Genomic DNA, 108644 nt, shown 5'->3' with positions numbered 1-108644 from the left:
TACATAGGTATGCCAGGAAATTTAATGGCAGCATTAGTTGTAATGGCAAAAGCACCGGAAACAACTCCAATTGTCAATCAATAGTACATTGGAGAAATTGAGTAATTTAATACAGTGTAATACTATACAGCAAAAAAATGAATTAACTGTAGTTCAATTTCAAAGAATGAATTTCAAACATAAAATATAGGGCAAGGGGAAAAAGTCATGGATGAATATATAACGGTATGATACATTTTATATGAAGTTCAAAAATAGACGAACTAAGTAATATTGCCCAGAGATACATAGAGTTCAAAGAAAAACAAGGCAACATTTTATGCAAAGTGCAGGAGGACATTGTTATGTCTATGAGGAGCAAAAAAGGACATGATCTTGGAAGGATACACAGGGAACTTCTAAGGAACTGGTGCTGGTCTATTTCCTAATCTATCTTGTAGACACACAGGTGTTCATGTTACCATTATTTTTAAGAGATGTAAATGTATTTTGTACTCTCCTTTGTGTGACACGCTTCACAATGAAAACAATTATATTATTCAGGGATATACTCATGAAAAATTGAATTAGTAATCAGGTTTCCTCTGCTGAAAGACACCAAGTCTGAATATTTTTGCAAGCTGCTTTTGCCAATCATTCAAGCAATAGATAATGTCTCTCTTACTCAACTCTTCTTATCCAGCTTCTTCACTTATGGAGATAAGTGCACTATAATTTACCACATCGACAGATTAAAATAGAAAATACATGTGATCATTCTGATAGGTGCAGGAAAAGCTTTCAGTAAAAGTCAATGTTCGATGATTAAATATTTTAGCAAACTAGGAATAAAAGGGAAATTTATGAATCCACTAAAAACCTAAAGCAAACATTACATTTAATAGTGGACTTTTAAAAGCATTTTCTTTAAAACAGGACAAGGATATTCACTACTATCACAGCTACTATTCGGCATCATACTTGTAGGTCTACAATTCAAAAAAAGAAAAAAGTAAAACGAAAACAAGAGATGTAAACCTAGAAAGAAGGGGAAAGAACTCTCATTATATGCAGATATTACTATTGTAGCACGGAAAATTCAAGAGAATATCTGAACAAACAATAAAAATGAGAGTTCAGCAAGGTCGTTGGCTCCAAAATCAACATACAAAACTCAATAGCATCCGATATATCTGCAATAACAATATAAAACAGTTTGAAAATGCACATAAAATAATAAGATTTGTTAAGTTTGGGTGATGGGTTTTTAACAGGGTGACTGAGATTTCTGGCTTTCAGTAATAGCATGTGAGATGATTCTAATCAGCCTTTCCCCTTATTGTGCAAAGGAGCAGAGGTGCACACACAGCACTAGTGCCTCATAGGGTAAATGCAAAATATGATTCAGTGGGGAAAACATACTGGAGATGCTGCGAGGCATTGTTCCTCATTATCCCACAGAGACGCATACCTAAGCCTGTCACAAATAGACTGGGTATACTCCTCCCCGCCCCCCCATAAAAGGGGACCTTCCAGTTGATGGACCGCACTTCTGTGATGTTTTAACTACTTATAGAGAATGGGAAATGGGAAGCACCTAGGCAATTATGTAACAATGAGAACTTCACGGTTAGGGAATGACCCCTTAGGAAAGAGAAGCTTCTGGAGCTCAGAGTCTGATAATAGTCTTTTTTTCTGTGGCGATAACTCGGATCTGCTGAGCCAGCTTCTTGCTAGGCTGCTTATATGGTTAGCCACGAAAGTGCTGTGTAATAAACTACCCTCAAAATGCAGTGACTTAAAAAACTATCATTTGTTTCCTCTCAAGCAACCACAGCTCATCTAGGGGTCAACGTATCAAAACCGGGTTCATGTGGGTAGCTCTGCTTCCAGCTGCAAGTCCAGCTGGGATGGCTCCTGTGTGAGTTAGGCTCAGGATTGCTTTCATGTGTATTCATTCTGGGGCCCAGGCTGAAGCGGCAGCAGCTTCCTGAGAAAAGCTCTTCTCATGGCAATGGCAGAGATGCAAGAGGGCAAGCCCACGTATGCAGGCACATTAGTAGCACCCCATTTGGCAAAATCTCAGCAGTCAAAGCAAGTTGCACGACCCAGTTCAACATCAAAATAGCTCGGAAGCAGATTCCTCTCACAGAGGTTGGGTGGAGTTATTGCTCAACAATAACTTACCATAATATTGAAGGATGGATGAGAATGAATCTCCAGGATCAGATTTGTCTCTCTTTAGTTTACTTCCTGGCTCTTGGGGGCTCATTATATATGTCCCTTTATCTTTTCACTAAAGACAATGAAAAACAAGTTGGATAAATACCAGAAGCGTTTACTAAAAAGGATCAAAGACATAATAGTAGGCCTCGACCTGGGAGAGAATTGAAACTTAAAGAGATGAATTGAAGCCATTTCTGTCCAACTGGCATTTGCTCATGCAAAAAAAGGCATCTGAGAGACAATGCTGCCTTTGGCCAATGGTCAAAGGTAAGATCTTCTGCCAAAGATAAAGAGCCACCTCCTTATTAAATACCCTAAAAGTCTAGTGCTTTTACCCAGAGGCCATTTGCGAATCTGAGGGGAACAGCTGAAAAGTGGAGTGGCTTCATGAACAACTGGGGCTAAAAGAATTCAACACATCTGAAGGGGGAGACCCTCTGCCCTTGACTGGGACCCTACTTCAGAAAATAAGAGTAGGTACTCTCCAGTGGGTCATCTAGATAACCCAGTCTTGTCCTTGACTGCCAGCATCATCAGGTACAAGGAAGAAGGAAACAAGAATTCTCTGGAGGAAGCCTACATTATCCTAGTTTTTAAATTATCTCTAAAAGTAATGCTTAAAATAAAATACCTAAGAAACAATAAGAGATTATGGAATACACCTCCAGTCAAGACAATACAAGATTGAACATCACTTGCCCACAGTAAACTGATCATTAATGCACACTTTTCCTCTCTTCCCTGTCTCATTTTTCATATTTCCTCACATCTTGTATTTCTTGGAATCATCTCCTACATAACTTTCACCCAAGTTCTTACCTCTGGGTCCTTCTGAAGGACTCTAAACTAGTACAACAGGTATGCAATCACATCACCACCACCATAACACAGTTATAGAACAGTGCCCTCACCCTAGTAAGTCTTCTTGTACTCTTTGCAGTCAATCTTCTCTTCCTACCCCCAACCTTAAGCAAACACCGACTTACTTTCTATCATTATCACTTTGCTTTTTATATATTTTCATATAAGATGAAAACCTGGTTAAATTTTTTTTTCATCTTGTTAATTTTATTGCACGGACGTTAAAGAGAATTTACTATATATGCTTAAAACTGTTAACTTTGTCCAAAAAATCCCAGGGAGAATCCCATTTGTGTCTACTGCTAGGAGGGAGATGTATGGTCACTGGAAGTCTGCCCATAGAAGATCCCAAGAAATCTCCTGAGAGATAGATCTCCAGGGAAGAACCCGGCACACAAGATTGCAACAAAGCCTTAGTCACTGGAGGGCCAGGGGATGACACTGAGTCATGTTTGTTATTCAGATATGTATCCCAGTTCAGCCCCCTCCGTAAACTCATATCTGATTAATACAGGCACCCAAGTGCAGGTGTATGTACTGGGAAGAGGAGGAAATGTAAGCTATGAGTCAACTCTAAAAGAACAATTTTCCTAAAATCTCTACATGACATTGGTACGCACACACCATGTCTTTAATACTCATTCATAAAGTGTGACATTTAAAATACATTTGCCCAGAATTCAGAGGAGCTTTGGCACCTTGAAAAACTCAGCCTATCTGCCACGATGACACACAGAGAGGGAGGAGATGGCAACCAGTGAAAGTGACAGCTTGATAAGCACCAGCGGCTATGATGGGCGCCTTCACATGGCTTGGCAGGCTGCAGAATCCAGAGCAATTACTGCCACAGGGGCCCAGGAAGTAGATAATATAGCCCAATGATTAAGAATTCAGACTTCAGAGTCAGAAAGGTCTGGATTGAAACACCAAATGTCATTCTATCTTACCTACATAAGATGCCCTGATGAGAATAATTCTAATGGTGGGTGTCCAATCCTTAACAATGCTTTCATTCATTCAACAAATACTTATTGAGGACCTATGATGTAGCAGGCACCACTGAGGATATGGCAGCTAGCAAAGCAAATGAGTTCCTCTTGCTAATGGGTGAAGTGCAAGTGCTTAACTTCCTCTGTGCTAGTATCGTAAGAAATCACTCAGCCCGTTTCTGGTGTCTTAGCATTTCCAAGTGATAAAACTCTTTGCCATTTGCCACCAAGCTCCCTTTAAACAATTTGGGTTTCAAATCTGCAGCTGTGCTTGCCCCGGATACTTTCATCCATTTCCTCTTGAGACTCTGCCCTTCCCCTCTCCTGCACCCAACCAACTTCCCTATTCTGGGAGAAGAGCATTCAGACCTATCTTCCCACAGCCCTGAAACCTCATCAGAAGGAAGGAGAGTTATCTGATCCCCTGAGAACAGTTGCAGCCCTTGTGTACCTTTGCCCTGCTTTTTGCTTCTTTGGCCTTTCAGGAAGAGACCAAGTTTATAGCCTGGTGTTAGAGGTCATCCCATTTAGGACCAAGTCCTGGGGATCTCTTCCCCTGTCCTTATTTCTGTCCGAGGCTGGCTCCAGCTGAGGTTGCTTGCTTACTTCATGTTCACTGTATCAGGCAAAGTTCTTGAATACAGAAAACAGCAATGGACCCCTGGCTAACATAAGTGGAAAATAAATTTATTAGAAGGATATTGGATGACTCACAGAATTGGCTGGGAAATGGAGGAGCAGGCTGGGAAAACAGGCAGGAATCAGGGACTGGCAGCTGGAACAGTCTGGTGAAGAGCACAAATGTCACGGGCATCACTCTCAACACAATTGTTCTGCATGGCTCTAGTGGCTCTGCTGCATCTGTCACAGATTGCCACAGATAAAATCTGGCTAACTCTTCTTGCTTACATCACTCACTGAGTCCTACAATGAGCATCTGATTGCCGAGCCTGGGTCGCATGCCTGGGCTTTAGCTGTCCAGAAACTCAAGCAAAACTTGGCGTCATATTGATTGATTACCTTCTTTGGTGGCCTCAGTTTCCTCTGGCTGATATTCCCCAAGTTGGAAAGATCTGGGTTGGTCATGGGTCGAAATGCATGATCATATTTGCAAAGAGCATGAGTTTCATGTTGACCATCGTTGTATAGCCGTTGTTTGGATACTGTTTTTGGATTATTTCTTTTTAATTCAAGACTTGCCCTTAGTTCCATTCTAACTCCCTTGCCCTTGTCATCCACCTCTCACTTTGCCATGTTTCTCTGTAACATTGTTTGAACCTGTTCGTTCTGCTGTTTTCATAACTAAGACCCCAGCCTTCATTGCTTCAAACCATGGTCCTATATTTTATACCTTTTCTGCTTTTAAGGCCTTGTACACTGGAAAAATCTGTGCTCGTGTAGCTGAAGTCATTTCTCTTCGACCATCTCGTTCTGCTCGCCAAACACTTCACTTAACCCTTAAACCGTTTCTCTCCTAAAGGGAGCGACTCGTTCCAAAAAATCCAGTTTTCTTTTGCATGTTACAAACCTCTAATTTCTATTCTATTTCTTGTTCTCCTAAATTACTAGAGGTTTTTAAAGTTTTTTTTCTTTTTATATAAATTTAGAAATAAGTACCCCCCCCAAAAGTTTCAAAGAGCCTTCATTTTCAGTGTTTACCTAATATTATTTTCCCAAAATACTTGTGGTCTGTATATTTAGGTATATTCTTTTCAGTATTGTTTATAATAGCAAACAATAAGGTCTAAATGTCAATGATAGTAACTGACTAAAGAAATTGTGATATATTTATATAATGGAATTCCATATAGTCTGTTAAAAGAATGACACAGATCTATATATACTGGTACAGAGCCGTATCCAAAACATCATGGTATGTGACAAAAGCAGGGGACAGAAATGTTTGTACATTATTGTTTATTAAAAAATGTATATATAAAAATATCTATTATAAAATATTATATAACATATGAAATATTATATAATAGATAAAATGATATATCATATAATATATTAAAATATATACTATAGTGTAATATATTATAAAAATATATATAAAATTTAAAAAACAGAAGGATACACAAGAAACTAGTAATAGCGATTTCCTTTGGGGAGAGAATCTGTTGGCCAGGGAAAAGGTGAGAGGGACACATTCTTTTCACTACATACTCAATATGGAGCCAAAATAAAATAAATGATGTCTACTGGGGGAAAATCCAGAGACAAAAGTAAAATCATAATAATTTATGATTCATCTGGAAGACCTTGAAAAACTACTCCATTTAAAGACATTTGGCTCATAGTTTAAATAATTTCTGATTTTTCCTCTGAGTGGGGAAAACAGAATTTTTGGTTTCACTTTATCCTCTTGGAGGGGCTGATCTCCATTTTTGAAGAGCCCGTCTAGAGCACAGTGGTTGGACACCTAACCGTATCATCACCTGTATGTTACGCTCTCTACAATAGGTGTGTTTTAAGCACCTGCAGGACACCAGGCCCAGTGCTCCGCGTTGAAGTGGCCTGTGTACTGCATGCGAGTTTCATACTCTGTTGAGAATACAGTGGGGGAAAATATAAACTGGATCATGGTAATTCTTACTTCATTACTGAGGGCACAGTTCTGTGTGATTCCCTCATTCAAAGCCCTTGAAGCTTAAGAATTTTTTAAAAAAATTGTTCAGGCACATTACTTCCAAACTATGCATTTTTTTTTCCTCCCAATATTCTAGTAGGTATCAAATAGTTTTTTAAAAACTAGGGCCCTATTTTCATGGCACGAGCTTTAGAACAAATCAAAAAAGTAATAAAATTAGAAAATGTCATAGTAGAAGTTTCTACTATTTTAAGTATGTATGTATTTAATTTCATTTCAGTATTTTTCACAATTTACTTTGGATCTGAGGGATTTCAGCAAAAATAATGCTGCAGGTTTGGAAATAAAATAATTCTTTTAACCTTTTTTTCCCATTTGGCATCTAGCAATGCTGTGAGAATCCGGTTGTTTAGTTCTTTTCCAAAGATTTGGACAACTATTTCTACCTTTTTACTTTTCTTTTTGAACCATTTGTAGAGACTAAATAAAAAGCAGAGTAACTGAGACAGAAATATCTGGTACTTCACTCTGTCAGGTTGCAATTGTAATCTTCATCATTTTCCGCTGGAGGAGGCCAGTGAAAAATAACAAACCTAAGCCATAAAGGAAGCCATCAAGAAGCAACTAGGAAAACGAACTGACCACAAAAGCCTAAGGAACAGCAATCCCAGGCTATACAATGTATAGATATAGACATTTCATTCTTCATTCTTGTATTCATTCTGCTTAGTAGTTAACATGGACTCTGGAGTACTGCCTGAGTTTTAATCTCGACTTTGTTACTTATGACTAGTGTCTGATCCTATTCAAATTGCTTAACTTCTATGTGCCTGAGTTTTCTTACCTGTAAAATAGTCCGTGTCTCATAGGGTTGTTTAATATTTGCTCTTCGAACAGCTCTTGCACATAATAAACATTAAAGAAGTGGTTGTTACAATAATTTATATATCAGTTTAACAAGTATGCATTGAGCAACTACTATGGTCCAGGCGTGGAGCCGGGTGCTTGAGTTACAATCGTGAATGAGTCACAGCATCTGCCTCTAAAGCTCTGAGACTGTGGAGAACGACAGATAATTAAATGAGTGATTACAGACAATGTGAGGAGTGTTTTGGCTAGGGATGTGTGAGGTACTATGGGAGCACAGTTTGGACGGATGTCCCTAGCCCATGTCAAAGTCAAGTCTGGCTGTTCTTGGAAGGAGATTTGCAGGCACCAGAAATTCTAGGCAGTACTTGATAGTGGCTAAATGGCCCGGGGAAGCCCAGCTCTCTGGGTTTGTCGGGTGGTTCCATCACTTACTGCTTGTAAGTGACCTTGAGCAATGTACTTGACCTCTCTGTACCTCAGATTCCTCATCTATAAAATGGGAATCATAACTGTACTTGCCTCTTAGGGTTGTAGTGAGGATTAAATAAGTTTACACTTTTAAAATACTTATTAAACAGTACATGGATTATGGTAAGCACTATGTGGGTTTTAAGTATTTGAGTATTAAGTGTTATTACTTCATAATTATTATTATATCATGAAAATAGGATAATAATTTGATAGCATTGCTGTAGTTGATCATGTCTAGCTCTCTTCTTCAGCTTTACCTTCCCTTTTATGAGACAGGTGAAATTTTAGAACATTATGTTTTTCCTACATCTTTTGCCTAAATCAATGGTATAACTAACTCCTCCCCAGCTCCTCCCCACCCCCACTTTCCTCCCCTTTCAAATCTAGCTTTTAGTATAGGTTTAAAAGGGATCTTTAAAATTCTAGAAGCTGGAGCCATTGTATGCACAGATAATACCAGCATACCAGATCATGTATTTGGGCTTCCTCTTCTGGAAAAAGCACTGAACTTATAGTCAGAAGATAGGTTTTATGCCTAGGTGGGCCACTTTATGGATGGTCTTGGGAAAGTCAATTAATTTGTCTGGTCTTTAGTTTTCTCATCTGTAAAATAGGATAATAATAATCCCTCATTTGCCAGGTTATAAGGATAAATGAGATAATATGAAGGAAGGAGGACCTGTAAACTGTAAAGATTCACTCAGTTAGAAATACAGTTGATTCCTTTTATATGTGGAATCTAAAATAGTCAAACTCATATAAGTGGAGAAATGGTTGCTAGAGGCTGTGGGAAATGGATAATGGGTAGGTGATGGTCAAAGGGTATAACATTTCAATTACGCAAGATAAGATCTGGAGATCTACTATACAGCATAATGCCTATAGCTAATTATTGTACACTTAAAATTTGCTAAGAGGGTACTTCTTAAGTGTTTGCATCACATACACACTCAAAAATAACAATAATAATGGAGGTGGGAGGAAACATTGGGAGGAGATGTATATTTTTATGGTGTTGATGGTGGCAATGGTTTCACAAGTATATACTTATCCCCAAACTCATCAGGTTGTATACATACAATATGTACAGCTTTTTACATGTCAATCATAAGTCAATAAAGTGGTAAAAAAAAAAACAAAAACAAAAAAACCCAAAACCTTAGGAATGCAGTCACATGCATTTGTCTCAGAAAATCTGATCTAGTTTTCTATAGCTGGCCACTCCCATGGCCCATTCATGCACATTGCCCAATAACTCCTCAGCCATCTGCCCCAAAGCTTTGGCTGCTTACTTCAATTCCAGATCAATCTAGGAAGCTGATCTAGGACTTAAATTGCAAGAGGAATAGATCTGTGGGTATGAGAAAGAAACTAAAATTGCTTTCTTTTTTTTTCCCCCACTCCATTCTCTTTCTCCTTGCTCTCCTTTACTTCCTGAAAAACTCTTGATCCACCCATTCAACAAAAGGAGAAGAGGTAAGAGGAGTTTTTCTTGTCTCTTATCTGTGTTTCTATGGTCCTTTATATTCATCTGTATCACAGAGACAGTCACTGTATATTGTGGTTATGTGTTTATATGTCTGTTACTCCTGCAGACCTCTTTTTAAACATTTGTTTTTCATGGTGGGGTTCTCAGTAAATGTTTTTTAGATGGAATTTACCTGAATAGAATGTAATATAATTGAAGCTATTCAGAGCTTAGAGCATATTTCATACACTCAGATCAACTGATTTATTCAAAAAGAGTTTCGAGTGGGTTAAAAATAGAGATCTGGATCCAGGCAGTTTTGTTCAGAGAATTTCGAAGGGGTGAAATGGCTCTGGCTGCAGGCTAGGGTCTTTGTTATGAGAAAAATGCAAGCATGAAGAATTGCACAATACTACCAGGGAAAAGTCTGGGTATTTTTGAACCTTTGGCAGCACTATATTTCTATCTGGAATACACTTCCTTCCCTTCCCTCACATCTGTAATCTTAGTCACAGCTTAAGCCAGTAGCACATAATAAATAAGCAAGATTTATAGAAATCTTTTTCTAAATCCTCATCCCTTGAAATTATGACCTGGCAATTGCTTTCCCACCAATAATTCTGAAGTCAACATGGTATATAAATATGGCAACTGCATGTCCTGACTTTTCCGCCTCAAGTTTAATTTAAAATATTATCTGTTGGTGTCAGACTTGTCTCATTTTTGGTTCATATTTATGAGGGTCCTATAATAAATAGTTTATCTATGTGAGAAAACTACTACATAATGTTATTTTAAGGTATTGTGCTTTATTTAATAATAGTTTTTAAATATAAAGTGGTGAGACTATTTGGATGCCTCAAAAATTTACTTGAACAATGTCCACAACTTCTCAGTGCCTGGATTATAATAGAAACTCAATATATATTGAATAAGCAAATATTAGTAAATTCTAAGAAAAAAAAATTCCCAAATGTCACCAGCAACAAAAAATGCAAGTTAAAATTTGACACCATTAAAAAAAAAATACCTAATAATAACATATATTTTAAATTTAAGTTTAAAAAATACCTAAATAATAACATATATTTTAAATTTATAATATTTAGTGTTGGTGAAGTTTGGACAATCAGATCAGGTACCTCCTCTGGCAGGAATGTAAAGTCTTTAAAATAATTCTGCAGTATCTTTTGAGAGTATTAAAAACTTCTTGCATATTAAATTAATAATGTTACTTCTAGGAACCCTTTCTAAAAAATGTGCATAAAGATGCACATATGAAGATGTTCATTGAAGTATTTGTAACAATAAAAAAATTAGAAGAAATCTAAATTTTTAGTAATAGGAACTCGGCTACGTAAATTTAGGACTGTATATCCATGCACTGGATTAATATGCTGGCTTTTGAGTTCTTACCACATAAATGTTCTCTGAGTGAAATAACAAAGTTGAAAATGGTGATTTTGAAGAATTTTTAATAATGAAGATAATAATATTCATCATGTTTTTATGAAGAACATGAGAAACAAAGTAAATATATAGTATGAATAATAACAACGTGTTCATCTGGAATTAAGTCAGGATCTCTGACTATGGGATTATGGCTAATTTCAGTTTTTATTCTTTGCATCATTCTGTGTTTTTTAAATGCTCTGTAATGAGCATGTGTTCTTGTTATAATCAGAACAAAATAATTTTAAAAATTGTGGAGGTTTACCTATGAACCTCAACATAGAGATAAATATTATATTAGAAGCTAGGTGGGGTGAGTGAGGGAGTCAGCAGAGGTTTGTCAAAGAAAGCCTTGCCTGGAAAGAGAGTCACAGAGGACCACTCTGCAGACCCGGTGGAGAGAGTTCAGCTTTGCAAATTACAATCCAGAAAAGATTTAAGTACTGAGGACTCAGTAAGCCAAGGTCATGGAAGAATTAGGTTTGAACGTGCTTAAAATAATTGAAAACTTCTCTGTCTAGCAGAAGAGGTGGTCAGAGAACAGAGTTCCCAGAGTTTAAAGAGGATGTTAATGAAAGCTGATGAGTATGAAGTGACACAGCAAGGCAGAACACTTGTCTCCTTGATCAGCCAGCCAGTCACCCAGGCAGGTCCCCCACCTCTGCCCGGGAAGGTGGAAATTAACCAAGTAATTTATTATTCTTGTTCTCATTCACTTAAATATTCATTCGGGATATTCAGTGCCTCCTAAGTTCCAGGTACTGTGCAAGGCCCAGGGAATATATTGGTGAGTAATATACCAGGAAGTTACTTGTAGTTGAATAAAGTAGGTTTATTGACCCTTTGCTGCAAGAGAGAACACACACCATGGAGAACCATGGAGCATTCTAGTAAAAAGCTATTAGAAAGGACTTAAAGGATTTGGGTTTTGGTTGAGTAGTTTTGGGGGAGGGTCCAAAGAAACAGAGCACTGGTCTGTACTGGGTGTTTTCAGGAAGTGGGAATAATTCTAATTGGGTGTATCGATATATCTTATCTGTAGGGAGGACAGACTAGAGTAAGGCTGAAGCTGTAACTGAGAAAGAAGTGGCAGTTACCATGTTAACTGGAGGGAGGATATTTGGTATTTTGTAGCTTGGATGGTGTTAATATTTTCCCTCTGTCCAGATATGATTACAAGTGGTCTTGTTTTGGTCTCTATTCATCATGGTCACAGAGTGACGTTTATGTTCAATGGGAAAATATCAAGACCCAACTATGAATGCTGAACCAGCTCATAGCCACGCCAAGCCCTAAGAGATGATGTCAGTCCTTTTCCTGGATAGCAGGGGACTGCTTTTCTCTTTCTCACAAGTAAATAAGTGATTATAGAACTTCCGATTATGCTAAGTGCTATAAAAAATGAACAGGATGCAATGACAGAATCAAGGGTGGAGTGGGATTCATTTGCACAAGCTGGTCCAAGAAAGCTCTCTTAGGAAGTAATGTTCTAATCACGACCAGAAGCACATTACATTTGCTTATATACATGTGGATCCTGGATCACGATGTAACATGCATTTCTTATTATAGATTGCCATTTTAAAAAAATTGAAAACCATGGCATGGCGAAGATATTGACATGGGTACAAGGGTGAGAAGTATCCAGATCATACAAGTTCTTATAGGCAAGGAGTTTCTGTTTTAAGTATTAGATTGATCAATGTAAAATTATTAATTTTCGTTTTTGACCAGGATTTCACTTGGCTCAACTTAATACAATGAAACACCATTAATGGTTTTTAGTAGGGGAGTGCTGTGATTGGATTTACGTTGTAATGGATTACCCTGGCCACTGGGTGGAGGATACATGGGAGGCAGGTTGAGAAGGCATGGAGAAGATGAGTAACGATGTGATTGCTTTGAAATACCCTGTTCTGATACTGACTCTTCAGATTAGTTGGCTTGGAAATCTGTTTTGTTAATTACCCAACAGAGTGTGGTCAGTAGGGAATTGACTCATGCTACAAACGTTCACAAGAGATTGATAGTAGTAAAATTAGAATACCAATTTATTAATTCACAGTGAGAAGTAAGACACCAAGCAACTGAATTCTTGTATTTACTGGTTAATGCCATCTCTTTACATGGGTAACTAAATTAAAATCAATAAGTTGTTTGATAAGATTGCAAGAACCAGAGCAGAGGGAATCAGAGCAACTGGTAGCACACTTTGTTGGCATGACTCCTAGTTAGAAATACATTTTACACGGAGGCCTGGTTTACACTACACAAAGTATAGCTGAAACAAAATTTTTACAGATCAGAACATGTCCTTATTACATATAAGATAGTGATATTTTCTGTTATATTCTATTATCTATTATTTTTCAGTTAAAATTTTTTGAGGAATAGGCCCAATAAAATGATTTCAAGGTCTACTAATGGTTCACAACTCACGATCTGAAAATCACTGAGTCAATTCCTCTTAATGCTAGCTGCAATCTGATAGTCTAGGTTGGGATGATGCCCTAACAGTAGCACCCTCAGACTTAGGGTGAGGATACAAGCTGCCCTGTGTATCGACTTCCTGGCTTTCATGTTTCAGAGCCTTCTGCAATCTCCCTAAGCTCTATCTCCTTTTATTCTTCATAACCTGCTGGGGCCTTTTGTCAGCTCAGAGTTGGCTTCCTGGTTTCTGCCTAGCTCCCAGGTGATGAATGGCACCTCCTTCAACTGCTTTCTTTCTCTCCTGGTCTTGCCTTTACCTTTCTGAGCAACGTGGCCCTTCTCATTCCGGATGAGACAGAAGCAGAAAATGAGCCACCTGCACAGCTGACTGGCCAGTGCCCCAAAGCTAAACTGAGCTACACGGCTCCACATTTCAGAGTCAGCAAGTTGAGGTTATATATAAGGATGCAATTTCATCTCCAGGAGAAGTCCAGGACTGACTGGACCCTTGGGTTGCAGGTGAAACGAGTCTAATTGAGGATTCTGCATGATTCAAAACACCTAAGAGCCAGAAGGCCAACAGAGGACCCTGCAAGTGAGGTTTCACCCTGCAAAAATCTCACCAAGCAAGAGTTTCTGCTTGCTGCTGATTCAAGCTTCCTACCTGAACAGCAAACAGACAAATGCTTCTCAGCTCCATTAGGTCACCCACCCATGAGCAGGTAGGGGTGGGGGTGATGCTGAGATGAGTTAGAGGTTGAGAAAGCCAAGATGGCCTATTGGGTGACGTGACCCTCCAGGAAGGCCCAGATCCAGGCATTGTCATTCTACCCTCTTTTGTTTAGCCCTTAGGAGCATGGTCCTGCATAGCTGAAAGCAGCACTAGCATCCACTAGCATGTAATCAGGTCTTGGACTGGTCCTCATTTTTTGGTTTTGTTTTTAAAAATTAATTAATTTTTAAATTTTTCAAATTTTTATTTTTCAATTAGAGTTAGCATTCAATATTATTTTATATTAGTTTCAGATGTACAGCATACTGGTTAGACATTTATACGATTTTTGAACTGCTCCCCCCCGATTAGTCCAGTACCCATTTGGCACTATACATAGTTATTACAATATTATTGACTCTATTCCCTATGCTGTACTTCACATAGCATAGGGAGTATGCTATGTGAAAGGATTCCTGGTTGTTGAAAGGATTCTTGGATTTTTTCCCCAGCCTCATTTCTCTGAGACAGGATTCTTCCTATTCAAAGTACTGACAGCACTACAAAGAGTAGCAGAAATTTTGTTAAATTGTGTCTATAAAAATAGTAACAAGATAATAAAATGTCCTAGAATTGGGGAATGCGGTCAGGAAAAGGTTATCCTTGGAGATTCACAGGTTCATGGATTCAACTATTGAGCCAGGTACTTCAGCTAGTTGGTGAAGGTCAGCCGTGAGAGGAAGATGAGAGGTGTCTGCTCTCATTCTCTTTAGTGAGAGACTTAGTCACTAAAAATAACTTACCAAATAATTCATGTGAGCGTGAAACTAGTCACGATTATAACTATAAACTAAAATAGTGATTACACTGTTTGCATGAAATAGTCATTTGCAAGAAATCATGTCTTAATTTGGTCAGGCTGCTATAACAAAATACCACAGAGTGGGTGGCTTGTAAACAACCGTGATTTAGTTCTCGCAGTTCTGGAGGCTAGACGTCTAAGATCAAGGTGCCGGTCTGGTCAGGTGAGGGCCCTCTTTCCGCTGCACACTCCTCATTGTATTCTCATTTGATGAAAGGGGTGACGTAGCTCTCTGGAGCCTCTTTTAAGAAGAGCATTAAGCTCCCTTCACGAGGGCGCCACTCTCAAGATCTATTCGCCCCGCAGGGCCCTACCTCCTAATGCCATCACATTAGGAAATAGGATTTTGACATATTCTAATTTGGGGGCACACAAACATTAAGACCATAGCAAATCCTAAGAGACAGATTGCAAATATATTATAGAAATTTGGAAGACCAAGTCCAAACTCAGGAAAAGGTTGAAGATTAAATTAATTCTGGAAAAAATGAAAGATAAGACAAAACAAAAATTTGTTAACATAAAGAGAATGGTCTTTTTGGGGAAAGGAGAGCAAAAAGACCTGGATTTGTGACTGCCAGCGTCCTGTTGAGAGAGGACCTGGACCACCTTATCCAAAGATTTTTAGCTGGCTTAGTAATATCTCTGGGTAAATACACTAGAATACTCTTTTGCCATTTATTCTATCTATAAAGTAGAATTAGTATGAGTCAGTCCCTCTATGATTGAAAAGAAACTGCTAAAATTGAATTTTTAAAGACTATTCGGTCATGATGTATTATCCTTTCTATATATTGCTAAATTAGTTTTACTATTTTTAGTAGTTGTTCCTATTAAGGATTTTGACATCTTATGTTCATGAGGGATGTTGGTCTTGTAGTTTTCTTTTTCTTATAATGTCTTTGACTTTACCAGCTTAATAATGGCCTCATAAAATTAACCGAGGAGTGTTTACACCTCTTTTTTATGAAAGAGTTTATGTAGGATTGATATCATTTCTTCAACATGTTAACCTTCACCAAATAAGCCACTGAGGCCTTGAATTTTCTTTGTAGAATAGTTCTTTATTACAAATTCAATTGCATTAATAGATATACAGCTATTTGGGTTTTCTATTTTGAAAATTTTTGTCTTTTAGGGAAATTGACCATTTTATCTAAGTTGTCATATATATTGATGTGAAGTTGTTCATAATATTCTCTTATCTTTTAATTGTCTGTAGCATCTGAGCAGTGTTTTCTCTTTGTTTCCTGATATTGGCAATTTGTTTTTCTCCCTTTTTCTCATGATCGATCAAGCTAAGGATTTATCGATTTTATTTTTTTTCAAACAGTTGGTTTCATTGATTTTATTTTTCTTATCTTTCTATTTCCATTTTCTTTTTGTTTGATTTCCATTTATTTGTTTTCTTCTTCCACATATATTTAATTTGCTTTGCTTTTCCAAGATGCTTAATTTTCATTTAGTTTAAGATATTTTCTAATTTTGCTTGTGATTTCTTTTCTTGGCCTTTTTTCAGTAGATCTTTTTCTCTTAATTTTACTCTGCCCTGTGTGACAACATTTTTCTTCTGCACATTCATTTATTCAACAACTATTTATTGATCAACTACTATGGGGCATTAGGTTCTGTTCTCTAGGTACTTGAGAGACGTGAGTGAATAAAATAAATATCCCTGCCCACAAAGAACACACATTCTAGTGTGGGTTACAGTGTTATGATTTGGCCAACATTTATCCCTAAGAAAGGAGTCCCTTCCTTTTGAAGTCTTGACATAGTATTTCCTTCCTATATCTCCATTAAGACTCAATAGTACTTATTTGTAGCTATGAAATGATACCAGTGACTTTCACATTTAAAAAAATACTTAATGCCTCACATTTATACCTGAACAGTTGATTCAAACCACTTGTCTACAAATATTTCCTAAATTTATAATCTCCTTTTTGAGAGAGATGTTTATTGAGAGAATTATTCTCCTCTGTCTGAAGACAGGAATATGGACTGGATTTTCATAATCATCTTTTAGCTTTAACGTTCAATCAGCGCCAAAGTTTCCTAACATTGCCAAGCAAAAAAAATTACTTTCACTGTTTGAAAAATAAAGAAAGGAAGGGACCCTTCCAATGACTTAAAGCCTCAAATGTTGTTAACATCTTTTTCCTGGTCACTTGCAGAGTGATCCTAGTTTTTAAAATAATGCATTTTAAAACAAACAAATAAATATGAAATGAAACAAAAATGAATACTTGGTAAGGGATTAACATTCAGGCTATATAAAGAACTCCTACAACTTAACAACAAAAATATACAATCAGATTTTTTTAAATGGGCTAAAGACCTAAATAGACATTTCTCCAAAGAAGACATACAAATGGACAATGGACACATGAAAAGATGCTCAACATCACTAATCACCAAGGATATGCAAATCAAAACTACAATGAGATTCCACTTTATACCCAATAGAATGGCTATTATATATATAATGTCTATATTTTCATATGTATATATTAAAATAGCAAATGTTAATGAGGATTTGTAGAAATTGGAACCCTTGTACACTGCTGGTGGGAATGTAAAGTGGTGTAGCTGAACTGGAACAGTATGGTGATTTTTCAGAAAGTAAATGCAGAATTACATATGATCCAGCAATTTTGCTTCTGGGAATATTCCCAGAATAATTAAATATGGGGACTCAAAGAAATATTTGTACACCCAAGTCCATAGCAACGTCCATTGTCCATCTATCGGGATGAATGGATAAATAAAATATGGTGTATACATACAATGCGCTATTATTCAATCTTAAATGAGAAGGAAATTTGGACATGTGCTACAATGTGGATGAGCCTGAGAACATTATACTAAGTGAAAATAAGCAAGTCACCAAAGGACAAATATTGTCTGATTCTACTTATATTGGGTACTAGAGTTGTCAGATTCTTAGAGTCAGAGAGTAGCATGGTGTTTGCTCAGGGGCTGGGAGGAGGGTAGAATAGGGAGTGTTTAATGGGTACAAAGTTCAGTTAGCAAAGATGAAAAAGTTCTGGAGATGGATAGTGGTGATGGTTACAAAACAATGTGAATGTGCTTCGTGCCTCAGAACTGTATACTTAAAAATGGTTAATTTTAAGTTTTGTATATTTTATCACAATTAAAAAAACAAAACAAAACTGAGTACCCAATCTTGCTTTAGATACTATGTGGTATAATTTTAGAAACCAAGAAACCAAGAAGGAATAGTATTTCAAGACTAGATAGTTTTTTTTTTCTTAAATTACATTTTAAAAATGATTACCTTGCTTTAGGATTGTCATGCTTATGGCTGGAGATTAAAATCTTAAAATCATAGTAAATTCTGATTTCCTCCAGCCACATCAATTTTCTATCTAATTTTAAAAACATTTAAATTAGTCTTATTACTACTTAAGTGCTTATTAAATGCGCAATTTAAAATGTATAGGGCTGTGTGACATGGTTGAGTTGACATTGTCATGGGAACCTCATTAATAGAATTCATTGATGCTATACTATTATTAGTACTGCGTTCATCCATCTTTATCAAATGCTCTTATTCACAGTTCCTTTTTCCTTTCTTTTATCCCCATACTTTACCCTTATCGTTCTTCGGTCTGATTGTCCTATTATTACAGCAGAATATCTTCTAGGTGTTTTATGTTAAATTCATATTATTTCACCGAATCTTTGCAGCAATCCAAGAAAATTATTATTATTTCTATGTTAATAGATGCAGAAACTCAAGCCCAGAGAGGTTAAATAACTTGCTCGTTATTACACAGTAAGTCACTGGCAAAGTAGAAATTTCAATTTAGGGCAACCTGTCTTAATAAAAGTCTCTCTTCAACTCCACCAGCATACTATACCTTATTTTCAGTCTCTTCCTGAAATCTCAACTCTTCCATGACGTGGGAAGAGAAGATAAAAAACAAACAACACTGAAGAATGACCGTAAGCCAAACTGAAGGAGAGAAATGACACACACGATAACTTCATGTTAATCTGGAATATTTCTTAAAATCTTCTTTCTCTAATTTATTTATTAATTTTTGCATTTGTTTGTACTTGGGAATATCTCCTATTGTTCTTCGTTTCTGAGTTTACATCATGTCCTGAACAGTGTGGTAGTTTCTTTCAATTAATGCTTTCTTGTTCCTTGTACACAGTTTCACTTGAGTATTCTTCTGATGGGATGAATGCTGTGCTCCTTCTTCACACTCAGACGAATTCTGCTTCCCTCATAACTCCCCACTCTCCTTCACACACTCCCTGCCCAAGGCGAAAGCCAAGTAGTCATGCTATTTCCCAGAGTATAATTCAGACTCTTTTTGATCAGATAAATTGACTTTGCCACCAGTACTTTTACACTACTCTACTCCAGCTTGTTTCCCTGTTCTATGCCATGCACCATTGTGACATATGCCTTCTGTCAGGACCAAAGTGCCCACACGTATTTATAGGAAACTCTCTCAAGACGTTTCAATCGGTTAATTCCTTAGCTGGAGCCCTGGTGTTTTCATAAAAGGAAACATGGAGTATCCTGTTCTTTTCAGGTCTGTATTTGTAGTCCAGGCATCAGGAAAAGAGAGGCCCAGACTTCTTATTCTAGAGTTTTCAGGTGCTTGCAAGAGAGGTGGTCGTTTATGAAGCCATCTTCAAGGAGCTCATAATGTAGTCTGGCAATGGGTAGGAGACAGTAGTTGACCTTTCCTTAGCCTTATTTATTCAACAAATTGGCTACCTGTTGGGTACCTCTACTCTTCTATGGGGAGCTTTCAGCCCAGAGAGACAGACAAAGTTGTGGAAAATTATAAGGCATTATGAGAGAGCATAGCATTTAATCCAGCCCGAGGTAGGGGAGTAGGGTGTGGGAAGGTGATACCTGACAGGAGTCACCGGACGAAGGGGAAAAAGTTATTCTAGAATGAGAAGATCATGCCAACAAAGATTCAGAGGGAAGGAAGATGTGATTACAGAAGCCAGAGAGAATGCCCCATGGAAAAGGGGGCTGCACCGGTGAAGGGCTCGGGAGCTGGAGGGGCCAACTGTGTATCTAATTGCAATAGTCCCTCCTTATCTGTGGTTTTGCTTTCTGAAGTTTTTGTTACCCGTGGTCAACCAATGGTCTGCAAATGTTAAATGGAAAATTCCAGAAAAACAATTCGCAAGTTTTAAATAGCTGTTCTGAGTAGCATGATGAAATCTCAGTCAGTCCTGCTCTGTCCTGCCCAGGACATGGATCATAACCTTTGTTAGAGTATCCATGCCCTTTAGTCACTTAATAGCCAGCATGGTTATCAAATCGGTTGGTTATGAGAGAGAGTGAGAGAGAACGAGACCACATTCACATAAACTTTTATTACAGTATATTGTTCTAATTGTTCTATTTTATTGTTATAAGTCAGTTCATCTTTACTGTGCCTAATTTATAAATTAAATGTTATCATAGGTATGTACGTATAGGAAAAACTAGTATATATAGGGTTCAGTACTATCTGTAATTTCAAGCATCCATGGGCGATCTTGGAATGTATTCCTTGCATATAAGGGGGACTCTGTACCTCCATTTAGCACTCATTTTGCCTTAGAATAGTTTATTTTTATTTAATAAACATGAATATAGATCTATGTGTCGGATTTTTGTTTTACATGGTGTCTCGGGGCAGCAAAAGAGCAAAAGTGGAAACAGCAAGGCCTCTCAAAACCTAGGCTCAGAACTTGCCCAATGTCACTTCCACTGCATTTTTTTGGTTCAAGCAAGTCACAAGGCCCACCCGGATTCAGCGTGGCAGATGATTACACAAGGGCTTGAATTCATGGATGTGCGGCTCACTGGGGGCCCTTGAATAACAATCTTCCACAAGAAGCTAACAGTTTTAGTGGAGAGATAATTGTCGGAGCACCTTGTGCTATAATAGAGGTGGGTAACAGTGCAATATGGATGTAGGGAAAGAAACCCCTGAATTGGTTGGGAGGAATCAAGGATAGTATCAGGGAGGCAGCATTAACACAGGCCTCAAGACTTAGAAGACTGTCGTTTTGGGGAGGTTACCTCGGTGGGTGGTGAGCAGAGGGTTGGGGAAGAGAAGGAAGTGCATTCCAGGCAAATAGAATAGCAGACACAAAGGCATCAATGCATGGTACAAGAAAGCATGCCGTACTTGGGGGGAATAATGGTAATATTCAGAATGGTCAACTAAAGGGCATTTGAGGAGGAGCGAGAGTGAGGAGTTTGAAAGAGGCTGAAGCTGATCAGGAAGTGGTATAAGTGCCTTGCTTAAAAGTTTCAAATATTGTCTATGGCCATGCCACCCTGAACAATCCTGATCCCATCTCGTCTCGGAAGCTAAGCAGGGTCAAGCCTTGTTAGTACTTGGATGGGAGACCACCTAGGAAGACCAGGTGCTGTTGGTGAAAAAAATAAAAAAAAATAAGAGATTGTAAGCTGACAAGGTCCTTGCAATCTGTGGGAATCCCTCAGGCCGCCTCTACCCTCCAAAAAAAAAAAAAAAAAAAAAAAAAAAAGGTTTCAAGTATTACTCTTAGATGATAGGTCATTGAGAAATTTTGGTCAGGGCAGGCACACAATCCGATTTGTGTATTTGAAAATCACTTTGAGAATCCATGAGAAGAGGATAAATGGAAGTCAGTCAGACCGATAAGACAATTGCAAAACGCCAAGTATAAGAAAATGAGACCTGATGAGAACAATGGCCTAGGGAGCAGAGAAGAAAAAAAGGGTTCCAGAAACATTTATGAGATACGACGAACAGCATTTGGCGATCGAAGGAAGAATATGGAATGACTACCTGGTTTCTGACTTCGGCAAACGAGAGGATACAGGTGGTAGAGTTTTAAGAGAAACGTGCTCTTAAGTTTTGGATCGATCGATTGTTTTTGAAATGCCCACCTGACCATCAATAGAGATGTGGGCTAGACGAGTTGCATATACACATCTGAAGTCCAGCAGACAGGACGGCACCACAGGTACAAATACAGAATTCATCAGTAAATAGGTGGTAGTAAAGTAAGAAGCCATAGATTTCTATAGAACGAAAAGAATAGAAGCTGCGGATGATGGAAAATGAAGAGCTACATTTAATGGTGAGAAGGGGAAGAGAAGTTTCTGTAGAACCTTAAAAAGAAGAACTAGAAAGACAGAAGGAAAACCAAGAGTGCTGGTACCCCAGAAGTCAAGGGAAAGAATGTTTATAAGTGTGATGATGGGTGAGGGGGAGTTGCGGAAAGTTAAGAGTTCCTTCATAGAAGGCTAAGTGATCTACAGAAAGTGAAGTGTGTGGGTTTAAAAAGTATGTGGAGGGGAAGGCTTGTAACAGTGCTGAGAAAGAAACTCTTCTTTGAATGCCACTCCTGCCAAGTTTCTGCTCAATATTCTTTTCACTTTCACATTAATTTCAGGAAAAATTCCTTTGCCTTTTCATTCTCCCCTTCACTCCTTAAAACCACTCTCATTGTACTCTGGCATTTGTCTCTATATAACAATGACTTTCAAAAAATCACCACTGACTTTTGTGTTCTACTTAATGTACATTGTGTCACTTTATTCTTTTTTTAAAAAGAATAAATATGCCTGATTTTTGTCTAAATTATTTAATTCTGATTTCAGACAGTGAAATTAGAATATAAACTTTTTTCTCCCAACCTCTGTGGAATGTTGGAAAAGTTGATAAAGTGAGGTCGTAAGGCACATGTAAATCTGAGATAAGTAGCTATAATTATGTCATCTCCCTAATAAGATTGTTTCAGGGATTGAAATAATGAAATAATAATACATAAATATATATCAAATACATAAGATGTATAAAATAATATATAAGTATATTATATGAGAATACTATTATTATGTATTATTATTATAAGATAATGGAAAAATCGCAATAAGTATCTGGCATGTGATAGCAAATGGTAATGACCATATTTTAGTTTGAAAATTAGCAAACTAAAATTTAGCAAGAATGAAAGTCCAGTTATTTGGGGGCGTTTGGGTAATATATGGTGTTTACAAAATGTTATGTCTGGAAATTCCTTCAAAATAATCTCCCGTGTGGGGGTGGGGTACAGGAATTGGCCATGCTACTGAAGCTGGGCATTCATTATTCTAATTTTGCATACTTTTGAAAATTCCATAATAAAAAATTATGACTTGTTTTATTTTGATTTGTTTCACACTATGCAACTATGTTGGTGCAATATTCTTGAAATATTGAAATGTACTGAAAACGTAGCTTGTTATCGCTCAAATAGCTTTTTGAGGTTTAGGCACCTTACACCCCACCCCACTCTCCGAAGTAAGGGAGTAATGCAAGGAATAGTTAATTTGAAATCGAGATGATGAATTGAATTTACGGTTTTTATAATAACATAAATAGGCATCATTTCTGAGACTAGTTAATAACTAGTTTCAGAAATGATACTAGTTAATAACTAGTCTCAGAACATCTTTATTATTGTTCCACCTAACTTTATCCATCATTAGAAACTACAAGTCCCAGGGTGCACTGCACAACTAACGTCAAATCAAGGACCTCGCGTCTCTGATCTGGTTGCCCTCGCCTTATTTGAATGGGAATAATCCCGGCGAAAATCGACGTATGTGAGCTAGAGCAGATTTTCGAATCGTTGTACGCCTGGGTCGGTCGAGCGTGCAGTTCGGAGGGGGATAGCGTGGTACCTTTTTGTTCAGGTGTCGCCCCGGGCAGCCTCACGCTTTTCTGGGGTTTCCGTGCGGCACAGGGCTCCGTTGGTGCGCATCCAAGATGGCGACGCTGTTGGCGGTAAATTCGGGTAAGTGCGGCGGGGCAGAAGGAAACCTGCGGCAGGGCAATGATCCTTTCTTCAGCGAGCCACCCGGGCTGTGAGGTTCCTTGGAGTCCAGGCTCCCTCTTGTGCATAGTGCCCTCTTCTCCCTAGCTCTGGGCCCAGAGTCCCGCCCCTCCCCAGTTTGAATGGCACGCGTCGGCGCTGCGGCTCGAGCCCTTGAGTTGGGGTTTGAGGGTCGAGGCCAGGAGGCTTTGTCCACCGCAAACCGGCACGCTGTCTCTAGCAGCCCAGGTCTGAGCGTGCTCCCTTCCTCTCCCCACGCCACTTTGTGTCTGCTGCCTGGATTTCGCCAGGATACGCGAGTCTCAGGCAATGAGGCCAGAGGACCTGAGAAATTTTTCAGCCACGAGCGCAGGCTGAAAACTCGCACCCCAAAGTAGGCACCGGGACCCTTCATGGGTATTGGAGGGTCCTGCAGGAAGCGAAGGCCCTCGATTATGAAGCCTGCATCCCGAAAGGTGGCCGAAAAGGGTTGCCACAGGCTCAGCAGATGACTCCCAGTTCTGCGGTTGTGGCCCGTCCCTAGTTGCTGCTGTACCTTTGGAGCGATAGATCTTCAGAAAGGGGTAGATTGTAGAAGGTAGTAAAGGAACTCTGAAAGATTTGGGGTGGATTCTCTTTTGGCTATTCTCAGCCTGGGGCGTTTGAAAGAGTGGGTGCATTTTAAGTGTCACAGTTCCCGGGAAGCACTGTTGGCGCCCAGTGGGCGGGGCAAGAATGCCTGAAAATGAATTGCCTGCTCAGAATGTCAGTGTCAGGATTGAGACGTACGTACCTTCAAGGGCAAATTAAGAGCATATCTGTGTGATAAATGCTTGTAGAGAGTCTCAAGCAAGAGGACTCTTTTGGGCGCCTTTTCTTTCTGTCTGTGCAGTCATATTTGTTGGTTATTTATTTATTTTTTTTTGGTGCTGGTTCTACTTTCCACAGGACTGATATTCTTGAAAAGTTGTCTAAATCAGAGTTTTGCCAATCAAACCATTTCAGAAACACTATGATAAGTTATCTTATAATAATGAAGAATTGTGTTTTTTGAGCACCTGCTGTTTCCCAGGCATGGACCGAGTTGTACTTTCATCCCATCTCATTCAGTTCCCTTTATGCACCTATGTGGCAGCTGCTATTAAAGATCCCATTTTACAGATTTGGAAATAGAGTCTTAGAGTGGTTAGGTAATTTCTCCAAGGTTATACAGCTAATGACCCTAAGCCCGTCTTTGATATTTACATGCTGCTACTTAAATACAACCTGATTCATTTTATTACATCAAATTTTCATATATCTGAATGTTAGTAATGAAGTTTCTTCCTTAATATTGCTATCCCACCCTCCCACCCTGATGTAAACTTAAAAGCAAGCCTTCCATGTAATATGTGTGGTTTTACACACTTTTTAGTACTTACTCATGCCATTAAACATAAATCACTGAGAGAAAAAGTTGTCAACAGTCACAAAGAGTATACATTGTATAATAAGACCTGTGGCTGTTGCCAAGGTCTTTTTATAAGCCAAGAATCAGAATATTTTTTTAAAAAAATTAAACATTTTAGGGAAGCAACTCAGAGACAGATGAATGAACACTGTGGTGTATACATTCTGCTAAGTGAAGCAAGCTAGTCACAAAAAAACAAATACTATATTATTCCACTTATATGAAGCATCTAAAGTAGTCAAACTCATAGAAACAAGGAATGTTGGTTGCTAACAGCTAGGTGAAGGTGGAGAAAGGGAGTTGTTTAAGGGGTACACTTTCAGTTTTGCAAGATGAAAAAGTTCTGGAGATCTGATGTACATATACAGTGTGAATGCATTTAACATTTAAAAACACTTAAAAGTTTTTAACAAACTCTGTTAGGTGTGGTGTTTTTGTTTGTTTGTTTGTTTTTAGCACAATTCCAAAAACGTAAACATATTAAAGAGCTGGAGAAGGGGAAAAATGCAGAGATTGTAGAGTTCTAAGACTTATGCTTGAGTTTCGGCTGCATGATTTACTAGTATTACCTTGGCTGAGTAGACACGCAGCTTGTTAGTACACAACCATTAACACTGCTTGACAGTCCTTCTGTGGTAGTCTGGTTACGGGTCCTCTTCACAGCAGGGACTGTTTCAGACCTTTTTACACTCCTCAAATCTTTAACGTCCAATTGATCCTTCAGTCTTCTAGTCACAGAGCAGATAGAAGCCAACAGTCATGAACTCTCCTTTACCCTCATACATACAAATCTAGATATATCTGTACCCTTTGTAAGTCTCCCTGTCAAAGGAAAACCACCCTTTACGCCCTTCTCCCGTTACTTCTCTCTTATACATGAACCTCTCTTCTTGCTCCTTTTCTTTCCACTAAACTCCCTTCTTTATCTTGCTCTCTTGCCTCCAATTACTGCCCTTTTATTCCTCTTCAGTCAAACCTTTCAAAAGGTTTGTCAGTGTCCACTGACTTCATTTCCATACTTTCTCTTCCCCGCTGCCCACCTCTCCACTGTAGTATCTTCCCATCCTCCTAAATAGCTCTCAATATTAACATGCTATTCTGTTTCACAAGTCCAGCAGACAGTTTTAATCTTTATCTTGCTTGATCTTTTGGGGTAAAGGCCAGAATCATTAATATGGGCTAGGAAGCCCTGTGAGGTATGGAAGTTGCCTCCCTTGCCAAACCCTTGTTTTCTGTTCTCAAGCTCTTTTGGGCTTCTTCCTAATTCTTTGGAATGCAGTGTTCCCTCTGCTTTGGGAACATACATACTCTCTTCTCTTTTTGGAATGCATGTCCTCACCTCTGACCCCTCAGTCAACTCCGATCTTTTATCCTTCAGATTTTAGTCTAACCGTCACTTCCTTAATGAATCCTTCCCTTCTCTGACCTCCCTGGTTAGGTCAAATATTCCTGATCTCTGTCCTGGGTATCTCTCCTTTGTTGTACTTAACAAATTGGATGTTACACTTAGGTGTGATTGCATGATAAATGTGTTTCGTGACTTCATGGTAAGCTTACTGACTACATGATGTGTGAGCAAATAAATGTGACTTGCTGAGGGTATCCCTGAACATTAAGGAAAACAAATGCACAGTATTTCTCAAATGAACAAATCATTTAGGTTAAAAATACATATTTAGTAATTTGAAAAACTTTATAGCCTCCTTTCATTTGTAACCAATAACAGGAATATTTTTACTAAAATTAGTCAAACCAAAGACAAACTAAAGATAAATCTTTGTTACAATTACTTTCTGTGATGTGTTGATATTAATGATGGATTAAAGAGGCCAGTGGATTTTTGTGTATGTGTGTCTGTGTGTATTTTTGACATGTTATTGGATGCCTCCCCACAGAAAGAGGAGGGAATGGAATTTCTCTGTAGAACTTACTGAGCTTATTCAAGCTACATATGTATAGCACAATGAAATTTATTAGTTCTACAGAGGTTCTATTGTATATTAAGTGTTATTTTTATAGACAGAGTTTACTTTTGTCAGCTCTTTGTCAGATTTTTAAAATACCTGTGATAAGACATGTTTTAGATTTGCCTAGGAGTCATTTTTGATACCTTTTCTTTACATCCTTTGCCAGTCAGTCACCAGTTCTAACTCTACCAACAGGCCTTGTCTGTTTTACTGCCTTTATCCTAGTTGAGGTTCTGTCACCTTGTGAGTGGCTTCCTGACACTTCTTAGTCTAGTTAATCCAACAGTCACACCGTTGTGTGCCAATTTTCATTTTGTCATCTGTTAGTATTAGAAACCTTCCCATTTACTAATAGGAAAGAAGTCCATCTGGTATTATTGGAATCCAGTGCTCAAAACTACGCTATCCTTTGCTGTTAGAGAGGGCCAAGAAAATGAAGTTGCTAGTCACTATCCAATTAGGCATCTCATAGCAGGTCACCAGGATCTAGGGTTGGCCCTCGTTTTGGCAGACCCAGAACTCTGATATTTGTTAGTTTATCTAGAGTTGATTATATCCCAGTAATTGAATTTCTCTAATTAAATGCATTAAAAGACAGGCATATGCCATACCAACATGCCAATTTATTGATCTTCAATGGGAAGTATATCTGTGTGGGTATTCATGCTGGTTCGCCGGCACATTCTTTACACTAGAAATTTATATGACAAGCTGTATTTTTAATCAGAAGATTGGCAAGTATGAGAGCAAAGCAGGGAGTTGGATGATTGCTCTCTATGTGTCGTCTGGTTATACTGATTCTCATACCTCACATCCCCACACTAAAGACCTGACATATCGCTTCCTGCCCTACTCTTCAGATTAGGGTAGGTGTTCTCAGCACTCCATACTTCATTGCATCTTTTATTATACTGGTAATTGGTTTTTGAAGTCTATGTTTAATGCCCGTCTCTTGTCAATCTTTAAGTTCTATGACAGGTCCTGTCTGTCTTGCTCTATCTATAGTCCCAAGCACTTAGAAGTTCCTCAGTAAATATTTGTTGAGTGAATGAATGATCTACCTTGACTGATTTAAGTCGGTCCTCTCCCTACACATCTCCCTTTAAAAACAATTCCCAATACATTGCATTCTTCTGACAACATTGTTCATAGGATTGTAATGTATTTAATTAGGTTATACTTTTTTTCATGTCATTGTTATTAACCTGGTAACTTTATTTGGTTTTGTGTTTTTTCAGATAGCAGTTAAATGGCTTTATAGACCATCTATTACTTGTTAGGCTATAGTTAGTTCTGAGTTTCATTTGTTGAACGATTGATTGGTTTTAACTAGTTTCCCTTTCAGAGTCTCTAAACACATGTGGGAACTGTATCTGATTGCAAACAGAAACCTTGGACTTCAGGGTAGTGTTTTTCAAATAGTGGGTCTTGAATAAATTTAGTGGGTCCCCTACCAAAAAAGGGAAGAGTATGCAAAATTTGAGTGCACTGATGTAATAAATGAATGAATATTAGTATTTTGTATAAAACTTGTTTTGGTTTTGCATGTATATGTGTACTGGGTTGAGATATGGAATATTTCTTATCATGGGTTATAGTCAAAAAAAGTTTAAAAGCCACCAATCCAACATCTTTAATCTCACTTTTGCTTTTTGTTGCTCTTCGCCACCCAGGTGTTCCCCATCCTTCAGATTGCTGCACAAGTGCAGTCACCCCTTAGAAGTCCTTGACTATCATTTTGATCTTTTGAAATTCTTACATTGTTTTGTGGCAACGGTCACGTTCCTTTTTTGTATGGAAATAGTTCACTGATGTACCCTTTGTCTCAAAACTTGATTTGAGTTTTTATAGACCGGGATTGTTTCTCTTATCTCCTATCATATTGTACTGTTCATTTGTGGAGCTTAAATATTTTTAGGTAAGTGAATTTGGCTGAGTTTAGGTGAATTTGCCTAGGTATGTATAGATGCGATCTTAATTTCTTCACTTACCAGACTATTTACCAGATATGTATGAAATACCTAAATTTATCTTATTTTCACGTTCCAAGTTTTATGTATGGAGGCAGTATAGCTTAATGGTTAGGGCACATTCTGATGCCAGACTGCCTGGGTTCACAACCTACTTACTTATCCAGTGTGACCTTGGGTGAATTTCTTGACCTCTCTGCCTCAGTTTTTCTACATACACAATGGGGGAAGACATAGCTCTGACCTCATAGTGTTCTGAGCTGAAGTAATACATGTAAAGAGCTAAGAACCCTGCTCAGTGGCCCATAACAAAAGTTTAGTAAGTATTGCTTATTTTTAGTTATTACCTTTACATATCAAAATGGGATCCTTTTTATGCAAATTTACAAAAGTATTCCATATTTCTATGCTATTTTTAATAGCTAATATCCCAGCCAAAATAAAGGACTTTTTTGTTTCAGCTGCTAAATTTTGCAAAATTCGTTTTTTCCCCTGCTCCTGCTTTTTATTTGGATGATCTGGAGGGCTGGAAAGGCACTTACATTTATTGTGTGCATACAACGTGCCAGGCACTGTATTGTGTGTTTTATTTAGCGTGTCTCATTTAATCATTCAAGCCTACAAAGCAGATGATGTCTCTATTTTATATATAAGGAAACTGAAGTTTAAGAGGTTATTTCTTTACTCCATCTCTTACCGCTTATAAAGCGGCAAAACCAGGTTTAGCTGATATTCCAATTTAAAATCAGGATTAACTTCACATCATATTTAGATAAAATGATATGTATATTTTTGCTTGAGAATACTAAGTATGCCTTTATGTTAATGTTTTCTTTGTATGTATAACTCTACATATTTAAAAGTAGCCATGAGCATGACTAAAATGTGCAGACAATACCTTACGTTATTTTCCATGATGCTGATTTTATATATTTTTCCTTTAAGCTGCTAGTCTATGGGGTCCTTACAAAGACATTTGGCAAATGGTGGGAAATGCACTCTGGAGAAGACAACCCGAAGCTGTCCACCTGCTCGACATGATTCTGAAGAAACATAAGCCGGACTTCATCTCACTGTTCAAAAATCCAGTAGGAAGTTTTCTTTGTTGCTTCTCAGATTTGCTTTTTCTTTCCTTCCCTTCCTTCCTTCCTTCCTTCTTCTTCATTCCATTCTGTCATCATTCTTCCCTTCCCTTCTTTCCTTCCTTCCTTCTTCTTCCCTTCCTTCCTTCCTTCCTTCCTTCCTTCCTTCCTTCTTCCTTCCTTCCTTCCTTCCTTGTCTTTTTTTAACGATTGAAGGAGCAAGTTAACTCTTAATGCAAATAAACAAAATATTGCTCGTCCTAGTTACTTGATTCACGTTTTCTCTAAAAATGTAATTTTTCCTGGGAGCAGTATTATCTTCTTTTTGTTCTCCATAGAAGTTAATAGTGTATTTATTTATCTCTAGCTAGGAGATATCTTAATAATATTTGAATATGATTTAGAATGTTTAATATAGTCTAGAAATAGGAGCTTCCTTGGAATTTCTTACTTACAGTTAATAAATACATCTAAACAGTAAAATTGATTATTTTATTTGTTTCTAGGTACATGTCAGCACTTTAGCTCTTCATAATGTTATGTGGGTTGTTAGCTGAACTAATCAATTCTTGCACAGCATTAATCACTGCTTCCTGAAATTCTTTTCAACCGGGACTAGAGTACTTCAGTGGAGGCATTTATATTTAGAAATTTTGTTTGACAGTTTTCTTTTATAATCTAACAAGGCCATCTAAAAACTATACATGGGTTTGTCTTACCAGAAATGGCCTTTTGCTTTTTAGTGATTTTTATTAGAAAGAGTCCTACCCTGCAAACCAGTTGAGCCAAGTACCAGTCTTGTCTCTACCACTAGAATTGTATGCCCACAGACTAGTCATCTGATTTATCTGGACATCAGTTTTTTCATTTGCTAATAGAGGAGTTGGATTAAATGCTTTTTGTGGCCTTTTTAAAGGTATAAATTTGTAAGATTTTATGATCCATCAAGTAATTCTATATGTCATTTGTTAAATACTTGAATCAACTAAGACCTTTTTTGGGGATAAAGCTACATTTTAAATAATATATTAATAAACTCATTAATTCATATATCCATTTGCTATTTCCCAGTCGAAAACCTTAATTTTTTTATTCAATATATAATTAGAAAAGTTCCTTAGAAATTTTGTTCCTTAGCTATTTTGTGTGCTTTCTCAAAATCTTGTAGTTCAGCGTGTAGCAGGAGCAGTTATTGAGAAGGTAGTAATAGTGTAAAAAGGTATGGTGATGTAAAACATTATCTCATAAAGGTCTAGTTGCAGATTATCTGTTAAGAAATGCTTTTTTGTCGTGATACCAGGCTGCTTATAAATAAACTCTAGGTAACAATTTAAGACTTCGTCTCCAATGTACTATTTTTATTACATGATCTTATTTACTTTTACCATTGCAGCCAAAAAATGTTCAACAGCATGAGAAGGTTCAGAAGGCTAGTACAGAGGGAGTCGCCATCCAGGGTCAGCAAGGGACCCGACTGCTTCCGGAACAGCTCATTAAAGAGGCCTTTATCCTCAGCGATCTTTTCGATATTGGAGAACTGGCTGCTGTTGAGCTTCTCCTTGCTGGTAGGTTAGCATTTAACTGAACCTATGGTAAGGTGCGGTATAGAATTCGAGCATTATTCACTCGGAGTTTAAAGTGGTATATCATTTAAATTCCGAAATAGATTTTAAGGATGTCGTTTGTTTGAAAAACTGTATTCAAAATACTACCTTTTATTTATCTTTGACTAAGGTTTTAAGTTTAGCGATTGGCGGTGTTAAAGGTAATTTACCTTTTTTTTAAGGTAAGCTTTTACATGGTAGTTTACTAGCAAAGAATTGTTGGCCGCATCTCAGAAATTTTATAGCACAAAGCATTTGTTGTCTCATGAATAAAAAGATAAGATCATTGCTCTTTTGGAGTTTCTTTTTGCGAAAGTGATTCAGATAATGAATAGATCAAAATAAGATAATTTCAATAATATTGAGTTCTAGGAAGAAAATAAAACAAGGCAGTAGGTCAGAGAGAGATGGGAGCTGGTAGGGGGCAACTTTAAATAGGTAACGTAGAGAAGGCCTCTCTGAGATTGGGATGTATGACCTGCAACCCGCATGACGACAGGGTGTCGGAGCTGTTGGGGAAGGGCGTTTTAGGCAGAGCAAACAGCAAGTGCTCGAGGCATGTCATTCCATTAGGAATGACACAAGGAGAGTAAAGGAAGACAAGGATAGAGCAGGAATCAGATCATTTTAAATCTTGCAGGCCATGAAATTATTTGGATTTCATTCTAACTGCAATAGGAAGTTGTCACGGGCTTGAGGTAGAAGAATTACATGATCCAGAATAACTTGGAAGTTATTTCTCTGGCTTCCATATAGAGAAAATAATGAAATTACTGTAAAATAAGTAGTTAATTTTAATTATAATAGAACCATGTGAAGAAGCCATGTGAGCATTTTGACTGAAAGAAAATCTAAGATGTCTAAAGATATCATGTGGCTGCCAAGATCCCTTTTGACCTAAGTAAGGCTGCATTAAAAGAAGTATGATATTGAGAACGAGTAAGGTAGTTTTCTCATTCTATGACAGAGATGTTAACTGAACATGTTTGAGTTTTGAGTTTCACTCAATTTTAACAAACATTTAATCTGTGCATACCGTGGGCCAGGCACTGTGTTAAGGTTCCAGGGATATAAAGATGAATAAAACCTCAACCATTTTAAAGGAGTTTGTCGTCTAGCAATTGAGGAGGGCATGGAAACAAGTAATTATGACACCATTAAGTGTATTAATGTAAATTTGTGCAAGATTTAAGATGCTCTAGAGAACAGGGGATTAAATTGGCCTTGGGTTGTACAGAGAAGTCTTCACAAAGATCATGAGGCTTAAGGTAGGTGTCGAAAACTGAGTTAGGCAGATGTCAAATGGAATAGGTGTGCAACCCAGGAGGATGTAGGGCTTTAAGACAGAGGCAATCAATCGCCTGTAGAGAGGTGTGAAGCAGTGAGATACATTTGGAGAACTGAAGGGAGTGAAATGAGGGAGCGACTTCCTAAGGGGAAAAAAGCCATAGGAAATGAAACTGAAACTACAGGCAGAGGACTTTAAGAAAGACAAAGTGGAACTTACTCAAAGCACAGCACTTAAAAGGCCAAATGAAAATGAAACATAAAGGCTATTTTATTTTCAGAGAAGACTCTAGGGGAAGAAACTTCCAAATATTTGAAAGATTTCATGTGAAAGAGAATACAACAGTGGATGGATGTTTGAGGTAGAGGACCCTTAGGGCCTCTTACACCCTGATATTCTGTGAGTTCCTTGAACATTGGGATAATAATTTTTGTCTTATCTTAAACACGGAAGTGTTTATTTACTAAATTATTTCCTTTTCCAGGAGAGCACCAACAGCCACATTTTCCTGGCCTCACCAGAGGATTAGTAGCTGTCCTTTTATATTGGGATGGAAAGCGATGCATTGCAAATTCCCTGAAAGCCTTAATACAGTCTAGACGAGGAAAGACGTGGACCCTCGAACTCAGGTCTGTTTGCTTCTTAGGATTTCAGGGGTTATTTAGAAATTACTTGAAGAATTATAATTTTAGAAACAAAAATTTCTTCTTAATAATTTAAGTAATGTCACATAACAAGTTAAATCACATATACTCCCTCATTCTGCCAAGAATGATACAACGATTTAAATGTACTTTATTTCATTTACAAATAAAAAAGAATTCACTTATTTATGGTTAGAAGCTTATTGAAACCCAGTGATCTAGAAAGGGAGAACTAGGTTATAATTCATCCCGATTGTTTCCAGTAATCCAGCATTATTGTCAAAAGAGCGATGGCTATCTCCAGATGAGGATGTATAAACATTACTGTTCATTATAACTTTGTGGATTGATTTCTTTTTTTTACAGTCCAGAGCTGGTTTCCATGACAACACGCTTTACAGATGAGTTGATGCAGCAAGGGTTGACTTATAAAATCCTTACTCTGGTGTCACAAATTGATGTGAACAATGAGTTTGAGAAACTACAGCGTGAGAGAGGTTTGGGCAGCGAAAAACATCGCAAAGAGGCAAGAGCTCAATGACATCAATTCATGGGTTGTCAAATCTCAGAGGCCGAAAGTCATGACAATTAGAATTCTTTTAGTACAGGCATGACAGAACATTCTTCTGGTACAGGCATGCATATTAAAGTGTGTAGGCAGTCGTGTTCATGAAATAGACTTGTATTTTAGCTTCTTTCTAGTCCTTTATGTGCCATTCTAGCCTTTTTTTTGGAATGAACTTTTCAAGAGATTGGTTGTCCCATGCAGGAGCTTGCAGCTTGATGAGGAATTAACATTTGGGTTTGTTCATAATTCCAGAGGTGAAATCATAGGGTCCCTTGTAGATTCAGTACTTTTATTTAGTTAGCCTTTATAAAAGATAGTTTGTATTTTGGAATAAGACCAGGCTTCATTGTCTTCTGTTTATACTGATAATCACACATTTTTATTTCTAGGTTTCCGATCTCATCAAGGAGTGCAGGCAGTCTCTGGCAGAAAGCCTTTTTGCCTGGGCTTGCCAGTCACCATTAGGCAAAGATGACACTCTACTCCTTATTGGACATTTGGAAAGAGTGACAGTTGAGGCTAATGGCTCATTGGATACAGTGAATCTGGCTCTTCTTATGGCACTTCTGTACTGTTTTGACATCAGTTTTCTAGAACAGAGCACAGAGGAACGTGATGGTATTGGATTTTATACCTATTAGTACATTTATTTTTAAAAAATCAGATTTAAAATTGTAGAGAACAATGAAGAAGGGTGCTATTTTAACTAATAAAATAAAAAATTGTCCATTATATTCCTTTTTTGTGCACTTCATTCATATTCAAATATTTAGATAGAAGGTCACATTTTAAAAATAATTACATTCTGTTACATATTTCTATTGTCCTTTAGAGTTTTGGAATGGGAAAGTGTTAAAGGTTATGTAATGCATGTTTATGAGTTATGCGTGTCTAATTTACTTAATTGCTTGTTGCTTTACTATTTAATCATATTTCAAACCTTTCATGAAAACATCCTAAAGGGTGATAACTATTATTTTTAGTAATATATCATCTTTGACTTATATTTTCTTCGAGGCAGATAAAATTTTACTTGGTAACTGCATAACCAATTACTGCTTAGTACTGAGGATTGCAAAAATGATTCCTACGAAGGAAGATTATTGCCATTTAATGTAGATAGTTAATATAGATAATATATTTAGAATTATTCCAACAGTTATCCCCTGTCCACTTTTGATTTTGTCATCCACATCTCTCAATAGGTATATGAGGAGACTAGACATTTTCCGCTCATCTTTGGTGACCATTCTCAGCCATAAGGAAAGTCTTATCTGACACACAACTATCCCTTACCTCCAGTCCAGTCGTCACACAGTACTTTGTGTGTCACAGAATAAGCAGCACATATAGGAATACTGCTAGTTAGTGCACTGGTCAGATTTCCTGTATTGAATGAAATGAAGCACAGAATTAAGTAGGGATAGGCTGTATTAATGGAATTTTGTAAGCTGTGACTTTCAAAAGCTAAATTGAATGCTTGGACGTTTCATAGGCTAAGATATAAAGGTTTTTTGCATCAGGTAGTTGTACTGATTTCAGCTGCTTATATCGATTAACTCATAATGTCTGTTGGTTATTCTGTATATCTTTGCTTAATAAGTGGGAGAAATGAATTATTAGTGCATGTACAGTAGTAGACAGAAACTTTCAAAATACAAGAAATTAAATAATTGTGTTCTTAAAGGTTGGGAACCACTGAACTAATTATTCACAAGATGACATCAATAGGAAATATAAGAAAATAATGAAATAAAATAAATGAATTCTTAGGTGGTCAGTAGAATTTCCCATTATTTTAATACTTATTCAGAATCCTGTGCTTATTTAAAGTACCATAGTACTATAAATTGAAAATTCTTTAATTATCATATGGCTTTTTCATTTATGCCGTAACCGGAGTAGATACTTGTTTGCAATTTGCCTCCTTTATTTTGGTCAGGTTTTGCTTGATATTTTAAATTTAGGCTATTAGTTTAAGATTCTATTTTGATCTAAGTAGCATTGATTTATATTTTAGAATTTATATACAGGAAACATGAGTGGCTCTTTAACTGTTTTTCTAATTTATTTATAGTGCATGTATAAAAACCATTTTTATAGCGCATGTATAAAAACCATATATTTTAGAATTTATATACAGGAAACATGAGTGGCTCTTTAACTGTTTTTCTAATTTATTTATAGTGCATGTATAAAAACCATTGAAAATAATGGAATTTAAGATTATCAATTTCATTTTCAGTTTGTACAATTTTTACAGTAGTGTACTTCTTGCTTTATCAAACATTAATGTTAATAATTCTTTGATGAGAATACTCTGATTTTCTGATTTTTAGGCATTATTCTTGTATATTAAAAGTGAGAATTTTCTTTTTGGTATAGTGATGTGTTTTTGTGTTTTCAGACATGATTCATCAACTTCCACTGTTGACAGAGAGACAGTATATTGCAACAGTTCACTCTCGCCTTCAAGACTCACAGCCTTGGAAACTGCCTGGGCTGCAAGCCACTGTTAGACTTGCCTGGGCACTGGCACTGAGGGGAATATCTCAGCTACCTGATGTGACAGGTAAATCGATTTTAGGTAATTTTGTTATGAGAAAGAACCTATCAATTTTAATGTGTTTTGGAAGGGGTGTTATCTTTGTCATTTATAAGCACGAGTATAGGAAGATATCTAGAGTTGTATTAGATTATGGTGTTATGAAATACATACTTTTTATTTTTCTCTTCTCCGAAAAGAAATGATATGAAATACTATTTCTCTTTCTTGGAGCTTGTGACAATGGTCTTTTAGCTTCTGTTTTTCCTTAAGAGTTTTCAAATTTGAAATGACAGTATCACAATATCTTTTTTTCCTAATTACGTTGATTTTAATTATTTTTAAAATAAAGTTATTCATTTATTTATTTTTTAATTGAAGAAATGACTTAAATTTTTTTCCCCCTGTCTACCTCCTTTCTCCCCACTACCTCCTACTCTTTGGTAACCACTAGTCCATTGTCCATTGTCCATGTCCATGAGTCTCTTTGTTTGTCCTGTTCATTTGTTGCTTTTAGGTTTATATCCCACATATAAGTGATATCATGTGATTTTCAAATTTTTTCTGGCTTATTTCGCTTAGTATGATTATTTCAAAGTATTTTTTTTTATTAACGATTTCATTTTTTTACGTTTTTCTTCTCTGTTTTCCTCACACTAATTTTTCATATTGTGTCAAATTGAAAAGTAGTATACTTTTTAAATACAACATATTAGAAAGGAGATCTTAGGATCAGTTAAGAATGGATGTGGGATTGTGACTTAACAATTGCAACTATTGCATATCCTGTTCTGCTGTTTATATTCATGTAATTATCATATTCAAATAGTGGTGTCCTCTAACAGGATGAGAACTGTGCTTTCATTGTAATTTGAAGCACAAAGAGTTGTCATTTGTTTTTATGGTAAATCTGGAAAGCTTTTATTAAGTTTACAATTCATATCAATGTTTTATAGTCAGAAGATTCTAGTATCTTATCAATTACGTGATTCCAGAACATTTTGTTCACTAGTGTCATACCGTTCCCAAGAGTACTGCAGAAAGCAATTTTGTGTGTGCGTATGTTGTCTTTTTTTGGCCAAGTGTTTTTTATATTAAAGCTGATAAATGGCTAATTAGGCATTTATATTCATGAACAAATTCTGTTTCTGGAGTATACCCCCCATTCATTTATAAGTCTTATTTCAGTACTTTCCTGAAATAAAATTTACTCTTTAAACTTCTAAGTGGCTATGTGATAGTTACTCAAATTCATAACTTACTTTTGCCCTGATCTTAAGAGGCACAGTAGAATATGTAACAGTTGGCTATAGAATAATAGATAAGAATAGGCTAGGAATCCAGACCCAGTTTCAAGTTCTAGATCTGTGGCTACTTAATCTCTTTAGTTTTATATGCTTATACCAATTTATAAGCTTTGATTATTAGGGTCATTATCGATATTGACATTTTTAAACTATAAAAATTTTTTTATGAATTTGAATTATAAAAATTACTAGAAAAGATGAGCTTATCTTACATTGCAGAAATAGTCATTTCTTGAAATAACACAAGTTTTAACAAAGATCTCAATTTTGAAAAATTATTTCCTACTCTATAGACATGAAAAATTTATCAAACATGTTTATTACATTATTTGTATAAAGAGTATGTTTGGAATTTTATTAAACTACAAAATTTGAATATACTGTTTTTAGACATTAAAACTCAATTTACATTAAGTTATTAATGCCACTTTATTACCTAATTAATCTTCGAAAAATAGTTCTTAAATTGATCATCATGCAATTTTAATTTCCACATTTCTGAATTCAGGTGAAGGGTTGGAATTATTATTGTTATAAATATTTAATAACTAATTTCAGTAATTGTTATTAGTTATAATAAGAACTAAGGGAGTTTGTATGGTTTGGCTAGATATGTAGGCTTTATTTCGAAATGCAAAACAAAACACAAATCAAAAAGAAAAGTTCTGTTTTCCTCTGGTTGAGATTATGTGGGTTTATATCTATTCCTGACCCTTTTCAAGGCAGTGAAAATGTGCTTTCAGTAGCACTGTGTATTTGGTCAAGTAGGATAAGCTGGGTAGCAGTTCTTTTTCAAAGCCAGATTACCACAAAGTGACCTAGCAGTTTTATGTGTAAAATTTGAAAGACGTAATCAGCAGTGTATTTCTGATGGAAGGATACAATGCCGCCTATAACATGCTATTACCAAAAAACCTGAATGTAAGTCAGATGGGGTCTCTCTAGATCAAACTGCGAATTTTCAGGATATCCAGAAGACATAGCAATATGTTAACTATATCACTGGGACATATGCCACACTTCATGGTGGAAAACTCTAAGGATAAAAGTTCCAGTTTCTTCAGCAAATAAAGGGCCAGGGAAAAATTAAAAAGATGTGGGAGAAGCCTACATATGTGTCAGTTAATTGCAACATATAGTTCTTACTTAGATAGGATCCAAGTAAACCACCTGCACAAAAGATAAAAAGCAAAAACCCAAACCAAAATCTTATAACATTTATGAGACAATTGTAAATTCGACTACTGTCTGGGTATTTGATATTGAGGAATTACTTTTAAGATGATAACGGTATTGTGTATGTATATGGCTTATTTTTGTTAGTTTGTTCTTAAAGTATCCTTTTGAGTTGTATGCAGAAATATTTATGAGTGAAATGTCAAATGGTCTGGAATTTGCTGTAATCTGATTTGGGTAGAGAGGGGGAGCGTATGGAGATCCAGATAAAATAAGATCGACCATAATGAATAATGTTGAAGCTCGGGCATGGGTATGTGGAGGCTTGGTCTTTTTTTTCGATATCTGCTTGAAATTTCCCAAATAAAAAGCTAAAACATTTACAAGAAGACTGGTTTGTTTTCAGGTTAAGATTCTGGTTTTCAGTTTTTGCTACTTGACTACCAAATTTAGTGGATACTTAGATGGTCTTGTTGTTCAGGTTTGGTTTCATTTGTTGGCCGTGAAGCCTTTTTCTGAATGATCCTGTTCATTTTGTTGAGATTAAAGCCTTAGCATTATTTTCATATGTTAATGTTTTGGTAATAACTCCCTGTCTGCATAAGTATTATATCAGATATCTCTGAAGTAATGTTTTAAAACTTATGATGTTACTGTGGTGAGCTTGTGGTTTTCTAATGCACTTTTTCAGTAGTTCTTTGGGGTTTGTGAGTCCATTAGAGTTATATACACAGTCTTTGTTTTCTGCATAACACATGCTAGGAGACTGAGCAATTTTGAAACATCAACAGAGTATTATGAGATATTATAATCTAGTTTAATAACTTCCTTCACATGCTGTTTTTCTAAATATATTTCTAGCTCTGGCTGAATTCACAGAAGCAGATGAAGCAATGGCAGAGCTCGCAATTGCTGACAATGTTTTCCTGTTCCTCACTGAATCCGTAGTAGTGTCAGAAAACTTCTATCAGGATGAATTTTATATTCGTAGAATCCATAATCTCATCACGGATTTCCTTGCACTTATGCCAATGAAGGTAGGTGGAATAATACAGTATGAGTAAAAAGTAGTAGAAGAATTTTGTAAAATAATTTTAAACTCGTCAATTAACCTTATATTTTAGAAAATAATAATCTTTTATTACAGAATACAATTTGACAGTAGTTGTGTTGCACTTGTGAATTAGTTTGTTATTCATGAAAATGAAATAATATAAGATCTGTTAACTGAGAATAAACTAGGAGAAAGACATATTTGACGTTAAGAATGGTTTATAATGAGAAAGTAAGTTAAATGAAAATGCTTGTCTGGGCAGAAAATGATTAATGACATGCTACCCTAGAGATTGATGCTAAAGTTGCCTTATTTATATTTTTATACATCATTTGGAAGAAGCATAGTGGAAAAATCTCCAGTTCCATAGATAATTGTTTAGACTTTTTTTTCCTAATTTATTTCTTTTAATTAGTTTCAAGTATACAGTACATTGGTTAGACACCTATATAGTTCGTAAAAACGATCCTTCCAATTGCTCCCTCCCTCCCCTGACCCTCCACCTAGCCAACGCGTTAATGCAGACTGCATTCCCTATGCTGTGCTCCTCATCCCTGTGACCATCCGTCAGCTACTAATTTGTACTTCTTTAACTCTTCACTCCATTCTCCCAGCCCCCCAAATCCCCTTCCTTCTGCCCGTCACTAAATTGTCCACTATATTTGTGAGTCCATTTTTGATTAGATTGTTCTTTTTATTCCTTAGATTGGGCATATAAGTGAAATCATATAGTGTTTTTCTTTCTCTGTCTGACTTAAATACCTTCTGGGTCCATCAAAGCAATATCTTTTTCCATCCCCTTCCTTTTCATATGTAGGAGTCTTGTTTTCTTATCCTTTCAGCCACTCTATTTTTTGGTTGGAGCACCTAATTCTTTTCCATTTAAGGTACTTATTGATAGGAATGTAGTTGTTATCATTCTTTATTCCTGTTTTTGATACATGTTTTTTCTTCTTAAAGAAGTCCCTCCAACATTTCCTATAATACTGGCTTGGTGGTGATAAATTCCTTTCATTTATTTTTGTCTGGGAAGCTCTTTATTTGTCCTTCAACTGTAAATGATAGCTTTGCTGGATAAATTATTCTTGGTTGTAGATCCTGGGTCTTCATCCTGTCACATATTTTTTGCCAAGCCCTTCTGTACTGCATAGTTTCTTTTGAGAAATCAGCTGCCAGTCTTATGGGTGTTCCCGTGTAAGTAACTATCTGTTTTTCTTTTGCTACTTTTTAATATTTGTATTTAACCTTTGGCATTTTAATTATGATGTGTCTTGGTGTGGACCTCTTTAGATCCCTGTTTTTTGGAATTCTCTGAGCTTCCTGGGGTTTTATCTGCATTTCCTTCACCAGGTTAGGGAAGTTTTCCATCATTATTTCTTCAAACAGCTGTTCAACATCTTGATTTTCTTTAGTTACACCAATCAGATGGATATTTGAACCCTTAATAGTGTCCCATATGCTCCTTAAATTATTTTTATAGTCTTGGCATCTCATCTCTTGCCATTCTGATTGTGTGTCCTTGGTTGGCTTTCCTGTCCTCTAGATAGGGCGTTTGATCCTCTTCTTTATTCATTTTGTTTATGCCTTTGTTTATTCCGTTTAATATACTTCTCATCTCAGATAATGCATTCTTCATTTCAGCCTGGTTCCCTTTTATAATTTGCATTTCCATTTCTATGTTTTTTTATCTCTTTGCTGAATTTATCTACACTTCCCAAAAGTTGATTGAGCATCTTTATAACCAATGTTTTGAACTCTGCATCTGTTAGATTACTGACTCCATTATATCTGGATCTCTGTTCTCTTCTCTCATATGGTTTCTGCTTCTTTGTCTTTCCATTTTGGTTGCCTTTCTGTGTCTATTTCTATGTACTAAGCAACACTGCTAAGTCTCCCAGTCTTATTAATGTAGATTTGTGAAGTAGGTGTCCAGTGGCACAGTCCTGAGAGGGGTTCAGCTGCAGGCCAAATTTAGCCCAAGCCTCTACCCGTCCTGTTGAGATTCAGCAAGCAATCCACAGATGCTGTGCTTATAGTTACCTCAAATGCCACACCAGAAACCGAGGCCAGCTGCTTCCAGTGTGAGTCCAGGCGCTGCTCAGCAAGTAGCACCTGACTCGCTGAGGCTATACCTGGACATGGCTTGGGTGGAGCCACGAGTTGGGGGAGGCAGAGTTTCAGGGAATCCTCTGGGTGGAACAACCTCTGTTATCCAGTTTGATGATGTCAAGGCTATGGCAGCGCTGTGTCCTGCGCACTGGGAGTGGGAGGGCTCAACAGGGAACAGTGGATACCGCCGGTACTTCTTCTGTACGGAGCATGTCTTGCCTTGGCCCTCACTCCGACACTCCGACAGCGTCTCCCTGTAAGTCCTTGATGCCCCCTGCGCATAGCTGAATCAGCACTGGTGACAACAAATCTGTCACCATGAAAATCTGCTCGTGAATGCGGCCCCTTTAAGAGGCATCTGCCGCAGCCTCCGTCTCACTCAGCCGCTGGGGACTGGGCAGCCTTGCATCCTCGCCCTGTCCTACCTTCTGCTGTTGCAGGGTGATTTGGATTTTTCCCTAGTTGTATGGCCTGTTCATCAAGATCTCAGGCGATTTTTCCTTGCTGCTGTTCCTTTTTTTCCATCACAATTTTGATTTGGTTGCCAGAGGGATGAACAGAACCTCTATCATCTACGCCATTTTTTTTTTTTTGGCCTAGACTCTTAATTTTAGTGTATAAATGAGCTGCTTCTGTATGGATAACATAATGAATTTAAGAAATTAATACAAAGGCTACTTTTGAATAAAGGGCTCAAGCTGTAACTTTGTCTAAAAAAGGATTTTTAGAGCTATTTCAGACATTTCCTTTAGAGCATATGCTCTGTGTGCCATTTTGTGCCAAGGAAGCCATCAAAATGGTGGCAGGAAGTAAATGAGGGAGTAAAGCATTATAAAATCACTTTTTGTGTGTGCGTTGAAAAAAGCACCCTTAAAGGATCTACACTTGTAATACTATTGTGCAGTTCTGATATCATATCCTCCCAAAAAGCATAAGGCAAATGGAAAAAGTACCCAAATCAAGGAATGAAGTGCTTATTCATTATTTAATGAATCAAGTGTTTATTTTGTTTCTCCTGTTTCCAGGTATTATGCTAGGAGTTATGAAGAAGATAAATAAGTAGGAGACACATTTCTCTGCCAGCAAAGAATTTATAACCTAGTTAGAGAGATAAGATGTATACACAGAAAAATATGGGTATTAACAGTAAGTAAATGAGATATAGACAGTAAATTACTGTGGATTTATTTAGGTTAAAGATAGCTCACCCAGAACTGGAATAGTCAGGGAGTACTTAACAGATATTTTGAGCCCTCATTGACCTTGAAGGACTTGATAGATGAACATCACAGAATTTTGGAATTGAAAGAAGCCTGCTAATCCTTTCATTTTACATTAGCAGAAATGAAGCTTTAGAAAGGTTAAAGCTTAAAGTTTTTCCTAATTAGTAGTACAGATGGGGCTTTGGTTATGGAAAGATAATTGCATTTAGAGAGTGAAGGATGAGAGAAGTTTTAATAAACAAAATCAAATGGTTTGGATAGGGTAAACAATGAATTTATTCACACAAATCTGGGATATTAGAATTTTTAAAAATAGATATGACTATTTAGGTTATCTATTTCTTGAATGAGCTTTGGTGGTTTGTGTCTGTTAGTACATTTGTCCATTTCAGTTAAATCGATTGGTATAAAGTTTTCTCTAATATTCCCGCATTATACTTTTCGTGTCTGTAGGATCTGTAGTGATGTTTCCTCTTTCATTCTTAATATTGGTAATTTGTGACTTCTCCCTTTGTTTCTTAATTAACTTGGTTAGAGGTTTATCAATTTTATTGGTCTTTCCAACAAACCAGCTTTGGCTTCATTGATTTTCTTATACTTTATTTCACTGTTATTGATTTCTGCTCTTTATTATTTTCTTCCTTTTGCTTTGGTTTTAATTGGTCCTTCTCATTTCAGTTTTTTAAGATAGAAGCTTAGATTATTTACTTGAAACCTTTCTTTTTTCCTAATACAAGCATTTAATGTTATATATTTATCTCTAACTGCTTTAGCTGTCACATAAATTTTGATATGTTGTATTTCCTTTTTTGTTCAGTTTATCTTCTAGTTTTCCTTGAGACTTCTTCGATTGATGGGTTACTTAGAAATGTGTTGTTTAATTTTCAGATATTTGAGGGTCTTCCATATATCTGTCTGTAATTGATTTCTAGTTTATTTTTGTGTGGTTAGAGAACATACTTCATTGAATTTCAATCATGTTGAATTTGTTGAGGTTTTCTTTCTGACCCAGAAGATGTCCTATCTTGGTAAATATTCTATAGGCATATGAAAGGAATGTGTATTTTGGCTCTCTACTGTGGAGGGTTCTATAAATGCCACTTAGGTAAAGTGTTGTTCAAGTTTTTCATATCCATACTAATTTTCTATGTGTTTGTTCTATTGAATATTGAGAGAGGAGTATTGAAATCGCCAACTGAAATTGTGGATTTGTCTAGTTATGATTTTTCTTTTTAGGGGAGAAGTAGTTTTTTATTTCAGCTGGCTTTTAGTTCACACAAATATAAGGTAATGGTTTTCAGCCAGGGCTGTAATGTCCTTCGGAGCATGTTTTGGAAAAGAGAAGGGCCAGCCTTGCCTGTTACAGTAACTAGAGTGGTATCGTTGGTAGTTAGTAGGTAGTCCAGGGATGCTAAACCATTTTTCAGTGTTCAGGATAATCCGACCCAGTGAAGAAATGTCCCACCCAAAATGTCAGTAATGTCCCCATTGAGAAACACTGTAGTTAAACTCAACTTCTCTATAGTAGAAAATGCATTGAAATTTTAATATATTATAAATTATGGATAATAATATCATAATAAAATTCCTAGCATATTTTTTCATGTCATTAAAGTGGCATAGATATTTAAACAAAGCTTTTCTTTTATGTGATAACTTTTAGACAATCGCCTAATTTCCTAATTTCAGTATTAACCCATATAATAAACTTACATATTAAACCATATGTAATACATTTAATAGGTGAAGCAGTTGAGGAATCGGGCAGATGAAGATGCTCGAATGATTCACATGAGTATGCAGATGGGTAATGAACCCCCCATTTCACTTAGAAAGGATCTGGAACACTTAATGCTATTGGTAAGCTGTTATCTTGGAATTGTCATCTCCTCCCTTCCATTATTTTTTCCCAAACTGGAAGATTTCAGGTCTCACCTCTTGAATAGACAAGTGAATTTAATAAAAATGTAAATTTTTATTTAAAAGTAATATTTGAGTTATAGCTGCTTTACCAGTCTTTGTTCACTCTTTGTAGATTGGTGAGCTATATAAAAAGAACCCTTTTAATTTAGAGCTTGCTCTGGAATATTGGTGTCCCTCAGAGCCTCTTCAGACGACCACTCTACTGGGTTCTTACCTTGGGGTGGCTCACCAGCGACCCCCTCAGCGCCAGGTGAGCTTTTAATTTTCCTGCTTTTCTACTCTGGAATGGTAATTGGGGATCCTGAAAACATGAAAAATCTTATTTCGTGATGTTATTGCTATTAACACAAATGATCACTAGTGTAAGTTTCAGAAATTTACACTTTTTCCTTTTATTTAAGGAAATTCGAAACTTTAATTTCTGATTATTTTGATGTTTATGTAGTCAGCCTTTTATAATATACTAGGTATGTGTCAAGTCATTAGAGACAGGAAGTTGTCTAGTCTCTTTATGTGTAACTCATTTCAATTTTATTAGTATTTATTTGTATTAGTCTGTCCTTTGTAGGCATGACGATAACCAATACACATCATTCTTAACAAATTAGGGAAGTTAGGAGAGGTACAAGTCCTAAAGGACAAAGCTTGGAAGTTATAATTGATGACAAAATGCCTATGTGTCATTAACATAGGAAATGCCTATGTGTCATTAACAGATAACATAGGAAAAAGTCCATTTTCTATCCTATATTAACTAAAGTATATGCAGTAACAAATAAGATGGATTGCCGTATCTGTTCTCATCTTTTTGGAATTTCCTGTTTTAGAAGCTTTCGTACTGTGTAATTTTCATTTATGCTAGAATCTAAGATCAGATGCTGTTTCTTTTTACTGTATTTCTTACATTTATTGTTTTATTTTTCTCCCCATTAAAAAATGTTTTGGAGAAGGATTTATTAAAAAATTTAAAGATGTAAAAAACTTTATATTGTAAAAATTTTCAAATGTGGGAGATGAGAGATTAATTATAATGAATATCTAACATCTGAATATTTAATAGCTGTTAACATCTTGCCATGTTTGATTCATCTACTACTGTTATTTTTACTACTTTTATTTTGCTGGAGTACTTTAAATTATAGACAGTGTAACATTTCACCTCTCATTAGTTAGTGTCTCTTAAAAATAATGATATTTTTCTACGTGATTACAGAACCATTGTTACACCTTACAGATTGAACAATTCCCAAAGATCTATAACATTTTCAGTTCCGAGTTCCAACTAATGAATCTGAATAATATTTTTTAGTTGTTGATAATAGATTTATGGAATAAGCAAGAGAAAAAGAAAAACTAATAAATGAACTTACAGAGGAAAAGTGTAGGAACATGGTCAAAACAGAATATGTTTAGGTTACCATCAAAAATTCTTTTTAGTTACTAGATCTTTATACTAAATTTGACTGAGTTCCAAGAATATCTTTGAATTTGCTGGTTAATTTTAGTTGAGTAAATTTCTTCAATGGTTTTGCATACTTAGAATGTGAGTAGTCTTATGTTTTGTGACATTGAGATGTTTTGAAAACTTATGTTCACAAAAATATTATTCTATAATTGCATTAAATTGCTAATTACGAGCTTGAAAAAAAGCAAATTTTCATAAGTAGAATACCAGATTATTTTGGATTTGGGGTGTTAAATCAGCACACTTAAGTACTGCTTTTAGTTAATACGTAGTCTTTATTAGCTAGTCCATTTTGCCTTAAATTTAAGATATGCTTTATGTAAACTAATGGTTTTTCCCTATTTCAGGTTGTCTTGTCAAAGTTTGTTAGGCAAATGGGTGACCTGTTGCCTCCAACTATTTATATTCCTTATCTGAAAATGCTCCAGGGGTTGGCCAGCGGGCCCCAGTGTGCCCACTACTGTTTTAGCCTGCTCAAAGTCAACGGTGGCGGTCATGGTAAGAAAAACCGGATGTTGTTTGTTGTGACGCTCTTGAGTTCAGTATCCCCGTCTATTAAAGAATATTGGTCATTTGTGATAGTTCTGTAAACTTTTTATAATAATAGGGAAAGAAGTACGTCCATGGCTTTATGCATAGTGATGCCTTGATTATCGTCACCCAGATTGGGGAGTTTTACCATTGGCTTTATAAAATACAATTCAGTTTAAGAAATCCGAATTAATATATAAAAAATTTTTAAGAACATATCTGGTGCTCGAAGCAAAGTATATAACCCTGCCACTTAAGTTTGATTTCTTCATAAGTGCATGTTTTCTAAATTTCTGTATTTAATGGTTTTTCTCTTGACCTCCTAATTTCCTCATTTAATTTTCAGACTTAGCTCTGGTTAAACCAAAAACATGGCAAAAGGGAAGGGAAAAGATATTTATTAAACATCTGCCTTGTTAGGTAGATATGATTACTTTCATTTTTACATGTGAGGAAACTGAGGTTTAGAGAAGTAATTTTCCCAAGGTCAGAAGTCATTGGGGAGCCGTGTAGGAACCGAGATCTGCCAGGCTCCAAAGCCAGCCAGTGTTCCGACTACTCTGTCAAGACTTGCTTGTCTTGGCTGCTGTGCTTTTGCTCCCCATGTTTTCTATGTAACGAATAGTGTCATTTACAAATCTAGCCTGTAGTTGTCTCTCTCTAGGAATTTAAGCTCAACATTTGGGAATTATTTGGTGGAAGAAGTCACCCTGTATATTTACATGACAACACAGAGGCTCTCTCCTAGATATGAAGTATATAACTGACGTCCAAAATAATTTACCTTTGTATTTACATGGTCACCACCCATTCTTAGTCTTGAGGAAAAATTCATCCAGAGTTCTAGTTCACAGGTAGATTCTAACCCATTTTCAAACACGCAACTTACATAGACAAGACAACGCACTACTTACCTGGGACAAAGGCAAAGTTTATTGTTTGAAATTTATTCTCTCTTTTCATTTCCAAGCATTTGCTTGGAAATGTTTTTGAAAGAAATTCTGTGCTGTCTGTCTTTACAGTTGAAAATATTCAGGGAGCAGGGGGCAGTCCTGTTTCCTGGGAACATTTCTTTCACTCCTTAATGCTTTACCATGAACACCTCCGGAAGGATCTTCCGAGTGCAGACAGTGTCCAGTACCGTCACCTTCCTTCGCGCGGCATCACCCAGAAGGAGCAGGATGGCCTGATCGCTTTTTTACAGCTCACATCTACCATCATTACGTGGGTAGGTAACCCATCCACAGCTTATGAGAGTATAATTTTATTTGTATTCTAGCACAGTGGATTTAAAGGAGCCCTCCAATTTTTATGTAATGCCTTAAAGTTTATTAGTGATCAATTTAGTGCATATATAGGATTCTGTTCTTAACCTCTTTGTTTCTTTATCTTTAGAGGATGTAGTTATGGTAGTCTTGCTTCTTGTCATAAGCTTGTATGAAAATAGCAGCCTAAATCTAAAAGAAAATATTCAGAAGGGCAAATAAGAATCAGTTATTGGGTTCACATCCTTCTTGAAAGTTTCCCTGTATAGGTGTGGATAGATGTGTGTGTGTTGGTATGTATGCATACATAAATAATATTTTTAATTAGAATGAAAATTACTCTTTCTTTTCTCTCCTAACACCAAGCCATCTTACCTGCCACTGACAAATTATTCTTTATAAAAAAACATTCTTTTCATTACATAATTTCTCTGCTTAGAAATCTCTTCTAGTTATTTCACCAGAGCAAAGTTAAGTTGCTCAGTCTGACATTCTGATGAAGGATAAGAATAGTTTCTTCTAACTTTTTGGTTTTTCCAATAAAGCTTAATATTATTAAACATCAAAACAAAGTTAGTAATTATTTCTCATTGAATCAAAATGGAGTGATATTTGATACCATATATATCTCCATTTTTTCCTCAGAAAAGGACAAGTATTTATATTCATTTATATATTATGTTACAGTAAAACATATTACATGGTTTCAGAAAGGATTTAAAGTGCCTAGGTTAGCTTATGTGACCCTGGGAAACCATTTATATCTGCATGTATTATTTCCCATGCTTAGGGCTGGTAAGGTAATTCTACAAAGGCTATTTCTCTTCCATTCTCTACATTGACTGAGCTAGTGATCTGATTTGATCGACTGGTAGACTTCAAGTATAAGCCATAGCTTTGTGTTTGTGTGTATTAAACCTAGGAATACTCAGTGTAAGTGCTAGAAATTTAGGTGGTCGCTTGTCATTTTTTTTAGCTTTTAAAAATGGAAAGTCTCTCTTGTTCTTTCTGTGCTCCATGCTCAGAGTGAAAATGCTCGTCTGGCACTCTGTGAACATCCTCAGTGGACCCCGGTTGTGGTGATTCTGGGACTCCTGCAGTGCAGTATCCCCCCTGTTCTAAAGGCCGAGCTGCTGAAGACACTGGCAGCTTTTGGAAAATCTCCTGAAATTGCTGCTTCCCTCTGGCAGTCATTGGAATACACCCAGGTAGTGTTATGAGCTCTCTCGTTTATTACAGTTTTGAGTGAGGCTTCATAATTCGTAAAAGCAAGAGCATCCAATTTGAAACTTATACCATGAACTTTCAATTAGGAAGTAACGATTTTGATACTGAGCGTCAGAAACTAATAGGCTGGGATTTTTCTCTTGGATCAGTGACAACTTCACTAGGTTACTGGAGACTGGTTCTTAAGACTTTATTAATGAATGGTCAGAATTTCTCAACTCTATCTTTGAGACCAGCCTTCAGAAGTCATCTGTATTCATTAAATGTGGTGAATTCTCTCTCTTCTCTCTCTCTCTCTCTCTCTCTGCTCTCTCTCTCTTTCTCTCTCTCTCCCTCTACCTACCTACACTCACACACACACACACACATATTTTTTTTTTTTTTACTGCTGCTTCTTTCGGTGCCCTCCTGTCCTATGCCAGAAAAATGAAGTATCTCTATCAACTTTTCTTTCTTTAGATGTAAGCTCTATTGGAATTTTTCTGTCAAGATATACTATATGTGGTAAAGTAAAAAAGGAAAATAATGTGCTCTATAGAGATATTTTTAGGAACATGGTTAGGTGGAATATGTGTCTGGCTTGGAAGTAATACAACACAAGGGGGCCTGTGTTTCTAACATTCATAGAAGCAACTGTTTTGAAGCAGTAAAATCTAATTATTTTCTAACATATGTGTCCTGGAGATGTTAATGATACTTTATAAAAACAGAAATTAAGGGAGTTGATATGTGCTGAGAGGCCTAGTCTCATTTAGTTTAATATTGATACTTCATTTTTTCATTTATGAGTGTATCAGTACTTACCAGTGTCCTAAGTGCTTTAGTGCTTCATTATACCAAAGATGAAATGGGATTGGGTTTAGACAGTTCTATCTTTAGAGCAAGACTTTTTTTTTTGAAAGGATGCCATCTAATAGTATATTCTCATCTTGCAAGAGAGTTCAGTAACATGACATTAAATATAATTAATTATACCATAGACTGTGTATGCTCCTGTGAGATCAGGATAGGACATCTTAACTCAAAACTCTGCCCATGTAAGAAACCTGCCCTTAACAAATGTACTTCTTTGTTTTCTGATGCCAACAGTAGCGGTGGTTATAGAGAGACCAGTGTCTAGGACACTGGTGAGATGTCATCCAATAAATCCTTTTGCGATTCATGCGTAAAATATCTGAGAAAATTTGCTAAAAACACACCTTGGGTACACTTAGAAATTACCAGTTTTCTGAAGCCCAGTTCATTGGAAGCTCTACCTGCCCCTATGCAATTGCTAATGAAAGTACACAGAGACTTCTCAGTTGTCACTTCTTATCGACATTGTAAGATGTGTGGGTGTGGTGGGCGAGGAATATGACTATTATAGTGCAAAGCTATTACTTCGCGTTGGTGAATGAAGAAGACTCTTAACATCTCATTTTTATTATTTTAAGATACTGCAGACTGTAAGGGTTCCAAGCCAGAGGCAAGCTATTGGTATTGAGGTAAAGTTTTCCTTTTCGTTTAAATGCTATATTCATACATTCACGTGCTAGACTAAGAAAACTTATTCTTACCCTGTTAAGTTCCTGTCATTTTCAAATTTAATGTGTTTTCATTTGAAGAGTTTTCTGGTCAATGTTGAAATGGAGATGAAACTTTTTATGAAAGGAACCAAATTACTTTAGGTTTCAGAGTTGGAAAAGGATGTTACATGGCAGCCATCTAGATCGAAAGTTTCGTTTGAACTCAGTTAAATTAGGTTACTTGGGTCAACCTTAAGTGGGACTTTACGTGTTTCTTTTCTCTCTATGCTCCCTCTCCCTTTTCTAAAGAAACATTTAAGATTTCTATTTTTAATTCAAAGTTGGGAACAACATGTGCAAATTTAAAATTCTTCCATCTGATTGATCTAGATGCACATAATACTTTTGGATCGCTTCTAGGCCTTTTGGCTACAATGGAGTGTGTCCTTTCCTCTAAATGAATAATGGTAATATCTGTTATGTGTCTTCTAGTGTGATATTATAGCAATATTAATGAGTTAATGTCTGCAAAATATTTTGCACATTGTAGCTGATTGTTTTATATTACCAAATTTTCTTTATTTTTCTTTGGAAGGTCGAACTAAATGAAATAGAATCCCGGTGTGAAGAATACCCGTTGACTCGGGCCTTTTGCCAACTTATTAGTACCCTGGTGGAGAGCTCGTTTCCTTCTAATTTGGGTGCTGGACTGCGGCCCCCTGGCTTTGACCCTTATTTGCAGTTCCTCAGAGATTCTGTGTTTCTCCGATTCCGCACAAGAGCTTACCGGAGAGCAGCTGAAAAGGTTATGTTCACAGAAAAACATTTTTTCTCTTTATTCATTTATTGCTGCTTTTTTCTGTTAGAGGTGTAAGATGCTAGAAATTCATTTTAGCTTTTGCAAGTTAGTAAGCTTCATAGTCTTAGTACTGGAATGTCTATGGTCTGATTAGTTTACATGCATTAAAAAAATAATTTTGGGCATTAAAACCAAAGCATTGACTTTTAGTGATCAGTAATTTGATATGAATTTGCGTTCATTCAGATCCTTAACTGAACAAACTTTGACCAGAATGGAACCAAAAATATTACACTTTTGTCTTTTGGAAACACAGTATCCCTTTATTGGGATGATTAGGTTAGGGATCGAAGTAAGTTTAATCTTACACCAATTTCTTTTGATTAGTAGCAGTTCTGGGTTGTGGAGTCTGGCTTAGTGGGAAAGCGTGTTATGATCCATTAGGAATGTCTGCCATGGATAGAGAGGCTGAAGGGGCACTGACATTTATGCCCATATTTGCTCTGGTTGCAACACATTCACAACTGAGCTTACCATATATATCATCTTATGTAATTCTGATATTACTGTGAGGCAACTATTAATATTCCCATTTTACAGATGGAGGCTTAGCAAAGTTAAGGAACTTGCCTAAGGTCCAGGACCAGGATTTGAACCTAGGACTCTGATTCCAGATCCAAGCATAACCACTAAGCTATGTAAGAGACCCTTCCAGGTTCTGACGTAATTCACTTTAGTCTATAATACTGTTAATTGCCTCACAGAATACACTTGGATGTATCTTGTAGGGACATTTCTGCTTTATTTTTATAGTTTCCTATTTTTGGACCTGTTGGGTTTATTTGTTTTTGTATTGATGATTATAAAAATAATTAAGTTCATGCTCATTTGGGTGAATTTAGAAAATATAGAAAAGTATAAGAAATTATATCACCTATAATCTTGTTGCCAAAGGAAAGACTTCTAGTCTTTATTCTATGCATGTATACTTAAATTGGTATAATTAGTTAACATTAGTTTCTATCTTTTTTGGCCACTAAACATAGTATCATGAGGATCTTCTTTATAGAGTAAAGATTTTTTGAAATAGTCTTTTTAATGACTGCATAATCATTACCTGTATCTAGATAGTTTATTTATTCATTGCCCTATCATTGGATATAGTTTGTTTCTAATTTAGTCCCAAATGACTGAAGTTCCTTTTTTGTCAATTGCTTTATAATTTTTGCTTCTTATGTAGTAAAAATAAACACCGAAAAGGGTATACATTTTATTTAGGCCCTAGAATTATCTCGTTAACATCCATTTCCTTATTGGATGAAACAATAACAGCAACCATGCCTCATTAATAGAAGTTATTTCAGATGAATAATGGATGCCGATAATTATGACCTCTTCAACAGAGTTCTGATTCTTTTTTGCATTTGTTTTAAATATCTTATTTTCCTTTTCTTAAAAAAGGTCATTATGACCTAAGTATTCAGAGATTCAGTTAGCCACATTCTTTCCAGTTATTATTTTTCACCCATGCATGTCTGCATTTCAGGTGCTGCTACTTGCCCTAGCTACCGCTTATTTCAGTTTCACCCCAACATATTTACCCTAAGAAATTTTCCCTCAATTTGGTGAATTTATTTCACTTGAATGTCTTCAAGTTTAACTTAGAGCACTATATTTTAGAACATTGGTTCCTCATAAAAACAGTGCTTCGATTGAGATAAGTAACAAACAGAATTAGAGGCAATCTATATGTTTATCATTTCTAAAATTCATTATTATGTGGTGAAAATCCTTTTCTTAAATGATCTTGAAAAGTTTGGAAAATATAAAAAAGTGAATAATTTAAAAATAATAATTAAAATCAATGTACAGTCCCAGTTCCCAAACTCAGCCTTAATAAAATTATTTGCAGTGGAAATAATAATTTAGAAAAATACCCTGTTTACAGTTACCAAACAGCCTTTTTAAAATTCTATGCAATGGATTTTTTTAAAATAAAGTCTTAATTTTACTGCCTGCCCCATTGTATATATATTTTCCTTTGGCATAAATATATTTTCTTGTTGTTTCATAGCTTTTAAAAAACATTTTTAACCAAGAGGTGATAATGGGGTCATTTAGGGCAAGCCTGCCAATGATTTTATGTCTTCTTAATGTCTTTGGCTAGAGCCATGGGATAGAACACTGGTCTGGGAATTAAAAGTCCAGGGCTTGACTTCCAGTAAGTTTGCTGCCAAGTTCATGCTGTGAGGTTCACTGGTTTAACCTGGGAAATGAGTGTGATTAGATGAGATAATTTCTCAGATCCTTTACAACCTGAAACTCTTAGAGAAAATGTGAAATATTTGACTTGGGAAAAGTGTCCATATCTGGTGTTTAATTATAAATTGACTATGGCTGGACACTACGTGCTTTAGATTTGTTAATGAAGCCCAAATAACTACTATAGAAATGTTTGGGAAATGCTTTTTCAAATGTTTTACCTTGAAAAATTAGCTAGTTCCGTATCCTTTAGCAAAATAAAGCAAAATGAATTGGGATTGCTATATTGCTTAGCATAAATTAATAAAGTAGACACAGGATTTCACTCATTTTCTAGAGAAAAGTGGGAGGAAGGAAAAACCTAGCAAGGCTATCACCTTGGACTGTTTTACTGTTATTGAAACATTTGTATCTTTCTATAGTGGGAAGTTGCTGAAGTTGTTTTGGAAGTGTTTTATAAATTGCTTAGAGATTATGAGCCCCAACTTGAAGATTTTGTAGACCAGTTTGTGGAACTACAAGGTAATTTATTTGTCACTTTCAAACAAGGTGTCAGCTATTAATAAAACTATTTATAGTTTGTAAATTATATATTATATGTAATATATAAATTATTTGTTTATAAATTAAATTAGAATTTAATCTTTTTTGTGACATTGTATTAGTCATTTTAATTGTCCTTAGCAAGAGAAAATAAAGTAAATTTAATGAATGGAAGACCAAGAGCATCGCCTTACAGATCTTTAGAGAGTTAACATATAATAGGTGACTACTTGCTATGTGCAGATCAGCTCATTTGAAATTACCACTGTATACAGTTTGTGTCATTGTCTCTAAATTGAAACTTCCCTTTATCTGTTTAGATGCCATTTAATTTATAAGTTTCAGACATTTCATAAATCAAGGGTGTGACAAAAATACTAATTTACCATTTCTTGGACTATGTTATGTTCTATTTAGGAGAAGAAATCATAGCCTATAAGCCACCAGGATTTAGTCTGATGTATCATCTTCTGAATGAGTCACCAATGTTGGAGCTTGCTCTTAGCTTACTGGAAGAAGGCGTTAAGCAGCTGGATACTTATGCCCCTTTCCCTGGTATGAGCCTGAATGTCTTTATGTCTTGAAAACAGCTTAGATATTTTCATTTTTGGAAGCTGAGGGTTTGAAATAATCAAGTGATCTCTGAGGTTCTTTTTCACTGTAAGATTCTCTCTATCTACAGTGGAGCTTTTAGGGAATCATACAATGAAGGTATATTAAAAGTAAAAGCAGAGTAAAGGACAGAGACTCTCACTATAACTGTCTCATTTTAGGATCTTTTATAGGTAATTATATCTTTCTTTCACTTTAACATGTTTAACATGCCTAAATTTCAATCTGAAGTACTTTTTTGTTTTGTTTTTAATATGATACTTGTAAAAGCACTATACATAATGTTCACTCAATTTTATTTATTATCATTAATTATCAATAATTAATGATAATTTATTGTCAATAATTATCATTTGTTGAGTGTTTACTATGCACTTGGTGCTTTTAAAAGCACATTACATGCATTAATGCATTTAATCTGCACGAAAGCCCTATGTGGGAGATATCATTATTTCCAGTTAACAGATAAGGAAATTGATGTACAAGGAAGTTTCACATCTTCCCCCAGTGTCAGGGCTGTGATTTGAACGTAGGCAATTTGGCTCTGTACTTTAAATTCGAATGATGGGATTATAAGTGATTCTTATTTATATTTTCAGCTTTTTCCCCCAAGTTTCTCACAATGAGTATGTATTACTCTAGATCAGTTTCTCAGTCTCGGCACCATTGACATCTTGGGCTGAATAATGCTTGGTTGTGCAGGCTGTTGTGTGCTCTGTAGGCATCCACCCACTAGATGACCGTACACTTCCCCAGTTGTGACAACAGAAAGTGTCTCTAGACATTGCCAGATGTCCTCTGCGGCCAAAGTCACCCCCATCTGAAAACCATTGCTCTAAATAATTATGGCAAAGATATAGGAAAAGTGACTGAAAAGCCATTGCATAAAAGTAACAAGCCACAAAAATTACCATGACTTGCATGGGGGAGCATTTTCGTGAAATTGATGAAATATTGAGAACTTGAGGGCTTTTTGAATCTTGAACTTGTCTTTTACCTTGTTTTCCTAAGAACTGACTATGAGTTTCTAAGATTCATGTAGAGTTTTCTAACTTCAACTTTTGGTTTATAGGGAAGAAGCATTTGGAGAAAGCGGTACAGCACTGCCTTGCACTTCTCAATCTTACTCTGCAAAAGGAAAACCTCTTTATGGATCTTCTAAGAGAGAGTCAACTGGCTCTGATAGTCTCTCCTTTAGAACAGCTTCTGCAGGGCATCAATCCCAGAACTAAGAAGGCTGATAATGTGGTGAATATTGCCAGGTAGGTTATATTTGTAGGTAGAAAAACGATGAAATTAATCAGATGGGCATTCTAGCTTTGATTGCCAAATCTGGTCAGATCCCTAATCCTTCAGTGTTTTTTTGCCTCATTTTGTTCTTGCCTTTTCCAGCTCCTCTGATGTTAATTACTCTGAACCTTGTAATATTTTTTCCTCTTCCGAATTATTCTGTGTCCTAAACATTTCTAAGTATAAAACGATATAACCTTAATACCGTTTATCTCTTGTGGGGAATTTAGATGTTTGGAGGATAGGGCTGGGGAACAGACTTTTCACTGTCTATATCTTAGCTTCTGGTGGTTTGCTGGCAGTGTTCTAGGATTTACCAAAGTATCACCCTGATCGCTGTCCTCAACTTTACATGGCTTTCTCCCTATGTGCGTCAATGTCCAAATTTCCTGTTTATGAAGACACTAGTCATTGGATCAGGGGCCTCGCTAATGACTTCATCTTAACTCGATTGACCACCTCTCCAAAGACCCTGTTTCCAAATTAGGTCACTGTGGGTTCAGATATCAACATAGGGATGTTAGAAGAACACACTGGTTAGATGGGGAAACCACTGTCTAATTTACCCAAAAGCACTACGTGGGTAAGAGAAGCCCAGGTTCTAAATTTTCTTTTTTGAGAACAGTGAGAAGCCAAGTTTCATCTCATTGTTTCTCAACTGTTTTCTTGTTTTAAAGATACCTGTATCATGGCAATACTAATCCAGAATTGGCTTTCGAAAGTGCCAAGATCCTCTGCTGTATCTCTTGCAACACCAATATTCAGATAAAATTGGTTGGAGATTTCACACATGACCAGGTAATTGATTTTGTTATTGTTATTGTTAATTTTTGGTGCATTCTCAGTCCATACAGAAGTCATAGTGTCTGTGGAGGAATCTTGTTTGTGGAAAATTTCTCTGACAGTAAGATTTATTTACGATGGGTGAAAACCTACCCATGTTCAAATTTGTATTTCAACATAATACCAAATACCATTTAGAGTGATACTGCACATGCTATAGTATGTGATGATACTATATATACTGTAATATGTGGCTGTAGGGCTTAACGAGACGATTGCTATTCTAAGCACATTGAAGTGATTATGTTTGTAAGTGCAACTTCTGTTTGTTTTTTGCATCCTTTGTTTCATCCTCTGTCGGTTGCCTCTGTTCTGAGTGAGCCTCTGCGATGCTGAATGTATCTCACTGTTGTTGAGTTGTCTACTGTGGTTTCCTGGTAATCCACATTTGTGTCACTTCATGTGATATTATACTGTAGAGTTTTTAGATGTTCTTCTATTAATCCAATTTATAATCTCTATTTGCTGAATAGCTGCAATTGGGGAAGATATTTTTTTCTCTTTATAGACATTTGCCCCATTGTATCTTTATGTTGGACCATCGCTTTAGCTAGATGAAGAATTTTATTGTGTACTCCACAGTATACTGTAACGGGCTCCTTTAGCACTTGGGTGGGACTGATCTTCACATCATGTGTAACTGTCCATCATATTGCAGGACTCTTAGCATCCCTGGTCCCTTACCACTATCTGTCAGTAGTAACCTCTAATTGTGACAACTCAAAATGCCCGCATATTTTTAAGTGCCCCCATAGTGGCAATACCACCCAGGTTGAGAACCACTATTTATAGTAGAATATAGATATCTAATCTGGTTTTTGGATGAGATTCTTGAAAACTATGTGATAATCAAGGGGTGTCGAAGATGAAGCTTTTCAGTTCACTGGCATTCATCCGAGTATGAATTATTACCAATTTTAACATCCTGCTATATTTCTTATGGAGTTTGAGTCATATCTGATCTCTCAGCCAGAAATATAAAATTGGTAGTAATACATTTCTAAAAAGAGAAGATGAGAATTTTATTTTATATTTTAGTTAAGATCTCATAGTACTGAGTATATAATGAAGAGGTCATGAAATAGCAATTTAATGTTATTTGAAAAAAGAACTACTTTGATTCTTTGGGAAAGAAAATGAAGGAAACCAATTTTGAAACCAATAAACTTTAAAAATGCTTTTTTTTAAAATCATTTTTATAGAGACCTAACTTATGGCAATTTAAGGAACTGAGTTTTCTGTTAATTAAAAATGCAACTAAAACCTAAATACTTGGAGTAGATTTGCTTTTTTTCTTTATAGACAAATCTTTATAAATATATATTATAGTTTCTTTAATATTTAGAAACTTTATAATTTTTTTTTTTTTATCTTCACAGAGTGTAAGTCAGAAGCTGATGGCTGGATTCGTGGAGTGTTTGGATAGTGAAGATACAGAAGAATTTGTACGTTTAGAAGAGGGTATGTCTTCGGTTAATGTATCTTTTTACTTTATATAAATACTTAATATAAAGAAAGCTATTAATTGTTTAGTTTGCTAGCATAAATGTACGAGGCTTTTGGGAGACCTCTAATACAAGTCTGAACTCAATGTAATAGCTACTTTAGTCTCCTGAAACTAAAGAAAACATGGAAGTTTGGAATATAAGTTTTATATTTAAAAATTTTTTTCTTTTTATCATTTTATTTAAATTCCCATCCCATCATCCCTTTTCCCTTTGGTAACTATCAGCTTGTTTTCTCTATCTATGTGTCTGTTTCTATTTTATTTTATCTTATTTATTCTTTTGGTTTTTTAAATTCCACATATAAATGAAATTATATGGTATTTATCTTCCCCTGTCTGGTTTATTTCACTTAGCATAATTCCTAAATTTGACTTATGTTAACTTTTTATTGTTTCGTGATTTCCACATTAAGGATCAGAACTTGAAAAGAAATTAGCTGGCATCCGTCATGAAACAAGAATCCACATCTTGAATCTTCTCATCACCTCTTTGGAACGCAATCCACCCAGTCTTGCTCTCTACCTGTTAGGCTTTGAATTAAAGAAACCTGTCAGTACCACAAACCTACAAGATCCAGGTATGGCCATGAGACACATAGGCATTTATTTCTTTTTATGTTTATGTATCTAAATGGTCATTTATTGAATTTGGGGATCATGAGATAATTCACTGAAAGAAAGAAAGAATGTGTGAAAGGTGATGTGATGAGTCAATCTTTAGGGCTTAGCTAAGTCTGGACAAACTAAGCCTTAGAAAATTAGAATTTAGCCATTTTCTGTATCAATATTTGACAGGCTATTTACAGTAGAGCAGACGTTTATGGGACTTAACTTTTATAAAGGTATTTTCAGGGTTTTAATGCAGATATTTAAAAAGAAAAGTTGAATTTTCTTTTGGTTTCGTGTAGGAGTGTTAGGCTGCCCTCGAACGTGCCTTCATGCCATCTTAAACATCTTGGAGAAAGGAACGGAAGGGAGGACAGGCCCGGTGGCAGTGAGAGAATCGCCTCAACTCGCTGAGCTGTGTTACCAGGTAGACTAAAGGCTGTACCGCGTAGCACTTAATAGAAGAAACTTGCTTGACTACATCACAGACATGAAAGTATGACAGTAAGACTGAGTTGAAATGAATTCATTTGGCGGTTTGACCAGTCTTTCATTTATGGATAAAACCCATAATGCACAAACCCCGAGAATCCTAAACATCTACAGATCCTATAGGTTGGCCACTTGAAAAATGAGAGAAATTGGATTTTGAGAATGGATTTTGACCAGGTAGTGTAGAAGCTTTCCAATGTTGATGCTATGTTTCAAGTTGCTTCTTTTGGTGGGGAGAGCTGTGGATTTGAGTCATGAGACCTCTGGTTCCCCTCTCTGCCCCTGACGAGCTAAGCCATCTTGAGTGTGCCATGACACATCTCTGGGTTCTTCAATCTGTGAAGTGAGTCGTTGTTAGGCTTAAACGAGGATGTGAGCGTGTAAGTGAAGGCACTTTTTAATAACCACGTACATTACGCAGCTCTGTAGCTGTATGTGAGGGGCTAGAAAGTCAAATTTGTGTAAAGTTTAAGCTATAATGAGAACTTTTGTTTTACTTGTATTTTCTTACATTTATTTCTTACTCATTTCATAAATATATTAAGAACTAGGCTTTGTAAGATAGGACTAATTTTTCAGTTTAAGTGGCACCCTGATTCATATTTTCATAAGAAGTGCAGCATTAACTTCTGGTGACATGGAGATTTTTATTTTACTTTTTGTAATTTTTAACTATTTTCTTCTGTCTTCTGGCTGTCCAAACAGCCCTTCACTGTAAGTACTACAGCTAGGTCTTCCTTTGACTCAAAATTAATTCTTCCTTAATGGGAGAACAAACAATGTATATTTTATAGAATTATAGAATCTTAGAATTGTGTTATAGAATTTGACGTACTTAGGTAGAAACAATGGATAAGGTTAATCATCTAAGCTGAAGGAGTTAGGCAGGTGAAGTAAGAGACTGAAGCCAGATTTAAGACAAAAAGATTCGGGAGAGGAGAATCTGACAGACTGGAGAACCCATGTCCCGCTCCTCGGCCCCTGCTCGTTTTTGCCATGTTGGAATGTAGGCCCTGGTTTGCCAGATCCTCTGATTTTTAAAATACTGTACTGGCCACACAAAACACGTCTATACCAGCAGCCTGCCATTTTATCACGTATGCTCTGCTACTTTATTCCTCAAAACGTGGTCCAGCATCGTCAGCATCACCACCAGGGAGCTTGTTAGTATGGAAGCCCAGGCCCCGCTCCAGACCTGCTGAGTCAGAATCTGCGTTTAAACAAGAAGCACTGTTCTATTTTTTCCCCTAAATGTCACAAATAGATTTTATTTGTCACCATGAAAAGTCTGAATTTTGAACATATTCTTGGACTGGGGGCTCATCTCCATCAGCTCATTCAGCTTGAGCACCTGTCTCATCCCCAGTGGCTTTTCCAGAACTCCCTTCACCACAAACCTTCATGAGTTTTCCCAATTCAAACTTGGGCTTCTTCAGCATTTTGATTTTTCTAACAAAGACATCATGGAGCGGATAAATAGATTAGCAAGCCTTTTGTATGTCTTTTCCAATGGTATCCGGAATTAGTTTATTGACCACTTCTTTCAAGTTATTTGTCTGCACTTCTCAGGTCATAATTTTCATCTTCTGGATTTAGCGGTCATGTTGATGCTGAGCTTCAGAGATCTTCTGAATCTAACAGTTGCATTTTTTAGTAAAACCAATGCACAATAAACAAAGCAAATATTACTGTCTGTAGTCTTGACATTTACATGTGCTTCGATCATTGTCTGCCATTTTTTGACCTTGGAGCACATTTTGTCATTGGTAAGAGCCATGCCATGGAAATTAGGTAGTTTTACCCTGAACATACTCAGTAATTAAGTTGAATTTTTTAAACACATCTTCATCATTCTGCAGATCGGGTAGGCTCACTTCAAAAACACGACCCTTGAGACCATCAGACGCAATTTTGGTTCCTTGAGTCCGCGTGTTTTCCCAATATTTCTAATATTGAACATAGCTGGTGCTTTCATATCATACCAGTCTTTCTTAGAAAATGGGTCAACCACTTCCTTGGCTTCTTTTTTGCCACCTTTAGTCAGGTGCTTGTTCTTGCCAACCGCCATGGTGCTGCTCAGAGCCAGAAGGAGCACTGTTCTGTTTTTAATGAAAGGTGCTTCCTTCATGTATAGGTTTATGTTTCACTCTGCTTCAGAAGAAAATTCAAATCTCTAAAAAGAACTTGTTTGTTTAAATAAGTCTGATTGTAGCAAAGGGGAATCATTTGGGCCTTATCGATACCCTCATTACCCAGCAATACAAGGCTTTCTGGGTGAAGAAGTCGAGACAGCCTTTGCCTTTGCTCTCTTCTCTGTAAGGATGCAGGTTTTCCCCACGTGACCTTGGGAACTAGGAGGGATGTGGAAACTCCCTTGTTAAATGGCTCTTGGTACTTTGGGAACTCACTTTTTCTGTCCTCCTCCCTCTAAGAGTATTACCTCTCCACATCTTGGAGCATCTGTGTCTGTATCTTTTTACCTGACCATCTACAAAGAACTTATTTTTGTTTTGTTTTAAGAAGTTCAAAACAAAACAAAAATCAGTTATTTTTATTTGTTTACAGAGTTATCAAAAACAATGTCAAAGCTGTTTAAAAGACAAAATATAGTAAATATATCTATAGCAGAACTATTTAAATTTTACCTAGTGTTCCTTCTTATCTTTTCCCTTGTGTGTATGTGTATTATTTAGTTGATTATACTCAGTAGACATACAGTTTTGTGTCCTTTTTCCCCCCTCTATAACCTTTCTGTGCAGCTACAATGTAAATTACATTTTGGTTGCTTCTAATTTTTTTTTTACTGTGTTCTAGTGAACATCTTTAGTTACCTTTTGTTGATTTATATTTTTAGAAATGTGTTTCTAGACATAAATTTACAGTCAGTTGTTGTTTTGTGTTATAAATTCAGAGTGAACACTGACTTGGTGAATATTAAACCATTGCTCCTTGGGAAAACAGGGTTAGAATCCTGCAATCCTCAGGTCTCAACATTTTTGTCACCTGATGAATGCATAACTTTGTTTTACGTGTGTTTTTGTTTAAAGACACTTTATTTACTATATTCCGTTAATTCATTAACATTAAACTCATGGTCAGCAGCACTAAAACTCTTGCCTAAATGAAACTTATCCAACACCTGTATTTTCTCTCTGTAAGGCACATCGAAGCCTTCTTGCACTTAGGAACACAACACACCACTTCAATACTATGCTTAGGGGTCATTTTAACCAGTAAAATATCTAACAAAATGCAAAAAATGGAGCACTAAATAGACTGGGAGAGGACACTTGTTTACAGCATGAGAACTGAAACAGAAAGGCAAAGCACAGCCTTGTTTAACCTTAGCTGAGAGCAGACAAGTTTGGCAACTCAAATTTTTTGCTGCTCTGTGCCATTCATGGAAATATTGATTTTGGAGTTACAAATAAACGTTAGCACGTAGATGACTTTGCAAGTACGGAATCGACCAATAATGAAGATAGGTTGTTGGGTCAAAGGATATGAATAGTTTGATGACTTCAGATTTTAATTCAGAAGTAATCATAACAATTATAGTGGGTATTAAATGGTGCCAATAAGAGATGAATCTAAAGTACCTGCTACATGGAAAGCATTTAATAAATATTTATAAAATGAAATATGAATGAAAGTTTTCACTACCACTTTGTCAAGTACTGGGATTTGCTTTTTACATTTAAGCATTTTGCTAATTTACCATAGAGGCTTGCTTTATTCACTTACTTTTTTTTTTTTAATTATTGAAAGGACTGTACTTATTTTTTGATTATGGGCCATTTTTATTTTTTCTATGTAAAACATTTTTTGCCATTTTATCTGTTTGGCTCTCTTGATGATATTTATATATCTAATAGAGATCTTTATATATATATTATAACTATTCACTTTTTCTTATATTTGATGTAAAAGCATTTATACCGAAATCTATTTTATTAAATTTTTATTTAGAGTTTATATTCATTATTTAGTTGAATCTGTAGGTCTTTATAATTCTTCAATTGTTTGAATCCTGGTTATAATAATTAAAATACTAAGACTTGTTAATTAACTACATGTATGTATGTATATATTAATAAATATATTTAGGGCGATTTCAAGATGAATCCTATAATAATGTCTTCAGCACTCTCGGTTGTATTCTCATAAATGCTAAGGACTGCTTATAACTCTGAGCTTCTAAGTTTTATACTTGTGTTTGTTCATTTTGCTTGAATTGTTGATGGGTTTTAGTTTCCACTTAGTAGATCTAAATTCACATTTTATCTTAAAATGTGTAACACAAAAAAATTGACTTGGGGATTTTCTTATTTTAATTCTTAAGGTGATATATCAGTTATGTGCATGCTCCGATACATCTGGCCCTACTATGAGGTACTTGAGAACCAGCCAGGATTTCTTATTTTCTCAATTGCAACATTTACCTTTTTCTAATAAAGGTAGGAGTTTTTTTTCCTTACAAAAAAATTTGTAGTCGATGTTGAATGATTTTATTTATATAACATTTGATTCTAGTAGTTAAAATATTTGTGGAATTCTGTTCTCATTTTGTTACTTTGCTTGTTACTTTTGGTTGCTTTTGTAATTTGTACTAGAGAAGACTGATGTTTTAGCTGCTATCACAAAATTATTTAAAAATGGTCAATCAAAGATGGAATTTGATCTTTTTCCTAATAAGTAAATATTTTAAATTGCGTTGAAGGATGAAAAAATATTTTCTGGAAAATTATTTTGTAAAAATCCCTTTTTTTCCCTTGTGTATATATTGAAAACAATGCAGTCTTGAAATGAAATATATAAAACTAATTATGGTGGAAACTATTTGTAACTTACTTTATTGACATGACCAAGCAGTTATCCCAGGCTGCCAATGTTTTATAGGATTCTACTTTATATAATTTTCTTTTTGATCAGTTTTTAACAATTTTCCGAATTCACAGTACATCCAGACAATGGTGGCCTTTGGAGTTTTTTAAAGTTTACTTTATATCATCTTTATGTTTTAGGAAATCTAGGTTCACTGATTTTGTAATATATTTCCACTACTAGTAATTATCAGCTTCTAATTTACTTTTGAGAGTGATGGTATGAGAGAACCTTGGGAATTATCTTATGGCAAAGAACTTCCTTTTCATAATAAATATATCTTATTTTTAGTCTTAAGATCCGTTTATATTAAGAAGCTTTTTAAGAAATCCTCTTTTATACCTAAGTAGAAAAATTAATCTTGCCTATTATGGTATCTGTGTTTTAAAAAAATAAATCTAGCATTACCCATTATTAGTAGTAGTGGTAGTAGTATTTGGTGTATTTTATGTTTATGCTGTCATAATTGAGGACTTCGAAGCCAGGCATTAAAATAATATTGGATTCAAAAATGTGTATAAATGATTCCCAATCCTAACTATATATTTTTTTCCCCAGCCCCAATTATATATATATTTCTTTTTTCTGAAAAGGTTTTAATATGCACAGAGTGGGGAGGGACGCAGTCCTCAGCAGCGGCTCCCCTCACGGCCACCAGGACATTGCTCAGCTCCTTACTCTTCCTCTTGGTGTGGACGCGCCCCCTCCCTTTTCTTGATGAATTCAAGAGCCCACTTTTCCTTGGAGACCCTGAGTAGCTCCATGGCTCTCCGCTCATGTGTGGCAAAGCCACACACCTCAAATCATGTCCCGCACAAACTTGCTGTGCTTTGGCGAGGCGCCCGCGGCGGTGGCCGTGCCTTGGCTTGCTCACATTCTTGGTCACCTCATGGCCCTTGTCGAGGCCCAGGGCCATGGGGCAGCGCAGAGCCACGGCTTCTACTCTCCAGTGGCTGCCGCAGCGGGAAGCCCAACCCTAACTCTGTGTTTGACCAAGTGTACTAGATTATCCTGAGATGTCACAAAGTTGTGCAATTTAAACTTATTTTAATTTTTAAAAATGTATTTATGAAATATAAAACAAACAATCATAATTTTTCTATAAGTTACATATTTGAGGGTTGTTTTTTATTTTAAGTTTTAAGTTCTGTATTAATGTCAAACTATGACGGACCCAGAACTCTGTCGATCTGTATGAAATTATACTGGTAATGGACACTTGATCGTCTCCTGTTTTTCCTTTCATTTTGCTCATCTTTTACAGATACATATTAGCTTATTTTTTCTCCCTTGATGTCTGCTTTTTCTTTTTTAGTTTTACAGAATGATAAATTATTATGTTTCCAAGTTTCATAAATTATTGACTGTGTTCCATGGGAAGATACCTGATGAGTTCAAGAATTTAGGTCTGTTCTGACCTCGTGCTATTATTCTGGGAAACTAACTTATGTATTTAACTTCTAGAATATGAAATATCTATGTTGAACCAAATGTCATGGCTGATGAAGACCGCTTCGATAGAACTAAGGGTAACCTCTCTGAATCGTCAGCGGTCACATACCCAGCGGCTCCTGCACCTCTTGTTGGATGACATGCCAGTGAAACCATACTCAGGTGAACATGTGAATTGTTGGCATTTGTTTTATTGTGCTGCTGACGGATCTGGGTGAATTCAAGCACGAAGCTGAATCTTGTGCTTAGTATGTGATTGCAGGCCAAAGAAGTTCCTTCTACCTTTAGAATTTTTTTTCCTTAAAACACCAAAATTTTAAATCATCCCATTATTGTTTGAAGCTTCCACATTTTGCTATATTCGTATACAAAAATATTTAGTGGAGTTTGTCACAGCCAGCACGACCAAAGGTATTTTATTATGTATTATACATGCAAATTAAGCATAAGCTTTTCTAACTATCTCATTGACATGATTGGGCCCTGCCTCTCGGCGTTCTGATTATCCCCTTTACAATCCTGAAGTGGATCCTACAGGGACAGAAAGAATTAGATGAATGTTGTTGATAAGTCTTTATCACCTTTGCATTTTAATTATCTATTTGCAGAGGGCTCTTTGACCTAGAAACGGTGACCTAGAAATAAGATATTTTAAGTGTGTTTTTTCCAAGTATGTTGTTCTTTTTCTGGTCTGTTATTATTGATGCCTCAACAGATGGTGAAGGAGGAGTAGAAGATGAAAATAGGTCTGTCTCTGGATTCCTTCACTTTGACACTGCCACAAAAGGTAAAGCCCTTTGAATTTGTGGTAAATTTATAGCTATATATTAAATTGCTTCAAATTTCAAGAGATAGTTATCATGCCTGTACTTGCAAATTCTTAACAGGTGTAGAAAGGCTATGTAAAGGATTATTTGTCATCCAAAAAAACCTTTTTAAAACTAGGATTGTAAGATGGGAAAATAGTTTTGCAAATGGCTGTATTAGAAATAAAATCAAATTTAGATTTCAGTATAGTGTTGTTTATAGACACCCTTTCCTAAGATAGCACTCACTATCTTTTTGAGAGTGAGCTGAGTACAATGGTTTGCTCTTCTCAGTGTCCCAAGCAGAACTGAACTATTTTTTATTTTTTCTAGTGCGTCGAAAAATTCTGAGTATTCTTGACTCAATTGACTTCAGTCAGGAGATACCCGAGCCTTTGCAGTTGGATTTCTTTGATCGGACTCAGATTGAACAAGTTATTGCTAACTGTGAACATAAGAATTTACGGGGACAGACAGTCTGCAATGTCAAGGTGAGGATTGCTTTAAAGTGTGCACAGTATTAAGTGGCTCAGACTTTGAGTCGACAGAAATATAACCATTCAGTTGTTGTTTTTCTGATAGACATATTGGTTCGTTAGACTGTGGTTTTTAATTTTGAAACAGCTGAGAAATAAAAACAAAGAGTCTACACTAAATTTGCCTGTTTGAAAGGTCCCCCATCACCTTTCTCTTAGTAATCATGCTGCCCAACTAAAAGTATGGAGTGGTTTTAACTATTTAACTTTACCAAGTTAATGGCCTCAGTAGAAAGAAGATATCCAGGGTGTTTGCACTAACTTACCTGCCACAGAAATTCTTTAGTTCTACTCTCTGGAATGTGAGGGGTACCGAATATTTTTGACTAGAAACTGGACAGTGCCACTGTTAGGTTATATTTAAAAGTATCCAAAACTTTTCTCTCTAGGACGGTTTATAGTAATTGCTAGTGGTTACTGTTGTACTAGTGTCTGAAATGGTCTTATTTTTCTCTCTTTTCCCACCTGTATAGCTTCTTCATAGGGTTCTTGTAGCCGAAGTTAATGCCCTTCAGGGTATGGCAGCCATAGGACAGAGACCTCTACTGATGGAGGTGAGCCTCTTGCGCATACGTTAGTATTAACCTTTAAATTACTTAAACTACTTAAATTGCCAGTTAGAAGATAAAACAATAAATTGACTTGTAGTTCATTAATTAGTAAACTACTTAAAAATTAAACTTTAATGGAATCTTTCACTTTTGGCTTTATAACTTTTATAAACTGAACTGAAGCTAATGTCTGGATGCCAGAATAAATAAGATCTTTTCTGTGAGGCTGGTTAAGGATTTTCTGCCTGCTTATGTGTATTAGACTTCACTTGCTCCCTTTCAGTGAGAGAGGAGAGAGTCATTTGTCATCACAAGGTGGGAGTTAAGAGGTCGGTGGAAAGAACCACGTACATGGAAACACAGCAGGCTAAGCTAAAGCGAAAGGCAAAGAATTAAAAGACACATCAGGGAAACATGCCATTGAACTTGGGTTTTAGGCAACTGTAGTGCTCCAGAGTAAGTATAAGTAGACAGTTGCAAGGAGAAAGAAGATAGGGTTAAAAAGCTCATTTCCACCCACACCACCTCCGCTCCCTGCCTTACACACAAACACACACGCACACATAGAGCTGTATATATTTTTCATAGCGCTAACCAGCTGCATAACATGACAAGTTATCAGCTGACTGGCATGCATGTGGAAGATTTCCAAAATATACTATAATTGTTTTCAGATTAACTGACATTGTTCAAAACAGGGACCTGTTAGTAAAAGACATTATTTATTTGCCTCTGTGTTAACCTTGCAATCCAATTTCTCTGGCTTCAGGAAATCAGCACTATACTTCAGTATGTGGTAGGAAGAAACAAATTGTTGCAATGTCTTCATGCAAAACGGCACGCGCTGGAGTCATGGCGGCAGCTGGTAGAAATTATACTGACAGCTTGTCCCCAGGACCTCATTCAGGCAGAGGACCGACAACTGATTATTCGTGATATTTTACAAGATGTGCATGATAAGGTGACATACTTCCTAAATTACTTTATACTGCTGAATATTTAATTACCAGGTGAACATATAGCTTGCCAACCTTTTTTTTTTTTTTTTTTTTTCTATTTTAGATTAGGAGTAAATAAGACTTCTGCAGTGCCAGTGCTAAGACTTTTCTTACGAAAGAAAAGTATAGTAGTGGCTCTCAACCAGAGTGTGTATCAGAATTACCTAGGGAGCTTTCTAAAAATACACAGGGACAGATATCATCCCAGATCTAGTGAATGAGACAGTCTAATGGTGAGGCCATTTATGTGAATTTCCATTAAGAACTTTTAGGGAATTCCGGTAGGAATTCCTCTGGTTAAGAACCCGTGTTACCCAGCATCCTATTTAAATTTCTATATATTAGCTTTTATTTTCTTTGAACAGTACAGTTCTATTCTTATGGTAGTTGAAAAGCTAAACGTATACACAATGTGTCAGTAACTATAGCTGAAAGCAGGGTCCTCACTCTGGTTTATCTTTTTGCTTCAAGATCCTGGATGATGAAGCAGCACACGAGTTAATGCCGGTGGTAGCAGGTGCTGTGTTCACCCTGACTGCTCACTTGAGCCAGGCCGTTCGCACAGAACAGAAGCATCCATTAGCCTTGAGGCCTGGAGAGGCCCATTACGCTTTTACGCTCGATGGTTGTTTCACCTCACCTCCTCCAGCAGAGAACCCAGTGGTGGGTTTTGCTTCTATTGGAGATTCTTCACTTCACATCATATTGAAGAAACTGTTAGACTTCATTTTGAAGACAGGTGTTTTAATCTAAATTTCCTATCAATTATAGCTTTTGTATTTGTTTTAACTTTAATTTGAAGAAAGGGTCTTACTCTGTCTACCTAGGTGGCGGATTCCAGCGAGTGAGGACACACCTGTATGGCTCTCTGCTTTATTATTTACAGATCGCCCAGAGACCAGATGAACCGGCACCTTAGAAGCAGGTAGAATTAGATAGGTTTCTAATCTTTTCTGGTTTTAGGGATTGGTTACTTTAAATTTAAAAAAAAAAAAAATCACTTTTTCATCTTTTAGCTAAGCAAAGCTATAACCAGTGAGTATAGAATCAGTTAGGTGTTTAAAGTCAAGGAAGAATGTTTAGTTTTCTAAAATTATGAAGATAGCACAAAAGTACTGTCAAAAAAACCCCTCAAATACTGCTTTAGATTATATATTTTGGTTGCTCTCTGTTTCACCCCTGGCACCACTGAATATAAGCTGGGTATAGTGCGTACGCCATCTTTTTTCCCTTGCAGTATATCACAGTACGTATCTCATTGCATCTGTTAAAATGGCTATGTTATTCCATAATATGGAAGTAACATTTATTTTACCATTTGCCTGATTCATAGGCACTTAAATTCTTTCTAATTTCACTATCACAAAAAAAGCTGCATCAAATATTTTTTTATATGCCTATGTATTTTTCAAGAAGGATACTTCATGGTAGAATATTCATGTGAAAGAGTGTGCTCATTTTTCTTTTAATAGATTCTATCGAATGGCCCTCTACCAGTTTAAACTCTCGTCAATAGCGTGCATATGTCTTTTTGTTCTAATGTGAGGTTGCTCTTGGACAAATTCTAAGAAGTAGAACTTGGTCAGAAGATACGCATATTTAAAATATTGATATGTACTGCTTTCTAAAATGTAGTTAGCGTTTTTAATTGAGAATAATAAGCCGGATTCTTTGGTCTCCAGATATAAAAAATGTTTTTAACTGTTTAACAGACAAACATATATAATGCTCTAAGCCAGAGTTATTCTGTTATTTGAGAACTTGTCATAAGTGCCTTCTGTAATGGACTCCTTGTCCCCTTCTGAGAACCCTTATGAGCGTTTGTTATTTTGTACATAGATTCTTAAAAACCATTCTGTAAGACCCAGATTATCTCATACTATTTTTTATAGGCTATATATTTTTACATAATATCTTCCTTAGAAGGTAATAATAGCCAAATGATGTATTTATAGAAATGTCCTACCCATTTAAATAATGTACAAAAAATATTTTTAAGGTCATTAAAAATAAAAGACTAGTTTAGAGAAGCTTTTTAAATGAATAGGAGCTTTCTAAAGAAAGATAGTAATGGGGATCCCACTCTCTCTTTCCCCCACAACATAACTCCTCCATTTTCCTCTTGTCTAAAATTTTTAACATTCTATAGTTGCCTAAAATTATCATTTTAACATCTAAATTGGAAAAATCACCACTTAAGCACTAGGTGGAGCTGTACGTCATGCTTTTTGTAAGTCATCAAGATGCGGTAAAGCAGTGTGACCATAAAAGAAAATTCTCCTTTTTTTAAATTCCAAAATGCTCTAATTTTAGAGTAATTTCCTCCTTTAGTTTTTTCTTAGTCATAATCGCTGCTTATTTTGATTTATTTTAAGTAGCATATTACTTTTTCCTCTAGGTAATAGTGTTTTTAAGTTTCAAATTAGAAATACTAAGTTTAATAAGTATTTACTGAGCATTTGTTTTTGTGCCAAACACTGTACTTACCTTCTGTTTATTAAAACTCTGAAGATTTGCCTGCTGCAAAAACTGCAAAAAGCTGCTATAAAAAAGTAAACTATAGACCACAATGTGGGTTACTTTTATTTTTTATGAGTAAGCTTACTTCGTTTTTACTCTCCATTCTGATCAGCTTATTTTGAGAAACTTTCCCCAATTTAAAAACTACTACTATGCAATAGTTGGAAAAGAACTCATAAGATTAGTTTCAAATGCAGGTTATTGCTTTATATAATGTATTTCTGAAACTTTTCTAAAAGGTTTACACAAATCTTATGTGAAATATATGATCACGTCTTCATAATTGTACATTTAAATTACTTTCATAATGGATATACTTTTTCTTTTTAATAAACATTTCAATTAAAAATATAAAAGAATAAAAATATCTGATTTTTTGGGCAGCAGGTCTTTGTCTACTTTGTACCTGATCTTTTTGAGTGAAATTCTCATAGATATCAGTAAAAGGTAAACACAGGTTGCTTAGCAGAATAAATACAGAATATTGGTTCTCCTGGAGTTTCATAATTCATTTGATTTTTTAAAGAATAGTTTATCCTTTTCCTAGTACCACTGTTATCTTAGTGTATGTGCATGGGATATACGCGTTGTGTCTTAAAGTTTGCCTGCTGGGGACTTGTGGCTGGTGGGCTTTTGTGTACATGCTGCATTGTGAAGATTTTGTTGTTGTTCTGTATGAGGTTTAATTAATTACTCAGTTACCAATCTGCTTTTTGTTGGAGTGTTTTAAATTTTTTCTGTTGTAACTCTTTTAGCCAAGAAAACCATGTGGGAAAGATTGACAGCTCCTGAAGACGTGTTTAGTAAATTGCAGCGAGAAAACGTAGCCATCATCGAGAGCTACGGTGCCGCCCTCATGGAGGTGGTTTGTCGGGACGCTTGTGACGGCCACGAGATCGGAAGGGTAAGTAGCCCCTGTTTAGCACTGTAATCGAATAAGTATTTTGACTTATTTAGGTCTAAACCAAATTAACTTTTTGATATGTTATATATCGAGAATTATTTTCCGCAGTATATTTTAGTGAATTTGCCTATTTGCTATAATTTGGACTCTCAATTTTGTTTATTTATATATTTTGTTTAATTCTGTTCAGATTCTCCGTTAGTTCAGAATTTTCCCTCAGAATAATCTTTTTGCTGATTTTGAGGTTGGTCTGCCACTGGTAGAAACGACAGAGACGCTGCAGAGAACTTCTTGCTAGTGGAAAATTACATAGCATTTGAATCATGTTTTTGAAAACTGTTGGAAATGGATTTTAAGAAATAGGGTAAAATATAAACTGCAGTAACTTCTCAATTATGTTTTTAAAAAAGTTTGTTTTTAGGCATAGAAAAAAGAGTAGAAGGAGATAGACCAAAATGGATTAATTGTGTTTATCAGACTATGTGTTTTCTATATAACTTTTATATATTTTCTATAATAAGCATGTAAGATTTTACAATTAGAGAAAAAACTATTTTTAAAAATCTCTTTCTTCCGAAACTTAATGTTTAGATTCTGCTAAAATATATTTAATACTATTATTTTAATGTATTGTTTTGTTTCAGATATATAACTTTACCCCCCAGATTTTCCTTTTATTAATAAATAAATCAAGATTCTAGGTACATAACATTTCAATTTTACACACAAAATAAATGGAAGAAAGTTTTGTTGCAAGCACCCATTCTCCTTATGAGAAAGTTCTAAATATTTCCAGATGAAGGCAGTCTCTGTCGTTGATTTTGGGAGCCATTTCGTGTTTTGGACTTTGATTTATCTTCCTCCAGATGCTGGCGCTGGCTCTGCTTGATCGGATCGTCTCTGTAGACAGGCAGCAGCAGTGGCTTCTGTACCTCTCCAACAGTGGCTATTTGAAGGTGCTCGTGGACAGCTTGGTAGAAGATGACCTTACATTGCAGAGCTTACTCACCCCACAACCTCCACTTTTAAAAGCCCTTTATACCTATGAATCCAAAATGGTGAGGCTTTATGTTCACTTGAAGTTGGATCAACCGCTCATTTTTTCTTGGGGCTAAAGATATATTAAAGAACGTTAACATGGCCTACATTTTGAATATTTCTGTCATGTAAGCTGTAATCATTCTAAGGAGTTTCATATTTGGGGACATATACTAGAAATGTATCTTCTAAGCAGGCTAAATTTGAATTGAAATGATCCAGAGAGAGAGTTAGTTGAATAATAGGTCTGTGACTTACTCAGAGTGATGATAGTGGCGAATGACATGACACTCAGTGCTCTGTGAGGAAAGCAGGGAGCAAAGTTGTCCTTCCACGACAGAATTCTGACTATTAGGTGTCTATTGATGTAGATGTGCTTGTTCTGTTTTAAACACAGGATTTTCAGTAGTCTATAACTCATCATTTTCTTTTCTCCAAATCTATTTTAATTTCTCTGTTGCCTTCTGGTTAAAAATATCATAGTGTCATAATAATAGAAGCGCTAAAGTCTTAGGTTGTTCATTAACTCTTTTTTCCATTCATTTAACAAATATTTATTAGATGTGTATTATATGCCAGGTATGGCACTGGATTCTAGAGATACAGCTATGAGCAAAACAGATGATCTTCCCTGCCCTCCATAAGCCCACATGATGATAACAGGAACTACAGTTTAGTTGAATGCTTAATTTGTGCAAGGTACTATATGTGGCACTTCGGATGTGCTATGTCATTTAATCCTCAAAAAATCCGTAAGAAAGGTGGTATAATGTGCCCCTTTATAGCTAGCTCAGCATTTTTCCTCAGTGATGGTTGAAGATCAGAAATGTGCCATGAGAGAGTCTCATTTTTATCTAAGGTCCTTGGATATGATTTCTTTACTGATGATTTTTCTTGCGTTATTTCTTAGGCATTTCTCACGAGAGTAGCTAAGATACAGCAGGGTGCCTTAGAGCTGCTGAGATCTGGGGTGATCGTGAGACTGGCACAATGCCAAGTCTATGACATGCGCCCAGAAGTGGACCCGCAGGGGTAAGTGTCCATGCAGATTGTTTTGTTAAGTTCCCAGTAAAGGATTATTGAGGAAAAAAGAAATTCCAAACAGTTTCGGCACTGGACTATAATTCTATTTCAGCAGTATTCTTTCATCTTGATGAGGGCTTTTTTCTTTTTCTTTTTCTTTTTTTTTGTTTCTGTGATACATCCCTGCCACTTACTAATAAATGGGAGCTGCTAATAAGGGTAAAAGTGAGTAGGGACCTAGAAGCTTTACATTTTAGAGCAGTAATGTAAGAGGGAAATGGAAGATTATTTTGTTAGTGCATGTTTTTGTTCCTGACTGTATTGTTCAATAGAAATACAAGTTTTCAGTTATAGTGGTCTTTAAAGGATCGTGGTAAAATTATAATTTGTTGTGGATTTCCTATTCCTATGACTGGAATAGTATTTTATATTTTTCTCATTTTAACATTTTACCAGCTGCTTGTTAACTTGAAAACTTTAAGTCAAATTAAGTTTCAAGCTTTTTAGCAGATTTCTCATATGAGTTAATATGGGTTTTCTTTTTCCTTGTTTTTGTCTACATGGCTGCAATATTATTGGACAAAAAGCCTGCCCTCCTAACAATAAATAACACTTTGGTCAGTTTTAGTAATTTTCTTCAAAAGATCCATTGCCAAATTGAGTATTTGAGTTTTTTAGGCTTAACTGTAAAGAGAGCTATTTTACCTCCAGAAAAAAAAATTTTTTTTATATTGCTTTCTTAAGTTTTAAGCATCAGAGTTATGATTTTCACCTTAGGTGAAGAGGATTGAGTTAGTTACATTCCTCAGTTCATGGCATATTGTTATCACTGTCTGTAAAATCTTTCTCTTATTAATTTCCTGTTATTTTTGTATTCTACTTCATTCCCTTCAACAGGCAACCATTTTCTTTTATTTAAAAGTTTAAATATAAACTTGCAATAAATAATATTTTATTAATACAATGTTCTGAGACCTAACCTTTTAAAAGTCAAGTGATTTTACAACCTCATTTTAACTTTTTTAAATCTTGTTTTTTTATATATATAATATTATAACGTGGATTCAATTTTGGCTTTGGGTATAGGAGAGGGAAATTTGGAGAAAACCTTGTTTTTATCTATTTCTTACTCATAGTCTCTAAAGCCCAAGGGAAAATTTAGAGTAGAATAAATACATTTAGGACGTTTCAAACATTGTCTTTTTAAATTATGCAGGTTTTCTTTATTGAGATTTTTCAAACAAATAAGTCCATTTATACCGTCGATACGGGATGCAGAGTAGTCACTTGTAGCTTCACATCTTAATCAGCCCCCTGTGGTGGTTTGCATGGAGATGGTCAGGGACATTAGAGTATTAACCTTAACCCTGGGACTATTGCTCTCTCCTCGTTTGGTGGAAATGAATGAAGCGTGTTTGGCATGAGAGACCCCCCAGTGTTCATCCCTACTCCGGTGGACCGGTACCGCCAGATTCTCCTTCCGGCTCTCCGCTTGTGCCAGGTCATCCTTACGTCTAGTATGGCCCAACACTTGCAGGCAGCAGGGCAGGTAAGAGGAACCCTTAGTGTAGAAATCGTCTAGTGCCAAATCCTCATTTTACAAGTGCAGAAACCCTTGGCATAGAAAGCGTAAGTGAATTTACCTTAATTGTACTGTTGGTGGCACACCTGGGTATCGAAAACAGGCCCCCTTGAACTTCGCTCTGAACTTCATTGGCCTGTGTTTGTAGTCTTGTTTGGATGAAACACTGCAGCTAATTAGTAAGTAAGATGGAAAGCAAGAGTTCTAAATTTGTTCTTCTATAAAAGGAAGCAGTTGTTATGATAGGAATAAGCAGGCTTCTAAATTTAATTTAACCAGGGGTATTTATTGAAAGGAGGCTATACACTATGTTAGGCCTTGCAGAAAATGCAAAAGTTGGATTTAGTTGCGATATGTAAAGAATGAAGTAGTTCAAATAAATGAATTTTCTAACTAATAAAAATATTTTTCGGAGCACCAGAAATTAGTTTTATTTTCATCACTTTTCAGTGAAACTTTTAAAAAATATATATATCTCTGTTTCTTTAATAATGCAATATATAATTTAGCCTTTCACTGATTAATTAGGCTTATCATTATGAATCCACAGTTTTTTATTGTATTGCTCTGATACCCTTAGGAGCTGTGTCCTAATAACTTATGGTAATTCTGTCTGCTTTCCCTGCCATCATTTCGGGCTTATCTTGCCAAGACAGAATGCTGCTGTTTCTAATGTGGCACCTTATTTTATGCTGCATTAGTCTAGGTGACATTCTACCCCTTTCACATGTGACCTTTGAGTCAGTTCTTTAAAACTCAGTGACTGTCCTTGTCTTCTACTTTATTAAGATTAAGGGGTTTTTTTTTTTAGCAGAAGTTGGTCCTCTAATACCAGTCTTTTACTGACTATAACAGAATCCCCTAGGGAGCTTCTATGAAAAATACCGATTACTGAGTTCCATGTCCAATGATTATGGGCTAAGGCCAGGAATCTGTTTAAAAAAATAAAAAGGGACACAGTTCCTGAATGATTCAGATGTTTGGCTTGTTTTGCCATAGTCTTTGCGAAGGCGTTTGTAGTCAAGTTGAGGAGACATCTTCTTCCATTTTTCCTCCTTTTTCTCGGCTTAGGTGTTGCAGTTTCTCATTTCGCATTCTGATACCATACAAGCAATCCTGCGCTGCCAGGATGTTAGTGCTGGGTCTTTGCTGGAGTTGGCTCTGCTCACAGGAATTATAAGTAAAGCAGCACTTCCTGGTTGATTATTATTGTTGAATGGACTTTTAAGAAATCTTTACGGACTGACACATACTCTTAATAGAATGATAATTTTATTACTTTGCAGCTACATACGACTTATTTGAAATTGGCACTAAGAGTTCACTACTTTTTTTAAAGTAGTAAGTTTATAAATATGATATATGCTCATATAAAAAATTCAAAGAGTTCAAGAAAGTAATTAACACTCAAAATCCCACTACCTAATGTTAATTATCAAAAATTAACATTTGGTAGATAACTTTTCAGTTTGTGTCTAAACAATGCTCATATGTACATAAGAGAGAAAGAGAAACAGAGACATACAGAGGTAATTTATATGACTGAGATTACCTTTTAGATGAAGTTTTAGAAAATAACTTTAATTTTATACAATTTAACAGACAAAACTAATCGAAGAAAAACAGAAGACATTGTCGAGTTTCACACAAATGTTTCTTCATAACAGTACAAGAGATATTCTTAAAAATCATTATGATTAAGAAAAGAAAAAGATTGTGAAAAATTAAGATATTTTAGTTATTTTTCACATTTTAATTTTTTTATTACATATAAATTTTAGACAGTTAACTCCTGATGTGAAAGATGAAATGATGAGTTCTTTTACACTTCCTCTTCCCCCTCAGATTATGTTTGCTTATATTATTTTTACTTTGTCAGGTTTTATAACATTTATATTCAGTCCTGAAACCATAATACCATAATAGCTCTTTAGTTTTACTTGTATATTTTCATGAATTCACTGAAAAACACCAATTCTTTTTTTTTTTTTCCTTTTATGGTTTCTTTTGATTTATCTCTTGGTAATTTTAATTTGTACTGAGATCCCCTCAACCAAGAAAAAGTATATTATAGTCCCTGAATTCTCTAATGTTTATGAACGGCTAAAGGTTGTTATTTTTAAATGATAGCATGGACAGTTGTGATTTTCTTTTCCTCAGAACTTGTAATATTAATGATAATAGCTCATATTTATTAAGTAATTAGGTGCCAAGTATTGTTTTAAACAGCAGTTAATTTATTTAATTCTCACAACTATCATAAGATATGGAGCTATTATTATCCACATTTTACAGTGAGGAAACTGAGGCACAGAGAGGTTAACTGGTCCAAAGTAACACAGTTAACACTGGTAATATAGGGTTTCCCAGGCAGTGTGGCTTCTGAGCTTGTGCACTTACCTGCTAGCTGTACCACCCCTGTAGAGTTCATGGTTCCATAAAAGATTAATCAGCTCAATTTAGGAATCCAGACTGTGAAGCTGAATGCAAACTTGTTTCTACATGTGCAAACTGTACTTTGCTGAAGGAAAAAGAAAAATATCAAATGATACAATATCTTGAAGAGGTTAAAGAAAAAAGAAATGCATTTTATTTTAGTTTTATATTCTAAATTTTTTCATGAGAAAGTAATTTACTGCTGAGTTTAGAATTTTTTTACTTTTATGGCCAGAGATAAAAAGATTTTTCTCAAAAGTTTTAAAAAGCACCTTTTAAAATCACAAATTGAATCTAGATTTAGATTGCATATGAATGAACTTGAGGTAGTGTACTTATACTCCGTGTAAAGCCATATTTCTCAGAAGTTTTTCATGGCAGAATCTGCTCAGTCACATAAAGAATATATGTGAACATACTAGAACTGCTCTTCCTAGTTTTTTAATGTGTTTATTGATTATAAAACTACAAATTTTATAGGTATATTAAGTGAACTTGATGTGGATGTAAATGAAGGATCTCTAATGGAGCTACAGGGACATATTGGAAGGTTCCAGGTAACTGATTCGTATTTCTTTAAAGAGCAATTGTAAGACTTTTGACAAAATACAAAAATCCCCTCACCCATCCTCCCCGATCTGCTCCCTGGATTTGGACAAAACCTTTTCAGTGGTTTTAATTGATTCTTTGTTACCTCTAAATAATATGCTTATATTGCTACTACTTGATTTTCCAAATTGAGGAATCATTTATTGACTTCCATTGAGGAGGATGATCTCTTTACTTATTTTCTTCCACCATAAAATATGTACATTTCTCATAACATCCCCCGAAATGCAACATAATTATAATTTTGATTAGATCAATGTTTAGTGTTACAGTATTATTACTCTGTAAATGTCATTTATATTAAGCCATGGAGGATATGTGACTTTTTTGTGTATTGTTATGTTTTCTTTAGAGTAAATAATCTTTTTTTTTTAAATTTGCTTGGTTTTTATGTACTTATTTCTCATTTATTCCCCAACTCTTTTCCGTTGTGCAATCTTTTCAATATAGTCAACATATTAGATAATTTATCAGTCTTTCTGGGAGCCTCTTGGACTGCCTTGATTGAACATCTTCACTTTTTATTGGTTGCAGAGTAATTATATTCATATACTAGAATTTATATTCTATTATTTTCGATACAGTAATTTTCTTAACCAATACAAGTTTCCAAAAGAAAAATTCTGCCATTAGCATTTTTATGTACATATGTTAAAACTATAACGTAACTGGTATCACTGGTCCCCAAGTGTATACATACAGTACGTTTTGACTCATTGTCACACAGTGCACCAGAAAAGGTTGTGCTCTAACCAATAAAACCCAAATGCTCTGGGGTTTTGTTTTTATTTTCAGTCTTTAACTTTTTTCATTAGTAGGGAGAAGGAGGATATTTTTGATGCCAATTTTGAAAAGCTCATTCTTTCCCTCTAAGAACCTTAGGAAAAATTGTGTTCTCAGGTGAAAAGTACCAACATTTCAGGCAGATGACAGTTGCGTTTTATCTGCCAAGGCTACCTGTGTGTTCCCAACCTCTTTATGAAGTCCCCAAAAGTGGCCACAGAAGTAATGGCCTTTGTATTTGAGCCTTAGTAGACAATGTTATCATGGACGTGCCTATTACAAATCATCTTCTATTTGCCATCTCATTTTGCTTGTCATTTTTTATCAACTTGTATTTATTTAATGGATATCTACCAAGGAATTATTTGGTATGATACAGAAAATTCCTTAGCAGACACTTAGATTATAGTGGGGATTAACTGCTGTAAAAAATTGGTATTCTTTCAAAGAGTTGACTGCCAAGCAAATAACATTTGCAAAACGGTTAATATTAATAGGGCTAACTTTAGTTGACTCATTTGGAAGTAAGAAATCAGGTGCTTTTTAGAGAGTGATTCCACTCTCCACTGAGTTTTTTTTTTTTATATCTCAAGAAAGAGAGGTCACTAATTTTAAACATCTCCAACCAGATGTGAACACATCTTTTTCTTTCATAGCGCCAGTGCTTAGGACTACTAAGTCGCTTTGGTGGCTCGGACAGACTCCGTCAGTTTAAATTTCAAGATGATAATGTGGAAGGAGATAGAGTGAGCAAGAAAGATGAGATTGAACTGGCTATGCAACAGGTAAGAAGAGTGAGAACTGTGTACCTATTCTTGAAGCTTTTTGTTTTGAGGAATACTTGATAAAAATAACAGATGTGAGTAACTTTACAATTTGATTTATAACTTTGTTTTTCAAATCTGGATTTACATATTAGAGCATGTGGGGAGTAATGTTTTTGCTACTTCTCTTCTTCCACTGTAGATTTGTGCCAATGTCATGGAATATTGCCAGTCGCTCATGTTACAGAGTTCCCCTACCTTTCTGCATGCTGTGTGTCTCTTCACCCCAAGCCTGTCAGAAACCGTTAATAGAGATGGGCCCCGGCAAGGTGAGCCTTGTTCTTTCTTTCTGTATTTGAGGAGTTAAGTTGCCGTGATTATGACAAGCTCAAATTGGTTCCGGTAAGATGTGTTTTTTTTCTTTGATGAGTAACAGTGGGAAAATTTTCAAGCAAATTTAAGAAGGAAGGGGATACTATTGTCAGACCTGTGGATAGGCTGGTGAGCTTGAAAGAATAGAGGAATTCAAGATTTTCTGAGGACAAATTAGAAGAGCCATGTGGGGAGAGTATAATTTTGAGACCCCAAAGAAAGGATCTAGGATTGGAGAGTAAGCTAGCTGGGTGAAAAATATGAAAATATGATGGCCCCATTCTCTCCAAACATATATTAGAATGTTGGATACCATATAATAGGTCTCTAAGACTCTGTTCTTTTCTATTTTTTAATCTTTTCCTCTGTTCTATTCCTTGAATATTTTCAGTTAACCTATCTTCAGGTTCACTTATTCTTTCCTCAATCAGCTCCATTTGGCTGAGTATATCCAGTGAATTTTTACTTCAGTAATTGCACTTTTCAGTTCTAGAATTTCTGTTCGGTTCTTTCATTCATTTCTCTTTTCTCTGCCAAATTTTCTATGGTTTTATTGATTATGAGCATATTTTATTTTCCCTCAGTTAGGATAGTCATGACAGCTACTTTAAAACCCTCATTCACTAGTTTCCAACATCTAGTTCATCTGAGATTGGACTTGATCGACTTTCTTGTCTCTTGAGAATATCTTCCATTTTAGCTGTTTGTATGTTGGGTAATTTTTAACTGCATACCGGACAGTATGAAGTTGTGAAGTTTCTGGATTCTGTTGCTTTATTTTCCTCTATGAGTGTTATTTCTTTTGTTTCAGCTGGCAGTTATCTTGACCCTACTTGGTCCGTGAACTCTGATCCTTGGGTGGCAGGTGCTCTTTCAGTTCAGGTTTTTTGCCTTTACCGGAGCTGCTTTTGAGTGTGTTCCATGCACGCGTGGTTCTGGGTGGTCAGTGATGTGGGAAGCTATGGAGATCCCTTCCCTAGCTCTTCCTAGATTTTCCCAACTTTCTTCAGTGGTTATGGTTTCCCAGCTTCCCAATGTCTCTTTTTCGGTTTCCTAGGCTCTGATGACTTGCTTTTTCCATTGGCACACTCGCCTCTGCACTGTGGTGCATGTGCTGCTGCCAGCTATGCTTCGCCCCAGGCTGAAGGTCATGGAGGTGGGAACTTAACTTGTACATATGTACGAGTTTCGTCTGCCCTCCTAGTGAGCCTGCAAGCCCTACCAATGTCTCTTTGCTGTCGTTCACTCTCTGGTACCTTCAGGTAGTTGTTTTTATATTATGTTGAGACTTTTTAGTTCTCTGTCATGGGCGGGAGATGAGGAATGGGCCCTTGTCTGGTATGATTTTAGTTTGTCATACTTGGAAGCAAAAGTCCTTCATAGCTGATAGATAGCTGTAGTAAAAGATACCTTTCATTCAGCGATTCATTTGGAATAGTCTTGCTTAGGTGAGAGTATGTCTTAAAGAAACAGGAAATAACTATAAAGATTTATAGTTATATTCTATAAGGTAAGTGTTCATTAAATCATTGAGATTGGATATATACAATAGTTCCTTCGATTTAATTTTAAGCAAATTAGTTCTCCATAGTTCTTGCTTTTGCCTATATTCAAAAAGGCTGCTGCTAGGAAGGAAGATCACTAAAATAAAAAATGCCACCGTGGAAAGGGGAGCGCTGATCCCTGAGGCCCTCGCCAGCACGAGGGGAAAGCTATCTTTCTCGTCTAGGTGGCTCAGGAAACATGAAAAGAGATTGTCTTCACTTGGAAGGACATGGAATGATTGAGAATTCTGCTCAAAGACATATTTTTATTCAAAACAGTGGTTTGCCTGTCACCCATCAGTGACATTTAACCTAATCTATCCCCTCTGTATCTGGCAATTTGTAAATGAATATGAATCTGTTTATTAATCCCTGTAAGAACTATAGTTTGATGGAGAGCTCTAATTCTGCCTAAAGAGCGTCGTAATCAGTCTTGCTCCCCAGCATATGCTATCAATTTGGCTCAAATACTTATAAAAAATTAAAAAAAAAAAAAATAGTAGTAATCCTTTTCTTTCCCCCTGAACCCTGAATTTAACTTTTTAAAACAAATTGAATCTGAACATAACGTTTTCAAACAAAATGGTAAGTTTGTCATTTATCCTTCAGAAACATTAATCATATACTAATAATGTATCACCAGTAATTATTAAAATTTCATTTAGTTTCTTCTTATTTTGAGTCAGTCTTTCACATACCATTATCATTCTTTGATCTTTAATACTTGAAGATAAACTTAGGAAGCCTTGTAAATTGACCTTTATTTTTCCTTAGACTTATTGAGGAGTTAGTAAGCATGCTTCCCTCTGCCAGTTCTAGACATAGGAGCGGGTGGGTACGTGGTAGGTTCAAGAATGCCTAGTTATAGAGAGGCACTTTAACCCACTGGTTAAGAACACAGACTGATGACGAACTGCCTAGATTCGAGTCACAGTTCTACAAGTGACTATTGGTGTGACTCAAAGTTTAAATCCAATGGTATTTTTTGAATATTTCAGTTAGTGTTCTCATCGCTTTGGAAGAATGATTTTGAGCTGGGAATTCAGCAACCGGAAAGATGCAGACTAAATGAATCCATATAACTGGAGCAGTAGGGTGAGGCAGGAGTTATTCATCTGGGGTCAGGAAAGTCCAAACTTGTGTACATGGGGGATGGGTGTAAAGATTTACAGCCAACATGGAGTTCTGAAAGGCCTTCATCGAATAAAGGATGAGTTCTGTGTCCATCATCCAAATCTCCTTATTCTCTCAAGGTCTCCTGCCTCATGTACCTACCTGATTGCAGTATTTCCTAACCACTCCTTTGAACTGTGGTATTTAAAAGTAGTCTTGGGTTGGTTTTAATAATAGTTTACATGCCTGTAAATTCCTGGGCATCCCTTGTTTTAAAACAGGTCATTTGAAATTCCTATAAAATGCTTATGAGTGGAACATTGTTTTTTATCATCACCTCTATTAGATACCCAAGCTCCAGTAGTTCCGTATTGGCGCCTGCCTGGTTTGGGCATTATTGTCTACCTGCTGAAACAGAGCGCTAGTGATTTCTTCAGCTATTATGACAGTCACCGACGGAGTGTCAACAAGCTACAGAATGTAGAGCAGCTTCCACCAGATGAGATAAAAGAGGTATGACTCTTATAATGAGCTATGAAGCCGCTGATTTTACTAAGGGCTAGGGTACTGGTGTCAGACTTGTGAATAAAGATGACATATTCAGTAAGACGAAAGGAATTGAAATGATTTCTCTGTGTGGCTTGAAGAAGAGTCCCTCACCTTAGCACCATGCCTCATAAGTGCAGAAACGCTTGAAAGAAAGACAGTGAAGTTGAACCTGTTCAGGAAAACCACCTACCATTCAGTAGAACGGCAGCTGGCCTTTGAGTGCAGAGTTTTGGTAATTTATGGTCTAAAATCTATGCTGAGAAACTAAGTTTCTGTCGCAAGTGCTTATTCAGTAGAAGTGATTTCTTAGGCCAAACGTCTCTGTGCCTCCAGTATCTTCAGTATCTGGTTTACCGAGTTTTTCAGACAGTGGGCTGGCGTGTCAGACGTGACTGCCTGCTCTCGATGACCCGCAGTCATTCCCCACGTTTATTGTAGCTGCAAATGCTGAGCTGCTAGTCTTGCTCCCTAGGCAGCTTGGCCTCTTTCCTGTTTGTTCAGCACAGCTGAACTGTGAGGCCTTGCCTGGCCGCTGCTGAAGCTTCTTGGTGTCCCGTGGCAGCCTGGACCGTTTTGCCATTCCTGGTTCACAGCAGCTTTCCTGAAAAACTCCATATCTCTCTTAAGAGTAGTCAAAGCCTAGTCCCTTTTGGCACTCTTCAGATAATCCTAGAGAACATTATTGAGTTTACGATGTGCTAGGCCCTGAGTTCTGCGTGAATACACGAGGCAGATATTGCTGTCTCATTTCTCAGATGAGGAAACTGAGGCACTGCAAGTTTGCATAACTTACCTAGAGCCACACGGCTAGCAAGACCAGGTTGAGGCAGGAGTTATTGGCTGAGTTCAGGTAGTCCCTGAAATTATGTGGTTTACATGTGGCAGCCCTTCCCCCTCACGTGTGGCTTATGGCGGATGCTAGTACTCGAAGAGGAACTACAATGTCACAATGAAGTATGTGGCCCCCCCACTTCAGTATGCCTTCTGCCAGACCCAGTGTCTGAATTCTAATTGAACCATTGTGCTTATAGGTATGCCAAATAGACAGGTGGTTGGGGAGGCTTCTGGTCGATGATCATATTTTTTTATGCTCTACAAGTCTGTTTTACATTTTCTTCAGAAGATACACGACAGCTGTTAAAGAAATTCTCTATGACATTGTTACACCTACTGCTTGAAAAAACCTACTGTTTTGTTGTAATTTGACAGAAAATTCGCTGTCAATCGGCCCATCAGCAGATTGGAAATGCCTGTTTCAGGCATAGGACTTTAACAAAAAGAAGATGAATATTCATTTGTGAATTCAACTGCTTTTTGGGTTCTTTTTTTAAGTTACTTGCTTCCTAACCAGATAATATCTCTTGTCTGCAAGGATGTTTAAACTTATTTGAATGTTTCTCACAGTACTTATCACAAGGGACCCTCATAGTAGATTTTCATTTTTTGTTGCAATTTACGTCATTCTTAATACTGCATTTGTTTTTTTTTTTTCTTAGTTATGTCAGTCTGTGATGCCTGCTGGTGTTGATAAAATCTCCACCACCCAGAAATATGTTCTAGCAAGACGGCGTTTGGTGAAGCTGATCAACAATCGAGCCAAACTGCTTTCCCTTTGTTCTTGTATCCTTAATGAAATCATAGTGGGACTTGAATGGTGACCTTTAAGAAAATCTGCAAATATAGGAACTATTTACTTATTCTCACATTGTTTGGGCATCGAAACCACATGGAAAGGGACATAATTACGTTCATTTATTCTCCAGTAAATGCTTGATATATTTCCAAATCAATATTTTTTTCTTATCTTTTAGAGTGTCTAATAATCTTGATAATGTATACAGATACTTTCTGTCAGGACAGGAGACAAGGACACTGGAGAGGATGCTGGCACAGTGCCCCACGGTCCCCGCCTCCTTCCTAGCACACCTTACTGCTTTCTGCGGAGACACCTGCAGTGGAATCTTACCCGTCTGTTAGACTGAGGTCGTGGGTACATCACTAAGTGGTGCAGTCTCCCCTTTTTTCTCTTCCTCAGAAACTGGTTTTTAAAAAAACATGTGACGAGAATGTTTTCCTTTCATCTGAGCTCTCTGTAGTCATCATAGAGACCTGCCTCTTTATCCTCTGGCGCCATCTGGAGTACTACCTGTTACATTGCACGCCCACAGATTCGCAAGATTCCTTGTTCGCCTCCAGGACCTTGTTTAAAAGCAGAAGGCTACAAGGTATACTTTATTCTGCAAAGTAGTGAACCATAAATGCCTATAGATTTTAATGCCTTGAAAAACTAGATCCAGTTTTATTTATTTTTTTATGTTTTTAGGTTACTGCGAGTGGATTGGGTAATAAAGAGCTACTTAATTATTAGACATCGTTATTTTGTATTTTACTTCTATCTGTGTGGGGCATAAGAACATCTTAGAGGCTGCTTCTCAGCTTCTCCTCTTCTTTCAGTTAAGGGGTTACCCAGGTCCCGAGTCCCCTGATCACAAATAATTTTCTAGAAGAATGGAAGTGGGTCAGCCTAGGCCAGAATTCTTGTTGCTAGAGTGAGCCTCTGACCGATGAGCATGATTTGTCTCCCTTAGCGGGCAAGAAACAGAAGAAGAGCTTGGGAACCGTGGCCTAGACCAGTGAAACGGGTTCCAGGGCCTTCTGTTTGTCGTCAGTTTCTTCCACTGTGTGGTGGATATATACTTGCAAAGATGGTTTGACTGTGTCTTTTATCTCTAGATTCCTTAGCTTCAGAAGCCAATCTAGATTTTAGAAGTGGACTGACTATAGTGAGCCAACATGACATAGACCAGGTAAGATTCTGCCTCATACTTTTTTTTTTTCTTTTCACTTTGAAAGGAAAATGGAAAAGCCTAGTGTGTTAGTAAGATTATAACTTCAGGGTATATACAAAGACCTTATGTGAATTCTGGCATGGCCACCTAACAGCTATGTGACTTGAAACAACTTACTTAACTTCTGAGCCTCCATTTCCTCATCGAGAAAATGGGAATGATAATTTATTCTCAGAGTTTCGTCCGAATTAAATGACGTTTCATAGGTTGAGGCTCCTAGGGTAGTGTTGGGAACATAGTAAGCATTCAGTAATTGGTAAGCATTATGATCTGGAAACTCCTCATTTCTTTTGATTAACTTCGTAGAATTTTTAGGCACAAAGGGTGACTCAGCGCTTACTTTTTCAGAAAATAATTTAATGGAGAGGTTATGAGGAGCCATTAAAAATTTCACCATAATAGACTATAATATTATACAGTCACGTGTCACTTAACAACGGGGATACGTTCTTTGAAATGTGTCAGTAAGTGAGTTTGTTGTTGTGCAGACATCATAGCATGCCCTCACACAAACCTAGATGATGCAGCCTACTGCACACCTAGGTACATACTTCGGCCTATTGAGCCTAGGCTACAGGCCTGTACTGAATACTGAAGGCAGCTGTAACACAATGGTATTTATGTATCTTAACATATCTAAATATAGAAAAGATACAAGAAAAATAGGGTATAAAAGATAAAAAATGGTACACTTGTATAGGGCACTTACCATGACCTTGCGGGATTTACAGACCTTGCGGGACTGGAAGTTGCTCTGGGTGAGTCAGTGAGTGAGTGGTGGGTGGGCGTGGAGGCCTGGGACATTACATTACTGTAGACTTTTTATACACATTGTACACTTAGGCTACACTAAATTTATTTTTTTAGATTTTTTCTTCAATAAATTAACCTTAGCTTATTGCAATGTTTTTACTTTATAAACTTTTCCATTTTTAAAAACTTTTTGACTCTTGTAATAACGCTTAGTGTAAAACACAAGCACATCGTACAGCTGTACAAAAATATTTTCTTCCTTCATATCCTTATTCTATAAGCTTTATTCTGTTTAAAATGTTTTTCTTTTTAAATGTTGTTAAAAACTAAGACACAAACGCATACGTTACCTGAGCCCACGCGGAGTCAGGATCGTCAGTATCACACTGTCTTCTACCTCCACGTCTTGTCCCACTGGAAGGTCTTCAGGGGCAGTGATGTGCATAGAGCTGTCCTCTCCTGTGACAACAGTGCCTTCTTCTGGAATACCTCCCCAAGGGCCTGCCCTAGACTCTTCTTGAGGAGGTGCACTCTTTTCAGAAATATGTCCATGTTTGTTTTTGGCTCATTTCTTTTTTTCATCACAGATTTGCTTGTAAGCAGATAACGCGCCATGAATATTCCTCTCTGTTGATGATGGCTACGAAGCCATTAGGTGATAGGAATTTATCAGCTCCATTATAATCGTACATGTGGCCAGTCATTGTCCCAAACGTCATTACGTGGCAAATGTCTATATAGTATTATGTATTTAGTAACTTCTTGATCAGTAGTACTGGAATTGGATGAAGAACATTCCAAAAACAATTAAAATGAAAACCTCGTAGGAAACTAATAGCAGAATCTTAGGAACAAAGCAGTTATCAGGATGTGTGATATTAGGGAAAATGAATTACAGCTAGATTGGCTCCTGGGCATCTATATGTCCTTAGCCATGATTTGATAAAGCTTCTGCTTGTCCCTAATCCCTCTTGGTCACTGCCTTTCTTAACGCTGAAGACTGGGTTTTATCTAGGAAAGAGAGGCTCAGTTTCAGCATTTTCCAGAGCACACTTAGCCAGACGTTATAGATACCAAGCTCTCATCTTCACTCTAGTCAGAAAAAATAAATCTGTTATTTTATAAAACCCTATAAAGTTGCCTCTTAGCGACTTTATAACAATAATTCATTTTTTGGCTTGGTGTGTTTTAGGGAAGTTAATGTTACATGTACAGAATTAGCTAAAGAATAGATCCCACAGAATTTTAATAAATATATGTTGAATTAGTGACTGATTCATTAGACTGGTCTATTACAAAGCTAGAAGGAATGCCGGCTTAATAAAACATTTTCTCACACTGTGCTTTGATTTTAATGCAAAACCGAAGACAGGTAGAGTCATAATTTTGCACTTATTTTTAGCATTTACGTTTAATACCAAAAAGATCCATCTGAAACTGAATAGGCATTCTAAAATTCTAAAATACATCTGGATTCTAAAGTGTATAACACGTTCGCGTCCCCCATTTATATTTTTTGAAAGTAAAAGTGTGCAAGTGTTTTTTTTTTTCAATTGCAAAACGAAGTAGAAAGTAAAGTTTCTTTCCAGTATACCCTTTGCTTCTTATAAGTTCCGTATGGCCCTTCAAGAAAGGTTTTGTGTGTATGTCCACTCAACAGCAGCAGCATCCATAGTTGTTATGTAAAACAAATTTAAAATTTTACACATTTACACAAGAAAGGAAAGAGGGAAAACCAGTATCATATGAATAAAATCTACGGTGGAAAATGTATTGTTTGTTTAATTCGGTATATAAGAAAGGACCATATTATAAAAATCCAAAGCAATTTTAAATGAGAAGACACAGAATAAAAGAAATGCTTGAGACTGCGGTTTTATTCATGAAACGTCATCTGTGTTACCTCCAGCTCCAGGCCGACGCTATCAACGCCTTCGGAGAATCACTGCAAAAGAAACTTCTGGACATTGAAGGATTATATTCAAAAGTTCGATCTCGCTATAGTTTCATACAAGCTCTTGTCAGACGTATCCGAGGCTTACTGAGGATATCACGGAACTGAGCTCTTCTAGGGAAGAGATGAATTGGAGGAAAACTGTCTCCTTTTTATAGATTAGTTTGTCTTTAAATTATGACCAAAAAATATTTTGCTATTTCTTTCTTTATATATGGACATCTTTTCTGTAAACTTCTTTGCCTGGTTTCATCCTCATTAGTAAAAAAAAAATAAACACTTTTTTAAAAAAACAAATGCATGATTAGTCTTTTGAAATTTTACCTAGAAAATGATTATTATCGGGAATCCAACAATTAAACATTCCACAATGGTTTTTTTTCCCCCTAGGGATATAATTTTGAACGTTAAATTAAAGTCATAGTCTGGAAATTCTTATTCATTCTCCCTCTGTGCCTACGTTACACTGCTATGGTCTTCAGGGTTACTCCATGAGGCAGTGTGGGTAATAAACTACAGCCATGCTCTGGAGTGGTGTACTCGGTACTGTGAATAATGTGTTACAGATATGCCTCAAAAAGTCACACCATCTCCTATGATAAGAATGACGAGGAAGGTAGAGACCTCGTTTTGACTTTAGAAACCCACCAAACTGATCAGATCAGTTAAAAACTACATGTTAAGATCCTCTGCTTATTTGGTATTGCTGAGGAAGAGAGGAACCTGCCCTTTCGATGCTAAAACTCCTTAAAACAAAATATCTAAACTCTGTTTTTGTATCTTTTGCTTTGCTGAAGAGCACATACTGTGCCTGACAGCCTCTCTCCAAGCACCAGGCAACAGAGTGCTGGGTCGGGCAGCGTGTCCGGGGGCCCAGAGCGTCAGCCTCACCCCGCTGGATTTATTATTTCTAGTCAGCCTGTTAAGCTGCAAATGCAGCTGCAGTTCTTCCTGCCTCTCCCTCCCCCAGCTTCTGATCCCTGTCCGCTCTAATTTTGGAAGAAACGATGTCCTTCAGTGGTTTACAAAATATTTTGATTCTGTGCCCCAGGTTTTTATCTTTCATTCCAATTTAAAAATTGTGTACTGTTTCAATCATACAAATAATATAATCGACCTAACATGCAGATGCCCCCTGTATCCTCATGCCTTACCTAATTTGATCAGATCTTTAATCATATTTGCTCTGGATCTTTTTTTTTTTCTTTTAAGGAAGTACGATGAGACACCTGCAAACTCCCTGATCCCATCTTCCTACTTCCCTCCCAGAGGTGACCATTGGCAAGAATTCACTGATGATCTTTGCATTCATATTTTATACTTCCGCTACGTATTGTGTATTCATAGGCATTGAAAAGTGCTGTTCTACAGGTCGTTACCCCATTTCCCATGTATAAAAAAGTACAGCTCATGCCAGCATTAATTTAACATTACAGGTAGGAATGCTGTGTTTTCTGGGATTTGACATTTTCGGCAACTGACAATGACTATACTTTGTAAATGGAAATACCACTACTAAAAACAGAATGCTATCAATAGAATGATGTCATTTGTTTCCAAAGACTATTGATACACTAGAGCCATGCGAAAATAATAATAAAAGCGGGCTATTTCGTGGCAGCCTTTGGAGGTGAGGTTAGGACTGTAATCTGCGAGTTATCTCAGGGTAAACGCTGCAGCTGCAAGCACCACCGGCAAGTATTCTCGGGGAAAATGGGAAACGGATTCATCTTTATATGTGTGTCATACATACTATGGAGCAATTTGCAGGTTGCTTTTTTTGTTCAACATTGTGTTTTTGATAATTCCTCATTTTTCTTTATTACACGTATTGAATAGTGTCACATTATGTAAATATCCTAATTTATGCATTCTACTATTGGTGGACTGGTATCCATTTAAGTTCTTAATATTTTGCTATTTAAACAGCTACAATGATGATTATCATACATGTCTTCTTGGATGAGACATGACATGTAAGGGGGTTTCTCTGGATTATTCTGAGTTGGAGAGTAAGAGCTTTAATTTCACTAGGCATTGCAATATTTTTCTTAGCATTTGCACTCATTTACTCCTACCAATGCGGCGGTGAGAGTTCCTATTTGTCCACACCATCAATAATGTACTTTTCCCCGAAGACTTTATTTTTTAAGAGCACTTTTAGGTTTAAAACAAGATAGAGAGGAAGACACAGAGATCTCCTATTTCCCCCCACCCCCACACATGCACAGCCTCCCCCATTATCAGCATCACTTATCAGAGCGGTACATTGTTATCAAGGATAACCCAACACTGGCATATCGTAATCACTCAAAGCCCATGGTTTTTACCTTGAATCTCACTCTTGGTGGTGTACGTTCTATGGATTTGGATAAATGTATAATGACATATATCCCTCATTGAAACAGTATTTTCACTGCTGTAAAAATCCTCTGCATTCTACCTGTTCACTTCTCCATCTCCCCTTGTCCCCAACTCCCTGGCAACCAATGATCCGTTTATTGTCTCCATAAGTTTGCCTTTTCTAGAATTTCATATAGTTGGAGTCATACAGTATGTAGGCTTTTTAGATTAGCTTCTTTCACTTAGTAGTATGCACTTAGGCTTCCTCCATGTCTTTTTACAGCTTGACAGCTTGTTTTTTTAGTGCCAAATAACATTCCATTGTCTGGAAGTACCATAGTTATTCACTCACCTACCAAAGGACATCTTGGCTGTTTTCAAGTTTTGGCAATTGTGAATGAAGCTGCTATAAAGATCCCTGTGTAGGTGTTTATGTGGACATAAGTTTTCAGCTCCTTTGGGTAAATACCAAGGAGCAGGATTGCTGGGTCATATTGTTAAGAGTATGTTTAGTTTTGTAAGAAACCACTAAACTGTCTTCCAAAGTGGTTGTACCATTTTGCATTCCCACCAATAATGTATTAGAGTTCATGTTGCTTCGCATCCTTGCCTGCACTTGGTGGTAGTATTCAGGATTTTGGCCATTCTACTAGGTATAAAGTGGTGTCTTGTTTTAACTTGCATTTTCTTGGTAATATATGATGCCGAGCATATTTTCACTTATTTGCCATCTGTATATCTTCTTTGGTGAGGTGTCTGTTAAAGTCTTTGGCCCATTTTTTAATTGAGTTGTTTGTTATTGTTGAATGTTAAGAGTTCTTTGTGCATTGTAGAGATCAGTCCTTTATCAGATGCATCTTTTGCAAATGTTTTCTCCTAGTCTGTGACTTGTCTTCTAACTCTCTTGATACTGTCTTTTGCAGAACAAAAGCTACTAGGTAGAAAAGGAATGAAGCCAGAAAAAGCTCATAGCTGTGAGAACATAGACCAGCTGAGAGAGTGGAGATCTGGCTAAGACAAAAAAGCCAATAGGAGGTAGGATTTAGGCATATAATATTTCACAGATGGAGCAGGTCTAAGAGACAACAAAATCTGGGTTATGAACATGGTAGTGGATTGCCGAAGTGGTGTTGGGATGAAGGTCACCATTAGAAGTAAGGATTCTGGAAAATAAGTATGTAGAGCCTTCAAAGTCACCCATGATTGTGTTAGCTTGGGGCCAAAAGGAAGGCTGTTAGATGCCAAAATACTATGCTGTACTCCTGAAACTATAATATTGAATGTCAACCGTAATTGAAAAATTTTTAAAAGAAGAAAAGAAAAATATGAGTAATAAGATGGCAATAACAAAAAATAACAAATGAGGAGACTGCTTAGGAAGTTAGTAGATTAAGACATCATAAAGGGGTAAAGGGAAGCCATGAATCTTAAAGGAGGTGTTTTTATGTGAGGACATTTCAATAATCTCTTAAAGTAGTAAGAGTTCTGTCTTTTCCATGCCTTATGATTATTTGGGGGTATGGAGGAAAGAGCCACTGAAAAGGCCTTAGCGGAATAGCCAGGCTTCACTTAAGACTTTATCTGTAAAAAGGGGATAAGGTTTTATGCAAGGAACTTCAATAAATATTTTGTGTTCAGAGGCCGTGCCAGGCACTTGCCAGGCACTGGGGATGAAGTTGTGTACTGAATAGATGAAGTCCTCACCCTCGTGTAGCTCACGGTCAGTCTGGTGTCTTGCAATTCAAAACATGGACCACAGACCACCAGTAGCTGCATCGCTTGGATCTTAGTAGAAATGCATAATGTCAGGCCCCATCTCAGGTATACTGAATCGGAACCTGCAGTTTAACAAGATCCCCAGGTAATATGAATGCACATTAGAGTTTGAGAAGCACTGGGCAAGACTTGATTGAGTCATTTTTAGACATGTTGGAAAGTAGAATGTGTTATAGCCAGCTACCAGCATCTCCTTCCTCTTGGCACTTCAGTCCAAAGAGGCACTGCCCCTTTTAGTAATAATAGGGGAGCATCGGACACCAGCTTGACCAATCAGCACTCCTTTCCCAGGTATTTGACAATGGTGAGGAAAGAGTGATCCAGCCTTTCTATTGGTTGGACCATTTAATGAGTAAATTCAAGTAAATTACACTGGCCATATTCTGGAAATCAGAAAAAAATGGAAGGCAAAGAGAACAATTAAGCAGATGTATGGAGAAATGCAGAAATGGTGTGGAAATGCTGCTTAAATTCCTGATAGTTTTCCTGTTCCTCATCGTTGTCCACTTTATAATATACTTCTGTATGGTTTAAGCTCATATGATTTGGTTGTTATTATTTGGAACCAGAGTTCCACTTACTATACGGGTGAATTCAGAAGGCTGAATGCAAACAAAAGGGTGTTTTTGCAAATGTGTGTGTTGTTGGAGGTTGTTGAAAGATTTGAAGACGGGGAGCAGGTGGTGGACCACAGTATGATGTGGTAGCTCTGTGCAGAGAGAGAGCAGAAGAGGTCTTCCAGAGCTCACTGTCCACATCAGACACATGACAAGCAATTACTGATCACTCACATTGTCTCATTTGATCCCTGCAACAATTGGACAAAGAGGGAACGGGAGCTTCAGAGAGGTTAAGTAACTAGTTCATGGCTGCCAGGAAGTGCAAGACAGTCATAAACGACCTCGTTGTGCGAGAATCCAAAGACCTTCACCTTAACTACTTAAGCACCTAACCTCTATCACAGGTGCTCAGAGCAGGTTACAAAGCATACCGGTGGAACTTGTGAAAAATACAACCCTCCCACTGATTCCGCATGAGTCTGGGGAAACTTTGTTAAAAAGCTCCGCAGGTGATTTTGCTTTGCATCTAGGGAATCTCTGCCTCATGCAGTCCTTTTAGGTCAGGAAGGCCTGACCTTGGCAGTGCATCAGAATCACTGGGGTGCTGGTAATAATATAGATTCTGGGGCCCCGACCGAGCTTTACAGAGCAGGATATTGGTACTGGGGCATCGGAATCTGAATGTTAAAGCTGTCCAGCCCTGCTTGGGACTTGCGACTTGCTCTTAGCTGGCCTTCTCGCGTGTTGGCCCGTTCAGGAGGTAATTCCGGAGCGTCCCGCTATGGGGAGCTGAGGAGTCGCTAGCGGCTTCCGGGAGCGAGGAGGAGGGCGGGGCGGGGCGTGACCCGGAAGCCGACGGCGGGTTCCGCCCCTCGCGCGTGGGGAGGCCGGATAGGAACGGCCCACGGAGCTACCACCGCCCTTCGCGCCCTCCTCGCCGACATCATGCTCCAGTTCCTGGTGAGTGGTGCTGCGGAGAGGCGGGCCGTGGGTTTGGCTCAGGGCCCTCGGGGCCCCCGGCCCGCCGAGTCGGCCCGGGGTCCAGGTCCTGCGGTCCGCTGGTTTTGTTTCTGCCTCGCTCACCGCCTTGGCCAGTATTTGTCTGCAGCCATTCAAGTCCCTAAAACTCTGAGATGTCAGACAGAACATGCTCCTTACTTTCAGAGCTCCTTACTGTGTGCGGTGCCCCGCGTCCCTCGTGTAACCCTTGTGCTGAAGCTTTTCGGTCCTTAATGACTTTTCGTAACGCTCCCCCTTCTCTCCAGCCCCGACGTAGACACTGCGCCTTCCCTGACTTCGAGCCCTGCTGTGGTTGGCGTTTTTGAAAAGGTCGGAGGGCGGAAGGACCAGGAATGAAGTGTAAATTAGTAAGCCACCTCACGAGGCACAGAAACGCAGAGTCAGAGTTAGAGGCTCAGGGAGCCCTCGTCAAGCTTTTTATAGCTTCCAGACTTCGAGGTTGGCTGGTTGCTGGCGTGAATCAGACCCTGGTCTACAAGTACTTTTTCCGAAATGCTCATTGTAAGGGGGAAATGAGTGTTACCATGAGTAAACGAATGATTTCTTATGGCTCTTTATTTCATTTAAAAAAACCGGTTTTCTGGTCAAGCTCAGGATATTTCAGATTGCCTGGTGGAGGTTTCAGGAGATCTTGCCAATCAGATTTCCAAGTGAAGGTCTTTCTTCCAGGTTGTGCCTTAACAACTTGATGCTTTCGACCTCTAATTCTGGTAAGAAGAGGCAGGTATTCTGATACCTTCCAGGTGGCCAGTGAAATCTGATGTCTGGGCATGAGATGATTTCTCAAATGTTATATTCTTTATCAAAAAGATTAGGAAAAAATGCTCCTTCTGCCCTTTTTGAGATGGGAATTGGTTTTGATTCTGTAGGGCTTTTGGGGTAGGTGTCCTGGATGCAAACTGTCAACTAAGACAGGGCTGCTCGTTTGCTTCTGGAGGTTTCTCCAGTGTCCTACCTAGGTGTTAATTTAGGAGTAACAGCAGTAATTACTGTTTTTTTTTTTTTTGGTTGTAGAAAACACTCAGTTTAAAAACAGTATCAGTTTGCCCCAGAGTGTAAGATAATATAATTGAGCATTGGGCTCCAGCTGTAGCTCATTGATAAAGTGGGGGACATTGATTCAATTATACTTTATCAGTGCTTTTGCAGAGTGAGTGTATTTAGTTTTGGAATAAACTTGCTGTGTATAAATATGAATGTGACTAATTTGAAAATTCAGAATTCTCAGCATTGAAGGAGAGATGCTTGAAGCCATGCATTAAATTCCTAGCTTGGACGTAACTGGAACATGGATCTCCTTCCTGCTCTGTTCTCCACCTCCTCACTGCACCCGTTGAAAGAACTGGATAGTATTACTTTTCATCTTGATTCTACCTCTGTCACGTGATTCACTAACTCCCTGAACTTGAACAAGTCTTTCTCTTCGCTTTTAGCCATTTCATTTATAAAACAATGAGGTCGAAGTAGATGATCCCTAAGATCTCCCCTCTAGCTTTTAACCCTGTGACTAGCCATCATGTCGTAGTGTTTATGAGGTCAGACTCTTGGGTTTGAACTCTAGCTCCATCATTTCTAAGATGTGGCAACTCGGACAGGTTGTTCAGATTCTCTGTGTTTCAGTTTCCACATGTGAAAATGGGAATCTACCTCATGGTTTTGTTGTGAAGATCGAAAACGAGTTAATAAAGGACTTAAAACATGACAATAAGGACTCAGATATTGTTCAATTTCTCTTTCACAAGGTATCAGTAATTCTGATTTCGTTTCTTCTCAGGAACAGGGATTAGTTTACCTTCAGAAGGGTGGGTGAAGGTAAAAGTTTTGGCGGTGATGGAACAGTCACAAGTTAAACATGTGCCATGTCATCACACATTTCGGAACCTTCGGAGATGTTTCCTACAGTTGTCATTTCCTGGAACACTGTTTGAAAACCACTGCGCTGGATTGAGCTGCCTATAAATTGTTCATTCCTCCTTGGATTAAAATATTTGCCCGTCATCCCAATCTCAAAAACGCGTTCCTATGGTTCTGCTGCTTCTTTCCCCCTTCCTTTTACTGCAGTAGCTTCTTTAATTGCAGTATGGTTTAGCTACAATTGTTCTAAGGAAGCTTTCGAAGCTTTTGAAGGGAAGCCTGATAGGATACTGCTGGGGCCTTAGTGTACAGTGCCTGTTGTACTGTTACTGGAATCATGTATGGCTTTTCTTGCCTCTTGAAGTGGCAGCACTTGTTGCTCTGAATCACCTGCTCTTTAATCCCTCCTCCCTTGGCCTTGGGATCCTGCATCTCAGTACTTTCCGACATTCTTAAACATTACAACACACATGGCTTTATTTTTGTGGAAGAACCTGCACAGAGCGAAGGTGTCTGGTCTGGCGCTGGCCCCTCCAAAGGCAGGGGGGATCAGTGTCTTGGTGCACTAGTTGGGAAATAGCCCTATGTATTCCCGTGTGTTTATACTGGCTGCCTTTCCTGCCTTCTGAGTACTGGGTATTGCCCAAGGCTCAGTCTTTGACTCTGCTCTTTTCTCCAGCCCATAAACTGGGCAGTAACCGTATCTGCTCTATAAGGTTGTGAAGAATGGGAATTAATTCATGAAAAAGAGTTAGAATGCTACCTTGCATATACTGTAAGCACTCAGTAAATGTAACTATTGTTTTAAGCCAGCCAGTCTTACGAAAGTTCTGTCTTTATGTTCCCACTGCCAAGTTTGTTGAGCAGGTCTTTTTTACTCCAACTACACTAGCCTAAGTGATTTTGAGTTGAAAGAGTTCTTTTAGGTTCTCTAGTCCAGCTAACATGCTGATGCTTCCATCTCCACTAAGATCCAGTTTGCGTTCAGGCACCTCCAGTTACAACAGGTTCACTACTTTCTCAGGTAATGGCTTTCATTTGTGGTCAGCCTCTCCTTACCTGGTTCTTACTCCTTGATGTTAGAGCACTGCTATTCCACATGACAACGCTTTACATGTTCCAAGAGCATTTTGGGGGGACTTCTCTCTATCTCTTACTCCACCAGACTTTTCTTTAGGCTAAACATCTGTTTCTTCTACCCATTCTTTATGATTTCAGGTTCGTGCAGGTTATCCTTCTCTGAATATTCCAATTTTTAAATTTCTTTTTAAAACACGCCACTCGTGATAGGTCTGCTCTGCCACAGAGAAAAGCAAGGCTGTTGCCGCTGGTTCTGCGTATGTTTCCTTTGATGCCCTGGGTTCTGTCCTCTCTTGCAGCTGCCAGAGTGACATCCAAATTTAATGACCTTATTCACATGCTCAGAAACTGTCAGTGGTCCCTGTGTCCTTCCACATCAAGTCGTAACCACTCTGACTTGACTTTCAAGGCTTGCTAATCTCGCTCCATTTTCCTTTCCCAGGTACCTCTCAACACACAAGCTCTGTTTTAGGTTAGCCGGGCCATCCTTATCAACCTGTGAACCTTCTTGCCTTCATACCTTCCCACGTGGTTTCTTTTTTGTTTTTATATATATATATGTGTGTGTGTGTGTGTGTGTGTGTATGTGTATATATATATATACACACACACACACATATATATAAAAAAACGTGTGTGTATGTGTGTATATATATATATGTGTATATATATATACATATATATACACATACACACACACATATACATGTATATATACGTATATATATGTATATATGTTATATGTATATGTAAAACAAGATTTCATATGTATATATGAAATACTACATATGTATTTATACTTATATTTATATCTGCTATTTCATATATATATGTGTGTATATATTTTTTTACCTTAATCCTCCTGCCTTCCCTACTGCTCTTAACGGCCCAACTCCCATCTTTTCGCACGAGCCTTCCTGATGACTTTTAAGTTCCTGAAATCTTTATACCATTATGATCTCCTCATTTATTAGGTTGTACATGTCTTTCATCTTTTTTTAAAATCTTCTTGCCCCTTGTTCGTTATATCCATTTCTAGGTACTTTTTAGTTTTGTCTTTGTGAATGGCATCCTTTTTAAAATTACATCTTCAAGTTGTTGCTGATGTGTAGAAATGCTGATAATTTTGTCATATTGCTTTTGTATCTAGCAGTCTTCCCTGTCAGCTCCAGTAGTTTGTAGATTTACTTGGAAGTGAATCAGGGAAGGCAGTACTGTTAAGGCAGTCATAGCTCCAGTGAAGGCAAAATTGACAGTTTTCTGTTCTTTTCCAATGTTTATCGCCCCCCTGCCGAGCCCTCCAAACTAGGACTTACAGTAGAAACAGTGAGAATGGATATCCAACTTTTGTTTCTCGTTTTAGTAGAAATACTTCTCAGGTTTTAGTCCAGTGTTTGTGTTTCTGATAGTTGCTAACAGATTAAGAAAATTCTATTTCAAGTTTAAGAGTTTTTATTGACTTCTATTGGCTGTTGACTTTTGTCATGCTCTTTCCTCATCCGGCGATCATCATTTTCTCCTTTAATATAGTTAATGTGAGTTACATAGATTTCTAAACAAAGCACTTAAACTGTGTGGCCCATTCAGACCATTTGGTGACATTTTGTGTTTTGTTCACTGAACTTTCTTGTATTTTAGTCTTGTCTTTCTAGAATAGATCATAAATTCCATGGGAGGAAGCTACATACCTTATACTTCGATTTCCCAAGCACATGTCACTTAGTTAATACTTTGTGATTGACTTCATTTATTTAATTAGATATTCCTCTTTTTCCTGATTATTCCTCTCAGATATTCATAAGATATTTGAATATTTGAATCAACTTGTTTGAGAACAGGCAAACCAGTTCTACCTGATGTACCTCTTTCTGGAGTTTACTGCCTAACGTTTTCATGAATGTCCCTATTTAGTTTATTGGCTTGATAAAGATTAACAGCTTTTTTTTTTCTTTCTTCAGTTTCTAAGGCAAACTATTGAATATAAAACCCAGCTTACATCTTAAAAAATGTGCTTCTCTGTGATGGGAGTGGAAGGGGGGATGTAGGTTATCTCCTCAACAGATTTTTGTTTTAATGTACAGATTGTGGGTTTTATTACTTGAAGCAGTTGTTAAACACATCTAATAATGTTCCCCACACCATACCTGAAGTGGTTAAAGACTAAGACACAGAACATGAATTTTTTCCCTGCCTCCTTGGAATAGAGAGGTCTTTTAACAGCCTCTGTAGCTGAGACTGAAATTGAGATATAAAATTATCAGTTTACCTTTTATCAGTGTTAGTTAATGTGTACTTCTGGTTTTCTTTTGGTTTTAGATATCCTTTTAAATGCTAGTTGTAGCTACATTTGCTAAATAAAATGAAATTACTTTTAGATTTCTTAAGTCCTTGTCAGTAAATACAAGATGATTCAGATTCTGTGTCATAACTCGGGTTGGGTGTGTACTTTTTGAAGATGTAATTTGATGAGTCATATTTCAGATCTGCCTGGTAGTATTCACTCTGGGGTATTGCCAGGAGCCACCTCAAGATTAAAATTGTGGCTTTATTCACACACATAACTTTTTTATTGGGGAAGCAGCAAAACGATCAGAAATCAGATTGCTTTGGAGCTGGCGCTCTTCTTTTTGACTTAGTGCTTTTTTACGTTAATAGATTTAGTGTTGTGACTAACCCACTCATGTATCCGTACATAAAAACTAGTCAACTGACAGCAGTTTCCTTGGAGCTCTCATATGCAAAGCCAACCATTTATCTGAATGGTCCTTGTTTTTTACTCTGATATTTCCATTCCTTTAAAATATTTATCCAATCTGGAAACCTCGAAGTTGTCTTTGAGTTTCTCAGTTTATCCCATATAGCTGATATTTTACTAAATCTTACTGATTTTTTTTTTATCGTTTTGAGACGTAATTCACATCTACGCTTCACTCAAAGTTTAGAATCAGTTGTTCTCAAGATGTTCACCGAGTTTTGCAACCATCACTACTAATTTTTTATCTAATATTTCATTACCACCCACAAAGAAACCCACACCTATTGGCATTCATTTCTCATTGCCCTCTCTCGTAGCCCTGGATGACCGCTAATTTATTTTGTGTGTCTTTGGATTTGACAGTTCTGGACATTTCTTTTAAATGGAATCATACAGTACATGGTCTTTTCTGACTGCCTTTCACTTAACAAAATGTTTTCAAGGTTTATCCATGCTGTACCATGGATCAGTACTTCATTCCTTTGGCTGATATTACGTTCTATGGATATGCCACATCTTGTAAATCCGTGTACCAGTTGGTAGACATTTGGGTTGAAGCCACCTTTTGGCTTTTATGAATAGTCTTACTGTGAACATTCTTGGGCAAGTTTGGATGCGTGAATCAGTTCTCGTGGGTATATACCCCGAAGGCGGAATTGCTGCAGCACACAGTAACTCTGTTTTCAAAGTTCCTCAACTTTTTGAGGAATTGCTAGCCCGTTTTTCAAAGTGGCCAAACTGTTTTACATTCCTCGCCAGCAAGGTACGAAGGTTCCAATTTGTCCACATTGGAACATTGCTCCTTTCAATTAAAATCATCTTAGTGGGTGTGTCGTGGTACCTCATGGCGGTTTTGATTTGCATTTCCTTAATGGCTGATAATGTTGAGTATCTTTTCATGTGTTCATTGGCCACTTATTTGTATATCTTCTTTGGAGAAGTGTCTATTTAAATCCTTTGCCCATTTTTAAATTGAGTGATCTGTCTTTTTATCATTCAGTTATAAGAATTTCTTGTATATTCTATATACAATTCCCTTATCAAATACATGATTTGCAAATATTTTATTCCATTCTATAGGTTGTCTTTTCACTTTCTTGATGGTATTCGTTGAAACCCAAACATTTAATTTTGTTGAAAGTCCAATTTACCAAATTTTTTTTTGTCACTTGTGCTTTTGGTATCATATCTAAGAAACCATTCCTTATCCCGAGGTCATGCAGATTGAGTGCTTTGTTTTCCCCTAAGAGATTTGTGGTTTTAGCTCTTATATTTAGGTCTTAGTATTGTTTATGACGTGAGGTAGAGGTCCAACTTCATTCTGTTGCATGTGGATACCCAGTTGTCCCAGCATCATTTCTCAAAAACGTCTTTCCCCCATTGAATGTCTTAGTACCCTTGTGGAAAATCAGTTGACCATAAATTGTAAAGACTTATACCTGGACCCTCCATTCTATTTCATTGATCTTCACTGCTTTTTAGGAAGAAAACCAATTCATTCACATTAGCTTGCCACCTCCTCTGCAGGGAATACTGTGGGGGACCACGTGATGTGGAGTGGGACGTGGGGAAAGCGGCCATCTGGATGGACTACTGATGAGGTTTCCAGGGCTCGGCCTGGAAGGTATTAAGCATTCATGGCCTGGAGAGAGGTTTCACATTCACTCGGGACCTTCTGTCACCTGCTCCAGGCTGATTTCTCAGACTAATGAGTTACCATTCCTCGGATTTCGATTTCAGTTTTTTAGATTTTTATATATTATTTATTTATGTTTTTAATTTTTTTCTATTTAACCTTGCCTATGGAGCATCCCATGAACAACATACAAAAATGCTTTCGGACTTCCTGCATTCTTCCCAACATTTTTCTTAATGTGCAACATTTATCTTCTTATGTTGTACATTTAATTTTACAGTATTTCATTGGTAGACCAAGCGGTATTCTGAAACTGGAATTCAATATGACTTGTCTAGAGGTCCATGGTTTTTGTTTTGTTTTGTGGTTTACAATAACTGATGTCTGATGAAGTTGACAGAATGAAGCCACATTAGATATACCACTTTTATTTTGAGATCCCGTTTTAAGAACCAGGAATCGTAGAATGTTGGAGCTGGGAGGAGCCTTGTTAGTGTAATGTTTTTATAAATCAGGAATTCAAATTGGCAAAGCTCCAAAGAGGTTAAGTGTCTTGCCTACAGATACACAATTAGGCAATGGTAGAACCAAAAGTAGTTTATTTTTCTTGAAATATTTTCAATCCCATATTCTTCTTATTTGTTGTTAGAGCTAACATTCTCAGTTGATTTTTTTCCCCTCTTCTTTTAAGCAAATATAATACTCTTTCTGGGTTTGGAAAATCTCTGTCTACCTGGTTTCAACCCATAGGAGTGAAAAAAATCTTTTTGCCTCTCAATCCCACCTGGATAAAAATATGATTTCACAAGATGTGTCTGATCAGTCAGATGATCAGAAAGTGGTCTATATTAGAGACTAGATAGCCTCCTTTATGCTTCTTAATTTACTAACAACAAATCAATTGAAATTATGCTTTTGATATGTCAGAATTTCTTCTTTTTTTCTGTCATCGTATAGTTTAGATTTTGAGTGTGTGTTTGTATCTAGCTGAGGTTGTCCTGACAAGTCACTTCACCATCCTGGGCTTCGTGCTCTTGAAATATAAAAAGATTAAACTGAAAGTCCCTTCCTTTTCTAAGACCTTTTTAAATTGAATACTTTTTATTTGATATCATGAGGAATAACAATACTCATAACCAAAATAAAAAAAAAGAAAAACAGTTAAAGCTTTTAACAACAACAATCATAATTTTGGCTTGGGTTTCCAGAACTTACAGTCAGGTATTTATGGGGGTCCTGAGGGGCCAAGGAGAATTTAGGGTAGATTGATTCAGTGCTACCATTTATTCTTTCGCAAGGACATTTCTACGTTTATTTTATAGAAGCAAGATGTAAATTTCACACTGTGCCCTATCCAGCCCTAGACTGGACCCTGGGGTCTTCTAACTACCCAAGCCCCTGAGGAGAACATTGTCTGTACGGTTCGGTTTGGTGTCACATGGCACCGAGCTCAGTGTAACTCTTCCTGTTCTGTTCTTTCAGCTTGGATTTACTTTCGGCAACCTGGTTGGAATGTATCTGGCTCAGAATTACAACGTAAGTGACCATATCCACATCCTCCACGATTCCATGAAACCGATTTGTGGTGACTTGTCTTTGTTGAAGAAAGGTGTGCCTTCCAGCATCGATGGGGTCCCTAGATCTGAGGGAAAAGTCCTGGATTTCGTAGAAAGAGTTTCCATTGTTTGAAAAACTAACCTAAGTCTTAGAAGCATCCGTCCTCCACATCACCACAAGAGGGCAAAATCGCATCACTTTGGATGGTCTCATACTGCTCCTGAGCTGTATTTGTTAGCCGAGAATTTTAAGTTAGATTCTTAAAATTTTATGGCAAATCATGTGACAAGTGAGAATTGAAAGATTAATTGAATAATCTTTTCAGCCCCCCTACCGGGTAGTACAGATGACTGAGAATTTTGGAGGTGGATCTCTGTAGCACAGCACATTCAAGGAGGACAGAGTTTTGTGAAGCGGGGAGTTGTATTAGCCTCACTTTATAGATGTGGTAGTAGAAAACCAGTAGCGAAACTGCCCATCAGTGGGGATTCTGGAGAGATAATGCTCGTTTTAAAGAGACAAGGATACTCACCTTTGTAGTGAAGCTTTTTCTGTGACAAAGGAAATTCCCTCTGTCAGCCTTCACTTGAGTCATGTGGTTTTCTAGGCAGGAGCATATCACGTTTATTGGTTAGATGTACAGCTTCTAGTCAGCACTGGATTGAGGGGCTAAGTGGGTATATACAAGCTGAAATCGGTGTGGCTTTCAGGGAGGGAGCATACTTTAACTTACAACTTCAGAGAGCCTTCTTACACATTTACAAGGCTAAGAAACACCACTATTTAGCAGGTCTCTTTCAGAGGAAAATAAAAACTGTACAATAACCATTTATCCTTGGAAGAAGAGAAGTAGAAGAATATTGATTAGTTAGATACAAAATTATAATAATCTCTTTTCTCTTTAAAGGTACCAAACCTGGCTAAAAAACTTGAAGAAATTAAAAAGGACTTGGATACCAAGAAGAAACCCCCTAGTTCCTGATGCCAGCTCCAGCACTGCCTCCAGGATCCGCTGATTCTACTCTTCTCGAGGGCCTCCTTTACCACCTGAACCAAAAGCTTTTGTCTTACCTTCCAGTCTCTGCTAGACCCTGCGTTGCCTTACAGCACAAATGGGGCCACCAGTTAAGAACTACCCTTACTTTTCTAACATCTTCTCCTCTTCCTCCTTCCAGCTGCTTGGGAGGTCCTGAGGCTGGAATTACGGTGCTAGATTAGTAAACATGACCTTTAATTAGCAGTCTCTCCCTTATTCTTTGGGATATCTCCTGCTTTTTTTCGAAAGAAAAACCGATGAGTTTTATATAGCTGATCAGATACAAATAATGCTGATTTCGCAGTTTAGCAATTATAACAGGTGTTTAAACATTTGGTACTAAATTATGATGTTTCAAGGTAATTAAAACTGAAATCTAGAAGCCAGTTTCTGGTGAATTATCCATTTATTTTATACTGTTGTCAGTATAACTGACATAACTTCACAGTAAATCAATTTGCTACTCATTAACTGAGAAATTATACCGAGAACCCCGTCAAGAACTGGGGAATTAAGAAATATGTAAAATAATGGCCTCTGTCCTCAGAATTCATAATCTAATATGCACAGTTTTCCTTAATGATGTATTTGATTTGGCTCTTTTCCCTCAAAAGAATCATACTTATGTTAAGGAATTACAGGTGTACTTGACACTACATGATAGATAAGTGACAAGTTGTCTACAAAGGAAATTTTATACCTTTTCACATTAAAAATTATTTAGATTATAACTTTAGTGATTCTCATAAGAAAATTTTTGGGTTTTTTTTTCTGCAATCAGAAATTACCATTGTAATTTGTCAAATGTATAATCAGTCCATTTTTTACAATTAAACAAAAATGTTTGAAAACATCACTTTTCCCCATGAGTCAAGGTAAGAGAGTGATTTAGAATGAAGGGCCTCTCCCTCCCCTAACTCCTAGTTTCTCTTCCTGGGGGCAGGCAACTGTCACCATTTTACTTGAGAAAGATTCTGTGCATAAACAAATATGTGGGCAGGGTTTTTTTTTTTTTTTTTTATATACAAGTGATAACGTATACATAGACCCTGCCCCAGCCTTTTTTTCTTTAATGGAGATCATTCCATATAAGTATGTAAGGAGCAAAGGACATCTTTCCTTTTTTGGCTGCATAAAATTCTATCTACTGAAGATGCCATAATTTATTTAATCTTTTACTCATGAGTGTCAGGTTGTGTCCTGTCTCGTGCTATTTTATCCTGGTGTGCGAGACATTAGAATCGTATTGTAATTTGGCTTCACCTTAGAGGTGTGATCATGGGCAAATGGCTTGTTTTTCTGAAACTTGTATTCTCTAAGATCAGACGCAATACCTACCTCATAGGGCTTCCATGAGAAATACCTGACATAATGTATGTGATGTGTTGCATGGCACTTTGCAGATTTGCCCAATAAATAGTAGCCCTTAGTCCAAACATGCTGCTTTTGGTCAGAATACTTTTGTTTCTCTGCAGTCATTTTTGGAACTAGTTTATGAACCATGCAAAATTTGTCATCATTTTGTAGTCACTCTTGGTTGTTGAAAAGCTGCAGTATCCGCTTTGATCATACCACCTCGCTCACGAGATTTGATCTTAAATGACTGAATTGTTACCAGGATGAACTACAGCCTTGAAGGATAAAGGTTTGTCACCCATGGTGGCATTCAGAATGCGACAAGCTTAGTGTTCCTCTTTATCCGTTGTGATACTGTTATTTGTGTGTATGGTCTCCCAGAGTGGCTTCTTTGGAGGTGAAGGTCACTTAGATATTAGGAGATCAGATCTTTTTATATTATTTATACCTTATGGACAGAGTTCATTTGGACTCAGGAGTGACACTTAACCTCAATGATAGGCTCATTTCTACCAGTGGGAGCCATCCAGGGAACCAGTTCTCGTGTTCACCTTCCCCAGCTAAACTGCCGCACAGTGGACACAAGCTGACTTAGTGGGCACTGTTCAGACACCCTCTCCTTATCTTAGGTTCTTACAGCAGTGAAAAGGGGCTCAGAGTTCTCAGGCAGGATTATCTCCACTGAGATATAGAAAGAACCCAGACCAGCACAGATTTTAGGGTGAGTAGTGTGGGGGGTTGCATGCAGCAACTGTCACCTTGGCACTGAGTTATGTACTCTGTGTGTTCTTTAGGGACCCTTGCCTTATAAAACCAGTGGAGGGATGGGAAGAGCCACCACGAGACATGCCTTCTTTTCCCTTTAAGAAATATTTGAAAACTGTTGATGTGATTTAAGCAAACTTATCGCCACATCTGACCAAGAGAAAGGTTACTCAGTACCACTGAAGGTTACTCACACGTGAAAAATTAACTTCAGGGTGGATGCTGGGAACCTAAGGAATACACTGAACTTGAAAAGCTTATCCTTAAACCTC

General features: G+C 36.8%; 1 protein-coding gene and 1 pseudogene across 1 annotated transcript; both read left to right on the top strand.

Moving 5' to 3' along the window:
• Positions 1-21229: 21229 nt before the first annotated feature.
• On the top strand, positions 21230-21348 carry LOC120601386 (uncharacterized; annotated as a pseudogene).
• A 2139-nt stretch (positions 21349-23487) lies between these two features.
• On the top strand, positions 23488-90926 carry NUP205 (nucleoporin 205). Its single transcript, XM_039860888.1, is given in 44 exon segments — positions 23488-23739; positions 30090-30232; positions 31620-31791; positions 33603-33747; positions 34129-34288; positions 34720-34948; positions 36738-36902; positions 40220-40395; positions 45488-45604; positions 45780-45917; positions 47480-47630; positions 48686-48891; positions 49954-50136; positions 51589-51639; positions 52256-52465; positions 55144-55243; positions 55682-55819; positions 56949-57138; positions 57844-57964; positions 59389-59470; positions 59930-60094; positions 60425-60549; positions 64957-65071; positions 66963-67112; positions 67666-67737; positions 68090-68247; positions 68766-68846; positions 69613-69804; positions 70313-70580; positions 70669-70749; positions 70752-70766; positions 73117-73265; positions 74132-74323; positions 75214-75335; positions 76737-76875; positions 77980-78106; positions 79825-79901; positions 81393-81521; positions 81703-81829; positions 84876-85042; positions 86575-86698; positions 87175-87303; positions 87812-87885; positions 90590-90926. Coding segments are annotated over 44 exon segments (6036 nt in total). The 5' UTR covers positions 23488-23711; the 3' UTR covers positions 90743-90926.
• Positions 90927-108644: the final 17718 nt, after the last annotated feature.

Source organism: Pteropus medius, unplaced genomic scaffold (assembly GCF_902729225.1).
Source record: "Pteropus medius unplaced genomic scaffold, Ma_sr-lr_union100, whole genome shotgun sequence".
Classification (NCBI taxonomy): domain Eukaryota; kingdom Metazoa; phylum Chordata; class Mammalia; order Chiroptera; family Pteropodidae; genus Pteropus; species Pteropus medius.
The sequence above is the reverse complement of the archived record's forward strand: the minus strand, read 5'-3'. Positions and strand labels throughout refer to the sequence as shown.